Source organism: Xiphias gladius, chromosome 12 (genome assembly GCF_016859285.1).
Source record: "Xiphias gladius isolate SHS-SW01 ecotype Sanya breed wild chromosome 12, ASM1685928v1, whole genome shotgun sequence".
In the NCBI taxonomy this organism is placed as follows: Eukaryota; Metazoa; Chordata; class Actinopteri; order Istiophoriformes; family Xiphiidae; genus Xiphias; species Xiphias gladius.
In genome coordinates this window covers 17274423-17418601 of record NC_053411.1, presented here as the reverse complement: position 1 = coordinate 17418601, position 144179 = coordinate 17274423, and the positions used below count along the sequence as shown (strand labels likewise).

The window sequence follows — 144179 nt, the reverse complement described above, 5'->3', positions numbered from 1 at the left end:
GAAGTGTTTTTGGCGGGGGGGGGGGGTTCCTTACTGTAACTGTAACATCTTAATTAGAAAACAAATTAAGAAACCTCTGCTATAATTAGTCACCGTGTAGAAGATGAGCAACTCCTCTTGAAAGATAGAAGCTCAGTCCCTCTTTTGAAGCACTTTATGTAACTTGTTGTTTGGGGATTTGCCGTTCGAGTTTGAACTGAAGTCGTCCTTGCTCCCGTTCTGAATACCAGAGATTTCCTGACTTAATGGAACACGTCAACAGAGGACAATGTACTAATGTGGAAAACGAACTCACTCGGCCTCTTTGAAGCTGCGCAGACTCTTTCGTCTCACACGCACGGTTCAGTTTTCAGGACATCTCACGCTTAAAGGAGTTCTTTAGTAAGCACCTGCACATTGCAGTCTATCATGGTGAGCCACGGAGTGCTTTGACATTGAATTTAAGAGTGGGGAAAATCAATATAACATAAAAAGACCTCTTCAGCTCTTTTACAGTTGAATGTATCAAACTTCTTTGTGTCTGGATACACACCAAACGCAAAAAACACCCCCTCTCCTTTTCTTACTAGTCTGCTCCGCCCGGTACACCGTGGCCTCGTTAAACAAAACACGGCACGTTCAGTCAGGAGCACAGCCGGCGCTTAGCACGGATGGTCCGTTGAATATGCAGCCGCAGTCAGCAGTCAGTCGGCCTACCTTAGCATAAAGGAGGCATAAACGACAGGAGACGCGGGAAACGGCCACGGCAGTCTGGCTCCGCCCACCAGCACCTCTACGGCTCACCAGTTAACACGTTACGTCTCCATTGTTTAGTATGTACAAAATGTAAAGTCTTTACGCGGTGAGGGGGATGGGGCGCCGAACTAAACGTATTTTTTATGCTAAGCTAAGCTAAACGAGAGTGGAATCGGTCGTCTCATCTCCTCTTAGCAGGAAAGCAAATAAACGCATTTCCCAAAATGTCAAACTATTCCTTTAACTAACGGACGACACTGCTTCTCCACTGAAACGTGCCGTAAAATGTAAATCCATGTAAATATGTAAAATGCCCTCACACATCCTGCTTTCCGCAGGGACAACACAATATTCTTAAGATCTCATTAAAGTCTCTGACGCTGAGAGTTCAGTACCACTGAAACTCAAAAACAACCTAACACATAACCTACAATGAAGTTTATTCACATTACTGTTTACTTTTAAAACTCTGGTGTCGGTGTAGCCTTTGGGCTCCGAACACAGTGTGGAAGTAAGACGGTAAAAACCCAAAACGAGCCTCCGTCAACCTCACGTCCAAACCTGCTGCCGTCAGTTGCCGGGGGAAGCCTGACAATGAGTTCTTCACGCCGACAAGCTGTCCTCAGACCAGCGCCTGCATAGCGGTCGTCATCGATAACACGACGTATTGTTCCAATAAAAAATAAAAAAAACGAGACATTAAACCTTTTTTTGTAATAAAATGTTCAGATCAATGGCAGCCATGATTAGAAAGCCACAGATCAGTGACTCTGATTAACGAGCTCTCCGGATGTCAAGCACTCTCTCAATCACCAGGTTTTCCATTTCCAAAGACGTCACTTGTGAGGACAGAAGTCGGCTGTCTTTTTAATTAAAATCCGTGAAATGTGAAAATACCATCTGACTGTGGGTTGTCATGGTCGGTAAAGGCACTCTCTAAATATGATCAGTTACCTGCTTGAAATAACAGTTGGCTTCATCCATCTTCTTCATTTTCCGGAATTTAGTCGGCAAATTGAGTTTTTATTCTAATTCGCCGAATGTTAGCAAAATAAAAAAGTTACACTTAAATATTCACATCACATTTTAAATTCCATAACATGGTTTTGCACAGCTTTCACAAGTTAGGGTTCATTTTTAAGCTTTTGAAATAATCCAGGATATGCAATTTGTAGTTTACTCGTTTAGAAAAAACTTTAGTTCAGGCTTTTTTTTTCTGTGCAATTATTACACTCATATCTCAGTATATAATGACTTTCATGCTCCTGTTTAAATACCTCAAATACTGCTCTATTCTTAAGGCTGCTTTCTTCAGTCAGTGTAATCCACAACTAGCTGTTCAAACTAAAGGACAAACCTTCTCGTTGCTTTTAAAATGACCCACGTTGGCGTGTTTCGATCCGACGTCCCCCATCGACCGGGGGACATTGCTTGTAATAGCTTTTAAAACTAAGTTGCGGACCCAAAAACTGTTGAGGTTAAGGTTAGCGGAAGAGGCACCGATGGGTAGAAGAAACCAGTGTTGACAGTTTCCAGGCGACGGGATACGTACCGCAGTCTCACCCGTCGGCGTCACGCGCTTTGAGGTTTTGAGGCTCTACAGTGGCTCCAGGAAGCTTTTCTAGACTTGTAGACACTTTTTGCACACTTCATTGTGTCGTAGCTTTAATGGATGAAACTGACATTTTTGCTCATCAGTCTTCACTCAATAACCCGTAATGACCAGGTGAAAACTTAAAAGCCGCTCCCTTGTATTCTGTAGGTTACTATCTAACCTTTTGTCTACTACACCTTGGACCTATTGCAGCCGTGCTTTTAGTTTTCCGCCTCACTGCGCAGTTTGGCTTCCGTTTTAATCAGAGCAGCTGCCGACACCAGCCGGTTACGGGCTTACGCTGTACTCGAGGGTACCCCTCCGCCCTGGACCGACTTTTTATGCTTCAGGTCTATTTTCTCTACGCTCATAACTACTGTGCATGGTTGAGTACTGGGCCCTGAGACTGGCTCAGATTGAAGCCACAAAAAAAGTGCATGTGAGCATGAACTCTTTCTTGTGACACCCGGAGGGACTTGCAATTGACTTGAAATTTGCTTTCCTGAGACTTAACTGGGACTCTCTGGCTCTGAGCACCCCTAGGTGCATCGCAGCTCGGTGGCTCTACGGAGGAGACGCTTTACAATCCCGGGTATAGATGAGGTTGATGTAAACATGTGGCCTGAAAAGGTCATTTGAATGTCATTTTGGAAAACAGCGACGTAGGTCACTGCCATTTGTTTGGGTCGTGGTTGTAGCTGATGGCTTCTCAAACTCATTAGCCTCTTGGTCCACTTTTTCATTTTGGAATAAAAAAAAAAAAACCTTACATAAGCTGATTTTCTTCCTGCCACAGAGCAGGTCACACACACTCACCGCCTGCGGTGAAATCTATTGATATAGCAGCTTCTGTCTGGAGGCCGCTGAACATTTCCCTCCCTGATTGCAGCGTATTGATATTTCATCCTGTACAGCACTACTCCTCATAGCCCATAAACATGTCTGTGTGGGTTTATTGCTGGTCGGCCGGTGTCGCTGAAAAAAAAAAAAAAGGCCCCAAACTGATGTAGAGGCCCGGTTAACTGCTGAGGATCAGTCCATACATTGATCTGGGACACACAGACACACACACACACACACACACAGACACACAAATCTTATCTAATCTTCACGAGCTTCTGATGCGTAATTCAAACCTGGGCTGTGCAGAAGTCTGTGACTTTAAGGGCTGTTTAAACTATAGGCTTTACTGTGAACATGATTTTGAATATATTCCTTGTCTATGTTACAGGAAAGGGGGGAAGTCAGAGACACGGTGTAAAATCAGTGGGTGACATGTGGCTCCGTTGAAATGTCAGAGGATCTGCCAGTGTGATGGACCAAATTATCTAATGTATGTGTGTATGTTATGTAAACTGATATTATCTTGAGAAATACTGGAACAAAATAAATGTTTTAAGAAGCTGAAAACAGCGCTGCAAATGTCGGTTGATTAATTCAATGATCAGGAACTCAAAAATCACCCAGAATCATTGTTTCTCAACTGTGAGATTTTTGCTGCTTTTTTGTCTCTTATGTAAAGAAGTTTATTGTTATAGAACCTTTCAGGAGCAAAACGTCACAAAGTGCTTCACAATTAGAAAAATAAATAAATAAATAAGGCAACAGACATAAAACACAGACTCAAGACGAGTAAAAACACAATAAAACCTACATTAATAAAAATAAAAAGAGAAATAAAACCAAATGTGATCATAAATTGAAAACCTTTGGGTTTTGGACATTCGAAGACGTCGCCTTGGCCTCTAGGAAATTTCTGATATTTTTGTAGATCAAATGAACGATTGATAAATCTAGATGACATTCATCAGAGATGAGGTGCAACAGCTACAAAAGTTAAAAACAAAAACTGAAGAACATGAAATCCTTTTCTTTGACAGAAATCTGACGTTCGAGCAAAAGTCGTGATTGGGACCTTTGGTTTCGCGTCTGTTCCCGTTCTGTATTTCAGCTCCTATCGGTGGTCCCTGTGAGAAGCTCGTCCTCCACACCTCGGCCGCTGCCACCGGTGGCGAAAATTTGATTTCGGCGTCGCCCGTCTCCTCGTGAACGACCGCATGCGCCTTAACCCCGCAGCTGCAGGGTGTGTGTGAGTGTGGAAGGAGGAGATGAATTTTCTGCCGGTGACAGATCATATTTATTCAGGCCTCGGGGGAACATTTCAAGGGGAACAAAAGGTCAAGCAATCTCCTTTTCTCCTCTTTCCGAAAAATATGTTTAGTGCGTCAGTGTTATCAGTTGATTAGGGGAGAAAATGAAAACAAGTCGCAAGCCAGCTATTACTTCCTGTTTCCAATCCGGCCATTGTGCAAATTACTATGGATAATAAGAGAAGGTGGCGGGAAGAAAACACGAGTGTCAATGAAACCAACAAATTAACAAACAAGGAAAAAAGGTAGGACTGAAATTCAATACTCCTGTTTTCAGCCGGTAAATTTACTTTATTTGGGGTTGTTTTTGATAAAGAAATACTGGTATAATAATAAAAATACTAATTGTATCAGTGTGGCCTGGACATTAAGAAACAGGGTGAAAAGAACAATTAAAAGAACGTCAGTGATACAAACATCCAGGTCAAAATCAGACCATAGAAATACATTTATTTTGTGGTTAATTCATTTTTTTCTGTTTGTGTATTTAGCACATGCAACAAAAGAAATCAAGATAACAGCAAAACGAGATAATAAATCAGTGCACGTTAGTTTTACCATTTCTTGTTGACTGTAAACTTTTCAGTGTCTTTTTGCACCAGAAAACTTTTACATCCATGGAAAAACCAGTCAATCAACAAATCTGCCTAATTCTCTTTGAACATTTGCAACAGGCCGAAAAACGACGATATACTCGACACTGGTCTCAGAGTGAGGTCGAGGAGGCGCAGCCTTCGTTAGCCCGTGTTGGGTAAATGTCGCGCGTTTGATCCCGGCGGCCGCCGCCGTGTGTCCTACAGCGAGGACGAGACCCCGAACTCGGCATCTGAAATGTAAATGCCGTGGCTCTGGAGGACGGAGCTTGCACATGTCAGAGCTGCAGAGGGGAGGTTGGATCGATACCAATACCCCCCCCCCCCCAGACACACACACACACACACACACACACACACACACACACACACACACACACACACACACGCCTTCACGTCTCCTCGTCCATTCCCTCAACTAGTGCTCCATCCCTCTAACTACGCATTAACTTATGCAGCACCGCTAAACGTGTGTGTGCTCTCATGCAATCCCATTATGTTTATTTGTGTGCGTGTGTGTGTGTGTGCGTGTTTGTATCAGTGACATTTCAGTGTATATGCAGAATTATGTGTGTGTTTGTTTGTCTGCATGCACTGATTTATGTGTCTGTGTACCGGTGTGTGTGTGTGTGTGTGTGTGCGTCTCCGTCTCCAATCCCCCGGGGATGGATCCATGTTGTCTTTAGTGGGTCTGTGTGACTGATGGACGGCCCGCTGAGGTCGTTACGGTAACACATCGGCTCTGATTATATCACATGACCGGCGGGAGAGAGAGAGAGAGAGAGGATTTGTCATTCTTACTGTGTGTTTTAATATCAATGCTTTTGTGTATTTATATCTCCACACAGACACACTCCAGATCTGCAGAGAAGGCATGCAGGGGAAGTGACATATTTGTCAGTGCCGGACGTGCACGTCCGTGTGTGTACGTACTGTATTTCGAATGCGTGTGTGTTTTTTGAGTACGTGTGTCTTTTCAGTGCGCATGGTAAAGCATGTGTGTACATGCACGTGTGTGAGTCTTGTGTCTGAGATTTTTTCTTGACGCCCCACCAGCTGTGTGTGTGTGTGTGTGTGTGTGTGTGTGTGTGTGTGTGTGTGTGTGTGCGCTAACGTGTTCGACTGCTGGTACGTGTGTGTGTTCTTCAGCATCGGTATTTTTTGTGTACATTCCTGTCTGCGTACGTTGGTATTCGTCTTTCCGCACCAGCAACGTACAACAAAATGTGTGTGTGTGTGTGTGTGTGTGTGTGTGTGCGTCTCCGTCTCCAATCCCCCGGGGATGGATCCATGTTGTCTTTAGTGGGTCTGTGTGACTGATGGACGGCCCGCTGAGGTCGTTACGGTAACGCATCGGCTCTGATTATATCACATGACCGGCGGGAGAGAGAGAGAGAGAGAGAGAGAGAGAGAGAGAGAGGATTTGTCATTCTTACTGTGTGTTTTAATATTAATGCTTTTGTGTATTTATATCTCCACACAGACACACTCCAGATCTGCAGAGAAGGCATGCACGGTAGCAGCTGAGTGTGTGTGTGTGTGTGTGTGTGTGTGTGAGAGAGAGCGAGATCAAACAGAAACGAGCAGGGGAAGTGACATATTTGTCAGTGCCGGACGTGCACGTCCGTGTGTGTACGTACTGTATTTCGAATGCGTGTGTGTTTTTGAGTACGTGTGTCTTTTCAGTGCGCATGGTAAAGCATGTGTGTACATGCACGTGTGTGAGTCTTGTGTCTGAGACTTTTTCTTGACGCCCCACCAGCTGTGTGTGTGTGTGTGTGTGTGTGTGTGTGTGTGTGTGTGTGTGTGTGCGCTAACGTGTTCGAGTGCTGGTACGTGTGTGTGTTCTTCAGCATCGGTATTTTTTGTGTACATTCCTGTCTGCGTACGTTGGTATTCGTCTTTCCGCACCAGCAACGTACAACAAAAATGTGTGTGTGTGAGTGTGTGTTTTAGGTTGTGTATTTTCTGTAACATTTGAAGCGCTGCATTTCACTGCAGTGTATTGACATGTGTGTTTCTCTTGGCATGTATGTTATTTTGTGCGTGTGTGTGTGCGCGATCTGTCATACCCAGACAGATTGTCCCCAGATGGCGCTGCGCTGTATGACACACCACGCTTGTTGTCAGGACAGCCATGCCAGTAACCATGACAGCCGCGGTCGTTAGGGAGCCGTGGCAACGGCTGCTGACCCTCGGGACAGGAAATGCTCTGGCATCTCACATCCTCCCGTTCCACCGTTTTCCTCTGGATCTCTCTCTCTCTTCCATTTCCTCGGCTTTCTTCTCTTTCACTCGCTCTACATCGGCAACAAACGCGGTTTGGAGGCAGTGGTTTGGTTTCTCCGGCGCAGTTCACCACACGGGCTGAACAGCGGCTGCAGCGACTTGGTTTCTCCTGGCGGTGGGCGATGTGCCGATTATGCGTCTCCCGTTTCCACCGGAGAGAGGGAAGTTTGTCCCGAAGCCTGCCGCTGTATTTACTCCCCACACCTTTGTCAAGGGCTCTTGACTACAAACAGAGTTCTGTGACGGAGTGGGAGAGGGTCCTTCTTCTCCTTCTTCTTCTTCTTCTTCTTGTTTATTGGCATTAGATCATCTGAACACTGACTGGTCTATGGAGCAGAAAAAAATAATCCCGCCCTATTTCCTAATCCTTCCTGTATCACATAACCTATCAAACCTTCTGATCTCCCTGAATGTCTCCCTCTCTGGATTACCGTTACCACAGTGCACGATAATGCAGGGTCTCCTGTTTGATGCCCTTTTTTTTTTTTGCCGCTTTGAGCTCTGTTTTTGTTAAAGGGTCTTTGTAGAGCTGGACCTCTATAGAACCAGGCTACACTGCGTAGGCCTACATCATGAAGCGGATCGAATTGGAGCGCCTCTCAGTGTGACTCAGCTTAACATCCCGACTCATAAATTTCCCAGATTTGCTGCATTTCCACCGCTCCTTTATTTTGTCCTTTGTCCAGCATCTGTATTTGGTTGCTGGTCTCCTGGATTTAATTTCCGGTTAAGACGCCTCATGAAGGGAAAGAGTTCAACAAACTCTTGTCTCGGCACACACACCCTCTGAGTCTCTTATAACTGAAACGAGTCCTCCAAACTGAGCAGCAGAATAACGTTGCTCATGACTGTGTTTTCTGATTTGACTCCACTGTCGGTGACTTTTTTAGAAACCATTGCAAATCACTGCTACGGGAATAAAACTCTTTTCTGACCTGACGCTGCTGTGGGTACGGTTTGGTTGGGCCTAGGCGGAGACACGACTTGGTTATGATTAGGGAAACATCTTGGTTTGGATTGAAGTGACGTCGTCATCATGGCTAAAACAGAAACCGCTGACCGATCCCAACGGCGGCCTTCTATTGTGAAGTCGGATTTTGTTTTCGATTTTCTGGAGATCGTGAGCTGGCAAACCTGCGAGTGCGTCTTACACGGAAATGGTCTGGAGCATCTACGGGTTAAGGCGCTTGTCGATGTGCCGAGGCCACTGCAGCTCCGTCTGTCTCTCGCTGTCGAATTCACGTCGAACTGTCATGCGCCATCTCCCTCTCTCCAGACCTGTTTAGTTCAATGAAGCTTAATTAGCATGACGAGCACTAACCAAGAGCGTCACACGTTAAGGAAAAACAGTGAGAGTGACACATTCTCTCCTTCTCCTCGTCTTGTTCTCCTGCCTCCTGCTTTCTCCTCCCTCTCTTCTTTCCTCTTCCCCTCTCTGTGTGTAGCCTCCTCTTCTTCTCCCCGAATTCTCTGCTTTACTAGTAATCTTCACTAACAGTCACTATTTTCCTCAAGTATCTGCCTGTGCAACTGATCATTTCTAAATTAATTCATTGAGCGAGCAGTTAAATGACTCACTGCCTCTGTGTCTCTTCTTCTGGTGGCAGCCGGACATTTATTTGGCAGTTTCTTCCTCGCCCATGAATATTTAGACGTTTTTTTTTCCCCATGTCACCGAAGCAAAGACATGCTGATATATTCACAGTTGTAGCCTGGAACGGCTTTTTTTTTTTTTTAAGGGCTGTTTTTCACATCGGAGGAGGAAGTGAATCTCCTCCATCTGCCTCCTCTTTCTGTCTGCGCATCTCTCCTTGTGATTTTTGATCTCTTCTCCACCTCTTGCTCCGCGTGTAGAAGTTCAGTTGCAAAACCGGATTATATTTGGGAGCCGAACCTGATTTTTAAAGGTACGAGGTTTGAAAGTCATTATTGTGTAAAGAAAAAGTGACTTGAACTAACCTAGCAGTCAACGATATTTTCATCTCTGACCTTCTGTCAGTCATTTTTTTTCCCACACTGGTATCGTTATAAGAAGGAAAAAAAAGAAACCTTCTCATTTCTTTCTATTCTTTTCCTGTTTCAGCAGGACAATTTTGTTTTGACATTTTGACAGGACCTCACGCAGACTGTAGAAGGACAGCTGACTCAGCACATGCGTCTTCTGTCTCCTCTTTTTCCTCGATAACTCTTTTTTTTCCCCCCGCCTGTCCTCCTCGCTCTGTGGCGTTTTACAACCAGAATTTGACGTTTTTGTCGTTTGCCTGCCGACCGAGTCTGTGATGAGTTGCACCGGGCTAATGGCTACTTAATGGACGGAGAGGCCCGCGTCACTTTATTTTTTATAGGAAAGACAGAGAAAGACACGAGGAGAGAGGGAGAGAAGGACAGTATTTCATTTCAAAACCCACTTCATTAAACGCTACTTAAGCTGATACGGATCAAGGTATGAAAAACAACCATCAGCTCCAGAGAAATCCGTCCCAGGAACGGGAACAGAGTGTTCACACTCTCATGACACATTCATGCTGATGATGTGTAGAGATAATTATTCATATTTATCTTTATGTAAATCGATTTGATTCAACACAGCAGCCGAAAACAGAAAAACATCCTCTAGGTACTCAATCACCATTTGAAAGGTAAAGCTCAATATATAATATCGTAATGCAAATTATGACTGACACAGAAATCGTGTGTGTTTGCAGAGTCCGGCCGCTGTTTCTGAATAGAGAATGTTTTTGTCTTTCGAGATGATCACAGGGTCATAGATTATTACTTCGACCTGACCAAAACATCTGGCGGGCGACCCACTGGACGCCTGCCAATCAGAGCTCGCTGTCCGTCAGGACTCGTGTGACATAAAGTAGATAAGTGATTGGGAAGGAGCTGCCGAGGACGGACTTCACTGACGGCACCGACGGCGAAGGTTAATGGATGCAATCGGGGTTTTATGAGCGAAACTGACGCCGGGCAGCGATGGTGGACTCTGTCCCTTTTCTTTGGGGAAAATACAGAAGGTCTTCTTTTTGCTTTGTGGTGCTCAAACTTGTGTGCCGAGGAGCGTTCTCCGACGGTTCTGTCGAGGAGCACGTCACTGAGGTCGGGAACCCTGATTCGCTTCTCATTTCGTCGGGACATCGTGAGACACCTTGGACGCTGCGCTGGCTGAGTTCTACTCAGGCGGACGTGGGACAGACGTCTGTCGGGGCGGGTGATGGCCAGGCCGATACCGTCTAGTCTGAATTTGACAACACGCAGCACTCTCCACAATTCCTCACACTTGTGTGATTTAGAACAAGTGCCACTGGAGTGAAAAAACGACTTTGTTCGTTTTTCCTTCCATTTACCGACCATCTGCGTTGGCTGCGGATCGGCTGCTATTTGCTATAGTTTACTTAATTTGCCCGTCAGCGTCACTTTGATTGCAAACATACGGAGTCATGTCTACAGTATCTACACACAGGTTGTGCTCTGAGAGTTGTACCATGTTGGAGCTGGTCCCAGGTTGGTAAAATGCTAAAAATCATCAAGTCCTTTATATTCTCAGTTTTTACTAACAAAGAGCCACATACAACATATTCAGCAAGTCATTTAGCAAATGTAGTCGTTTAGCTGGTTTATTTTAATGTTTTTATATCAGTCTTTGAGTTTCTGACTTTCTGTGCTAAGCTGCAAAGCTAAACCTAAATTTTAGAGGAAGCGGATTTGATATGATGTCAAACCCTAAACCGAAACGTATCCACAAGATTCATTAAGATTATGATCGTCAGTGACGGATAAGGAGGGGAAAATAAGGGAGGGGGGAGGTGGGTATGAAGAGGAGAAGGGAGGGAAGTTAGAGTTACAGGAAAAGAGAAGGAGCGAGAAAAGCCAGAGGAGACGATGGATGAAACAGTAAGAGGAAAGAGATGGAGACATTGGACGAAAGCAGCCGCAGAATATTTCCCCCCATCGTTGACTAGTTTTCTGCCTTCTGTTACTCTCTCTTCCTCCTTTCTCTCCATTTCCCTAAATCTCTTCCCTTATTCCCGTCACTCATCCGGCCTCCTGTCCTCCTTCCCTCTTCCACTCTCTCTCCCTCTCTTTCTCTCATCTGCCCATCTCTCCTTGTTTCACTTGCTTCAACTTTTCGGTGCAAAGTGCTTGACTGACCTTTAATTTGACCTGCTGTACTGTAATTTTACACCCAACACACACACACCCACACACACACACACACACACACACACACACACACACACACACACACACACACACACACACACACACACAAAACTCGGGACCCGGTGTTAGTGTAACTCTGATTGTGCAGCTGAATGATCCATAATTAGAAAGCCTGTTTTTCTTCTGCTGTGGCCGCTTTTATATGCTGTGTGTGTCTGTCTGTGTGTGTGTGTTGACTTTAGTGCAGATGTCACAGTAAAACCTGTTGTGTGTGTGTGTGTGTATATGTGTGTGTTTCTGTCTGTCTCCATCTCCATCTCTGTCTCCGGGAAGTACTTAGCGGCTTCAGATCAAAGGAAGCTGTCTAACGTCTGCCTGCTGTCTTCATGGCTAATTAACACACACACACACACACACACACACACACACACACACACACACACACACACACACACACACACACACACACACACACACACACACACACACACAAACACACACACACAGGTTACGCACAGGGGAGACTAATTAGCCAGTGGCCTGTTTTCATGGACTTGCTTTCTTGCCTTTATTTGTGTGTGTGTGTGTGTGTGTGTGTTTTCACAGTAATCATAACATCACTTTGATTATGTAAACGAGGCGACTGACATCTCCAGCCTTGATACACTTACACGTGTGAGCTTATTTCTGACATTAACACTTCGTGATTTCCCAACCATCATTTGCTGAAGAGAAAGTGGCCGTTTTCTTTTTTAAAGTTTAGTTCTAAAATTCGGTTGGAACAGTTAAACTTAACGGATCCTAACCCAGATATTCTTGCGGTTGCCTCCCTTTACACTGACTCGATTACAGTATGTGGCCAAAAGTATGTGTAAGCAAACCACGTGTGATAATCGAACGGGTGAGTCCAAAACCTCGGGCATTAATCTGCTGCTATAACAACCCCCACGTTTCCGGGAAGACTTGCCGCCAGGGGCTGCGACCGGGCTACGGGGGACTTGCTCCAGTTCAGCCACAACAGCATCAGTGAGGTCGTCCAATGGGGCTGAAGTCAGGCGGAAGTTCTTCCTTGCCAAAGTGGGAGAACCGTTTCCAGCGGACCTGGCTTTGCGCAGGGGAACACTGACGTGTCGAAACCGGAGGAACCTTACCGCCATCTAAAATATCAGTGCACGTCACTAAAGGGGCCGAGTCTAATCCACGAAGAACAGCTCCAGAGCAAAAGGACGCAAAAGTATGTGGACAGGGTTACGTACTTATGGCCTGATCGTCGAAATAACAACGCAAAAGAAAAGAGAGGAAACGTGGACAACACGTATGTAGTCGAGCTGTCCATGGTGCCGAACTGGACTCCTGTAGAGGCGAGCTCAACAGAGACGCCAACTTTTTACCGAGCAACGAGAACAGTGAACTACTTTATGCTCTGCTGTCTAATGTCTTTTTAATCTGTTTCAACTAGCGACGACATTGTCAGCAGACAGCAAACTGTCAGGTCCAGATCATTCGAACACGTGACCAACAGTGCTGTTTTTCCTCGTCGTGGTTTTTCCTGTGAGGACGGTCTCCGAAAGCCGAACGTTAGCGAAACGTTGATGTCCCTATTGCTCTGGTTGCCTCTAATCAAGACACTGACGTAATTCGGTGCTGATCACTTTCTCATCTCGCCTCTGCGTTTAACAACGAATGATTTCAGGTCCGGCTTCTTTGCCAGTGCCAAACAGTCTCCCATTCCAGCTGCTCTCTCACGAGGACTTTCTGCTTTTGTGATATCGCTTTGAATGTCACAGGGTTTTGGGACTGTCGGCCGTTCTAAACAACCAGAGGGAGGAGACATTGCAAATTCCAGACACGAGTTTTTTCTTTCCCTCGTTCTCTTCAGTAGCACCCAAAGGTTGCCTGGATGTAGGGGACGTGAAACTGATGAATGACGTCTGTCTGTGGCCTGATACTGTTTTCCCCGTTGTTGAGCAGATTATTACCAGTGGAGTTCACCGCTCGCCCCAGGGCCGGTCGGGAGTGAGGCGCCTTTGCTGGCAGGCACCTCAGAAGTCCTCAGAAAGGCGCCAGGCGTTGACTTCCGCCTCTGATGACCTCAGACGAGGCAGGGACTCAAACACGTAAACAAGCCTGCTGCTTTAACCTTTGACCCTTCTGCTGCAAGAAGCCACAGCTGCTTTCCGACTGGTCGAATTCAAGTGTTGTTTCCATGGCGATCCTTCCGGCTCCTTCTGTCATGACTAAGCACCACAAGAGACTTGTGTGTTCGCGGGTGTGTGTGTTTGTGGGTGTTTGTGTGTTTACTTGTGTGTGAGTGACAGACAGTTTGTGAATGTTGGGAAAACAGCAGGAAACACTTTTACAAGGAGCATTGGTTTGTTTCACACACACACACACACACACACACACACACACACACACCGACCACACACACACACACACACTTTTGACACACATTTACGCACACAAGTGCAGAAACTACACACCCTGGCGCCGCAAGTAGATGTGATAATAGCTTAATTTATCACCATTCAGGTAAATTCCCCCTGTGTGTGAGTGTGTGTGTGTGCATGTGCGTGTGCGTGTGCGTGTGTGTGTGTGTGTGCGTTTACATCTCGCTCCCTTAATGCCAGGTCCAACGATCAAGATCAGGGCACACTCACTTAAAGAAAATCAAAAAAAAAACAAAAAAACTTTTACCTATACTTATACACTCTTTAACCTCACATTGGCAACACAGAGCCACATGAACCTCCTAACACACACACACACACACACACACACACACACACACACACACACACACACACACACACACACACACACGCCGCGCGCGCAACAAATTCAAACGCTGCTACCAATTAAATTAGAGAAGATGACTGAAAGAAATTGAAGGAAGGAAGGAACGTATGTGTTACGAGACTGAATTGAAGGCAGGGAAGGGGGAAGTCTCCGTCTCCTGGCCTTTATTTCACCTGTGTCTACTGTAGGTTCGGTAGTTTTGCCCTCATTTAGTGCTTTTTCGCGCTTTTTCTTTTCTGTCTAGTGTTTTTAGTATTTTCTTCTTTTCTTTCTGCTTGTCTCATATCTATAGTTCCGCATGTTGCAATTCCACCTCCTCCTCCTCTATTTCTGTCCACTCTCTGCCGGCAACACCTATTGCGTTTCTGTCCGTCCTTCCTCTGTTGCTTTTCTGAGCTTCCTCCCGTTTATTTTCCTTTAAAAAGTCCCGCCCCCCTCCCCACTAAAATTCGGGTCTAAAGGGTCTAAAGCCAGATGGCGTCATTAAGTTTTCATGGCTGGATTAACCCACTAGGGAGCCCAGGGTCACAAAATGAGCTGCCAGGCCCATATCAGCCCCAGGTCCTCCCACTCCCTGTGCAGTGTGTAGAGATTTCTACGGTGGAATTTGACCTAAACGAATTAATTTGGGGTTACACAACATATTGTCAGAAAACTGGAGTAATAAGGGTATTAAAACGTTTTTTTTGACAAATCCTCAAGATCCACAGGCAAAGCGGGGCATGCATTACATGAGGTCTCTCATCGTGGTTTAGTGGTGTATATTCTCCCGGTATCTGTCTCGATATCTCTCCGAGCTCGTTCAGTCCCTGAAGGGACAAGAAGTTCACACAGTTTATCCAAAACACACGTCGTACCATCGACTCTTGTCTCAAAACCGCCGGAAAAGCTATTCCGCTATATGTGAGCTGTTTCTAGGGAGAAGGTGAGATGATGTTTGAGGTTCATTCGAAAAATCTCTCCACCGTTCCGTGGCTGTTATTTCCTCACCGTCCGTCCTCTGTAACTGGAAGCTCGTAAGTGGCTGCCGCATGATGAGCAAAGCTGACTGGGCCTTTCCACCGGCGGATTTGTCGACTGACGTAAGTTAAATTGGTCTTTGGACATATTGAATGTACCCTGTAAGAAAATCCGGGGACAAGAACAAAAGCATCAGTTGATCTGAAATTCGATTAGCGCCTGACCGCTCTGGACAGAGCTTACATTACATTTCTCTCTGAAGTGTCTGCTGCTTCCTGTGGGGACTGTAATGCTATCTACCACATGAAGACGACATGTGCTGCAGCCTCAAACGCACAAATGCCCCCATTTTGTACATTTTAACAGCTTACCGGGTTTCGCTCACTTTCTGATCACGGCGGCTTGAAAAAAGGACTCAAACGTTCACTTCCTGTCTCTCGTGCCAACTGAAAAACAGCTAACTGCCAAGACTTTTTCTTTTTTTTTAAACTTTTCTATATGTCACATCAGGGACCGTCTGAGGCGCTGAACAAACAGAGGAGTAGAGTTTTAATTAAATCTTAGTCACTGGCTCGGACGGACAGAAGCCTCGTCAACTGCCGCAGAATTTAAATCAGAGCGGAGAGATTTGATGTTGATTCCTCCAGTCTTTCTTTTGTTAGAGGAAGCATTGTGTCGTTCGCCGCTGTTTGTTGTTTAGTCTGAGGTGTTTATTAAAATATGACATTAGTGCTAAATGCTTAAAATGTAAAAAAAAAAAAAAATCAAAAAAAGGAAGGAGGAGAGAGAACAATGGAGATAGAGGGAGAGGAGGAGAGGAAGAATGTTAATTAAATCAAACAGGCTGAGAGGAGGAGAGGACAGGAGAGGATGAATGGATGAATAGGAAAGATGAGGCAGAAGGAGATGGAGGGCAGAAGAAATGAACGAATCACAGACCTGACAGAGGGAGGAAAGACGGTTTTACGGAAGACGGCGAGAAGAAGAGGTGGATAAATGTCAGGAAGGAGGGTGGAGGAGAGGAGGGGATGGCAGGACAGATGAGGGGAAGATGTGAGGAATGGAGGGCGGAGATGACAGTGGAGATGAGGGAGAAGACAGACGGGTGGAGGGGAAGAGGTGAGGGACGCTGGAGGGACGGAGGGAACCGAAAAACAGATGGCAGGATGGATGAAGGGGGGGACAGGTGAAGGGTGACAGGAAACGGGAGACCGACGGACGGAGAGGTCGACAGGAAGGAGGGATGAATTGATAGGGAGGGGGAGTGCCTCTGAAGGACGGAGAGACGACAAAACGTGGCATAAAGGAGGGAGAGAAGAAGTCAAATGAACAAAAAGTTGGATTAGAAGAGAAAGGATGGACAGAGGAGCAGAAGGAGAGGGTACCAGAGGCAAAATGGAGGACGCCCCAGGAAGAGCAACAGAGGAGGGCTCCGTCTTCCAGGACAGACAGACACGCAATGAATGTTGGGAGTACAGCCCAGATCACAACAGCAAAATTACAACACAGAAGATCAGAGTCTAATCCACGAAGAACAGCTCCAGAACGGGAAGAATCTGGAGAGTATTCTTCGGGAATATGGAAATCGTTCATCATGCTACTGCTGCATGTTCTTCAAACTTCTGATTTCCGCTTTACCGCTCCGAGTATATTAAACTTAACTGGACTGAACTAAACACCTAGAAAGTTCGGCCAGTCAGAGGATTAATAATCACGAACATCTGGCAGCCCGGAAAGAGAAAACCTACTCATTCTTCTCATACAGATGTTCCCAGTTGCTCCGAAGACTGGAACCACCATCTCTCTTATGACTCTACCCTTTTTCCCCTCCACCCTTATTAACTGCTCGTCTGAACCTCATGGCTGCAACAGGTGGCATTGCTGCTTATCGATGTCGGTCAGAAGTGCATTTTATTTAAGCGCTTTTGGGGGCAGTTGGTTAAAATTTTAGAGCGGTTGCGTCAGTTTGGCTCACAGGTAAATACAGATCAGCGTCTTTTCCCAGTTCATCCCGACAGGCTCCCCCCGCTGAAAAGCACTAAAACTCAAAAGCTTATGGTTAAAGAGGCGGATTATGATATCCGACAGCCCGCAGCTGACCACGTATTTTGCGACTTGCGGGTCAAAGTGAAACAGTGTTGAAAGGGCAGCCAGACGTCTGGGTTACATAAGTGTTGTTGCAACAGCATCTAAATAACTAAGTAATGAGCAACTCTACGCTGAAATACAGTCATTCAAATAATGTTTTTGCAACCTAAACGTTTTGAACCAAACTTAACCTGGTTCGACAAAGAAATTGAGACATCTTACAAATCCCCAAAGCAGTGGTCGCTGGGATAAAGACAAATGATGAACTGATGACATATTCAGCCGCGTCCTCCTGCATTGCGAACTCAGACAAGCTCCTCAAGTCGCTGAGGGATTTTAGAAGACAGATTACCGGGCTATTTATCGGGCTCTTTGTCTGGATATCTTGTAAGTGCGAACTAAAGCAAACCCAAAATAAATATGCGAGCAAGTCTACTTATGGAGTCATATTTAAATCAGAGAGTACGTAGGTGTGATCACATCCCAACTCCACTGCATGTCGCTTTGAATAGGGCTCTCCCAAAAAAAGAAAAAACCAAATGCGAAAGGGAAAAACGCCATCTCTGGTCAGTAAGACACGGATTTAAATCTCGTGACGTGATGACCACTGAGAGCCAGGACCTTGGGTCTCTCCCGGCTCGGACGTCTGCCTCAACAAGCAGAGGAATCTGCTCTTCGTGTCCGACATTTGCACTCAGCAGAGTGTGAACACTCTGATTTCCGGTTTGCGTGTCGAATCCGGCCCCCGTTCCTGTCGAACTCCCGCTGCCGGTACCGCTGGCGGCCCCTCAAACACCCCCCCAATCAGGCGGCGCTGAAAATCCTGCCCCGTCCTCTGTCAAAGCTGCAGTTCTGCAGTTCTGGCTCCTCAGGTTAGATTTTTCAGGGAGGAAGTTGTTTGGGGACTAATTAAGATTCCTATTAAGATCCCTCTTTGCCCTGCCTTTCACTCCTCTTGCCCTTTTTCATCAACGCGTCAGCCTCAAACACAAACCCAACAGAGGAGGGTTTTCTTGTCAAGTTATTGTTCCTGAACATGAAGTGAGGGCAACCGCTAGGATTCACCTCTTCCTTTCTTCCTCCCCTGTTCCCCCTCCCTCTCTCCTGCATTTCAGCCCAACGACCGTTCCTTCTCCTTTATTTATCCATCCGTCTCACTTTACGCCTTTTCGGTTCCGTTTTAATTGCAGGATCAAACAAGTATGAATGTTTCAGCTGAAAAGGAATTGAATCAATTGTAAAAATGAAAACTGAATTGAAAGTCTTGAAGCTCTGGATTTCTGAGCGCGTAGCAATCTTTCCAACTAAGTGGGTACCCCCCCCCCCCATCTTTACTTCCCCGTCTTCGTCTTCATGTCCTCTCCTCTGCGCATGTTGTCCTATAATCCACGACCCTCCTTTTTAAATTCCCTTGTTCTTCCCGTTGCTGTCGTCAGAAAAATCCATTCGACCTCTGCCCCGAGGATGCATTTGTCATTTCACTTTATTATGTCTTACATTATTAGCGTACGGTCACGGGGTTGGAGATGGAAACTGAAACTGTCCTTGATGCTAGAAGGGGGGTAAGAGTTCAACGGGGGGGGTAGCACTACACCTTGGTGCACTGGAGAAGACAAAATACAAACCTGCAAGTCTATGTTGAGTGTGTGTCCTTGTACTTGCATGAGTTGGGATTGTGCAGCTCTAGAAGGTTTTTCAAAGCACCGGTTTATGTCTGCAAGTAACTGGTGGTATGTCACATAATTCACTGGCCGACATGCCGTGGAAAAACCCGGCCCGTAGTGTTGGCTCCGGCAGCAACCAGCCATTCTCCACCCCGCGGACTCGCTGTCTTGACGACTGCACACGCTCTACGCTGGTCCAAACCCCAGAGACATTCAGTTTACTATGATACAAAACAGGGGAAAAGGGAGAAGCCGGAGCCAGAAAATGGATGGTGTTTTTGCCTGAAAAATGACGGGAACCATTAATCAATTATCCAAATAGTTGCCGATTAATTTTCTGTCAATCGACCGATTGATTAATCCACTGTTTCAGCTCTACAAAATGTATAAAACTTTCCTACAGCACCAAGGGATGGGTAAAGGCAACAGAATTCCTCCTGACTTCAGCTGAAGATGCCAGGCAACAGAGACGTGAAACCATCCGTAAAATGCCCCCCCCCCCGGTCGGACTCGGACTGGGGATGCGGCGGTTTCATGGTTGGCGCCAAAGAGGGCACCCTGCTTGCATTTTAACGGCATTTTAAAGTTCACAGACTTCAAATATTTAAAAAGTGACCCGAAAATAATACGATGAATGTCGAAAAAGAGTTCTGCGTGAATATTGATGAATCTATTTCTGTGGAACCGTTTTTCCAGAGGATAAGTCAACGGGACGCTGGTGACGGGACTAGAGCCAGCACCAGCGTGGCGTGTTTCCCGCTGCTGTTTTATTTTATCTCCACGGGCCCATGTGACAGGACCCCTCGCTGTGTCGACACTGCGGTGTCACCGAAATGAACGAGGAGCCCCGTGCGCTCCGCTGCAGAGCTAGATTTTTCCGTCACCCAGCGGGGTCTGAATTCTCAGGTAATGTTCACCCGATTGCAGCCTGGGCTCTCTGCCGTTACCGTTAACATTTTCTTCCTTTGGCTCTGATTATACTGTGTTTGGGCTGTGCTGCAGCCACAGAGATCACTGTTCTGTGACAGACTTTGGCTCAGTGCGTCTGTTTTGTTTCCACATATTTCATTTTAATATTTTCTGGGAGCTTTTACCAGATGTGTTTATCCACAGAGCATGTATCTCAATATCTCAAAAAGGCCCTTTATAAGCATATAACAGTGAATACAAGCTCATCATATCATCTAAAATCTAATTTTATCACAGCACTATGGTACATTTTGCTCTGGGTGAGTTGGCCTTCCTTCTCCCTTGTATGCAAACACATCTCTTTGTAGACAGCGGGAAAAGGGCAAGATGGAGGACGGGGGAGGGTGGAAGGACAGGCCGTCCACTGCGGATTGGGGGGAGAGATAGAGAGAGGGAGAGCAGGGGTGTAGAGAGAAAAGAGGGAGGGGAAGATGGTTGTGGTTGTGAGGAGAATGCAAGAGCAAGCCTGAGACAGGGAAAAGGAAACCGGGAGACAAGAGGTGGAAGAGAGACACCAAAGAGTCTGAAAGTGAAATGGAGGAGGTGAAATTAAAGAAAAAGGAGGAGGAGAACGGAGGAGAAGCCAGAGACTTTATGAAAGTCGAGAAAAAAGGGATTAAGCAAAAACTAAAACCTGAGGAAAGGGAGTGAGTTTTACAGAGTCTGATGAGGTACGGGGAAGATGGACGGAGACAGTTGGAGAAAAACTACCAGATGCCACTGGGAATGACGGAGCGGAGTGAGAGAGGGCAAGATAAATGGCTGAAGTAATGCGGGAATATTGCCGTGATGAATGAAGGGATGATGAAAGCGTAGCAGAGGAAGAGGAGATCGAACAGGAGAGAGGGGGTGTCACAGTAGAAAAGAGAAGTTGAGGTGAAAGGATGAGAAAGGCTTAGAGAAAGATGAGGTGGCAGGCAGTTGGTATTCAGGCTGACAGAGGAGAGAAAGGGCAAAAGAAGGGGGGAGCAAGAGACGGAGGGATGGCAGACATGATGCAGAAGGATGAATACGGGTCGAGAGAAGATGAACAGACCGCTGCCACGCGCCGCAGCCTTCACATCCTGTCCCCGGATGGGCCTTTGTGCAAACATGTACGAAATGGGAAAACGCGCACAAAGCAATACAAAAGACAAACGATGATACAATAAAGACACAACATAAACTAAATGAATGGTGCCTGATTACCCCAGCCCGGTATCCTGACAGTAACACTGACAAAGGAGATTACAAATCATGCAATTTGTCCTTTAATTTGGAGGACTTGTCACCCCCCAAACAGAGACGGCCATCCGTCCAAAGGGCGTTCCCATTCCCCACTGATGCGTTCGGAGTTATTGAGCCAGAAACCTTGAGAGGTTTCACCATGTCACCGAGCAGACTAGTCATGTATGCATATATTGATCAGTGAGGCAGCTGCCTGGGACAAACAAGTGGCTCCGCATACGTGTGAAAGGACCGGGACGAAGCAAAGGGAGGAGGGAGACGGTCCGGAAGAGAAAGAAAAGGTAGAGAGGGAGAGTTCGGACCGAAAGGAAAAGAGAGAGAAAGGTCAGAGCGGTTGGGCCCGGAGGGGAAGGAGTTGTGAAGAAAGAGAAAAGAGGAGCGTTTAGGCTGGAGGGAGACATCAGGAAGAACCCGGGCAGTCGTTCTTGGAACAAGTCGGAGATTTGGGGGGAGAGCAGCGGAAGCTTGGCTCTTAAGTTCTGCTGGCAGCACTTTCCCTCGCTGGACCGCAGGTTTTACTGCTGAGTGGCCGAAGACGCCGGGGCACTATCTGCTTATTCCACTGTTGTCAGCTGCTGTTTTGCCCGTAGACGTACACGTGACGTCTGCTGCTGATTCATGGGATTAATTAAACTGGGGGGGGGCACTGGGAATTAAAGGTGCATGCAAAGTGCTTCCACATAAGTTCCGGGAACAACTGTCCTTCATCCCGAGGCTGCAACTAATGGGAATTATCATTATCGGATGATCTGTTGATTACTTTTTGAAGTCAATTGAGTCTTTTCTAGTCAATAAAAGGTTAGAAAATGGTGAAAAATGCCCATCATCAGTTCCCAGGGCTCAAGGCGACATCTTCAAATTATTTTCATCACGAAAAAAACAAAATGAGAGAATGCATACAAAGATAAGGTAGGAACTAAAGAGAAAACGCGAGACGATGAATTATAGAGGACAACCAACTCATTAAAGCACTGAAAAACAAGAAGGGGACGCACAGAAAAAAGACGAACGACACAAACAATTATGAGACTAATGAGAGTAGTCGGGATGTGAAAACGTCCCCGCTCTAAACCTGTGCCTGGCTTTAGGTCCGGCTTAAAGAGCAGAGCTGGAGCAGCTGAGGGGAGTTTGGCAGGAAGTCAGCGCAGCAGGCAGGTCATTAATACGCTCAGGGCCAAGTCCATCAAAGTCTTTAACAGCTACTACAAGTGTCATAAAATCCCTTTCATGATTTATCTGCCAACCAGCGCAGCGGCTTTAGAGCGGGAGCCATTTGTTTGCTCATCGTTGCATTGGACATTATTGTCAAATTGTTTGACTTTGCATTATTAATCGGCTCATTGTGATAAATATTAAATGTGAAAGTTTAGCAGCAGTTTGACGGACTTCATTCCCATTTTTCACAAATCAGGTTTCAGTATTTGACTTTAGGGTTTGATGATTGTCTTTTTTTTCTCCAGTTTGTGATCAGTTTTTAATCGTCACTAAGAACATTACTCTTGTTGTGAACTGTGAAATCTAAAGGAAATCTAGGACATTGAAGCTTCTTCTCATTCTGCCGCTGAGATGAATCTGAGGTTGAGTTGATCTACCACTAGATCTCTGCCGGTAAGATATGAGAAGCTGCTAAATATTCTGATATACAACAATTAAATAATACTAACTATTTTAGCTTTAGAAGCAAAAACAAAAGAAATATTACATAAACAAAGTTGTGTACCCATACAGAAAAGTAAACTGTAAAATTTAGATTAATTCTGATCAATCAATTGTATTACATACAAACATATCCCAGACTGTAGAGACACATACATGTGTCAAACAAATGATCCAAATGACCAAAATACCCACATTTAGCCCAAAACATAGGCCGGACCGTTTTTCTTCGTAACCGGCCGGAATTCTGCTTCTGCAAAGATGCACGTCTAAACGTAAAACGCCTCCGCGGACCTGTGCAGAGAAGGGGGCTGTGGGTTTGCACGGGGTGCGGACTCAGCAGCCGCCTGCACCGATCAGCCACGACTGTATTTGTCCCGGTATTAGATGATTTTGTTAAGCTGCGGGAAAAATCGGACCAAGCCTGACTGGCTGTCTCTGGGTCGTCGCTCCTGCGCGCCAGAGGAAATTCGGATCCACATCCATCTGTCAGCTGCATATTATGTTTGGCAATGTACAATTTCTACGTTATAAGTGTATTCAGACGTGGATTTTTCAAAAAAGAGGTGACAAAGTATGATGATGTAGTTTTGATACCCTTTACATTCCCTGTCAAAAACCGCCGCTGTTTTAAAAAATGCAAGAGGAGAAGAGAGAGGGACAGATGTGGAGAGTCAAAGAGAACTGTTTCCACCGCAGCCACGGGGAAAGTAAGACGGGAACGGCACAAAAAAGGCAATGAGATGGAAAGAGAGGAGAGATGAGAATCATGAGGAGAAGCAAGTTGTCGTTTTTGTTTCTCAAGGATAGAAACAAGAGACAGAAAACAGAGCGACGCAGGGAGTGACAGGAGGGGATGTTCGGGCTGAAGAGAGATTTCTGAGGAAGAGAGATGAGAAGAAGAGGGAAATATAGAGTGGTTACAAATAGCTACGTGCAGAAAGCGCAGGTGGGAAAGCGGGCAGGAGACAAGAGATGAGGATAAATTGGAAGAGTTAAAAGGGGACACGGAGGAGGGAGATGGAGGGAGATGGAGGTAAGGAGTGCAAAGAGACAGGATGGACGGGAAAGGAATGATGGATGTGTCTCAGCCGTAAGGAAATGTAAGGTGAGTCGAGGGGGAAGAAATAAGGGAGCCAGAGTCCTGGCTGGTGAAAAGCTTGTTGAAAAGGGAAGAAGGGGGGAGAGAGGGGGAGCCGGGCAGGGAGTTTATCTGCATTGCTGTACCACGGTCAGCGGAGCACTGTAAAGCCGTCAGCATAAATTCTCCCTCACTTTGCAGATCTTAAACGCATCTGCATTCAAGCAACTGCGCGCAGGCCGCCGCGGGATCAATCCCATCCACGTCAGTTAGTCTCGTCCACATGACTTGGGCAACGACGGACCCCTCGGCAGCTTAAAATGCAGGCGTGAGCAGATGCCTATCGCTTCCGCTGTTGGGAATAGTCCAGTGCAGAAGGAGTCAACGGTTTGATTCCCCGGATTAGCGGAGCGTTTTTCGACAAGAAAGGGAAAGGGAATTTTGCGAAACATGGTGGAAACTGCGAACAGGCTCAGTCCTTCAGCAAAGCTCTTTCACCCAATAAATGAGGGTTAAGTGAAGTGGACTTGAGGGAATATAGCCCCAGTTGTTTTGTTCTTTTTTACCCCAGTATGCATGCGCAGAACCTTGAGTTGAGACTCGGCTGCAGAATTCTTTTCCACAGACTTACTTTTTGTTTTATCCTGATGTAACGGGAAGCACGTTCAACAAACTAGTGTTTCCCTGCTGAAGGACTCATCAAGTCCTACTGGGGGAAAAAAAGAAAAAGGATGTGGTGCTTTTTGTCCAGGAAGGGTCAAAAACTGAGTTTCTTCCCAGAGCAAAATCTCTATTCTGGGATGTCTGGAAAAACAATTAGTGCAATTAATTAGTCTAATAATTAAAACGAGAAACGTGAAAAAGACAAATATGTAGCTTTTTTTCCTTTAATGTCTAAATGAACTGTTGCATTGTGAAATGAATTTTCCATGGAACACTAAAATCAAATCACAACTTCTTTTCTTTTTTTTGATGATGATGATAAATGATAAATCTTCCGTAGCTTTTCACTTTGGCAGTCGCAGCTGTCCTGTCTATTTCCTCGCCTGTCCTCCGTCCTACCAGCTGATTACCGGAACTCGCTTGGCAGCTCTCAATTAGATGAAATAGAGTCCAGTTAATGCCGGGCCGAGTAATCCTCAGTCAGCTCCAGTCGACTCGAGTCTCGTCTGGTTCGGTTCAGCCCGGCTCGTACCGGTCCCCTTCACTCGAGTCCCCTCCGGCCCGCTCCGCCGCCGCTCGTCCCGGCTGTGAATCCATTTGCCGCGAATGAACGAGCTGAATTCAAATGGCAAACCGCAGCTCATTACGGAAGGGGTCAGGCGCATACAAGGCGCCGGGGTCGCAGTTTATCCTCCTCTTCCTCTGAGTTTAATCAGCCTCGTTATGGGGGAAATAAATTGCGTGAGGTACAACAAGTGAAAGTATTCACACCCGCCCAGTTCTCGGGAAACGACCGGCCTCTTGCAGAGACTGTAAATAACCCCCGGTAACATTTATGCTTCAGGGCAGCACGGAAACTCCCTCCGTCACTTCAGCCAGTATTTTCAGGCCACTTGAAAATATCGGTGACTGGAGGCTTCCTCTTCTTATTAACAGTGTCGGTGGAGCAACACTTTTGCGCCAGTCTCCGACCAGTAGATCTCCCGTTTCTGACCGCGACGGCCCTCCACTACCTGCCAGCAGACAGAACCTGACAGCCGGTCCTTCGGAGGATTTCTGCCCCCCCCCCCCAGACTCAGTGGCTCCACGGCCAGATTTGGGATTCAGGACCCGTATCTTCCTGGCAGTGGTTTGTCACTCTCCTTCGGGAGTGAACTGTGTTTGAACCTGACAGGACGAAGAGCCACAACTGTGTTTAGCCGCAGGGTGTGTGTGTGTGTGTGAGACATTTGAGTAATTTAAAGGTTTGGGGCTTGGATTTTACATCCCAACAACACTTCAGCCGGGGCAGTGAGTCAGCAATGAAGATTTGTTTTACTTTCCAGCTTCACTAGAGGCTCTTTGTATGGAAACATTAGCCCATCTCAGCCGATTCGACAAGCATTCAGACGCACGGTCTAAACTAAGGAACAGAACAGATACAGAAATATTTGCAAAGATCCGATGACGATTAAAGTCCAGGTTTTTCCCCCGGGACACCGGTGCCTTATGGAGATCTCTGCATCGGCCGTTCGTCACGTGGAACATGGAACTTTGCCGGCTTCACTCGTCTGTTGAAGTCACGGCTTTTGTCACAGCAGCCGTTACGTCGGGTCTCTCCGCCTCTCAGACGTCTGCAGCGATACGGGAATGTCACCTGGCAGGGTTTGCCGTTGTGACTTTGACGCAAGAGCAACTCAGGCGCTCCTCCAGATGTGAGACTAACGTGTAAAATTACCATCACGTTGACGTAGCACGGTGCGTGTCTGAAAGGGGCTTGAGATGGACATTTGATTCAACTGGCAGCTGTCGGGACTGTGTGCAGCCCTCGCGTCTTTACGTTTGTCCTCAGCATTTTGACCCCCCACCCATAAAACTCTTCGGATTTGCACGTTGGTCCTGAACAGTAGCCTCGTCGCCGTAAAGTCTTCTGATGTTGATGAAGGCTGTCAGTCCTTCAGGTGAGGAGGCTGTAATACACTGCAACCCCCCCCCCCTAAAAGAAATTCAGCGGACGTAAACATTTTGAATCACTTCAGACTCTAAACCATTTTTAAAATGTCCTTTTTTCCACATTTTATTTCAAGTGTTAACGCAATTTCTACCGTCACATCAACTATGGCGAACAACGGGAAGCCAACAAACAGGGCAACCTTTGTAGTGTCACTCAGGAGGAGGCACCGCTCACTAAGATGCTGTCCATCAGACACTTGTGTCATCCATCTCCATCCATCTCCCTCTCTTTTTGACGGAGGGTGTTGGGGGGGAAAGGCGTTTTTCTCTCAGGAAATGGTGACAACCTTAGATCTGTTAGGGGTATTGGTGGTTTTACATGGGCCCACGGTGCCAGATCCTTGGCAAATTGTAAAAATAATCGACAATATTTCACACAGAATCTGTAGCGCGTGCATCAGCGTTCTTGTATGTGCCGTTTTATTTTTACACGCCTGTGTAGAAGTACGCCTTGGAGAGTAAACCGTGAACTACACCTGAACAAAAGAGCAGCATTGATGAGCAGTGGATTATTCTGGGACCAGCAGGCAGTTGCTCTTTCTTCTTTTGTTCCTGCAGTTTTCTGTCACATTTGCATTCACACTGTAGCACCTCCCCACTGCTGCAAAATTAGGCCTATTCGTGTCCTCCAACCAAAAACAAGAAGGTACTGAGTGGTTTTTTTTATTATTATTCATGTTCAGATGACAGAGCCTCCGAAATCTCTCTCTCTCCGTGCTCCGTCAGTATTTTCTGTCCTCCCTGCCGCATCCCACGGACCACTTACAGCCCCGTTGAAATGCAGATCCGTATCACAGATGCAATAATAGGTTCAAATTACAGTGTCAGACTGAGTCTTAACCCACATCTGCGACATTAGCATTTGATGTTTTGTGCATGATGAGCCAAAAGACTGAGCGTCCGTCTTGATGTTTAGGATGGGATCATGCTGATAGTTTGCTTTGCTTCATGTCTCTGCGTTTGTGTTAACGTCATTGCTTGCTTTTTGAAGGCGTTGGTAACCTTTTCCTGTCAAGGAGCCACGGTATTCAAAAGCTGAGCTGCCTCCGAGTCTCTTCTGCTTTTAAATCAAGACTAGAGCTGAAACAGTTGGTGAAAAAAATCGACTGGTCAATCAGAAGAAGAAAGAAGAAAGAAGAAATGACGCAACATTACCCGGTTGCCACTGTGCTGCTTTTCTTTCTCTTGTGTGTAAAGAGAAAATCTTTGGCTTTTGGAAATTTTGATCTTCGTATTTTCTATATGTTTCTGTACATTTTATAACATTGACCAAGTGATTATTTGATTATTTGAGAAATTAATATTCATATTTAGAGCTGATGTATCAAAGTAATTTGATTAATTCGAATGTATTAAATATCTACATTGTCTAATTTTAGTTGTTGATATGTGGTTTCCACTTTGCTCAGTCTGTCCCTACCTGCTGGGTGGGTAACGCTGGTGGGATTGATCAAAGTCAAGAATCGTCCCCTAATCTCAGCACATATCGATCAATAATTGATAAGGGATAGCGGGATAGTGGCAGTCCTGGTCACGGTGCAGTTCTTCGTGGGCAAACTGGATGTCAAGATACGAGTCTCTCAAGTCTCAGTGTTGACTTTTAAAATGAAACGGCATTTCAACATTTTCCTCGACAACATTTCAGCATAAAAGCGGCCAGACAACGTCGCATTTAGTTTTTGTTGACTTGAGGTGTTCAGGCGTAAAAACTGGGTTGACTTCCACGGGTTTGAATACATTTTCACTCCTGGCCCATAACGCTAGTTTTTTTTCTCTAGCACGTCCAAGTTCTAATAGCTGTTCAATCTTTTCCTTTCCTTTTCCCCAGGGAGCACCACATCAGTAATTTTCTGACGGAGATAAGTCTTATTAACTATTTTCCCTGTCCCAGCATTCAAACCAACGGCTTCGGCAATTGGCTCTCACTTACCGGCAGCCTCGAGCAGATTCTTATCCGTACTTTTTCCCCCCTGTGTTCATTTTGACGACTTCCTACTGCTGGAAAAAGAATCCCACGCTGCGTAGGAAAAAGAAAAAGAAAAAAAAAACCAAACAAAAATCATCATCTGTCTTCAAAGCTTACACCCAATAGAAACAAACGCGGGGCAATTACAGTGCTCTAAGTCAACGGGATAAAACCAACACAAATAAACTCCAGGAAGCAGTGCTTCATGGGGATTACATGTATTAACAAGACACTAATACTGTGCGATGAGGCTTAGCCTTGGTCTGTATGCCGTTCATTGTGCTGAATGAATGTAGAGTCACTAATCTGCACTGCTCCAACTGTCTGCCCGTCCATCACTGTCTCTCACTGTGTCAGTTCAGTGTCAGGCCGGAGGGTTTTGTCTCCTGCACCGACACCTGCGGTACAGCGCTCCCGCTGTCTGCCGGCTCACAGCAAGACTTCAGCCTCCTGCTCACCCCGTTAGTGGTGCCTGGCCGTGCACGCGGTTTCGGGGTCCCCGTCCGCTGTGATCCCGAGATCTCTGCCGCCGGGCTCTCGACCTCCCGGGGGCTGTGTACTCACAGCAGCGAGGCGGTTTTCAGAGGGAACGATATGCCTCTGAAGGTTAGATAAACAGGAAGGTGGAAGCTGTCCTCGGTGAGGTGAGGGATGCGGGTTGCCCTGAACGACGACATTGTTTCTAGAGACCTTCCTGTTTAAAACAAAACAAAACAAAACAAAACAAAAAACAACGCGCAGGTCGTCTGTGCGAGGAAGTCAGGTGACGTAGTGTATGGAGGTGACAAAGGCCGCATTAGCAGGAGGTCGGGGTTGGACGGATGGTCTGACAACACACAGGACTTTGAAAACAGGGGACTGCTGTTACCATGACGACGAAGGGCCCCTAACCTCAATGAAGTACTCATTTCAACCTAAACAAGCCCAAACCTCACCAAACGGTGACCGCTCCATAAGCTTAATCGCAGGTTTATTCCCGTTACCATGACAACAAAGGTGCCAGGTACGCCTGCCGCCGCAGGGGGTCCATTTCCGGAGACACTCCTATGGTTCATAACAGAGGGTAGGGGCTGCGCTGGGGGACTGTGAAGACATCTGGCTTGTGATTTTTTTCAAAATGTCCGTCACTTGTGGCTATTTAAACTATTGCCGGATGCTGCATCACTACGTGGCAAATGAGAACGTAACTAGCCCTTTAAATATTTGGAAACAATGAGTTTCTGAAATGTGTGCAAACCGGCACTTTTAAGAGTTCGCCGAATGAGCTATTAGCACTTCCTGTTTGCAGCGTACCCATGTGTGTACGGACGAGTGTCACTGGGTTACTTCAATACCGAAGGAAACTTGAAAACACGAAGATTCCCGGGCAAGTTCCGCAGGGATCGTCTTCATTCTGTGATTTCTAAGCGAAATGTATGGACGTGTACTGGCATTAGGCGCCTGAGACAATGATGTCCCCCAGAGGTAGACGTCGCACTGAATCTAAAAATATGCGCATCGTGTCTGTGTGTTCAGATTTGACTGACAGCGCAGCGATTAGCTTCCCGTTGCTTTGAGAACTTGTCTCTTTCACCTCACGCAGTGTGTTCGCCTCACGTCTGTCCCAGCACACTTGCCCTTCAACTCTCGCCCTGCCCACCTGGGGAGGAATATGCCCCGGTTTTTAATATCGCTGCTTTCCATAAATATTACACACGTACATAGAGATAATGCTGATGAATGACTTTCGTCCCTACTGCTCACATCTACTCACGCTAATCTTTCCGGCTATTCTGAAGTGCACAGTTTACCGTATGCTTCTGGTTGACTCTCTGGCTCTATGCTCCTCTGCTTTGTTTGTGAGACGTTCTTTTTCTCTCACGATCTTTCTTCAGTCGCTCGCATTTTCTGCGCCGCTGTTGCTATTCCTCTCCCTGCTCTTCCCTACGGTAGTAACTCTCTTTTTTTTCCCCTCTGTTTTCCAGACTGGCCAGATGAATCCCATGACGCAGTTGTACTACAAGAAGGTGAGTCAAAACGCGCATCAAGCGAGGACGTTGTCTTGACCCGCATTAAATTCCTGCGGGCCCTGAAAAACGAGTCTTAAAAAATTGACGACTTGTGAGAACGTCCCCGCTCCCAAAATCTGAAGCCCTTCTTGGTCATCAGACGGACAGAGTTACAAGAGAAGACACAGAAAAACACAGACTCACACACTCAAACCTGTCAGTGTGTCCATCTTTCCTTATTCTTTCACAGTCATTTGAGCTCTGAGGTTGGTGGCTGCTGTGTAACCCCAGCGCTGCTCAGCTCTGGTGTGATGATGGATGCGGCGACTTACAAGATAAAAAAAAACTGACGCCAGCTCTGACAAAACGGACTGGGAAATTTCATTTTTGAGAATAAACGAACGGTTTCTCTGATTTGGTTCCCTGATAAACATGTTCAAGCCCTAAACCAAACAGAGAGAATCAAATATTTATAGTTTTAGCCCGTTAGCTGTGTGGCTCTGGGGACGGCAATGTCACTGCTGTCTCTGCATCTGTCCAGTGTTTTAACACCATTTGGTGTGTTGATATTTTCATCCAATGAGAGGCAATTAACCTGCAGCGAGTGATATATATAGATATTTTTTTACGACTACTGATTCAGATAAGCTTGCGTGTGTCAGCACATTTCATCCTGTATCAACTGACTGGCTGTTGGCGAGTGGGAAGCAGGACTTTTAAAGGGAGTTTTTCTTTCTCCCCAACATCCGTTTATCTTAATCACACGAATCACCAGCCAGATACTTACCAGTGTTCTGGTTAAAAAGAACGGGAGTCTTTACATTTGAGATTTGGGCCCAGAGCAGCATTTGAAAAGTTAGAGTCTTTCTAGGTTTTCTTGACAGACCTATACAGTAGCACTTTTCCATAGTGTATTTTCTGGTTTTTAAACGTGCTATAGCTGGTTAGGGAGATAGGCACAACATCTCGATTCGACGAGGTGGAAATGAACCTGGACATGCTGTATTCTGAATAAAATTGGGTTTCGATGGGCATAAGACTTTGTTTCGCCTGCTGGTGGGTTGATGAAAGTAAACACACTGCGCTTTAAAAATCTGAATGATGTCATTTTTTGCATATTTTTGTAGTTTAAAAATTTTTGGTTTACTGTAATACCTGTAAACCAATGCATGGCAGCCTGATGAAGACAACGTAGTCCAAAATGTTTGAGGGAAGAAACATAATAGAGCAATTGTTTGGTTTATTTTTTTTGGCATTTTGCCTTTATTGACAGTTGACAGTCTAGAGAGAGACAGGAGCCAAGGGCAGAGAGAGCTGGGTACGACATGCAACAAGGGTCCCCCGGCAGTTACGGGGTATGCATCTTAAGAGTTCGGCCACCAGGCGCCACTCGAATAGTTGTTTTAACCTCTTTTCGTGTATTTCAGGGGACTTGCTTTCAGGTCCGCTCCTGTCAGTGTGTGCTCTGAATTCGACGGTGAACCCTTGTTGTTCCTGACCTCTGACCTCCCTTTGCCAGGGGAAAACAGACTTACCTCATGTTGTTGCTGTTTGTGTTGTGGTTCAGGCGACGTACTCGCCGTACCGCGACCGCATCCCGCTTCAGATCGTCCGGGCTGAAGTGGAGCTGTCTGCCGAGGAGAGGGCCTATCTCACCGCTGTGGAGAAAGGTACAAACACGCACAGCCTTCCGAAACAAAAGATCTGTCATAACACAGCTCCCTCCACGTCCTTCGTTTTGCGGATCCACTCACCCGTGAGATGTCGAGTTGGTGCTTTTCTGAAGGCTGAACAGTAGCAGCAGCTGGTCAGTCAGACTCTGCTGCAGCCGGGAGTTCACAGGTGTCATCTCTGCGAAATGTGCCGCAGCAGACTTCTGTCCCGTCGCCGTCCTTGAACGAGATGCTGAAACCCAAATTGTTCACTCTGCACGAGAACCTAGTCAAATCACGTCCTTCCTGTTTAGTGCCGGCCCATATGAGCCAAAATAAAAAATATCGCAGCCATACCTTGGTGTCAGTATGTTTTGATATTTGCAAAAGTATTTGAGTTCACATGCCAAAGGTTTGAAGCAATAAAGAATATGAACATGAAACTTTACTGGTTGAATCAATAGTATAAAAGAAAACAACTATATTAGAAAAGATGTTCCTTTTAATAATTAAAAAGTTAAAGAAAGGTGAGGAGGGACGTTAACTGTGACTCCCAAAGGAACCATTTTCAGTGAGAAACATCAGGTCACCAGGTTTAAAAGTTTGTTGTGTCTTCTGCTGCCAACAAGCTGAGGCTAAATGAATTCGATCTCAGATGCCTGATAAATGTCAGACTTCAACAGCGGGTGCTGGGCTCTGCTAACATTTGCACGCAAGGCCATGAAAGAGACGGCCGCGTCATAAACCCAAAGCATTCTTAAATTATCCAGGAGGCTCCCGTGTTCCATTTTATGCTACTTTACTTTATACTGCTACTCCACTACAGTTCAGATGAAAATACTGTACATCTTACTCCACCAGATTTATTTAACAGCTGTCGTCACTGGCAACTTTTCCCATTAAGATTTTACATTTAAACACCATATGATACCACTACGCAGTACATTGTGCGGTACATCCATTCATCGGTGTGAAAAGTTTTCCGTCGCACCTCTGCGAACAACCGACCGAACAACCGACCAAAAATCCGCTGGTCCGAAAGCAAACGGACCAACAGCGGTATTATGTGATAACGGATATGTGGTTTTAGCTAAATTCAAAAACTAAACTCCGAGTAAATCGCTCTGCTGCTCATTAACTGTTCAGGAAGCGACCTTATAATCAATGTATATAAGCGAGGCTTATGTTAATCATTCGGTCATTATGGTGCCACATACACTATGTGCGTCGGCGCGGGACTGCAGGGGTTTTACCCTGATCACCCGCACAGTCAAAAGCGGTTAGTCCAGAATACTGCCGAGCAAGGGGCCTCTTTTCCGTCCTGTTTCTACCTGTTTGTCATTATTCATAGCTGAGGTCGATTTGCAGCCTGCAGCAATAAAACAAACGGAGACTATGATCATTTATTTCCTCATGAGATCACACATGAAAATACAGGAAGCATTAAAGTGCAGACTGACCAGAACGACGGCACCAAACGGTCCAATCAGCGACTAACCTGTCAGGCTGTATGACTTCATGTTTACTCCTCAGTGTGACCGTGAACCAGACCAGAACTAAAATGCAACCACGCGCCATTTTTTTTCTCTTGCTCTGGTCCAAATGAACCGAGCTACCGGGGCACAAACACCCTAAACACCAGTTTGAGGCATTGGATTATTCCGTATTTCGTAAAAGGCAAAGCTCAGAGAAAAGTTCGGGAAAGTCCAACAAGTCAAAGTTGTTGTGATCTGCAGAAAACTGAAAGGCTCAAAACCCCCCGTCTGTTCCTTCAACCGTCAACCCCTCCCTCTCTTTTCCCCAGGTGACTATGCCGGCGTCAAACACGCCCTTCGCGAGGCGGAGGTCTACTACAACATGGACGTGAACTGCCTGGACCCGCTGGGCCGCAGCGCGCTCCTCATCGCCATCGAGAACGAGAACCTGGAGATCATGGAGCTCCTGCTCGACCACGGCATCCACACGGGCGACGCCCTGCTCTACGCCATCAGGAAGGAGGTGGTGGGCGCCGTGGAGCTGCTGTTGTCACACAGGAGGCCCAGCGGCGAGAAACAGGTGTGTGTGTGTGGACGTCCGTGTGCGTTCAAACAAAAGAGGGAGAGGACTCCATGGATGCGTGTTAATCCTTTTGCATCCACACACATCCACGCATGCACGTGTTTGCATTTACTCATTCGTGAACGTGCGCCTGTGTGTATTTTTTCATTTTAATGTGTGTATCTGTCTGTGATAATGTGTAGCACATCCATTCATCGTAACGCTCCACGCCACATTCTGCTGAGAGACGGAAAATTAAACAGCTCGCATTATAGACACTGTGAAATAGGATTTAGAGACAAACTGTGTATTTGTCTGCCTGCTGCATTTCTCTGTGTGTGTGTGTGTGTGTGTGTGTGTGTGTGTGTGTGTGAGAAAAAGGGGAAAAAAAGACCATGTTGCACAGTTTGGGCGAAATGGAGAGATGAAGAGAGAGCGGGTGAGAGACATTGGACAAGAAAAGAAATCAGGGGAGAGAGAGAGAGAGAGACAGGGAGAGAGAGGGAGGGTAGGGACCACGGGGATATTTTAAAATAAAGAAAGAGAGAGAGAGAATTCTTCTGTTACATTAGTAATTGGACGGTCTGAGGCTGTGAGATGCCACATCACCATAGCAACCAACCCTTGGCCGAGGCAGAGGATTGTGGGAAGGTTTTGGTCGCCTCTCAGCTGGACGAGGCCGGGAACAAATCAGTTCTTGATGCGTTTCTGTTTCTCTTTTCCCTCTACTCTTTTTCTTTTTTCTTTCATCTGCGCAGACTCCCCTTCTCTCTTCTTCCAGTTTCTCTCACTCTCTCTTGTTTTCCACATCTTTTTCTTTTTTTTTATCCCTCTCAGTGGATTTATGATTTAGGTTTAGAAAAAAATTTCTGCTGATCTTCAGTCTTGAAGATATAAACGTTAAAAAAAGCATCACGTCGCAGTTTTCTAAAAGTTCATTAAGGAAACAAAGAGCCTGTTTCTCATATCAATTTCACTCAGATATAGAGAATAGGTATAAATTAAACTGTCGCTATCCTTAATAGATTATTAAAGGTGAGTTAAATTACATTATTAGCATTTAGAAATTCCTAATACAGTGTTAGAATTAGAATTTTTTAGAGCAACAGTTACACTTAAGTAGTGCTAAGTGTTAATAATGATTAAAGTTACACTTATTATGAAGTATTTACTGGTGGATGTTTCCTCTCCTCTCGGTGTTAATCGTCAGCTTCGTGCACCAACAAACGGCATGACGACGTTTCCCCCGAATGCAGCAAGCACCGAAACGAACCGCATTCAAATAGTGGCAAAAAGCAGTCAGGACAATGTCAGGAAACACCTGCTGAAGCCTCAGATTTAGGTGGTGGTGCCATCGGCATGCAGCTCTAGCGTCAGCGCTTTAGCCATTGTCCCGTATGTAACCGTCAGCCGTCAAGGCCAGGGGCTCTTTACGCTGCGGCTCGCTGAACATGACACCGCTTTGTAGTGGACACTAATGCCCCTGCAGTCCCTGCAAGAATAGGAGAAACACACACGCGGCCGACGGGTCCGAACGACACCCGTGTGAGTTTGCTCTCCATGCAGCCGGGAGAAAGCACAAGCTGAGGTTAATGAAAAGAATTACAGCTTGCTCTAAATGCTCATGAGCGTGCAGAGATGAGAGGGGAACTAACAGAGGAACACCGGCCCGGGCTACATGTAGTGCAGTCAGTAGGCCGGCTGTTTGCAACAAATAAACACAGACTGAGTAAATACGCCAGCGGTCAAAATAGCCGTAGCACTCCACCATGCGGAGGACCAACAGAAAAAAAAAAAAAAATTCCAACTAAAAGGAAAAAAAGAACGCAGCTTCCTCGTTTTGGGCTTTTTACAACATTTAAAAACACACAGCAGCAGGAAATATCTCCATAGGCCTTTTTCGAATCCCATGTCAACGTTTACTTCTATTTACTGCATGAAAAGAGTCAGATCCAGATGATGAGACGCCACCAACCAACACAGGCTTTTTCCCGGCGTGGACTTTACACGGTGCCTGTCTGGGAATAGGCGTCTTTTTCACATGTCTGAGGAGACCAGACAGTTGACCTGAAGCCGGGAAGCGGCATCGGCCGAGTGTCTGAGAGGTGAAACTTTAACCAAAAAAAAAAACAGCAGCACTCGGGGTCGAGTGGAGGGTTTTAAAAGTAGCCGTCCATGTGTGTCTGCATGTGATGCCTATATTAAGAGATGGATGTGTGTTCTGTGTGTGTGTGCGTTCTGTAAACTGCTCTTTCTCAGGTAGAGTTGACGCCTTTTATCTTCTCTTGCTGAGCAAAACTGTTGACCTTTCTGCCGTCCTCTCCATCTGACTCAAACTGACTCCCCCTCTCGCTTTCATTACCTCTCTCTCTCTTCATCCGCCTCCCTCGCTCCCTTTTTCATCTGTCCTCCCTCCCTTCATCTCGCCCTCTCTCTCTCTTTTCCGCTCCTACTTCATGATTAACTAGGACCAAATGCAGTTTTTGTAAATCGCCAGCTCAAGACAAACGGACGGAATGAGGCAGCAAGGCAAAGGAAGAAAGGAAGGAGGGACGTAAAGAAGGAAGTGATGAAACGTGGAAAGGGGGATGAAATGGGAAGGTCTCTGTCCTGAGCCTTGAAAAATCGAGAGAAGGGGGAGTTGAATGAATGATGGAGGGAGATAACAGAGAGGGAAAGAGAGAGAGAGACACTCAAGCAGAGCCAAATCAGAAAAGGAAGAGCACAGGACACGGTGAGAGGGAAGGAATAAGAAATGAGAGACATGAGGAGAGAGAGAGAGAGAGAGAGAGAGAGAGAGAGAGAGAGCGAGCTATGCAGATGAGGGCAGGTTTTGAAGGACCCTCGCTCACTTCCCTTTGATGTGTGAAGTGTGTGGAAAAAGAGGATTAATTGTGCATGTGTGTGTTTGTATGTTGCTGGAGTCAAACATAATTTTTGGCTTTTTTGATCTCTGTGTGTGTGTCTGTGTGTGTGAGCTTGTGGATGCATGTGTGCACTTTTATCAGTGTATCCATGGCTTTGAAGATAGAAATGTGTGTGTTTACATAAAGTTCTAAATCATTCTTCAGTTTTCTTTCATTTTTTGTTTTCTGGGGTTTTTTTTTTTTTGTTTTTCCTTTTTTTGTTTTTTTTTACTGAAAAACTGATTCGTAAAAAACGCGAAGAGCAAAAAAAATTCTGTTCAAATTGGATCAGAAAAAAGTGGATTTGTGGCACAAACTTTCTGCAGTTTCACTGGGAGTTGATTTCTTTTATATGACTTCAAGGGGCCGTGGTTGATCTGCAGTTACGGTAAATCAGCACTTCCTTTGTGGTTTCTCAAACTGCAAAGTATGCACTGTAACAAGGCAAACTAGGCCGCTTTTGACACACTGCTGGTTGGAAAATGTGCTGCAGCGGCCATTTTGGCTCAGCGGGTCGTCCAAAATCACAGGTTTGGAAGATTGATCCCTGGCTTCACCTGTCCACATGCCGAACTGTCCTTGAACTAGATATTGTTTCCGATGTTTAGTCCAGCGGGTTTCGTGGCAGGACGTGTGAACTGCTAATTTCGAGGCTAATTATAAAGCGTGTCGGATAATAGCCCCAAATAAATGCTGGCAAAAATGAAAACGAGCCGAATTCTAATGTTATTAAGAGATAAAGTAAAAAAAATGGCCTTGTGTGTGGCTTTTGTATCCAACGCTGAAGTGAGGGAGGAAGATGAAGAAAACCTCTACATGTGCTTTCATACTTCAGTTTATACTGAGCAAAACCAGGTAGTCTTCGATGGTTTGTTTACTAAATGGAGCAGCAGAATACATCCCTTAAAAATGTGTAATAGGTTTTTGTGGGTCCCCTAGAATCTGAGACCCCAGACCTCAGCCAGGCCGGGTCCAAATTGTGTTGGCTCTCACAGGGGTCGGTAGGGCCCCGGTTTACTGGCGCTGGTCTCTGTTCTGTGAGTCAGCACGTCTAGATCTGAATTTACATTTGACGGGAGGGGTCAACAGGAAATCCGAGTGAAAATATACTGTATAGATAATTTCCCTGTTTGCCGGAGTGTATTTACCTGTATTCACTGTTTGTTTATATTAACGTGTGTGTGTGTGTGTTCCCTGCCTGTTTCTTCAATCATTATGTGATGTCCAGCCCGTGGCAGCTGTTCTTGGACTCCTTATCATGCCAGGAAAAAGAAAAAAGAAAAAAAATGGGAGGGAGAGAGAGATCAGATGAGGAAAAAGGGTTTTGGCAGGAGAAAGGAAGGAGAGCGAAAGAGGGAGTGAAGCAGGACGGACAGAAAAGGAGGAGACGTGAGGAGAGGAAGCAGATGGAAAATTGAAGATGGCGGGAGGTTAGACAAGGGGAAAGATGGAGGATGAAAACAGCGAGGAGAGGAGTGTAAAGGAGGGGGAGAGGATGGAAGGCAAAGCGGAGGGGAAATGGAGGAATGTGGGAAACAGAAGGGTGGAAAAACAGGAGGAGGATGAGGGGAGATGAGTGAAAGGCAGCGGAGAAGATGGAGACGGAGATAGAGAGAGTGCAGATGAGATGAGAAGGACGAGGAGGACTCTGCTTCGTTCTCCCTCTGAGAGATGAAAGAGGGTCCACATGTGTTCGCTCCACTCCTCCTCCTTCCCTCCTTCCCTCCTTTCCTCAGGTCTGCTCCTCTCACTCCTTCTTCTGATGTCTTGGAGTCGAGCTCGTGTGTGTGTGTGTGTGTGTGTGTGTGTGTGCCAGTTTCAAAGGCTTTGGGTGCCTTGCGTTTTTGCGACATGCAAGCACATTTTCATTTTTATGCTTAATTTGGCAAAACTTGACTGTAAGTCCCCCTATGTAGTATTTAAAAGCAGTAGAGAAGAACTGATAAATGATTTACACTACAACACACTATAATGCAGTTGTGTTTATGAATATATTTCTCAACATCCATAACTCCTCCTGTGGACATCCATTAGTGGATGCTGCTCTACAAACAGATAATGAATGACAATATAGTAAAAAACACTTGTAATAACATTAAATGTGTCTTCACAGGGGACATTATAATTGTTGCCAAATAGTGTACATTAAAAGAAACTTTAAAAATGTCCTTATAGCTGCTTACAACTACATTATATTGTGTTATAAACCATTAACCATTATTAAATGTTTAGATGCTGCTTACAAATACTAAATAGGGGGGTCAAAATAAAGTTTCACCCTTCATTTGTTTCCATTTACTGCAAATCCTGTTCACATCACGTGTGTGAAAATGTAGAGGAGGCGGAAACACAAAAAACAGAGTTCCAAGAGCTCAAAAAGCTCGGTTTTCTCGGAAAACTGTTAATTGTCAATGCAGCGTTAGTTTTTAGAAGCAGTAGTTTAGGTTGTTTTTGAAATTAATTGCATTAGACCGTCCGCCAGACCTGCAGCTAAGGTTGTGGAACGGTCAGGGGTTGGTTAGGTTCGTGCACAAAAACAACTTGATTTGGTTCAGGAACAGATCTTGGTTTGGATTAAAACAAGCACTTCACTAAGGTTAGAGGACCTTTGTCGTCATGGTTACAATAGTAAACCCCAGGTTAAGGTTGTGGAACGATGGTGGTTTCCCACGGGTCGCCTCCATCCATCCACCCCAACCTCCTCCTCCTCCTGTCACAGACTTTGTCGCTTCCTCCTTTGCCCCCGTCGTAATTACTACGTCCACTGGGGGCTCCTCTCTCTCTCCCCCGTCTACCTGTAATGACGGACCACCTGGCTTTTACTTTCCCTCTGTTTCTCTCAGCCCACAGCAGGTGTTCAGGGTCGCGTCAGGGAGGTATATAATGAGCTTTGGAGTGGATGTGATTTTAAATAATTGTACCTCTTCAGCGTTGTGAGCATTAAACTTCTCTGGTCGAATGCATTTGGCTAATTTCATTTGCTTTAACTCTGATTCATCCTTGGACTAATTTGTCTTTTGCCTTCAGTTGTTCCCCTTTCGTAACGGGGCCACACGTGGAGCTGACTCACGGCCTTTTAATTGCACATTAAAAGCTCTTAAATTTCGATTTCTCCTTACTCCTCTCCAGGTTCCCTCGCTGATGATGGACAGTCAGTTTTCAGAGTTCACCCCAGACATAACTCCCATCATGCTCGCTGCTCACACCAACAACTACGAGATCATCAAGCTGCTTGTCCAGCGGAAGGTGACAAACACTAAGATACAGAAACGTTTCTGTCTACAACTGAAACTTTGGAAGCTAATATAGTTGTAACATTTGAAAAGTTATTTAGAATAATGGCCTTTTAGCACAGAATAAAAGAAATCATATGGGAAAGTAAACTGTTTAAAAAGTACTGATATGTATTGATGTTGTTTGAATAACTAAATATTAAAACATTAAATAAAGCTGTATATCACTGATATGATATTAGCTGTAATGATTTATCGTACTGTTGTTCCGTTTAGGTCACTATCCCCAGGCCACACCAGATACGATGTGACTGTGTTGAGTGTGTGTCCAGTTCAGAGGTAAGTGATTATTTCTCTGCGGAAAATCCACATCTCAATATACTGTAATTGCTCCCATTTGCACAACAAGCAGATACCTTACATTTCCTCTGCCATGATTTAAAATCTTCTTTTCTGTACTTTCCTCCCGTAGTCGCTGTTTTCTTTCGCCTGAGTTGTAACACACACAAATTGCTCCATTTTCTTCTTGTTACGGTAGAAATACAGGAATATTGTTTACATCTAATGGAGAGTCTGAAACCAAAGTTTTTAGAAAGTTTTCAGGGTTAAATGTTGATTTAACACAAACAAGGGAACTTTAATTGGTTGAAAATAAACAGAATTAGAATTTAAATTAGGCAGTATCTGACAAAGAAAAAAGACTGCTAAGTTCCATGGACACATTTTGTTCAGTACTTTATGGAGGTGCAACGATTAGTCAATTAATTAAAAGGAAAAGCAACAGAAAATGAATCAGCAACTATTTTTATAATCGAATAATAGTCCTTTTCACCAAAGGGTCTTTTTTTTCTTTTTAGCAAATATTGGAAACATTCCCTGGTTCCAGCTTCATTAATATGAGGATTTGATGCTGCTCTTTGTCATATACAATAGTAAATTAAATATCTTTGGGTGTGGGACCGTTGGACAAAACAGTACATTTGAGGACATCATCTTAGACTTTTGGAAATTGAAACAGGCATTGTCAACTATTTTCTGACATTTGACAGATAAAACCATAAATCAATTAGCTGACAAGATATTCGGCAGAATAAACGGTCATGAAAATAATCAGTGACAGCACTGAAGGCTTGTATTGTATTTCGGCTGGTGTACAGTATTTCAGTGTTTATGTAGCGCATGGATTCACCAAACCAATCATTCAAATTTCCACGGTCCACCGCAACATTAAAGGTCTGATAGGAACATGTATGATAGAGAGCAATCATGATTACAAAACATCGGCAAAGCATAAAATGATGTCAAGTGGAATGTTAAAACAATCTCAATCAGGGTTTTATACTTTTAAGATTGAATGTCTTCGGTCTCCTAAGAAGATGAAGCAGATCATGGTACGGTATGGTATGTGTTACTTCTAAACCTTAAAAGGGATGGGTCTGTTTCCTCTTATTTATCCCTGCCTCCTTCCGTAGGTTGACAGCCTTCGGCATTCGCGGTCTCGACTCAACATCTACAAGGCTCTGGCCTCGCCGTCCCTCATCGCGCTGTCCAGTGAGGATCCCATCCTCACTGCCTTCAGACTGGGCTGGGAACTCAAAGAGCTCAGCAAGGTGTGGATATCAGTGACATTTACCCGAGTGTTTGCTGGCAAAGCACAGGGATGCCCCTCAGGGTACACACTGTTTGCACTATAGTGGAAGCTGAGGTTTTTTTCTTATCGGTACAGAGAGTTGTCCGGTGCAGCTGTGCAGTATTTAGGCTGAGATAGGATTAGCCTCATGATTTCTGTCAGCTTTTATTTCCACTATATACGGCTTACTGTCAAATTAAATGAGTCACCTACTTACAGTGTCACTTTAAAGAGTTGGTCCACCAGGATGCTCCAGAGGCGCTTAAGACCTCCTCATGGAAGCAGCAGCTTTCAATATAATTTATATGCAACTCATTTTCCTGAAGTGTTTCCTCGTGCTATTATAAGTAACTGTGTACCTCTATTTCACAGTGAACTTTTTTTTTCTTTGCCAAAAGATGTAGAACTGTCACCACTAAAAGCCTCATAACTTATGATAATTTCTGTTGCCATTCCTTCAGGCTAAGTTTTATCTTGGGTAACGAGAGCGGATATTCTCCTCTTACAGAGCAGAGTCTCTAATTCCTTTATTTTTGACTAGCAGTTCTAGAAAGCTGGAGAACGAATCGAACCATAAAAGTCGAAGCTGAAGACAGTTAAGAACTCACCTCAAATACTCCAAATAGGTTTCCTACAACTCTTACAACCTCAGTATCTTCCTCCTCTCAGGTGGAGAATGAGTTTCGTCAGGAGTATGAGGAGCTGTCTCAGCAGTGCAAACGGTTCGCCAAAGACCTACTGGACCAGGCCAGGAGTTCAAGAGAGCTGGAGACCATCCTGAACCACAGAGACAACGACCAGAGCGAGGAACTGGATCCCAGACAGTGCCACGACCTGGCCAAGCTCAAACTGGCCATCAAATACCACCAAAAAGAGGTATGGACTCGACCTGGATAGCTCCTATTCATGGAAAAGGAAAAGGAAAAGAAGTACAGTTTTGGGAGTTTATTTTTTGTACATTTTTTTAAACTTTTAGGCTCAGAAAAGTCTCTCAAGCCCCTTTAGATAAGACCAGAAATACAGTGTCATACAGCTGAAACAACTGTGTTTTCCTTGGTTACTGAAGGCTGACATGTTAAAGGAGCTTGCTTGTTCACCTGACAACAGCAATGTTGTGTTTGTGTCTGCAAATATTGCTGGAAACTTTGCGAGTACAGCACGGTACATCATATGTGCGTGCTGGTGTTTGTACAGTAGTTAATATTATTTATGAATGTGCACCTTCACGGGTGTCACGGTTGGTTATCAAATTCCAATGCAATAGAAACTGATTTACATTACATACATACATTTACATACATACATTATTTATTTATAACCATACTTGCAGCATGGCTGTAGGGATGGCATTGTCAGTGCAACACGTTGGTCCAGAGTGAAAACTGCAACAACTTTTGGACAGCTTGATATGCTGCAATTAATAACATTCAGGATGAATACTTTTAGGCTTGGTGATGCCCTGAGTTTGCATGTTAATGTTAAATATCCATATGTTCCTATTCTAATAACACCAATACATTCTAATGAGCAGACATGATAAATATTACATATTAATTGGTGTGCTAACATGCTAACATAAGTTCACACGCAGATGTGCTGAATACTGCATCCTCAGAGGCTAACATGCTACACGTTACAAACTAAATGTTGATATGTTTACATATATTAAAAGGTACGGTAATATAAGCTAGTGACTTTGTATAGTCTTGCTAAATGACATACTATTAAGCTAACATGGTAAACACTGCTTAATTAATCATATTAAAACAATTGTAATCTTGTTAACATGCTATTGTGTATATGTTTACACACTAATACGCCGAATGTTACATGCTAAATGACATGTAAAACATTTTTGCATGTTGTGATGTTAGTGTCCTAACTATGTGTTCGCGTACATTCTGATGTTAACAAGCTAGCATGCAAAATATTGCACATGTAAGTTGGCAGGTTAACATGCTAATTGTATATAGGTCAATATGTTAGATCTGTACGGGCTAAGCAGCTAAGCAGCCTTGTAAAAACTTTGGCAAAAAGAAAGTACAGTTTACAGTTGGCAAAATTAGGATTTGAATCAGGAAAGTAAAGAAGAACACAAAATCTGACCAACAATTTTGGTGCCAGCTTTCGATACTCTCTCTACTATTGTGTTCACATGCTAATATGCTCATTTAACATTACATGCTAACAAGCTTCCAAACTAAAAACTACACACTATACGTTTGCAGGTCAACATGCTAAGTGTATGCTTGTCACTAGGCCAGTTGTGTTCACGCTAATATGCTGAACAATCCAACGTGTTTGGTGTTATATAATATATGTATATATTTAGCTTGTTAACATGCTAAATGTCAATAACAATACAATAGTTCAAATACAATACAAAAATGGGAATCAAACCTTCAGCCATTTGAGGATAATGGACTACAACTTTCTACCCTAGTTACGTTTGTTAAAATACACACACACACACACACACACACACACACACACACACACACACACACACACACACACACACACACACACTCTTACACACAGTCCTGTTGTACATCATTACCTTGTCTTTGAGGAATTCAGGGACTCGCTCTCCTCATGGGACTTGTCAGAGGAGAGTGAGAAAGCGAGAGGATGTACACAATGGAAACAGACAGTGTGTGGAAAGCAGAGGTAGGTTCGGTGGGCGGGTAAGGTGTGGGGAGAAGAATGGACGATGAATGGGACAGCGAGGAAAAGGATAGGACTGAGGGAGATAATGAGCTGGAGCAAGCCGAACAGATACCAAACGCGAAAGAGAGATTTCATGGGACACAAAGAGAGAAGAATAGAGAGCACGAGGGATCAAGCAAGCACAAGAGCAAGAAGGAGATGGAGATTTGATGGGATAGAAAGAACAAAACAGAGTTAGAAAGCCCCTGAGGCGATCTCCGTCTCTCGCCGTTCGGCTGCCTGTCTGCTCCCCACTGTTTCCAGCTTTCTGAGACGGAGGGATACTGCCAGACGGATGTTAGGAGAGTAGAGGAGGAGGGATGACAGCAGCCAAGGGGTGCTACATAGATGGATTTGGGGAGACAGGAAGACATAAGAGCAGGAAGTGAAGTGCTTTCACTCTCTTGAGTACAAGAGGTAACAAAGGTAAAGATCTGAAGTGGGAAGATAGATTGAGGGAGTGCTAGAGGAAGTGGTTGACATGTTTTCTCTCCCCAGGTAGAGAAAATCTAAGGGGTAAACATTATAAGAGTTTGCGCCAAGTCTGAATTTTTGGTATGAGTCTTAAAAAATATGTCATCCTCATTACTCACAGAAACTTTGTGCAGGGAGGCATTTTTCTTTTCTGCAAGCAAAAATTACAAATATAAAATAGACACATGACACACAAAGATGCAGATAGGGCTACGCTGCATGTCATACTGGGGCAAAACATTCTTATAATCGTTTTCAAAAGGCTTGAGTACAATTGTCCTGCAGGTAAGGTTCATTCATAATTACAGACTTCACCTCTGACTAGGACTGATATCGTTTAATATGGAAATTATTAATACAGCACCAACGCAAAACCTGGGTTCTGGTCCTGATACCAAAGTGAACCCTTTATGATGCCTTGAATTGAGGAACATTAACATGTTTTTCAATTAAAACTTTTTTTTTATTTAAGGAAAGAGGACAACTTCTCTAATTTTAGTTGCAGTCCAAATAAAAGCAACCATTTCATTTATGCTAACGTGCTGACTGTTACATGCTACCAAGCTAACATTTTAACCATAACATACTAATTATCAGCATACTAAATATAAGCACATTAACATGCTAACTATGTTCACATGCTAATTTACTGAATGTTGTATGATAAACATTACATTCAAAATTTTTGCATGTTAATATGCTAAATATATACATGCTCACATGCTAATGTATATGTCGTGTATGTGCTCACATGCTAATATGCTGGACGTTACATGCTAAAAAGCTAACATACTAAACACAGACTAAATGTCAATATGTTAATATACTAACTTTTTGATGCCTTATTCACCTGTGAACATGCATAACATGTCATGTTAGCTTAGCTAACATGCTTAACATTGCATGCTTAATCATAGCATATTCAGCATCCTAATTTTAAGCATGTTAACATGTTAACTGTGTATATGTTCAGATGCTAATATGCTGAATGTTATATCCTAAACATTACACCCAAAATTTTTGCACGTTATGGCAAATGTGATCATGCACATGCTAATATGCCAGACGTTGCATGCTAACAAGCTAACTGTGAGCATGTTAACCTGCTAACTTTTTATAAGCTGTATTCACAAATAAGGATAACTTTGCACGCTGATATGCTAACAAGTTAAACATTGCACACTTAATGTTGGCGTACTCAAAATTTTACAGTTGTACTTTGTAAGTGTTCACATGTTAATATTCTGGATGTTGCATACATAAGTTGGCAGGTCAACATGCTAGCTGCTCATACTGTAAGTATTTGTGCTAACTGTGTTAATGCTAAGGAGCCACATAAGAAACTTAGCTAAAAACTTAAGCAAAAAAAAACAAAACAAAAATTATATATATATCACACACACACACACACACACACACACATACATATACATACATACACACACACACACACACACACACACACACAGTTTAACATCAATTGAGGCAAAATTCAGTGAATAAGAGTATGAATTTCAGCAAGGTTGATGCCAGTGTATGGTACCTGACAGATTTTGATACTTGACGTAGCAAAAAAAAAAAAAAAAAGAAAAAAGGACTGACTATGTAAAAAAAAAAAAAAGTTTGAGGTTCAATACCCAGACAGACAACAGAGCTGGCGTGTAAACTACCAAAACATGAAGAAGGCTTTTCAGAGGATGTAGAGGGTATCGAGAAACACAGGGAACAGGAGGAGGGAATGACTTTTTCCCCCTTCGAGGCACGGTGATGTCAAAAGATTAATGAGAATGTGGGGATGGATAAAAGGGGAGGCAGAAGGGGGGAAGGGAAGTGCCTTTCCGGGCCAAGGGATTTAGGTGGATGGAGGGAAGGATAGACAGAAAAGTGAAGTACTTTTTTGCGCAGGCAGGAGTGGTGACACTGGGGAAGATTTAGTAGAAACTTAATGTCCCAGGCATGGTGAACAAAGATGACGGAAGGAGGGAAAGTGAAGGATAGATGGAGCAACGAAGGGTGTGCTTCTCTAAAGTGGGGGGAATGAGCTGTGGGGAAGAGGTGAAGAGGGAGATGAGGGCTGCTTACTTGCCCTTGTGTGGTGGTGACAGAGGTGATGATTCAATAAATAATCTATACCTTGTGAGGAGGGGGAGATGACTGTAGACATTAGCATATAAATTGAGAACTTTTTTCTATAACAAAAAAAAAAACAAGGAAAGCTTTAAATAGATGATTCATTTTGCAGCTTGAACAGCAACTCCTCATTATTTTCTATTACTGCTCACATCTGGTGAGCAGTGAGCAATGGCGAAACAATTTCCCCAATGGTTTAAGTACATTCTATTTATCTCTCTGTGTATGTCATGTACACATACACAGTACATTCTGTACCTGTATATCATCGTCACATTTGTTAGTCATTATTTAAAGGTTGGTTTTCGATGGCTTAACGGGGGGGGGGGGGGCATAAATACACTTAGAACGATTGGGGCAGGTGTTGTGTGTGTGTGCTTGGTTGCGTGTGTCTGTGGATGTGCAAACCCCAACATAGAACCCGAGGATATGAACGACCTCTTTAAAAGCGATATTCGAGCAGCAAACGGTGGGATTTTAGTGGCCGGTGTGTTGCGTCATGCTGCCGTGGTAACAGCGTCACTGCCGAACGAGAGTAACAAGTTTCTTAAAAGACTGGTTTTAATGGGGTTGACTCCTGATTCACCAGAGATGGTTTTGGAGGGAAGAACCAGTTCAGACCATACTTCAGTTTGAGGGTCATCCACCGTTTCTGCTCACAGCTGTTAAACTTATGAATGACAGGTGGTACTTGTCGTCTCCTGAGATTCGAGTTTTGGGTTTGTGTTTGTTCATTGTAAAGGCTTTATTTCATATTTTTCATTTTCTGTATCATGGGTACTGTTTTTAGATCCACTATTGTAGTACTTTTATTTATAAACTATTTGATTGTATTAATATATTACTTTTAGCCTACCTTTAGTAGCAAGGCAGGCTCCTGAGCTCCACTAAGGCGCTCTTGGAATATGTGTTAGTTTGTGTGTTAGAGTCACTACTGTTGTGTGTCATATTCATATTTTGTCTGCTGTGAGCTGTCTGAGTTCTGTATCTCTTGTTATCGTGTATGGGCGACCAAAATAGTTTCTCTTCTGGGGATTAATAGGGTTATCTATCATCTGTCTAATCCAAACAGCTAAAACTCCAACAAATCATCAAACACTGTGACGAAATATGGCTTTCTGGCTGGTTTTTGAACATTTTGTCATTCATTTCCATTCGCCTCAGTAGTCAGTGTTTTCTATTTTAACATTTCACTGTTCTCACGGTCTAGCCACACCTTAACCACACTGTAGTTGCGGCACACAGATGGTGCCAGAATTATAAATTGAAAAATGCTGGGAGTGAAACGTTTTTTCCTTGAATCGGCTATCATCGTTTGGTCTATAAAGTTTCAGAAAAGGGAAGAACGGCCATCACAAGTTCTCAGAGCCCAAGATGAGGTCTTGAAATCGCTCAATTTGTCCAACCAACTAACCAAGAACCCAAAGGAATTCAGTTTAACAGAGAAAAGCTGAATATATGCACATTAGAGAAGCGGGAGCCAGCAAATATTGGGCTTTTTTGCTTTATGAATGATGTTTTGATGAGGATTAATTATCAAAACGATTTATTATGTTTCTGTGCAGTGGATGAATCACTGGATCAGGAATCCAGTAAAGGCTGTATGTTCAAGGAGCATACAGGATTTTTAAGTGTTTTGAACAGACTTTATTAGCATTGTAATACTATACAACTGCACCCAATTGTGAGTCTCCAACCAACTTCTTGCGAATGTGTTACATACTTTAGGATTGTCATCTGACAGATGTACGTAGTAAGGATTTTGTTAAAAGAAATAAAGATTGAATGGAAACTAGTTGTAGGTTTTTTATGGCGTTAATAGTGAATGCACAGTCGAGCATAGTCTTCCTTGATCTAAATAATGTTCTGGTGTCAATTTCATTATTATCTCACCAAATGGTCCCAGGCTCATATTTTCCTCACAATATTGCACCATAGACAGTAATGCGCTAATTAAATATCTGCCATTCTTCCTTGCAACATGACTCACAGAAAATCAGAGGAACCAGACTAGCAGTCTGCGTTTTTCTGCCGTCTGCCTGCACTGAAGTGGGCTGCCATCTACTACACCTTGCTGGGAGGTATAATTGGCTGCAGCTCTGGCAGAGTGGTCCTTTGAGCAAGACCCGGAAAGAGAGTAGAAAGTCTTATTTTCAGAACATCCCGTGGCGTTCCGAAGACTGCAGAAGCGACTCTCCGCTCTAAAATAAGACATATTCTCAAATTTAGTCCGAAGAGAGAGAGAGAAGCAGGAAATAAGGAGAGCGATGAGAAGAAGAAAGGAGTCGGAAAGCAGCTGAGGAGGAAGCAGGGAGGAAAAGGGAGCTGTCAGTGTTTTATAAGACTTTTTCAAATTGTTGAGGAGCGAGACATAAAGACAGAGGAGGACGGGGAGAGAGAGAGGGATGTTGTGACGATGAGGAGGGGAGCTATTAGAGAAAATATGTACGGTATGTGGCCAAGTATCTGCGACTGAGGCAGACAGCGCATGGGCGGGAGAAACAGATGGTAGGGGCCGAGATACTACACGTTCTTATGTTGGAAACATTGTGCAATGTGTCATCTACATTTTTCACCTTATTACAGGAAATTCCAGTTCCAGCTTAATCGGAGCAGGGTATTGTTGGAAAGGTTCCACTATATGAGTATTACAATGTTTTCCAACAAACCCCACTTTGTTGTCATTTAACTAGACAGCTCCTCAGTGTTTATTGTTCAGAAACATTATCTAAATGTAATTCAGTCTAACGCTGACTCAATTATCATTTAAATTAAGCAGAGAATAAAAAAGAGAATTGCTGCTATATTTTTGTCTTTAACAGTTTTTAATGCTCCAGGCTATAATTCAGTAGATATTCAGACAGTATTATGGTTCAATAACCAGAACTATGTATAACGGTTATACTATTCAAACCAAATAATTCCCCTAACTGGGCATCCACTTTTTGTGTAAAAATAGGAAAATATTTGAAAAAAACGTTTTTCAAAGTCCATGCAAATCCTTTACATGATATATGGTCAGAAACTGTATGGTGTATATGGTCACAATAGAGTTTGTTATCACTAAAATTTGAATTTGGTGATATTCACCTGAAACATAAGCCACTTTCATTATTCTTTCACTAACACTGCAATCAGACTGGTTCAGTCGGTTTATGCATTTTTTTTACGTGCACGTGTCCAGGTCTTTGTAGCATTAAAAACAGACTTAAAGTCTGCAGACCACAGATGCCCCAACAAATGTGGTTCTTGTTTGGCAGCGTTGTTTCACATTCGTTCGCATTCATGCCAATAAAAGTCACTGTACTGACAGAAACACATGCAGGGAGGAAAACGGAAGCATGAACAGAGGAGGAGGAAGACACATAAACAGAGATGGGCAAAAATGAAAAAAAATGAGAGAAAGACAGAGAGAGAGAGAGAAAGACTTGATTTTTTTTTAAAAACATTACTAAACCCAGATCATCGTCACATCATCACCCACCACTCTGTAAATCAGCCTGGTAGAGGTGATGTTGCTCCTCCTTCCCACGTCTACCACCGATGTTGCCATCACCTTCATCAGAAGTCCTAGTTTGGTGCAGCCGGCCGCCCTGAGACCGGTTCGCAGGCTGGCAGACTGCAGCGTTTGGGTCTGTATAAGGTTGGTGAAAAACAAAGGTTCTTCAAACAACCACATGCTCGGAGTTTCATTTGTATAACGTGTGATCTTAAAAATCTGCCACGCCTGCAGGACAGAGCTGTAAAAAGGTGTCATTCCAGTTAGGTCCACTGTTTCCGGTTGGAGGAGGAAAAGCTGTTTGTCATAACCCAGTCGCCTGGCTCTCCTCAGCAGCAGATGAGCTGTGTCGAACCAGCTTGGGCAACAGTTGTATAGCAGCCTTTGTGCGGTCTGGAGTCTAAATGAGGCCATTTTGAACTGGATGTTGATCAGTCCCTGCCCCCCTTCAGCCACAGGCAGATGTCGGGCTGCTGCTCTGACCCAGTGGTAACCAGACCAGAGGAAGTCCAGGATGGCTTTCTGAATTTCCTCCATCAGGCCCCTTGGTGGCGTCAGAGCGATAACTTTGTGCCAAGAGTCGAGGAGACCAAGTTATTGGCGATCAGAACCCCTCCCCTATATGACAACTGGGGTGGCAGCCATTTCCATTTAGACAACCGAGCACACACACTTTCTCCCTAGCTCCCTCCCAGTTCTTTCTCTGAAAGCCCTCGGTGCCCGAAAAACTTCCAGCACCTTCAGCCCCTTCTTCCCCCACTGGAGTCCTCCAGGCAGACTAGGCACTGCCTGATCCCACCACTGTCCCACCACCAGAGCTTCACTTTTTGTCCAGTTCAGCCGTGCAGATGAGGCTTTTTCATTAAGAGTCAGGGTGTCCTGCAGATGTTGAACATCCTCCTGACTGGAAACAAAGATGTACATATCGTCTGCATAAGCAGAAACAGTAGGAGGACGATCGAGGTACCAACCCAAGCCAGAAAACCATCACAAATACCAAAAGCCCTAAGTGCAGAAAACAAGTAAGAGTGATCCACCCTGTCAAAAGCGTTTTCCTGATCTAAAGACAATATCCCACAATTTACATTGTAATATTTACAAACTTCAATAACATCTCGTAGGAGAAAAATGATGTCCATGATTGTCCTATCTGGTAGACAATAAGTCTGGTCTGTATTTACAGTTATTTCCAGGACGTCCTTAAGTCTGTTTGATAAGGCTCTGGAAAGCACCTTATAGTCTGTACAGAGGAAGGCAACTGGCCTCCAGTTCTTAAGTCGGGCCAGGTCTCCTTTCTTGGGTAGCAGGGAGAGCACCGCCCGCTGACAGGAGACTGGGAGAGATCCTGTTCTAAAGCACTAACAGAACACCATGTAAGTCGGGTCCGATGGTATTCCAGAAATGCTTGTAGGAGTCACTGGAGAGACCATTGATCCCTGGTGCCCGTCCCGATGCCATCTGGCTGACGGCGACCGTCAGAGAAGAGCATCGGACATGAGACAAGCAGGGAACAGTAGAGAGGAAAAACACCTTGTGGTAGATGATCATGTCAGCGACCTTCTAGTCCTTTCAGCAGTTTTACTTTTTCCTTCTTTCCTCAAAGTTGTGATGTGTTTTTTTTAGACGGAAGCGTTTCTTTTCATCCACAATGTCAAAACCAACCAGTTTTTTTTAATATGCCAACAGATCTGATGAATTTGTCAACGTCTCTGAAATAATCATTCACTTTAACAGATTTTCCAAATGTTTCATCCAGGAACTGATTTATTTCCTCTAGAGAGTAGAGGTTTGTGTCCCTGTTAGGACTCTCACCAATAGATACAGGGTCTGACTCGGAGTCATACTCCATGTCTCCTCCTGCATCTGATACCTGGCTACTGAACACACCTTTTTTACCTCAGCCCCTGCGGACTGAGAGCTCCTCAGGTTTTCTGCAGTCTCAGAAGCTTGTTGCTGGTTATTACTGTCGGACTGTGAACCGGCATCTGCAGCACCGTCGTCCACCCCCTCAGGGGCCCAGTCGCCTCCCCGGCAAGAGCAGACTCGCCCGCCGGTGCCTCGGCCCGGGCGGGGCAGCCCGCCGGAGCCTCGGCCCGGGCGGGGCAGCCCGCCTCCGCTTCCACCAGTTGTCGTCTATGCGGAAACGCAAATCGTTTGTGACCAACGTCTCCACACTCGAAATATTTGAGCTGCCCTGAGCTGGCGTAGACCAGGTAGTGGCCATCACCGTGCCTCACCCTGAAAGACACGTCCAGCGTCTGGGTCGGCGAGTCCAGGAACATGAACACCTGCCGCCTCAGAGACTGGACGTGCCTCAGTTTGGGATCCCGCTGGCGAATTTACCGAACCCGCGGAGCTCGGTCTCCGGCGGAACACCGGAGACAGGGCACCGACAGCGGAGAGACCTGCACGGAAATCTCCCTGATAAACAAACCGCTCTCGGTCAAGCAATGAACCTGAGGCTCGTCCTTCAGGAACAGAACCGGCGCTCGGTTCATTCTGGAGGCAAAACACAGCGGATCGTGTCCCACCTGTTCACCTGCGGCCAGTGGAACCTCCTCCACGGTCACGGTTCTATCCGGCGGGACCGGCCGCACTCCCTGCCGGATAGACGGGGGTGGCATCACTCCCGGAGACCTCCTGACAAGACCACCGATCGAGCGATCGATCGGCAAACAAAACAATAAACCGATTTAGAAAAATAAAGCTCACCTGATCACGTACAGAGGAAAAGATGGAGAGATAATCCAGAAACAGACAGAAAACAATTCACGACTCCCGCTAAACTCACGCTCACGCTCACGACCGGAAACCGGAAACCGGAAACAGAGAGAGAGAGGGCTGTGTGCAAAAATCAGCCATTTTCCAAAGTTTTGATTAAAGTGAGAGACAGAAAAGTAGAGAAGGGAAGATCGGAAGAAGAAAGAAAGAGTTGGAGAGAGAGAGAGAGAGAGAGAGGCGGGTGTCAACAAAAATAAATGTTTTCTTAAATCATTTATCAGAGGGAAAATTAAAAGGTAGGTATGTTTCTATGTCATGACCTCTGAAATGCAAATGAGAGTAATTACAAACCAGATATTTCAAAATAACTGAAAGGCCTACCAGCTACCCACCATTGGCAAAAAAAGGCACAGTTCCAACGGTTGGGTGGTTTACTTGAAATAAGATCAAATCGTCTGCAAATCAGCTAAGCTTATATTTGCAAATATTTGTGCATTTGGACTCAGTACTCTTTCTAATATGTCTCTCAAATGTGTCAGTTACTAAAGAGAATAGAGACGGTAATAAGGGGCACGTTTGGCTAACAAAAGGCAGCAGGCAAAGACTTCGCATAAAACTCACATTTGAGAAAAACCTGATGCAGGTGACTTAGAAACTGTCTGTACATACACGAATAAATAAATGAATAAATGAAATTAAAATTGCGTATATCTATTTCCAGGTTTTTAGCATCTTGCTTCCCTTTACTACCCCGACTCAAGGCATCACTTTGCTGTCATGCCGCCAGCTGACGGTGGCGAGAGGCTGGTGGCAGCGGCGACATTATTTTACGATCCATTAAAACACAGAACTGGCAGGTTCAAAGTTGAGATGAAGTTCTAGTTTGTCATCACAGATGTGTATAAACTAGCACTTGAGTTTAAGTCCGGTAACACAAACTCTAATTCCGCCAATGTCGACTACTGCATAAATATTGATATTAACTTTTATACTATGTATATGTGTGCGTGTGTGTGTGTGTGTGTGTGTCATCATAGCAAAATGTGCTCCTGGAGACACCTACTGTAATGGGAACCACAACGGAGACATATTTGAATACTTTGGCAGGTGTTTACATGTCTCTCTGTCTGTCTCTCTCTCTCCCTGCCTGTCTGCCTGTCTGCCTGTCTGCCTGTCTGCCTGTCTGTCCGCCTGTGGGCAGATATTGTCACCACGGTAGCGTCACAAATTTTGCAAGACACGGTCAGGAAACTTTCCCGGTGTGTAGTTGAGATAAAAATACGGGCCGAGGTGTGGTCGCAGGGGTCGGACCGCACGTCGACACAGCGACGGGCATCGTGGCTGGCGACGCCCGTCGACACCGCAAGATGGTCTCCGGTTTTGTTTTGCATTTCTCTGCTAGAAATTTCTGCTCTTGCTGGCATTTTATGCCCATAATGAGAGATGTAATGACTCGAAGAGAGAGGGAGACACTGAAGACAGAGAAAGGCAACGTGGGAGACTTGTGGTTGGAAAGGATGCAGACGGGAACACGTGCCCCTGGACGCCATGACACCTACAGATGTTGACAGACAGATGCGACACTGGCCTCTCCAGACATCCTTTATGTGTGTGTATGTGCTCTTTATTGGAATGTGCTTAATTGTGAGTGCACATGCAGATGTTTCTTTGCGTGCAAGTGTGTGGGGGTGTGTTATTTGTCCTGCCGTCTTGTGTTTATGAGACTCCATCTTCCAATTTGTGGGTTTCGCAAGCACAAGTGTGTGTGTGTGTGTGTGTGTGTGTGTGGCATTCTCAGGAGACAGTTGAGGAGCACTGTCAGTACACTTACGTAAGCCCTCCACAAACTGCAACCTCTTTCCCTCCTCTCCCTCTTTCTGTCACATCCTTTACTTTCCCTGTCACCCTCTCTCTCGCTCCATCTTTCTTTCTCCCTCCTCCCATCTCTCCATTACTTAATGTCACAGCTTCCCCTCCTTTTCCCTCCTTTGCCCCTCTCCCTTTCATCTTTTTCCGTCTTGCCCCATTAATTCGCTACATCTCTTTCTCTCTCTCCTTCTGTACGAACCCCTCTCTCGCTCCCCTTCTTCTTCCTCTCATTAACTCATTCATTGTGTTTTTCTACCCATTTCGTGTCTCTCTCCTTTGTACCTCCTCTGGTCTGTTTTTCACTCTGGATAGCCTCCTCCTGGCTCTCTGCTTTGTGTGTCCCGTATTTGTCGTCTGTGGATGTGCTCGTGTTCTTTATGCATGTGTTGGCGTGTATGATCTGTATGATGGAGGTCGAGGTGTCACACACTGAGTGCTGCCACAATGTTTCACCAACACCAGGCTTTTAGAGCAAATTATATAACGCTGCGACTCTGCGGATGTGTGTCTGTGATGGGAAACTGAGACCTGCATGTCCTTTGCTAACTTGTTCCGCTACTGTAGGAAATCGAACCTTCATTTCGTTTCATATTCAGCTTCATGATGTAAGAAAAGTTCATGTTACAGTAGCGAATGTGACTGTACATCAAACAGTGTGAAACACAAATGGGTTTTGTGTAAATTTTGTAGTTTAGTTGCAAGGTTTTAAAATCAGAAGAAACAGTATGTCGTCAAAAAGAAAAATATCTATAATGACATTTGTATCGTCACAGTTGGGTGTCCACCACTATAATGTCCAGACTATACCACCATCCACTGGCTTTTTCTCTAGTGCCACCATGAACTTGGTGTTTGTGGTTCTCAACAAAATCTCAGTGGTTGATGGTCAATGTTGATGTTGATGTTTTGGTTTATGACTAAATACACGCAAAAACTAATGACATGCCCCTGAGCCTCAGCTTTACTTTGTATTTAATGCTATTTAGCAAACGGTAGGATGCTCAGACGCTAAGCTAAAGCTATGTCCCAGTGACAGTACGTACTAATGGTCGCAGTGTACTGTTTTTACAGTTAGTAAACTAAAATACTGACAATATCACAAAAAAACATTAAAATCTAGGATATATTCCATCTTTCTGGAGCGTTATTACCACCGTCTGCTATTTGTTTTCCAACCATGAGCAAAGTTTCCACGTTGTTTGTGCATTGTGGGAGAATAGTTGGGAGACATTAGTTGAATAATCAACTATAATCAACTATTTTGATAATCAATTAATCTTTCAAATCTTTTTTTAAGAAAAAAAAAGCCAAAAATTATCTGGTGTCCAGCTTCTCATTTATTAATATTTTCTCCTTTTCCTGAACTTCTTGGATTCTGGGGGATGTTCAGCTATTTTCCCACATTTTATAAACAAAACGATTAAAGGATTTATTGAGAAAATAATGGGGTGATTAACTGGTAATGAAAGGAATCGTCAGTTGCAGATGTGCTAAGCATCTGCATTGTTATTGTGAGCGTGTTAGTATGTTGGCGTTAGCATTTAGCCCAAAGCACTAATGTGTCTCAATACAGCCTCAAAGGCCACTAGTGGTCGTACACTCTCGGGGCTTGTCCACACTAATACGGTTATTTTCCTAAATGGATATGTCCCCCCTACGTTTGAAAAAAACACGTATACACGAGAACGCAAAAAGACCCCATAAACGCTCAAACAAGCATGCCGGGCCAGTAGGTGGCGATAAAGGCCCGATCCATAACCGGCCGCTTCCGGCGTTCTTTAAACCGCAGGGGCTGTGGACCAAGTTATACCGGGTGCAGCAGACGCAGGGGCTTTTGCATCAGGCCGTTGAAGGGGCGCGGCAATGCCAAGTGGAGTCGTAAACAAATTAAAAATCCGCCGTTGTTGTTGCTTCGGGCGCCCGCGCAGCATTACAGAAAGCAGCAACGGGCATGAGCGAATTGAGGTGCGACGTCATCGCTCCCCGGACTCTCCGTTTCACACGTCCACGCGGATACGCATAAACCGGGGTATTTAAGAACCAGGAGGAAAATACTCGTTTTGCTAAATACCTGTTTCAGTGAGGACAAGGTTGAAGAACGAGCTGTTCCTCTGCGTGTTATTCTCTGTAGTCGGCTGGTGTGTGCAGATTGACCTTTGAACAGTTTTTGAACACCCACACCCTCCAGTGGGTCCCGTCAGCGTGTCTTCCAGGAGATGACTGAATCCTGGCCGATTTTGTAGGAGAGCAGCAGCATCCTCTCAGCTGCTGACTAACGAGGACTAAACACACGACGACCTAACCACACGTCAGCTGCCGTAGTCGCCCGTGGTGTTGTTGAGGGCCGCCGGCGCGGCCACCAGAGGGTGCATTGTATCACCTGACGACCTCACGTTGAGCTTGTTGTTGTAATTGTGTGTGTGTGCGTGTGAGAGTGGTGTGTGTGAGTGGTGTAAGCTCATCCTCGTCAGCATTCTCCAATGAGATCAATGCAAATTATATCTGCAAGGGCACCATATTTCTCTGGGATCAATACATGCTGCACACGCAAACACACACGCATGCACACAGCTCCACCAGTCCAACTCGGCATTCCATACACCCGTCTCTGCCTCTGTCTTCTCCTTTATCATCCTCTCTTTCTTTTCTTCCCTCACTCCATCTTGCCTTTTTAACCTTGTGTCCCTGTCTCCTGGGAAACCGTGTCATCCATTCAATGTGCTCTACATCCTTTCATTCCTTCTTGTTTTCATAATTTCTACTCCTCCACCCTCTTCCTGTGTTCTCCTAACTCCCCTTCTGCCTCTCCTCTCCTCTTTTCTTCCTCGCTCGTTTTCTCTTCACTTTCCATTTCTTACCCGCTTGTTTCTTCCCTTCTCCTCTTGTCTCCTCACTTCTCATCTTCTCTTTGTTCCTTCTATTGTTCCTATTTCCTCCTCTCCTCTGCTGTTTTCTCTCCATTTTTTTTCTCTTCCTCTTCTTTACTCTTGTGTCCTCTCCTCCTCATTTCCTTCTCCCCTTTTTTGTCTCATCTCGTTGTTTCCTCTCCTCTCTTTTCCTCTCATTTCCTCTCTTCTTGTTTGTTTTCTTCTCGTCTCTTCTCCTCTGTCCTCTCCACTTGTTTCCTCTCCTATTCTTTTGTTTCCTCCTCATTTATTTTTGTTTTCCCTCCTCTCATTTCTTCCCCTCTCCTCCCCACTTATTTCCTCTCCTCTCTTGTTGTTTCCTCTCATCTTCTCTTATTTCCTCTTGTTTCCTTTTGTTTCTTCTCGTTTCCTCTCATTTTCTTTCCCCTCCTCGTTTCCTATACTCTCCTGTCATTTCTTCTCCCCTCTTCTTGTTTCCTCTCATTTTTTGTTTGGTCCGTCTCATTTTCTGTAGTTTTCTCTCCTCTCCTCCTCTTCCTTTTTTCTTGTCTCCTCTCCTCTCCCTGCAGATGTGGCCGTGGTTATTGATCCAACTTTCAACCTTCCCTGTGATAAACTGAGCAGAAAGAGAGAGACAGGGAGGGGGGGGGGGTAAAAGTGTGAGGAGTTACGTAATGCCAAAGTAACTTTGGGTTTCGACTCAGTGATTCCAGCTTATTGGGTAAATTGCACACGCACACATGCACACACGCACACACACACACACACATACATACACACATGCCACGGATTACCCATCATGCCAAGGACCTTCAGACCTGAAATAAACTCTCTGATTGGCTGACACAGCAAGTAACAAACTCTGTCTAACTGGCTGGCTGAGAGGAAGTTCTGATAAGTAGGTGAACTAGGAAAAGTGTGAGAAAAAGAAGGAGGGAGAAAAGGGCAGAGAGAGGAAGAATGAGGAACGAAGAGAGTTGGGGGAAAAAAGTGGAGACTGGAACTGAGTGACTGAGGAGGAATGACTCGAAACCTTTCAGCAACACGAGACGACATATGTTCACATTCAAGTGACCGAGCCCTCTGCTGGCCGTGGTAATAGTGACTGGTGTTTGTCGGGAGCAAAGGGGGACGTCAGCTGACAAAGTCCACCAGGGAAGGGTCAGGTCAATGGATTGATGGGTTTTTTTTTTCTTTTTCCAGTAACCATGACAATGAAAATCCCCTACCGAAACCGAAACCACGATGTTTAGCTAACGTTAACCAAAAGAAACCTTTTGCCTCAGCGGCAGCAAGGTTACAAGGTTTCATTCGATGGATCGCAACAGAAAATGGAGCGCCGTTGATAAAAACCCGGGGGAGAGAGCAGGAGGTGAGGATGAAAGAGGGATGGAGCGATAGACAGACTGGTGGTTATGGGCTGACATGGCAGGAGGAAGGAAGACATGAAGAAACAAAACCAGAGCGAGGTGGAGAGCTGGAACTGAGGAAACCAGGCACAGAAATAGAGTCAGCAAGAGAGCCAGTGATTCACATACAGCGGGGAGGTGGAAAATATCTCTCCTTGTTTGCTCTGCAGAGAGAAAAATGGAGAAAACACAATTTTGGAAGCCTGGAGGAAACGACGAAAGAAAGGCAGAGAGACAGGGAGGGAATGACAATTGACTGAAGAGAACTGGAGGATGTTTTTGGAAATAGGTGCAGGCAGAAAAGAGGTGAGGGAAGAAAGAGAGAGGAAAAGTGATGGAAGAAGAAAGAGGAAGCAGCGGGGGAAAAAACAAACAGGAGGTTTTAAAGGGACGGGGTTTGTGCGACATTTTGATAAATGACAGCAATGAAGGAGAGATGGTGAGGGAGAGAGAGAGTGATATTAAAAGAGTGGGAGTAGATGGAGTTATTTGGAGGGACAGCGGGTGCGGAACGGAGGGTAAACTATAGATAGCAGGAGGAAAGGCGGCCGGAATTTCAGCCTGACAGCAGTTTTCATAGGGAAACTATTTAGTTCCAGAAGTACAGAATGGTGAAAGCTGCCCACAGTTAAGAGCAGAATGTCCGCTTTATTAGGGCGGAGGCATTGATCTTGGCTGTTACTATGAAAATCTGTGAAACTCCCCGCGAGTTGTGGTTCTGTAGGGGGCGAGTCCTGTGTTTCCTCTCAGCCATCCGGCCTCTGGAAGTGGAAGAAACAGCATCACAGTGACATTGGCGGTTCATTATTTACCTCCTTCTCCTCCTCCTCTTGTTGTTTCGGTCCGTCTCCTCTCCCTGCTGACCTGCAGGTTAAAGGAGACGTTTTAGCAGAGAGCCTCCACTTCTTAATTTCAAACGTCTAACCTCCCTTTAACCCACAATAAAACCCCAGAAACATTCATGTGTGTGTGCGTGACAGAGCGGCCAGTGCATGTACGTGTGTGTCTCTATATACTTTGTGTTTGTGTGTGTGCGCTTGAATCATTTAAGTGTCTTTTTTTGTCTGTGGGCCTGTGATACCTGCAGTCCTGCTAAATTATACATTAACAGTTGACTCAATAATAAATGGACTGTGTGTGTGTGTGTGTGTGTGTGTGTGTGTCTGTGTACTGATACGTGTCTGCTCAAGTGTGTGACCACATTTGTTTGCATATGTGTATTTGTGTGTCTTTTTCCTGCATGTATGTGCGTGTGTGTGTGTGTGTGTGTGTGTGTGTGTGTGTGTGCGTGTGTGTGCGTGTGTGTGTGTAGTTCAATGATCCGCAACAGCAGCTGAATAATATATTGACTGCCATTCATGTTTTATTCACCACTTCCAAATGAATTATTGCTGTAATTAATCTATCAACATGTGTCCTCAATTAGAAGGTTTCGCAAACACACAGACACACACACACAGACACACACACAACATCTGCAGTGTTGAGTGACGTTTTTGTACTCTCCATCTTATCTTCATAAGTCGTTGTGTTAATTGCCTTTCCTCAAACTGTCTGCCAGACCACTGTTTCTTCCACACACCTTACAGCCTCAGCCAAATCAGATGACACGAACACACACACACACACACTCCGATCTACAAAAAATGGTGCTGATCTGCACAGCACGGGGTACAGCAGGAGGCTTCAGTAGCACCTTGTAAGCAAAAAGGAGGGTAAAGCGAGACACAAAGACAGCTGCCTTTGTCTTTTTATGATTTTTATTCTTATGTATCTTATTTTTTTATTTCCTGTATATTTTAATACAACACATTTCCCCTCTAATGTGGTTGTACTTTTACTCTGGGTCTTTTTTTAGAGGTTTGGTTAAGGCCCCGTAATTTCAATGAAGGGAATTCTTAGTGCTTCAACATGCGACGATCTTCAGTTTGGGGGATGCCCACAGAGATGTACGCAGAGCCCGCTCCATAAAGGAAGAGCCAAGCCCATCCAGAACAGGCTGACTGTGAGTCAGGTCTTATCGCCCAGCCTGAGGGGTTGGACCTCACTAATGCTCTCGTGGCTGATCGGGAGCAAATCCGCGCAGCAGGTTCCAAAATCTGATGGAAAGACTGAAACCTGATGAGTGGAGGCTGTAAAAGCAGCTATTTTAAAACAGCAAATTATCGCAAAACAATCTCTTAACAGTAACTAGTTGGTTGGTTTATTCTGTCTATTGAGTATTATTTCATTTTTTTGGATTCATTGTATTAAGTTTGCTTATGTATCCAGTTTTGCAACGTGTTTTTAGATCGAAACGTCCTGCCAGTGTGCTTCACTGTTTAACTTGAATTGAAATTGAATTGAAATGAGTGCTGGAAAAGAGTGAAATCGACGGAAGAAAGAGGGGAGAGGGTGTAGAGGGAAAGAGAGACGGGGAGGAAAAGAGAGGGGGAAGAAAGAAACGGGAAGAGATGAGAGAGAAGAGGAAAGAAACAAACAAAAAATAAAAGTGGGAGAGAGAGAGCGATGGAGAATCGGGTTGAGGAGAGATAAAAAACAAGGATGTGCAACAATAAGGGAGGATTGACAGAAGAAAGGCGGAGGGAGAGACAGATCAAATATGAATAAGTGAACGAGCTCCACAAACCACACGCATGAGCACTTTCCATATTTGCATATAAATCACAAGCGTGTACACAGCCAGATTGAATTAGTGTTAGCATAGTTTCGAGTTAGCATATTGCTTTGTTTAGCGGCAAGGGTAGATTACATCGGGCCGCAGAGAAATTGAATTAACTGGCGCTATGTAGCCTAGCCGCAGTTAGCATTTTTCCTAGTTCAGTGGTCGCGGCAGATTGCCCAGAAATTGAATTAGCTGGCAAGTAGCTTCTGATGGCAGATTATAGCGGATTATAGTACGTCAGGAGCAGAATGAAGTGGAGGGACCCGAATGTGCGGAGAGGACAGTGACACTGAACAGGTTAACTCAGCACATTCACAAGTCGTACCGTTCACGCAGCCAAGACACATGGAATGGATTATGGATTATGTAGAGCGCTGATGAGGAAACAGCAAGCGCAGCACAAAAGGGAACGGGGAGAGATGGTATCAGCCATCACGGTGATGAGTTACGGCTCCGGGAAGGAGTGCGATTTTTGACGCGAGACGCGGCGTTTAGACACAGAGGGGCTTTCAAGTACCTTAATTGCCTCCGTGCAGCGCTGGTTCAGTTCCAGCTGCTGACTGTGGCCGAATCGGCTGCCAGACTGCAGTTGGTAACCTCCTGCTGTTTTAGACCACCTTGCATTTTACGTGTCCCTTTCACCTCACACGGTATCTCGGACGATTTAGGTGGAGACACTGCAGGCAGAACTGGGGTTTTCCAGGGACTAGTAATGTACACGGAGTTTTAAAACTGCCTTTGTGGGCTAAAATAAAACACGGAACTGAGGTTTGATTCTTCTTCCGCAATCACTGCGTCCATCGCGGAACCTGCAGAAGCCTTTCTGAACATTCGCATCCCGAAACTCGCTGCAAAAGCGGAAATGCAAATACGATGTAAAAGCCTCTTCATCTCACAAGCACTCCAGGCTGCTGCTTCGTTCAGCAGGTTAACATGAGTCATCGGAACTCGACTGCGCCTCTACACAAAGAGTTTAATAAGAGGTGGTTTGGGGCCTTTTTGGAGAGCCAGGTTTTCCACTCTGCTAATATCCTTTTCTGTTCCGGTCCCCTGGAGTATCTGCTGGATGACTCGGTGGATTATGTCAGTGATTAAAAATACTTCTCACTTCTCACTATTTTATAAGTCTGTGTCCCTATAGCTGCAACCTTTTACAGCAGAGTGTGAACAAGGAGGAAAGAAGCGTCTCCAGTGATGACTCAAGAATATTTTCAGCAATTCACGAGCAGTAGTTATTTAACATGAGTAAGTGAGTCTCTGTCAGTTGGCAGCCATACTTCCCTTCCCTTCAGCTATAATTCACTGCAAATACTTGTCTCTCTGATTCATTCCTGCATGTTTGGCGCTGGATTTTTAAATGTCACTTGAAACTCAGTGGGCTGCGAGCAGTACAGATTCCGTGGTAAATTTTTGTTCCTAGTTGTTGTCAGTGTGCGTCGGTGTGGGTGCATGTGTTGCTGCGTGGGTGTGAGTTGAGTTGTTTTTTGTTTTTTTTAATGGCGTCTGTACAGTTTTCATGAAAACAGTCTTACAAGTTCAGACGTTTGAAGATTGTTGATTTAAAGCAACACTGTGCGGGTCGTGGTTAGTCTAGCTTAGCATAACGATAAGAGGCAGGGGAAATAGCTAGCATTGCTTGGTCCGAAGTCCAAAAATACATCTACCGTTGGAAGCTAAGCAAATACAAGCCCGTTTTCCCAAATGTTGAACCGTTCTTTTGGTTTGGAGGTTATTCATGTGTTGTGCTTTTGTCCAAACAGTCTGTGTGTAAAATACACTGTTTTTAAAAGGTGAATTTGTCATTTTGAAGCGAATCTATTTCGATGTTCCCGCGGATCTAAGCTTGATTTTCTTTACAAGTCCCCTTCAAGCCATTTTCAGACATCTCTTTCCTGCCCCGACCAACACTTCACTCGGCACGTTTACGTGGAGCCTAATGTTTTGATTATAATCACTTTAAAAGACCAGACAGAATAAAGGGGCTTCTTATAAACACCTCAGTCAGAATAAACCGTTGCACAGGGGTAGTGCAACCTTTTCTTTCTGGCGGCCTTCTTTCTGCACATGCCCTCCGTCGTGACGTAAATGAGCGGGGACAGACGTTGTTCCACGCATGGCGCACCCATCACTTTTGCGCGTGTCGCGCAGCTGTTCTGATTAAATGCGTCGATGCATGCAAACACCAGACAGTATCAAATCACTTCGCATGTAAACAGCCGACCCGAAATCTTCAATCGGGCTGAAAAAAACGTGCGCATGTAACCGCAGCTACTGCCAGCAGAAAAAGCAGTGTGTGTGTTATGTAAAGCTGCTATTGGATTAGCATGAAAGCGTGTGTTGTGTGCTGCGGGCAAACTGAGATTAAGTTCGAGACCGTATCCTCTGCAGCTTTCACACCACTGACCTGGCATGTTAGGAAAGAGAGAGGAGAGGTGGAGCGCAACAGACAGACCGTGTTGATCAATTTAAGACGAACTGGAAATTTATCGTGGTGGTGCAGTGGCACGTTTCCACTGTTCACTAGATATGAGGTGCATGAAGAGGGAGAGAAAAAAGACAATTTGAACGGCGGGAGGCACATACTGTCACCTTGCACAATCAAACACACATGCACATACAAATAAACAAGTGAAGGAAGTAGGTTTGATGGCAAAAATGCTCAGCAGTTATGCTTTGGAGCATTACAGCAGAGGAACTGTGCTGACTGTGCTTTCGTTTACTTTGTGTGCTACTAAAATGATATTTCAGACAACTGTGTCCCTCCAGCGTAGTGGCAGCAGTTTGGGGAAAACCTTCCCTGTTTCAACATGACAGTGCCCCTGTGCACAGAACCAGCTCCATAAGGGGGCGTTTTTTTTTTTGGAAAAGTGAGCCAAGTAGCTGTTTGAAGAATTAAAGAAGAGAACTTCACACCCTGTTCACACCACGACAATCGCTGCGTCAAGTGCGTATGATCACTGGATCGTCGGTAAAGGAAGATGCAATAATTATCAGATGCAGTCCACCAAAATCTGTTGTGGGAAAAGGGCGTTTTGAGCACGTCGAGGCTTTGACTGCTTTTTTTCGTTAATGTGGCCACATACAAATGGGTGACAAATTAAAGGAAAAACCAAGATTCATATGTCAGAGTAAGGCGGGTGTGGTTCTCAGCCCTTTATCCCTAAAAATTACATGCATCCTGGGCAGTCTTGCACCTTATGATTCACGTCCAATGCCCACTTTCAGAGCCAGTGCAGGAGCTTGTGTGACCTTTCTGTTGCAAGCGGTAAAGTAAAGGTGTGGAGGTCAGGGTAGTGGATGTGTATGTAGCGGTCAGACCTTCATGACACTGTCTCTTAGAAATGACATGCTTATACATCTAATTTATGCCAGCAAATCTGTTATGAAGGAAACGTAATGCTGACCACATTAAAATTCTACTAACCTGTTACCAGACACCCAGGTTTTTGGGCACAGGCCTGAAAATAAAGTAACCAAATCCAGAAGGTTTATGATCTTCAACCCCTCTGATTAAAATCCTAAACCTGGTCTCCTTTGAGAGGGGACTACTTAAACTTAGTGTTGGATTGTGTTGGATTTTTCGCCCATCTGCATTCAGACAAAATGTGGAACCCGTTCCGTTCAGACAGGAAGGTGGCGTCAATCACGTCCAAGAGATCAACCGACCTCCCTCATCGCCCAGTTGCACACTCATTCACAAAACGCAGAGGCCTGCTTGACTTCCTGGATACAGGCCGCATATTCATCTTGCTACTCTTGCTGACGCTGGCGGACATTCACTGACCACCGATGACACCGCCCACCACCCCGGCTCGTTCTGTTATACACTTTGGGCGTTAATTAAAACGCTCACTTTAATATTGTGCGCGTTACAACACAGATGTCGCATGTTGTCCTACACGACGACTAGTATCATGTCTCGGTTCGGTTTACTGTGTTCCCACTGGTGGTTTTGTTTTCTCCTTCCCACTCTGATCTGGATCTCTGATTGGCGGAGAAACTGTAGCGGATTGGAGCGGTTACGTCTGAATAGTCAACTATGACGAGGATGTTTGCCTGAGGCCCGGTGAAGCCGAGACTGAAACAGAACAGGAGAGAAAGGAGCAGACTGCTGTCGTTTAGTGGAGCTCAGAAATCAACTCGCTCATTAGTATACTGCTGCCATAGCAACAAGACACCAAACTGGAGCTGAGCGAGGGATAGAGAGAGAGAAAGAGAGAGTCGGAGGAGAGGAAGGAGGGAAAAGGCAGCAAGGAGGAGAGGCAAAAGTGACTGAGCGAAGCAGGGAAAGAGAGGGACAAAAGACAGGAGAGAAAAGGAAAGGGGATGTAGAAGGAGGTAGAAGAGGGAGGAGGACAACTAGAGAAAGAGGAGGTGATGGAAGAAGGGAGTAGGAGGAGAAGAAAAGGAAACAAGAGAGGAGAGAGCAAATAAAGAAGGAAAGATGGGAGAGTTGAGGACTGCAATGAAAGGAAAAGGGAGAAAGGAGGAGATAGAGGAACGGCTGGAAAGAAAGGAGAGCTGAAAAAAAGACATGAAATGGTTCAGGTTTAGAGGAGGAAGGGAAGAAGAAAGGGATGAGAAAAAGACAAAGGAAGGGGGTGAGAGGAAAAGAGGAAAAAGAAGAGGAAGTGAGGCGGTGGAAGGTCAAAAAAGAAAGAGAGAGGAGAAAAGAAGAGGAGGAACACTAGGGATGAAGAGGATTAGTGGAGGACAGAAGGAGCATTGTGGAGGGAGAAAAGGAAACAAGGAATCAGAGAAGAGGAGAAAGAAGAAGAGTGGCGGAGAGGCGCAAAGAAGAAAAGGAGGATTAGTGGTTGCAAGGAGAGAAGGAGGAGGAGGAGAGCAAGAGGGAGAAGCGCAGTGATGAGGAATGAGCGCGAGGAGGAAGAAGAGGAAGTGGGGAGGAGAAAGGGCAAAAAGAAAAAAGGAGTGGAGGCAGAGGAAGAGGAAGAGGATTAGTGACAGGAGAGATGAGGAGGAAAGGAGAAAGAAGAAGAGAGATGAAAAGAAAGAATCAAGAGGAGGAGGAAAGCGGGAACGTCTTAGAGGTTGCAGGGAGAGAAAAAGGAGGACGAGAAGGAGAGGAGAGGGGAGGGGGAGGAAGAGGGAGCAGCCACCTTGGTTCGACTTCTAACACTTTATCTCTTTCCTCCCCTCGTTTCTCCTTTTTTGATTCTATCTTTTCATCTCTATAATTAAATCCTCTCAATATCAAATATCCTCTCTCTCTCTCTCTCTCTCTCTCAAACACACACACACAAACAAACTGTGCTATCTTTGTGAGGACACTCACTGACATAATGCATTCTCTAGTCCCTTACCCTAACCCGTGACCTAATCCCGGTTCTAACCCGAACCCTAAAACCAGGTCTCCAACCTCAAACAGCCCTTTGAAGGTGTGTCAGAAAGTGGGGACCAGCCTAAATGCCCCGATTTGGATGGAGGACGGTCTCAAAGAAACAAAAACTTTTTCACAGGTTTGTACCTGGTTACCAACTGGCAGGGGTGCCAGCGAGAACGTAACCGCGTTCCCAAAGCACCGACCCCCTCTGCTCCAGGACTCGCTGGAGGATCAGCACCACGGGAAGCTCTTGTCACGTTCGGTATCTTGTTTTCAGACCACACGACGAAGCTGCGAAGTTGGGAGTCGTGATGGTGGAGAAGCGGAGTTACACCCCGGTTATGGACGGTCCAGATAAAAGTGTGCCCGGATCCGTTACCAGCCCACACTGGTACGAAAACAAGGAAGTGTGGAAATCTGCAGCCACCGCCAAACGTTCCGCTGCGAGGAAAATAGCAGAGCATTGTGGTTGATTGACAGTTTCAGTTGCTGACCTGAGCAGTTCTGGCAGTTTGCCTCCATAAGCTTTTAGCTAAATGTTTGGTTGATGGCAGTTGTGTCCTTGTGTGTAGGTGGACGTGCAAAACTGAGCTGGATGTTTATTTACCCCATTTATCTAATAGGTTGTTTGTTTATAAGAAAAATACACTTTTTACATTCTCTCTCACACACACACACACACACACACACACACACACACACACACACACACACACACACACACACACACACACAGACACACACAACTCCCAATTATAGATAACCTCCAAGTTTTTAGAGTATGAGACTTATTTACAATCCTGGGACTGTAACCAACGCCACTCATCCAAAACAGTCATGAGGGAAGAGGGAGGCAAGGAAACAAAGGAGGATGGGAGGACAGAGGGGAGAAGTAAAGAAAGACAGAAAGACAAAAGGAGGGAAGTGGAGTAAGAAAAGAAAGAAACAGACAGTCTTGGCAAGAGAGCAGGAGATTAAGTGCTTTGCTCGAGGACGGCAGAGAGAGAAAAGAAAGGAGGGAGCAGAGAGGATGGGAGGGAAGAAGAAATGGAAAGACACAATGGGAGGAAGAAGTGGAGAGAAAAGATGGAAAGAAAGACTCAGGACATCAGCTGGCTCTCGGTGACTCAGCGGGCGGATGAAGGGCCGGTGGGGACAAACAGCCTTTGGTGTAATGCCAAAAGTATTAGTGGAGGAGCTGTAATGAGATGTAAATGGAAGCAACCTGAGCAGAGCAGCTACGGACCCGTCAGGGCAGGAAGTGACCTTTGCTCTGTCATAACAGCTCACGGCGGAAGCTAAAACTCTCACCAAATTACCTGTTTGAGGCTCACCGCGGCGCGTTCCGCGGAAAAAAGACAGTCAAATGATTTCCTCCGTCCGCGCTGATACAGCCGGATGTTTCTCTCCAGGAACAAACAAACTGCTGTTTACTCTGTTCACACTGTTTCTGGTGTGTTGCTTGTCGGTTGTGCAGAAAGGTGGTCTTACTTTCTTTTTTTTTTTCTGACTCTCAGTCTCTACTCTCCTCATTTCAGTGCAGACTTTTTGTTTGAACTGAAATAACAAACATCCTTCTCTCTCCTCTTTTTTTTTTTTTTTTTTTTAATTTGCGGTGAAAAGGTCAAAAACAATAATCAGATCAGAATAATTATAATCGGATCTTACACTGGGTGTAAACAGGAATTCAGGGAGGAGAACATGCAGGGTAGGATTTACCAGCATTTTAAGCATCACATATGAAAAGTCATGCATAATATTACAAAGTAAATATCACACATTAACAGATTTGTTTAATGACAGAAATGAATAAAAACAAATACTTTGATGTCCATAATTTTTGCTCTTGTTGGTGCTTTTCATTTAAGTTTACTAATTAAAAGTTTTCCCTGCCTCTTTCTATCATTACCTCCTTTACCTTTTTAAAAAAATTACTGCAATAAAGTTTTTAGCGAAGCCATAAAAGCTTGTGACCAGATTTCAGTAAAATTTGCTGGAGCATACAGGCAGGGGCCATGAAACTCTTCGTATTTTGTGTAGACCCAGCATTTCTTTAAAAAACAAAAGACAAAGCCGATAAAGAAATGTGAGAGTCAGTAACCCTATGATGCATTTGTAGGTTGATAATTAAATTTGATATACGGCACTTTTCAAATGTTACAAAGTGCTTCACCTTCAAAGCATTTAGCAAGTAGGGAACTGACAGGCAGAAGAATAACAAACGTTAAAACCGAAAATTACAATAAAAAAGCCGAAAACATCAGTTAAGTAAAGTGAGGGAATATAAGCGAGAGGCGGAGAAGGTTTTTTAAAAGTGTTAACTGGACTGGACGACATAATGGAGACGAACGGCAACCCTCAGTCTTCCTTAACTTTGGCACTTCATCGCCATCTTGAGAGACTTTAAGCTACTGAATTATTATAGGAATAAAACATTTAAATGATCATTTTCTAGTTTCGTTGTGTGAACAAATATTGGGAAAAGGTTTGTGCTCCTCATCCCTGGCAAAGCAAGAGGGAGTATGAGGTGCGTTTAAGGCAAACAGTCCCATCACATAAAGGTTTGCAAGCTAACAAAACAACGAGGTTCCTTAGATCCGCAAAATGATCCATTTATTTCATTTGCACAACGTGAAACGGAGGAAAAAACGTGAACATCTCTGTTGATAAGACCGTCGTCAGCAGCAGTGTCCGATCAAGGGAACGGTAGTTTGCCAGAAACCAGTCAACCAGTAGCATTTGGTCAAAAGACCTACAAGAGTTTTCATGTTTAACCCGAGCAAAACTATTTTTCCGTGTTTTGAAGGTCACGCAGGTTCTTATCAGTAGCTTTGTACCAAAAAATGCCTCTGAATGATGTGCGACCCACTTTTAAAATTGCTTTTGTCAAGGCAGGAGATAAACGCCGAACTCAATGTTTTCCTACTCCCAAAGTCACAGTGTGGTTCCAGGTCTTTTGCTCGTTTTTTCCTCCCTTTGATAACAATATTATCCTCATCCGTTTCAAAAAGACCAACAAACAGTCTCTCTCTCTCTCTCTCTCTAGTTTGTGGCCCAGCCGAACTGCCAGCAGCTGCTGGCCACATTGTGGTACGACGGCTTCCCGGGCTGGAGGAGACGACACTGGGCGGTCAAACTGGTCACCTGCTTCATCATTGGGCTCCTGTTTCCCGTCTTCTCACTGGTATGCGCAAAGAGGGGAGGAGGAGGAGAGGAGGAGAGGGGGGGAGTGGAGGAAGTGTTGGAGGAAGGAAGGAAGAGACTGAGGAGAAATCAGAGGAAGCAAGGCAGAAGCTCTGGGAGGAATGACTGAGAGAAGGAGTTAGGAGGAAGGAGTAGGAAGCAAGGAGCCAAGAGAGGAATGAAGGAGAGCGGGGAGGAAAGAAAACTGAGAGAGATCAGGATCAGTTGATGTGAGAAAGAGAAAATAAAGATTGACAGAGGAAAGAAGGAATAACTCGAAAAAAGAAAGAATAAATCAGTGGAGCAATTAAGGAAAAAAGAAAAGAGGGAAAGAAAGATAAAGGATGGAAGGAAGGACAAAGGAAGGGAGGGAGGGAGCTCCTGCAACTAAGATGCTGTTTCTTGCTCATAGTAAATTTGTTGCCAGGCAGCAATTAAGCCAAACCCTTTGTTTATTGGCTGGAGGAACTGTTGCCGGGAAACGTGAGCATGAGAACAACAGCCGACCTAAAAACAAACAGAGAAAGGAGAAAGGAGAAAGGAGGGAGTGCGGTTCTTATTTAGGGAACAGTGGAAGCAGAGACTCCAGGTTTGATTATGTTTGGCTGTCGACAGATGAAGGCAGCCTGTGTACAGGTGGAGGTTGTCCATGCTCAAAACAAGCCGATTAACACACACACACAGACACACACACACACAGATATTAGTCTTAGTCCACACGTGTTTTTCCGTTTTTCTTTGGCCCTTATTTATCGCTTTGCTCCTTAATGGCTGTTCTGTGTCGCACTGCGGTCCATGAGGAACGGCGGGTTAGTTTTCCTGTATGTGGGTCCGTGACAGGACACCTGACCCTGACACAGTAAAATGTCAGCCGGGACATAGAGGAGAATCCTAGGTGTTTTTTTTGTTTTTATTTTATTTTATTTTAGTTTAGTTTAGTTTATTCTCTCTCTCTCTCTCTCTCTCTCTCTCTCTCTCTCTCTCTCTCTCTCTCTCTCTCTCTCTCTCTCTCTCTCTCTCTCTCTCTCTCTCTCTCTCTCTCTCTCTCTCTCTCTCTCTCTCTCTCTCTCTCTCTCTCTCTCTCTCTCTCTCTCTTCCTCTCTCTCTGTCTATCTGTCTCTCTCTCTCTCTCTCTCTCTCTCTCTCTCTCTCTCTCTCTCTCTCTCTCTCTCTCTCTCTCTCTCTCTCTCTCTCTCTCTCTCTCTCTCTCTCTCTCTCTCTCTCTCTCTCTCTCTCTCTCTCTCTCTCTCTCTCTCTCTCTCTCTCTCTCTCTCTCTCTCTCTCTCTCTCTCTCTCTCTCTCTCTCTCTCTCTCTCTCTCTCTCTCTCTCTCTCTCTCTCTCTCTCTCTCTCTCTCTCTCTCTCTCTCTCTCTCTCTCTCTCTCTCTCTCTCTCTCTCTCTCTCTCTCTCTCTCTCTCTCTCTCTCTCTCTCTCTCTCTCTCTCTCTCTCTCTCTCTCTCTCTCTCTCTCTCTCTCTCTCTCTCTCTCTCTCTCTCTCTCTCTCTCTCTCTCTCTCTCTCTCTCTCTCTCTCTCTCTCTCTCTCTCTCTCTCTCTCTCTCTCTCTCTCTCTCTCTCTCTCTCTCTCTCTCTCTCTCTCTCTCTCTCTCTCTCTCTCTCTCTCTCTCTCTCTCTCTCTCTCTCTCTCTCTCTCTCTCTCTCTCTCTCTCTCTCTCTCTCTCTCTCTCTCTCTCTCTCTCTCTCTCTCTCTCTCTCTCTCTCTCTCTCTCTCTCTCTCTCTCTCTCTCTCTCTCTCTCTCTCTCTCTCTCTCTCTCTCTCTCTCTCTCTCTCTCTCTCTCTCTCTCTCTCTCTCTCTCTCTCTCTCTCTCTCTCTCTCTCTCTCTCTCTCTCTCTCTCTCTCTCTCTCTCTGGCTCTCTCTCTCTCTCTGGCTCTCTCTCTCTCTCTCTCTCTCTCTCTCTCTCTCTCTCTCTCTCTCTCTCTCTCTCTCTCTCTCTCTCTCTCTCTCTCTCTCTCTCTCTCTCTCTCTCTCTCTCTCTCTCTCTCTCTCTCTCTCTCTCTCTCTCTCTCTCTCTCTCTCTCTCTCTCTCTCTCTCTCTCTCTCTCTCTCTCTCTCTCTCTCTCTCTCTCTCTCTCTCTCTCTCTCTCTCTCTCTCTCTCTCTCTCTCTCTCTCTCTCTCTCTCTCTCTCTCTCTCTCTCTCTCTCTCTCTCTCTCTCTCTCTCTCTCTCTCTCTCTCTCTCTCTCTCTCTCTCTCTCTCTCTCTCTCTCTCTCTCTCTCTCTCTCTCTCTCTCTCTCTCTCTCTCTCTCTCTCTCTCTCTCTCTCTCTCTCTCTCTCTCTCTCTCTCTCTCTCTCTCTCTCTCTCTCTCTCTCTCTCTCTCTCTCTCTCTCTCTCTCTCTCTCTCTCTCTCTCTCTCTCTCTCTCTCTCTCTCTCTCTCTCTCTCTCTCTCTCTCTCTCTCTCTCTCTCTCTCTCTCTCTCTCTCTCTCTCTCTCTCTCTCTCTCTCTCTCTCTCTCTCTCTCTCTCTCTCTCTCTCTCTCTCTCTCTCTCTCTCTCTCTCTCTCTCTCTCTCTCTCTCTCTCTCTCTCTCTCTCTCTCTCTCTCTCTCTCTCTCTCTCTCTCTCTCTCTCTCTCTCTCTCTCTCTCTCTCTCTCTCTCTCTCTCTCTCTCTCTCTCTCTCTCTCTCTCTCTCTCTCTCTCTCTCTCTCTCTCTCTCTCTCTCTCTCTCTCTCTCTCTCTCTCTCTCTCTCTCTCTCTCTCTCTCTCTCTCTCTCTCTCTCTCTCTCTCTCTCTCTCTCTCTCTCTCTCTCTCTCTCTCTCTCTCTCTCTCTCTCTCTCTCTCTCTCTCTCTCTCTCTCTCTCTCTCTCTCTCTCTCTCTCTCTCTCTCTCTCTCTCTCTCTCTCTCTCTCTCTCTCTCTCTCTCTCTCTCTCTCTCTCTCTCTCTCTCTCTCTCTCTCTCTCTCTCTCTCTCTCTCTCTCTCTCTCTCTCTCTCTCTCTCTCTCTCTCTCTCTCTCTCTCTCTCTCTCTCTCTCTCTCTCTCTCTCTCTCTCTCTCTCTCTCTCTCTCTCTCTCTCTCTCTCTCTCTCTCTCTCTCTCTCTCTCTCTCTCTCTCTCTCTCTCTCTCTCTCTCTCTCTCTCTCTCTCTCTCTCTCTCTCTCTCTCTCTCTCTCTCTCTCTCTCTCTCTCTCTCTCTCTCTCTCTCTCTCTCTCTCTCTCTCTCTCTCTCTCTCTCTCTCTCTCTCTCTCTCTCTCTCTCTCTCTCTCTCTCTCTCTCTCTCTCTCTCTCTCTCTCTCTCTCTCTCTCTCTCTCTCTCTCTCTCTCTCTCTCTCTCTCTCTCTCTCTCTCTCTCTCTCTCTCTCTCTCTCTCTCTCTCTCTCTCTCTCTCTCTCTCTCTCTCTCTCTCTCTCTCTCTCTCTCTCTCTCTCTCTCTCTCTCTCTCTCTCTCTCTCTCTCTCTCTCTCTCTCTCTCTCTCTCTCTCTCTCTCTCTCTCTCTCTCTCTCTCTCTCTCTCTCTCTCTCTCTCTCCAGGAGCGAGTAGACGAGCAGAACAAGTAAACAAGCATCATAAAAGCAATAACGCTGCCAATTACAATAACAGTAACAGCCCTGACACACGAAGCATCCCGGCGATGCGCGGCGGCGGGTGGCTGCGCAATCAGCTCATGTACAACCTCGTTCTTTTCTTTCTGCTCCGTGGTTTGTACAGACGCTGAAAAACGGGGGAGTACACGAGAGTCATTAGCTCAAGAGACGAGGAAACAATAATAGTTTTAAGCATCATCAAGTCTCTGAGACTCTCTTATAATGACAAAAAAAACTTTACTTTTCATCATAGGTTACATAAGATCCCATTTTGAGGAATCTTAATTTAGTCACAGTTCTTCATCTTTTCTGTTTTTCTCTTTTTCTCTGAGAGGATGCAAACCGGCTTCCTCCATTCATCCTCTTTTATCGTGTCTGCTCTAGCTTTTTTTCTCTTCCCGCCTCTTTTGCACCTTAAAGGGAAATTATTACAGATCATTAGAGGAAAAACCAGTTAATCTTTCTCTTGATCTTCGTCTCTTTCTTATGATCTTGCGTCGTCTCTCCTCTCTAATCTCCTTTCATCTCCTTACTCTCTCATCCTTTCTGTATCTTCCTCCACTGTCGTCCTTCCCTTTCCTTTTCCCTCCTCTTCGCCCTCCTTTTACTCCTTTCTGCTTTAAATTCCACTTTGCTCTCCTCCTTATCTTTGTCTCTCTGTCTACGTCCCTCTCCTATTTCGACCCCTTGTTCCCTCCTCCGTCCTCCCCCTTCCTCCTCAGATCTACCTGTTGGCTCCAAAGAGCGCTCTGGGACGCTTCATCAAGAAGCCCTTCATCAAGTTCATCTGTCACACGGCGTCCTACCTGACCTTCCTCTTCCTCCTGCTGCTGGCCTCGCAGCACATCGCCCGGACCAACCTCCACATGCAGGGACCCCCACCCACCATCGTGGAGTGGATGATTCTCCCATGGGTGCTGGGTATGTGGGCCACAGTTGTTCAGATGTTCAGCCCCTGATGTTTGATCCATTCTGAGGATCTTTTTTGCTTTTGATTGTGTAGCGCTTTCCAAAATATATATGTATAAATCGCTCCTTATATAACTCCACTGCAGCTGCTGAAAACATCTGGATGTGATGTCATACTTTGTATGTTTAGCCTTGCCCCATCTGTGACCTCAGCACTCTGTATGTTACTCCGTAACGCGGCCACATAGAACAGCCCTGCACAAAAGAAGCCCAGACTTCTTTTCTGACAGCTGGGAAGCAGTGGGCTGCATCTTCAGATGGATTTCTCTGACTGGACGGACGCCCTCTGTCTGCCAGGAAAGCTAAGCGTTTGCCCCGGGCGACACCAAACTATGAATCCGGCATTTTCACGGACTGTGCTGCACCCTCTCCCTTTTCTTCTTCACTGGGCGCACATCAGGTCTGCTACGCAGGCTTCTGTTTCTTTCCGTGCAGACAGCAGACGTCCGCGGGATCAGAGAAACACCTTGAGGATACATTTCGCAGCTGAATTACGGGTAAAAAAAAAAAATGCTGTTTTGTGTTTTGTTTTGTTTTTACCGAACCTACAAAGTGCTGAGGTCACAAATGGAGCTACATTTATTAAAAGGAGAGACTGTCCTCTCCAGAAAGACGCCCGGTCGATTACCTGACTGGCTCAAAAGTCTCACTTCACGCTAGAGCTGAAAGGATTAGTCGAGTACTTGATCCACATTCTCTAGTGTGAACATTTTCAGCTTTTCTTGGTGTTACGCGACAATTAATGTAATATTTCTGGGTTTTGAACTGTTTGTCGGGCAAGAAGAAAAAAAAAGACCTGATGACATCAACTTGTGCTCATAGGAAACTGTGATGAACATTTTTCACTGTTTTCTTATGTTTCACAGAACAAACAATTAAGTGAGAATATAATTGAGTGGATTTTTAAAAAAATCATTAGGTAGAATTCCTACTTTACACACACATCACAGTGGATTCAAAGCGGTTTAAACAAAGAGAGAGAAAAACAGCAAACGAGAGAGCGAGGAAAAAAAAGAAAACTACACGGCCATACGATGGACGTAAAGGCAGCAGACACCTGCAGAGGCTTTAGAGGAAATACATCGGCAGGTCGGGTTGGTTAAAGGCCAACAAGTGAAAGTGTGTGTTGGGTTGATCTTAAAGGGGAACGGCACCGAGGTGCAAAAAGTTGTATAAGACTGGGGGTCCAGTTGCTTGTCATCTCTGCCGTCCATCGTGAGTCCAGCGATGTCACAGGAGTTAAACTAGTGATAAATTAGTGGAGGACTCTCTTAAAAACTTACTGTATGGCTGGATGCGAGGGAATCCCATAGTTTTGGGGAAGATATTGAGAAAGCCCAGTTGTCTCTAAACGTAGTCCTGGGTCTAGGGACGGACAGGGGCCTTTGGTCACAGGATCTCAGGACATAGCTCAGAGAACGGTGGATGGCGGAGTGATATCTGAGAGTTAAAACCCACTGACCCACAGTTCGTGGCTTCTTTTCTGCCGACGAGCAAAGCTGTTTTTCTCTAACCATGACGACAATTTTTCCCTAAACTTAACCGGAACGTATGAGACCCAAGTTCACATCTACATGAACTAAAGACCTGAATGAGTCACTGTCCAGTAAGCGGCCATGCTGTCTCTTCTAGACAGTAAAGAAAAACAGCTTAAAATGAATGGGAAACAAACTCCTTATCGGTCTCTCTTTTCCCTTTGATTGCTAATCATCAAGAGGCCTGGGTGGAAGTGTGTGTGGGTGAGTGGGAGTGTGTGTGGTTGAGCGCTTGCGAGTATGTGGAGGAGGCGGTTGTGTGTGTGTGTGTGTGTGTGTGGGGTGGTAGTGGGGGTTGGGGGGGGGGTGATTAAATATCCATATTCTCTCTCAGAGCTGACACCAATCATTTCCAAATCCTAACCATAGTCACTTGAACCAAAAATACAAAACCCTCTGTTCTCCTTCATGGTCTTCTCCCGCTCCCTTCTCCTCCCTTCCTCCTCTGAAAACGCTGGGCTGCAAAATGCTTTCGACAGGAAGAAACAAGGTTTTCCATTAGCGGCGCGTGATGTTGATGATAAAATTACAGCAGATGCTACCGCTGCTTCGTTTTTAGCTCTAGATGAAAGGCTCCGCTAAATGTTGAACGAGAAAGGTGAGGTTGTTGTAAAAGCGGTTTACTTTTCAAATATTTCCATGGGCTCAAGAGTCCAAGATTCTCCTACAATACCAGCAAAGGGTTTAGGTTTGCCTGTCACTTTAGAAAAATGCCCCAAAGTTACATTTGCTTTGATTATTAGCAGTAATAAAACAGTATTAGTGTTCAACAGAGAAACTATGACATGATTGTTATTGCTCTAATGTAATTATTGCTGTTGAAAAATATACATTATATTGACTTTAATATAAATTTAACCAAACCGGGCGAATAGATCACAAACACACTGGACGGACCAATGTCAGGTTTATGGTTTGTATCGGATTCTTATCCTTTCTGTATTTTAACCAAATACACAAACGTTCGTCACAGGTGTCGCTTGTCTAAAAATAATCGTGAGAGCGCAGAAAAGCGGACGTTCGAGGGAGAATAGAGGAAATGGGAAATGACTTATGAATAAATTAGAATGAAACCCGTCTTTGTGAAAAGTCAGTGGTACAGAACAAACACGCCGGCTCTATGTTTACGCCCTCGAAGCTGCCACCAAGAGAAAATATTCAACAAAGGTTTGGTCACGGAGCAGAAACCCGGCAAGCAGAAGAACCTGATGGATGACCCTAATGTAGTCACACATGCCTGACTGTGTGTGTGTGTGTGTGTGTGTGTGTGTTTCAGGGTTCATCTGGGCAGAGATTAAGGAGATGTGGGACGGGGGATTCACAGAGTACATCCACGACTGGTGGAACCTGATGGACTTTGCCATGAACTCCCTTTACCTGGCCACCATATCACTGAAGATAGTGGCCTACATAAAGGTAAAGATTGCATGTCTGTGTGTGTGTGTACCCAGCTCGTTGGGTTTTTATTGCTTAAAACTAAATCGCTGCAGGGGAAACAGTGCAGATTGATACTCTGTCACACACTGATGAAAGTGTTATGCAACAGGTAAAACCAGAAATGTCTGCCCGGTTCAGTTTTGCTCTTTGCATTGCGAGGAGGAAGCCAAGACAATTGTTAAACAAATCAAATGTACCCTGTTTTGTTTCTATCTCATTCACACCTGCGAGGCCACACGCTGTTTGTACATAACACACGGTCCTGCAGACGAGTTCATGCTATTCCGCTGATTGACAGTTTCTGGCGCTAGCATGCAAAGGGACATAACAATGCGCCAACAAAGGCAGCGAAGAAGACCCCTACCAAGTAAGCATGGATGTAAACAATGCACAATTTAAAATATTAAAAAAAACAAACCGCAACAAACACAGGATGCTTTGCAAATGTTTTATGATGAAGGAAATGCAAGTGGGAAACTTGCTGGATGTAAATAAAACTTCTGTTTTTTGACAAGAAAACTCCACAGAACACCCTCAAAGAAAAAGGAGGAAGTGGAACAACGTGAGGTGGAAACCGAACTGTCCCTCACTGTCACGTTAAAGGTACCCTGTGGAGAGTTTGGCCACCAGAAGCGCTACTGAGCAGTGTTTTTGAGAGTGGGCCCATGCACGAGGACTCACGTGGACGCAGGTCACATGATACACAGTCGTGCCCTCGTTTTCATGCTATTCCAGGCTGCCAGCAAGCAAACGTGGAAGAAGCGGCCGTTTCGTCGGCTTGTTTACAATATCAGAACACCTCAGAGTGGCTCTTATGTCCTGTCTACTTACCACAGGCAACAAGGGAAGCTCTGTTCAACTCATTGTTCATTTTGTGTGGTGTGAGCTCCAGATCAACCCGCCTTGTTTTTATAGCCGCGGGAATTCGCCCGAGTCCGCGTGACGTAAATTTGGTCAGTCGCCCATGTCCACGAGGGTCTGCGCGGACCCCTGCGCAGAGGTGCTGTGACCCCAGAATTTATGATCACGCTGGCTGCACACGTGTGAACGTGTCCACCTACGCACTCAGGTTATTCAGGTTTTTTCTCTCCTTCGTCAGCCGTCTGCACGTCGATACCAAAACATATTCTTTTTAACACCACGACAAGGATTTCGGTCATATTAGCCAACACCGCTGAGAGCTGAACACTGCCACGCAGGTAGAAGAAGCAAACGATCGCTTAGTAGCTTTCAGCGCTCTCTCTGTTGCTTAGCACAGCGCAGCTTTTAGCTTTAACAATACTTTGTTTAGCTGAGCGTTCTGCATGCGAACAGGATTTATCTGTTTATTAAGAACAAATGGTGTCATCATACACACACACACACACACACACACACACACACCAGACGGACGGGCCATCTGCGGCAGCTGTGAGTCACTGATGGTGGCGGGTGGCTCTCCTACACAAACATACACATGTATACACACAGGATGTATAAGCACACACGTATAGCTAAAGATTTTAAATGTGCACATACGCACAGCTGTATCCTCATATACATACATTAGCACACGTGTTAACACAAATACAGGGATGCACACACACACACACACACACACACACACACACACACACACACACACACACACACACTGGAAGCAGTTGTTGCCACAGTATATTTTGCTTGTTTTTGTCTTTTTATTCTTTCCCTTAAAAATTTAACAAACAATACTGTGGAGAGCCGACTGTCCCTTGCAAAATATTGCTCTGTCATTGTGTTAAATGTGTGTGTTTGTGTGTGTGTGTGTGTGTGTGTGTGTGTGTGAGAGAGAGAGAGAGAGAGGGAGACGGACAGACAGAAAGAGGGAGTGCATCAGAGAGAAGGTGCAAGAGAGTCTATAAATTAATGAGTGTGCATCTGTGTGCATGTTTCTGTTTCCCCACCCCGTGTGTGTGTGTGTGTGTGTGTGTGTGTGTGTGTGTGTGTGTGTGTGTGTGGATGGTGAATGCTAATAGAGGCAGAGTTAACAAGACAGAAGTCCTGTGGAAGTCTAATGGCTGAATTTAGAATGAGGAGGAAGCCAAGCATGAGAGATGTGCAGAAAGATGGTGGGAACGGGATGGAGAGAGGAAAGAAAGTCACGGAAATATAGACAGCTGGAAAAAGAGAGGGCGATGGGTGGATGAAATGAGAGCTTGAAAGAAAGACAGCTGGGAGATGGAAGGAGAGAAAGAGAGAAACAATTCACAGAAAAAGAGAGGAAGATGCAGAGAAGGAGAGCGCTTGGGATAAAACAGGATTGAGAGGAAAGCTGGGAGACGAAGAGGATGTGGGAGGTCACAGAGAGAGGAAGAGGAAGACAGGAACTCATCTGTAAACTGTGTTAAGTTTCAAAAGATCAGCAGTGAGCTTCAGGGGGATTCGGAGGATTAGGGGGAGCTATAACAAAATCACGATGTTTATCTTTCAAGCAATACTCCAATGTTTTGGGAAATTCTTTTTTGTCAAGTCCTCAGAACCAAACCTCAAAACAGTCTCGGCCCCCCAGAACAACTCAGACCATTGTTTTCTGATCCTGCTCACCTATCGACGGGGCAAGGATTGAGGTTTGGTCGGGTTTAATAGCAAGTACATATTCAGGGAACGATCAGGGCCATGGTTAAAAGAACACAGTGTTGACCGTGGGTAGGAGATGGGACACGGGTGGTGTCCCCTGTCAAAGTAAGAAGCTTTGCTGAGTGATGAATCTCAACCCGACTCTAAGTGAGGACCCATCAATGATGCAGGGTGCGGTTTGGGTGGGTGTTCCTTCTCTTGATGGCGGAGGCACCCTGTATTTTAGGCCAGGCGGAGTGTCCTCACGATAAAACACTGCAGAAAACCCAGGGGAAAACATCGGGTCTGTCGGGGCCAGTATGGTGACTGTAATCCCTCTCAAACTGACACATGAAACAAACGTGACAAATTCTCACCACGTTTTCCAGGGTTTTTAGTTGTTTAAGGTTTAACTGACACTCTGACTAATTACGTCACCTTGTTGCGCCCTCTTCTGTTGTTTGTCTGGTGAGGAAAGTCTCGGTTCATCTCGCCTATCGTTTTGGCCAAGGAACCATTTCTCCCAGTTTAACACAGAGTGTGGAAACAGGTGGAAACTGCTTGTCTAGTTCCATTAAACGTGCCCCCTAACCTAGTTCCTAAACTCTCATTTACACACTCCCTCATCTTAGCTGTGGAAAAATCCATTTTTTCCTCTCGCTGTAGGCCAGTCCCCCCCCCCGCTTCCAATCTTTGCCCTAAGCTAGCTATGCTAAACATGTCCGAGACTAATCACTGCGCTGAGTGCACAGAGGGAAAGCTGATATGCGTTCTCATCTAACTCCTGGTCAGACAGAAAACAAGCATATTTGCCAGAACGTCAGAGCGCTTGTCTCATCGTAATTCAGAGAAAGACGAACAGAATGAGAGAGTTACAGTGAAATACAAAGTGGTTCAGCTTGTGTGTGAGTTGTGTGTGAAATGTTTGTTAGTGTATTTTTCATTGATAGTTTTGTGTTGCTCTTCAACTTTTCACTTTAGACTCTACTAGAAATAAACTCCCTAAACTCTTTTCTTCCTTCCTTTTCTTCCTCTTCTTATCTCTTCCACTTACTCCTCGTCCTACCCTCGTCTGCCCTCCTCTGTTTTGCCCCATGTCTCTCCTTCCTCCAGTATAACTCCTCTCGTCCCAGGGAGGAGTGGGAGATGTGGCACCCGACGCTGATAGCCGAGGCTCTGTTCGCCATCGCCAACATCTTCAGCTCGCTCAGGCTCATCTCCCTCTTCACCGCTAACTCCCACCTGGGGCCGCTGCAGATCTCGCTGGGGAGGATGCTGCTGGACATCCTCAAGTTTCTCTTCATTTACTGCCTGGTAAGACCCTTTCATCCCTTCTGACACGCAACACAAATCTGGTGCAAGTTTACACGACATGGGCTTTTTTGAAGTCTATGACCTAGTGCTACCCCTGCTACTTGTAGGGCTAGTGCATTACAGTGTTGACCAGGGTTTGTGTCAGGGTTCAAATGCGTTTTTCAGGTTTGTGAAGAGGACGTCTTCGAGCTAAAACGGGTTGTTAAGTAGCTTGTTAAATTGTGTGAGCCACATTTTGTTCTGGATCAGCCACACAATATATGGGCGACTACTAAAAAAAATATCCATCAATTTTGTATTGGATGTCTTGTAAGTGTGTGTTTGTGTGTGTGCCTGTGCTTGAAACTTCAGCCATTTTTATTTTCAGTCAAGCTAACCGAACTTCGCCGCGGGGCCTCGATTCTCGCTTTGCTATTCTTAGATATTTTACCACCAGTGAGGCGAAAGTGTAAAGTTTGGCCTGTACGGTGGCCATTTCAGGACATCTCAGGTTCAGCCTCGCAGGCTCAGTTCACATTGTCAGACTTTGCTCGACATCCGTCAGTCTAAGCGCTAATGCATATTGGCGTTAGGTTAACTTTCAGCAGTTTGCATGGTAAGCTAGCATGCCAAGCTTTTGGCCTATTACTGTATTTTTTAATCTAATGTATCGTGCTGACATTTAGAATAACATTTAGTATATTAGCATGCTAAATGTTAGCGTTTGCTGTATCTCAAAGTACGACTGAGTCCAGCCATTAGTTTTTTGGTTACCATATTTAGGCACTAAATGAAAAGGTCGGGGTGGGTGTTGCCAACATACAATACATGTTGTGACAATCCATGCAACAGCTGATATTTCATTGACATTGCAATAAAAATGTGAACTACTTGCATATTCGGGTTTTGTTTTTTTTGTTTTTTTAAAGATGACATGTATGCAACAATATGTCCCTGGCAAGAATCGAACCAGGGACTTTGTGGTTATATGTTATGCATCTCAGCCACTAGGCCGCTGCGCACCCCTCTTTTGTTTCCATTTAAGAAGTTTTGATTCCTTTTCAATCGCTACCCTCTGTACCCTTGATGATGATGCAAGCGGGCAAATCCTCTTTGTGCTCCACCCTTGATTGTTGGTAGAAGGACATTACTATTTCATTACATTCTCATTAATTCCATCTCAGGGGAACTCCTTACCCACAACACAATCCGCATGTGAATTGTTTAGCTCCCCGAAGTCCTAAAATCAATCCCAGTGAGCCACATGGCTTCATGCTCACTTTACGTAACGCTGTAGCGATGCTGTCCTGTTTGAGACGAAAGCTGTGTTTTAACATGACCTGGAGGTCAATCCCCGTGACAAACTGTAACGGTCACATCCACCAATCAGCTTCATTTCAGAAGATTGTTTGAGCACTAGCATGTGAATATGTTAGTTTGAGGATTCCACGAGGGACTAAATGAAATATGCGTGTGTTTTGTTTCTCGGTTTCCGGCGTAGGTCCTGCTAGCGTTTGCTAATGGTCTGAACCAGCTCTATTTCTACTATGAGACCAAGGCGTCAGAAGAACCCAGCAACTGCAAGGGCATCCGCTGCGAGAGGCAGAACAACGCCTTCTCAACGTGAGTAGCATCCATAAGGCGTATTGCACGTCCACGTGTGTGTCTTTACGGATCTCCAAATGGGTGACAGTGAAAAACAAAGGTGAAACATCGGTGAAGCCTCTATAGGAGATACCAGAAGGGATGTGGAGGTCTTTAACCTTCGTGGTTGAGGGCAATGCTGCTGTGAAATGGTAAATTCTAACAAATTAAAGGATAATTCAGACCATTTTAACTCTGAGATAGAAAATTTCAGTGATTATCACATGCTTTTATTGTTCACGCTGATTTTTAAAAACGTCTTCAGAACCTTTGTTTTATCATATTCCTGGTCTAAAGTGTATAAAATGTAATAAGGGAAAAATTAAATTTGATCTGCAGCTGATCAAATTAGCACAAAACATACAAATAACAGCTTTATTTGTACGTTAAATAATCTGACTCTGCAAAGTAGGTAGAACTTCACCTGGTGTAGCTGCGATCCTCATTTTAATCTCAGGGTGTTTCCAGTTTCCCACCTGTCAACAATTTTGCAATACAAAACGGCATCGCTTAGCCGTGCCAGCTGTGTGGTCTCTAGGGATGGCAGTGCTGGTCAGTCCCCACCTTGGTCCAAGATGAAATATCTCAACAACCATTAGATGCATTAACATGAAATTTTGTACAGGTATTTACGGTTCCAAGGGGATCGCTCCTAAATATTTTTCGCGGTCCTCTGACTTTTCATGTATTGCCGCCAGCAGGTTCAAATTGGTTGTTGTGAGTGAAATATCACTCACTGAATATTTCCTCCCAGAAAATTGGGTTCAGACGTTCACGTTCCCCTCAGGATAGATTGTTATAACTTTGGTGATCTTTACATCTTTTGACTATTCATCTCGCGCCATCATCAGGTCACAATTTTAATTTGCCCAATACTTTGGTTTTTGACCAAGTTGCTACAGAACTAATGGCATTTTTATCAGCTGTAGTCTACTTTGTTTTTTAGTGCCTCATATCTGTTGTTTGCCACAAATTAAACTTTTGTCAGTTTTGTCTTTGGATGGTAAACAAACCCTGACGTTTAGGGGAAAGATTGATTTTTGTTTGTTTTTTTGGCGATGCCGTGTTTGCTAATAGCAACTGTGATGCAAGCATCTGTATGTATCCCGTCTGGATCAATGGCTGAATATTTTATTACGCACATTACCCTAAGAATCAAATCCTGTCCAAGTACAGTGTGTGTGTCTGGAGGTGCCGCACTGACCATAACTCAAATTTTCACTCACAGACCCTGCTCTTAGGCGCCATTGCACCAGATAATGATATGGAAATGATTTTTTGCCGTCGAGTAGGAGTTCAGGCTCGTTCAGTCGACCTGAAGAATATTAATGTGTTGTGTTTTTTTTCACGTGTGAAGCTGGCAGCTTTGCAAATGTGGAAAGCGAGCCAGGGTTTAGCTTATTGAGAGGCTAAGTTTGAAATATGGCTCACAAGGCAGCTCCGCAATACACACACACACACACACACACACACTCACACACACACACACACACACACACACACACACACAGAGCACACATACAGTGTATCTCTGCTGAGGGAGGCAGAGTGGGAGCCTAGCCGAGTCAGCGGGCCAAATATTGATGAGGCGTGTGGTTTGTTTTAGATAATAGCTGTATTGATTTGTAGTCGATCCCTTAACAACAAAGTGCTTGGGACAACGATAGGAGTGTGGGGAGAACGGATGCTAAAACTACAGATCACATTTCCAACTTGAAAGGAGCTATATGTAAGTTTTTGCTATTGCTACGTAGCCAACGTTGGAATTAACAGCTGTTAGCTTACCAGTCCAGAAGAAACGTCATTCCCTTACTCACCACAAGCTGTCTCCGGCAGTAGAAAGCAACACCAATATTAACTATTGTTTTGCTTCTGTTTCTTTTCTTCTACTGAAATTAGCATGCTAACCAGCTAGCCCCGGCCCTGTCTCGTAATAGCACTTTCCGATAGCGAGTCCCTGTAGCGTCCCGGCCGTCCTGAAGAAGCAGCGCTGCCTAGAGGTCTCATTCTGACCTCTTGTCCTGTAAACGCTACGATGGCTGAAGCTCTTGGCAAGTGACCATCGCCACCAACCGCTACTGGCAAGAAACCCGAGAAAAACTTTAGCGCACTTAAGTGTGTGTTTATATTTAGGGACTATAATCATCAACACATGATCATGCAGGTCACAGTAAATGTGTCCGTGGCTTTAACACTGAATAGATACAAGTTGAATACCAGTTTTTCCTATTGAACCGGGACAAAGACCGTACACCTCAACCGGTGTTGTTTTGAAGGAGAGTGCCGTTGGCCAGACTGATTCTTGAGATGCTGTATAAGTACGTTTGGAGTGTATCTGTGGTCTTCAGCTACCAAATGGAATCAAACTTATCTTATCGGAGAGATACAGAAAAAAAGCAAGAATCCCAAAACTGCACAAACTGGCCAAAAATCAGCAGTTTGTCTTCAGTTGACAATGAGGCAGTTTGCCTCAGCCAAATATCCTTTACAAGAAAACGTAGCGCCGCTCAGATTACGTCAACACGTGAATAAAACATTAATATTAAATGTCCAGTGTCTACAATATTTTAACTGTGTCTGTCAGTCAGATACACACACCTTGAGGGGTGAAACGATTTCTCTGGTCTGTTTCTGCAGCAAAGACATCGGGACATGCTTGGGATTTGTTTTCACTCATCAGGAATTTATTTTGCTCTTGTCAGAAACCCTTGTGGATTGAACTGTTCGAGCTAAACACTTTAAGGGCGCTAACAAGAAGAAAATGTGGCCTTTTTAATTGTCTAGCGCTTGAGTATCAAACGACCTTTCAAGCGCCGCTTCCAACATACAGCGTGTTATATACGTTTAATGCAGTACACTGACAGTTATGCAGATGAATTCAATATAAACATTTCCTTGATATGTTGATGAAAAATTAATAATCAAGGGTACATTACATCTCCTAGAAAACCTGTCAGCTCATGCAAAAATGCGATGACGCATTATGCAAACAGAGCAATCGCAGCCCTGCGGGCAACGCAGCTGCATCAACACTCATGAGTTTACAATGCAAGGACCATTTCCTCTGTGTGTGTGTGTGTGTGTGTGTGTGTGTGTGTGTGTGTGTGTGTGTGTGTGTGTGTGTGTGTGTGTGTGTGTGTGTGTGTGTGTGTTTGTGTGTGTGTGTGTGTGTGAGGTTTGCGCCCTGCTCATTCACTCTCTAATTCACACTTATCGACATCTATGAGTTGTTTCACAAAATCATTTCCTGTTTCTGCTCAGGTGTCTCCTCTCTGCGTCTCCTCCCTCCTCTTCTCGCTCTTCTGTACTTCACACACACTTATCACCGTCAATGTGTTAGATCGTTTCACACCATGCTGCTCGAGTGTGTGTTTGTGTCTCTCTCCCACTCTGTTCGTCTCTTCCTCGCTCACCCTTTCCTCTGCCCTCACACAAATGCTGTAAGTACTCCTTCACTTTCTTTCACACTGAAAACCCCCATTTTGTTTCTTTCACGCACACACACACACACGCACACACACACACACACACACACACGCACACACACACACACACACACACACACACACACACACACACAAACACACACACACACATCTCTCTCTCTCTCTCTCTCTCTTCCTCTGTCTCGGAGATTTGCCCACTTGCTCTAGGTCTCTCTCCCTCAGCATGGGTGCTAAGATGTGATGCCGGGCCTTTTCGCCCAAATCTAACCTATAGACCTTTTCAACAAAGTCCTGTAGTCACAGGAACGAAAAAGTCAGGATCCTAAATCAGGGACTCGAAGACCTATTGTTAGACCGGTAACAGGTCGGATTTGTATTAGTGAGCGGAGGGAGACAGCCTGTTAAACCACCACCCCGTTCCCTCCACCTCTCTGAGATCGCTCATCCTGTGTCTTAATGCAGCAAGATCCACAATGTGCTTGTCTCAGGTACATACTCTTGTGTTTTCTCTCGCCAGTCAACGGAGCGGAGTGGGAAATCTGATCGTTGACCTGAGCTGCTGAGCTGAGCCGGTGGCCATGCGCAGCCACCGAGCATCAGTCATCACATCTAAACGAGCTGCCAACATGTATTTGTGCTTGTAAAGCAAAAAGAATCGTTGGCAAACAACTTTAAACTATATTATAAATGCGGCTGATGAGGAACAGACGCTTTTCTTCCGAGACATTTCCTGCGTCAAACCCCTGTCTCCTTTATTTTGTTGTACAACTGAACTGCAACAGCAAATACGTTCCGTAGGAAGCAAAGTCAGCGGCTGGATTGTGGTTAGACTTTGGTTTTGTTTTTTGTTTTTTTTGTTTTGAGCGAACGAAGCACTACATTTTTAAATGGAGGCGGAGTCACTCGGAGGTGGTTTGGGTGGACGGCGGGCGTACACAGTCACACCAGAGACCGGTGTTCACATCCAGAATCCCAGAACCCCTTTAGGCAACAACAGCACTATTGTTAAAGTTAAAATGGAAATAAACACGTTGTGTCTGGAGTCACTGGGAACTTTTTCTGCATTAAAACCAGACCGGGATCCTTCCTGAACCTTCACAGAAGTCCTGCGAGAGTCCGAACAGAACCAGGAAACGGTTGACTAATGCTGGAGTCACTACAAGTGGAAGTTGTACTGGAAGATCCGATATTTTAGCGGGAAACAAATCAAACACGTACTCTGTGAACATTTTACTGATACGTTCAGTATCAGTATATCTTCGACATGTCAAATACGTAAATTAACAACATTTCCTCGCCACATTAGTAGAAAACATAATCTGGGTTGCCTGTGTAGACCGAAACCGCGACAGAGCCGTGACTTAGCCGGAACGCGATGCAGCCGGATGATGGTTACGCTCAGTGGAAGAAAAGTGCAAGAAAAAAAAAATATTCCCCAAGTAAACGTAGTCTGTGAGGAAAAACAGTTCCTGCGGTTACAGTGTAAGGCAGGTCACAGCGATCGGCTGGTGCTCTATTTGACAAAGGGTCAGTCGGTCATGGTCACATCCAGCTGCATCCAGCTGCACACACACACACACACACACGGAAAATCTTAAATATTCATGAGCGAGATGAGGACTATAGGCGGGAATGATTTAGATGTACACTGTTAGGCTGCCAAGTCCAAACACACAAATACACTACATACAATGTTTCTGTGTCACACACACACACACACACACACACACACACACACACACACACACACACACACACACACACACACACACACACACAAACACACACACACACACACACACACACACACACACACACACACACACACACACACTCCCTCTTTCTCAGCCTGCCTATAACAGTGACATGACTGAGCGGCTGGGAGGATCAGCTGTAGCAGTTTATGACTCGGCTTAGTGGAGAGAAAGATGAGAAGAGAAAATGAGAAGATGGGAGAAGAAAACAAGGAGAGGAGAAGAAGGAAGGAAAGGAGGGGAGACGAGGAGAGGAAAGGAGATGAGCGGAGAAGGAGAGAAAACAAGAAGGGGAGAGAAGAGGAGACAAGAGGAGAGAAGAGGAAACAAGGAAAGAAGCGGAGAGGAGAGCAGAGTAAACAAGGAAAGGAGAGAGCAGAAGAGAAGGAAAGGAAAAAAGGAAAGAGGAAACTGGCAGGATGAAAGGAGGGTAGAGGAGACCAGGAGAGGCAAGGAAACAAGGAAAGGAGGGGCGAGGATGAGGAGATGTTGAAATAGATAGAAGATTAGACAAGCACAGAAATGAGGAACAGATGGAAAGGACAAGTGGAGAGAGGTGGGAGGAGACAAGAGACGAGGAAGGAGAGGAAAGATAGAAGAATAAAAAGACTAGATCATGAATAAATGGAAAGTAGCAATAATTAAATTTTGCTTGATGAGAAAGGAAAGGTTAAAGAGAGGGAGAGGTTTATTTCTCTTCATTTGGTTTAAATTTCATTGGTTGTTGTTTCTTTCCTTCGCTCCTCTTTTTCATCCATCTCGTTTGCGTCCTCCCCTCTTTCCCGTTTCATAACTCCGACGCAATATCACGCTCAGCTGCTTCATCCATCGTTGATTCATTCCCCTCTCTCTCTCTCTCATTTACACATTCCCCTCAGTCTCTCGCCCTCTTACTCTTTCTCTCCTGTTAAGTAGACATCACAACACACACGCGCACACACACACACACACACATAAACAAATACCCGTGTCCAAAACGTCACACCATCAGTCACATGCTGTAAATGCAGACACACACTCGGTCTGTTGATTGATACACTCACGCCCACGTACCCTATAGTAACACGCAGTCCCAACACACTCTGCGATGAGAATAAATGCCAGAGTGTTGAATATTTCATGCAGCACAAATATAACACCCTGCAGACAAAAGCTCTCCCTCTCTTTTCTCTCTCTCTCTCTCTCTCTCATTCTTCTGGCGTAGTGTCGGGCGCTGCCAATTGTTGCTTCATCAAAAATTCAGCAACCTCCGCTGAAACCGCGACTGTCACACAGACAGACACGGGGACGGGATAGAGCAGAGAGGGGAGGAAAGAAATGAGGCGGTAAACAGAGGGATGAAGCCACAGAGCGGCGGCGGCGGGGGGGCTGGAAGAAGATAGAAAAAGAGAGAGACGAGAGGGGAAAGGAGGTCTTGCGTCACGGTACGAACACATTGACGGAAGGGAAGAGTCGATGGAGGGCGGGTAGAAGGAAAGAGAGGGTGGAAAACTGACGGAGTCCGGTGGAGTTCAGTTTTTTGGCTGCTAAGAAGTGAGATAATCCCACCGAAATATTCAGAGAGCATGCGATAAAAACGCTCAGCCTAATTAAGTGAAACCCTGTGAGCCATATAACTGGTCACAGTTGAGGGAGGGATGCGCTGATCCGTCCCACTGGACCGGACCTTTACAGGGGGATCCGGTACCAGCCAGGGGCCGCTGGTCCACATCAGATAGAGTTTCTCTGCCGACATCATTGTGAAATTCGGTGTCTCAGATGTCTCGGTTGCAGTAACTCAGAGTGATGGTTGGCGGCGGACTGATTTTTTCAGAGCCACAGCAGCTCGGTGTTGTCTTATTTATCACCAGACGCCAGCACTTACTCCGTCGCTCCGGCTGAAGTTAAGGCCTTTTTCCGCGGAAAAAGAATTATGCTGGCTCACTGTCACTCCCTGTTCACTGTGTAGTGCACCATATTCACCCTCGATTCACCATACAGCCCCCTGCGAAACCCAGCAGTTCCACGATTCAAATCGGTGATGACGCAAAAACCTAATGATTCAGAAATCCTGATGTAGGTCTCACGACTGAATAAACTGTCTGTTAGTGAACGAGCGAGCCAGGGACGGGTTTCAGACCGCCGCTGCACAGGTTCCCATCCAAATGTGGTGCAAATTTTTAACTGGGGTTCCAGAAAACTGGCGCGAGAACAGGTGAACTAACGTCCGTCCCCATCCGCCGCCATCACGGGCATTCGCTGCTAACGCACCGGTTCTCCACTCAGGAGCCGTTCAGCCATCGCAGAGGAAGAAGGTGCAACCGTACCGCGCAGGCAAAAGGACTCATCGCGCCTGAAACAAAGCGGCGATGAGCGGTGTAGAAAACTTTGCGCGTTCATTTGAGGACGACGGCAGTCTTCCCATCGTTCCACACAGATCTGATGTTTTTCGCCAGGTCTCTCCATTGCTCTTTGTCGCACGTTGCTTCGTTTAACTATTCCCAAATAGAAACTGCACGTAAAATGCACCTACTGTCACGGTTTACTGGGACACTAAATAGAAGAGAACCATTGTTAATGAGACCCGTGTTTTTTCCCCACTATGACAAGATGCCAAAATGCTGCTGGGAAAAACTCCTTATCTGCTTTTTTTCGAACTCATTACATCCTGCATGTGCCTCACGCAGAAAAAGCATTTTAATGTCAAGGAAGGTCACGCGCGGACGCGCTGTACGCCACTGTTTGTGGCAATAACCTGTAACCCTGTGGCGGCAGAGGACTTTTTGGTCGTATTGTCGTTCCTGTCTGCTCGTGTAGCGCCAGTGAATCCGTCTTTCTTTTTTTTTCCTCGTGCAGCATGTATTCTTGTTGCCATCTGGATGCACATTTTGTGCCCGCGAGTGCCAAGTTGTTTTAGTTCAACACCATTAACACTGATATCACTGACTGTGATCTACCGCTGCTGCTTTTTAAATTTTTCTGGCTGTTTTTCTTCCAGCTGAGCTGCCGCTCAGTCATGAGTTGTTCGGGTAAAAACCAAGAAATGAAAAGCTTTTTGCAGATCACCGAGACACGTCTCATATCTTTAAACTCCGTACCAGCATCAGCCTCCTGAAGGTTTTCATACTCAACATTTATGCATACCTGGAAGGATCTGAGCGCTGATATTTCATCTCATCGAGCAACACCTAACGCTCAGTGGGACGAGCCCAAACTTCAGCAACGTTGACAGATACAAGCAGCCGATTTGCCGGACCGGGTTTTGGTGACCTGCTATTTTCCGCTCAAAGGGATTTTGGATGATTCTTCTGAGGCAACCGTCTGCTCCGTTTGCTCCAGTGTACCTTCTCCTGCCTTCACAGTGATTAGAAAGACGCCAAGGACAGAAGCATCAGGGCACAGTTTGCTCGGTTCGGCTTCCAGACTTGATGAACTTCTGTCTGTCGGTCGTTGACGTTCATCGACTTTTGCCCAGGAAGACATTTCCTGTGGTTGGTTTGAATCACATCTAAATAATGTCACATCAGGCTAATTGTCTGCAACCAATTTAATGTGTATGAAATGGCAAATTGTTTGTTTTTTGTCGTGCTCGCCATCAGCCTAACGGGGGACCCCCCTCCCCCCCGGAGAAAGATGGAGAAACATTAAGGAGATATGATTGTTACTGAGGATCATAAACTAACAAAGTCACTGTGAATTTCTGAATAACTTCTCAATAGTTCACTTTATAAAACTCGCTGTATATCGATAATAGTTATTCTATGTTTTCCTCTTGTTCCTCTGTGCTCTGATCTATAATTAACGTCTGACTTTGTTGTTTTCCTCATTCATCTGTGTTCTATATCCTGTACACTTCTCTGTTCTGCTCCTTGGGAGATTTCTTCAAGTGTGAAGTTTACACTCGCTCCCTCTCTCCGCCGTGTGTCTCCTCAGGTTGTTTGAGACTCTCCAGTCTCTGTTCTGGTCGATATTCGGGCTGCTAAACTTGTACGTCACCAACGTGAAGGCCCGGCACGAGTTCACGGAGTTCGTCGGGGCCACCATGTTCGGGACTTACAACGTCATTTCGCTGGTGGTTCTGCTCAACATGCTGATCGCCATGATGAACAACTCCTACCAACTCATCGCCGTGAGTCGTCGCATTAAAAAGTGCTGAAACGACTGAAGGGACTTAAGTTATCTAGGAAATTTACCAGTTACTTTGGTATGAGAATTTGTTATATTTCATTATAATGTGAGTTTCCATTTATTGGACTGTCCGTCAAACTAAGTGAGCAGGTTGAAGAAAGCACTTTGAGGATTGATTGGAAAACAATCAATTTAGCTTTAGGTCAAACCGTCTCCTTGTCGTCCTCCAGGACCACGCCGACATCGAGTGGAAGTTTGCTCGCACCAAGCTGTGGATGAGCTACTTCGACGAGGGCGGCACGCTGCCGCCGCCGTTCAACATCATCCCGAGCCCCAAGTCCATCTGGTACCTGCTCATGTGGCTCCACAACAAGCTGTGCCGGCGAGGCCAGCCGCCCGGGGAGGACACGCACAAATGTGAAAACCTCCGGGAGTTCACGGTACGACTGGGGACACTTAAAGTTCTTATATTTTTACGCTTTTGCTGCAGACGTTCCTATTGTTCTCCTTTTTTTGCTGCTGTTTTCCTCATTTAAAGCTACTGCAGTATGTTTAAAATGTTGATATGGTAATAGCATCTTTCAAATCATTCTGATGGCGTGCGTTTTTTGCTTCTAATGCAGTCTGTGTGTTACCTTCAGCCCTTCACCGTCAGGGTCTCTGTGTCAGACACAACCACCGAAGCAAGACATTTTCAAACCACACATACGGGACAGGATTTCCCGGCCGTTTTTGCACCGGGGACAGTTTTTATTTGGACTATTCTAGCGTCGGCTCCTAATTGCAGATCATTAGTATTCTTAGCAGGCAGGCACACCTAAAGATAAAGTCTCCCGTTAGGACGTTTGCAGGTTCACATACACGTTAAAACATGGTGTGTGTTCAAGTGTTGTTTCAGCCATGCGCTCTCTTTACCCTCCCAATACCGAAGTCTTGATACCGAGTCAAGACCTTGGACTCGGTATCATGACAGAGATAGAGAAGGGAGAGCTCACACGAGAGAGCGGAAAATTAAACTACACAGAGACCAAAACTGGTCTGACTTATTAAATGAAAATAAATATAGATAAACGTCTCAGTAACATTTCATGTGCTGACAAATGCTGAAAGGTGGTGATGAAGAACTGTTGTTCTGCTCTGTGTAATTTGAAATATTGTTGTTGCAGACAAGTTCAAGGCAAATGCTGCAAAAATAGCCTGTAAAGTGATATACTTACTATTTACCCTTTTTTTTCCTTCCAAATTCTAAAGTTTCCCTCGGCCTGGTACCGTTCTGCAGCCTGGGGTTTGGCCTCCTCTGATATGGGGGATTTAATATTTATGTCCAGTTGCGCTTGCACTTTTTTTTATCAGGGGCTGGCTCACAGTGCTTGTTTGCTTTGCCCTTGTTATTTGTATTGTGTATTGTTACACCTACTGCACCTCAGCCCCGGAGAGGAAATGACATTTCATTCACCCGTGTACTGAGAAAATGATGATGAGAGTGAAATTGAGCTTGAATTTGATTCACCGTGACACGACACGAGGCGGCTGCCAGGATCGAACTGGTGAACCCTGCGGTTAAAGGGGACGGTCGGTCGAAGCTCGAAGTCGCTCCGCTGCTCCACCTCTCCCACAGAACAGCAGCCGCAGGCAAAATCTCCCAAAACCCAGAAAAATCAAGAACAAACACGTGCAAATGTTTTACTTATTCATGTGTAGCCCGACAGGCCGGCGTGGCCCATCACTGAACGGTCACGCTGATGTCATGCTGATGTTCCTGTTGACCGGTCACTGGAGGATTCGCGGGCTTTACTTGCAAACCCAGGCCTGGTCACCGCGAACGGTTGTGCTCGAGCTCAAGCTGTGAGCTTGAGGCCGCTGCGCGAGTCGGAGGAGTGTGCGTCCTGTTAAGGGAACGTTACGTCACTCGCACACACGCCGCCGCCTAGTGTTCAGCAGGAACGTGAGAGACTCGAATAGTGGGACAGACTGAAAACGAACCACGGTGTTTTACCCAGACGATTTGGACCAGTAGGTCTGGGGGTGGAACCGCAATACTTTATCTATTACCAACCAAAATGTATCTGTAACTTCGTCCGTTCCTGATAACAAATTCTTTGATCCGATATTTTCCCATTTGAGTCTAGACGACATGAAACACTGCTGTGATGCTTGAGAACCTAATAAATATAAATTAATCAATACATTGAATTAAATAAATTGGTCTAGATAATAAGGTTCAGCGGCGGGTCTGTTTGCAACCTGCGCGATCTCCTGACACTCGTGTTCCTTTCGCCAAATGATCTGCATCTGCAGATCTCGGGTCATTCGAGCGGGTGAAATACGTGGAACAGTAACGATAAGCAAAACTTCAAAAATATGACCCAAGTTGTCAAACAAGATAGGGCACCTAAGTTATTTTCACTAAAGATTCCTCTGACAGAGTGACCACACCAAGTAACCGTTTATACAGCGAAGAAAAAACAGCGATGAAATCCCAATTCCTTAGGGCCCAAGGTTCTGCTTTCAAGTAGCTTGTTTTGTTTGACCAATGGTCCAAAAAAACCCCAAGATGTTCACTTTATGACATAAAGGATATAAAACAGAGACAAAGCGGCAAGGCCTCACATTTGAGGAGCTGGGACTCTGGCTGGATGTTTTCTCTTTGTTGCCTAAACAACTGAACCAACCGAATGATTGGTCAGTTTCTGGTCCACGCAGATCAACGGCTGCTACTTTTAATACCCTGGTCCTTGGAGACCCCCCTCTGCTGGTGTTGACTCACTTTTCATGCATTTGCGCCGATAAACTTTAACTGCTTGGGATTCAGGTGATTCTTTTTTTATTTAAAAAACAATGTCGTATGATATATGATACAATTTTTTTGGGGGGGTAAGGAAAACCAGTGGGGTTCAGTTGTCACCTGCCGTACGTGTGGTTTATTGTCCAGAGCTTATAAATCCCAGTGGTGCTGTGAGGAGAGACGTGCGGTCAGTGCAGAAGGACTCAACCTGGTCAGAGCGACAGAGCAGTTACGAGTGGTCGGCGATGGCTGGATAAATGGGAGTTTACAGACATACAGTCACACAGCTGCAGCACATGGACAGAACATCAGCTGTGTGTGTGTGTGTGTGTGTGTGTGAGCACAGAGGGAACATCGGCGGATGAACGCGTCCTGATAAACACCTTTAACAGTCCAGTCATCTGGAGAGAGACTGTGAGCAAGCAGTGCAGAATGATAAGGCTTCCACACACACACACACACACACACACACACACACACACACACACACACACACACACACACACACACACACACACACGGAGTGCAGCTGGCATGTTCACCTCAGCTAAAGTCAGCTGAGTTATATAAGCCAACCAGCCCACATAGGTTCACAGAGTCACACAGCGCTGCAGAGATCTGATCAAGGGAGAGAGCCTCTGTGTGTGTGTCTGTGTGTGTGTGTGTGTGTGTGTGTGTGTGTGTGTGTGTGTGTGTGTGTTTTCAGAATAAGCAGAAAAACAGTGTGAGATATGGAAGGCATGATGATCGCTCTGAAGAGGGGGAGAGATAGATTGTTAGAGGAAGTTGTGGGGAGGATGGATGCAGGTTGAAGTGTGTCTGTGTTTGTTTGTGTGTGTGTGTGTGTGTGTGTGTGTTGATAGAATAGGCACAAATGTGTCTGTATTTGTTAGCGGACAGCACGGAGATGGAGGAAGACAAATTAGAAGCGTGGATGAGTTAGACGAGTGTGAAACGTGGTTAAAAGCGAAAACGGAGACAGAGAGACGAAGCACTGAACACTGAACTGAAATGAAAAGATGCGGGCAGGATGGATGTGTGTGTGACAGAGAAGAAAACGAAGTGAAAGGGTATTGTTGAGAGCGCTGCCGAGCGCTGAAACATACCGTGTATCCGGAAAACACACAATTGAGGCTGAAAATGAAGAAAGTTTAACAACCACATGTTTTTAGTCAAGTTCTGCCGCTCGCTGTCCCCTAAAAGACCTGTTTATAGTCAACTGATATGCAACAGCAAATCCGGTTTTCAAGAAACCGACCGATGCCAACTGGGTTACATTCGTAGCCAACATAGTGAGAAGATGTGTTAATTAACAAATCTGGTAAGTCTCTCAAATGTTGACGATGACTGTATCAGTAAAATGTTCATTGACAACGTATTTGATTCGTTTTCAGCCAAAATATCAGATTTTTTTAGTACAATATCCACCTATAGCAAATATTAGACGTCTTTATGGTTTGTAGGGTTAGGAAAAGATCGCGGTCTGGTTTGACACAGAAAACAGACGAACAAACAACGAACGGCGTGACTTAACGGTTAACGGAGACCGCGACCTTTCCCCGACCTTGACCCAACCAAACCACCTCCCCGTGACTCATCCACTCACAAACACGCAATCCAGGCTGTGTACGTTGTGTTTGTTCAACCGACCCGGGAGAACAGTTGAGTAATACACTGTACATGAACGTAAGGTCTAAGAGACCAAACGTCAACGATCGCAGTTATTCTGTTTCTTATATCCACCACAGCCACTTCTATTTGATTTTGAAGTATTTCTGCAACAGTGGTTAGAGGAACGACCACAAAGTTGAATCCACACCTCTCAATAAACGGTTCCAGCAGAAACGGAACATTATAACCCTCGGGAAGGAGGATTTATTGCGGGACTGTTGTATTAGACTGTATTAGTTTTAGCTGGTTGTTCCCAATAAACCTGCAGCTGAGTACATTGCACCATGACGTCAAATCCGACCGTGAAACCACAACAGCCGAAGGACCTGCATAACAATCAGCTCTGAATTGTAAAAGCCACATTAAGAGTTTGTGTGTGTGCTGCAAGATAACACACCTATCTTGCATTTGATGCAAATATCTTTGTGTTAATTGAGTCTCTGGCTGAAATGATCCTGTTTTCATTTTCTAATTTCTTATCTTGTTTGTTTGTTCCTCTGTAAAGCGTTGAGTTACAAAAAGGCTGCATGAATAACATTTACTTGTGCTCTCGCTGCAGCAGCAGCGTCAGTTGCAGAATGAGAACAACAAACAAACTATGAGTTACGCAGGTCTGATTTGATGCTGTGGCGCTCTAAAAATAGCCCGAATGCTCTCGGTACGCCTGATTCAATTGGATCCGGCATTTGATGAGGTGAGAGGTGTGATTTTACTCACGTTTCCGCTCAGATCTGTCAGTAGGTGATCGTGCTTCAGCGTGAGAGCCTCGGCTGAAGGCCTCAAATGTTCCGTATCCGTTTTGAGTGGAGACAAATCATCAACACGAGGTTTGTTACGCAGCACCTCTCCTGTATGGAGGATCCGGGCTGTTAAAGTGTCCCTCGTGTCAGCCCGAGGCAATTCCCTACCTTTTTCCCTTTTGTTTTGGTTTGGTGCTTCCGGTCATTTTCCAAGAGAGGATGTCTCTATTTAAGGAAAATCAAAAATCTGTGCGCGTGTTTTCATTTAGGGGTGAAACTCTTGAGTGTAATGACAGGTTGGCTAAGAATGAGAGTGGAGGAAGCCAGACAGAGGGAAAAGGATGACGGTGAGACAGTGATGGTCTAACGCGGCTTCTTCTCTCTCTCTTTGCAGGAACGTCACGCCGACAGTCTGATACAGAACCAGCATTACCAGGTCTGTACGCCGGCCATGGATTCACGTGTGTCTTGTTGACTTTTCTGTGTGCGAGTGTGTGGCAGATGTCTTCAGCAACAGAATCAGTAGAAACCCTCCGGCAAGCCGCTCCTTGACGGCGCCTGAACTGTCCCCGAGTCCAGAGCGTACAGTGTCCCGCCGCTCCAGGTCTGGTCCAACGTCGAGAAACAGTTTGACACTTTTAGGAAATACTCTTACGTGGCGAAAGGTAACAGAAACAAAATCTGCCCGTCGGCAACCAAGGGAAGAAAATCATATGGCTATAAAAAGAGAGGAGAGAGATGAGGGGGAAATAGGCCGCTGATAATGCACCAAGATCTGTCTGTGAAGCGATAAAAGAGGAAACAGTAGAGGGCGGTTGCTCTCCAGATGATAATTTTAGAATTTGATTTTCACCCAGTTTTTAGTACTACACTTCAAACACCGAGTCCTGACAAAGAAAAAAAAAAAACCCACAAACCCTCAAGGACAGAAAGACAATAAATTGAAAAGGTCATTTCCATTCTGGTTCTCGTCGGGGCAAAGTGGAAGACGACAGAGGCAGTTTAAAGCCACTCTCCCTCTGCTGTTGCTTCAGGGACCTCAGTCTTTCCTCCTCCTGGGAATACAGAAAGCCAGAGGTGACTTGATGCCCAAGTTTCAGTTACAACGTGTTTCTCACGTCCATCGCACCGGGCAGCGTTGGAGGAGCTGATATTCTGGTTTTCATCAGCAGGGACTAGGCTCCTGCCTTTTGCTGTCTCGGCATTGAAAGTGATGCTTTTTTTAGAGTTCAACTGAGAGTCAGCACCTTTTTTTTTTTTTTTTTAAACTCCTCGGCACTTGTGTTGATAGTAGAAGAATCAGTACAGCAACGGTACCTCGCTTTTACAGCAACGGTACCTCGCTTTTGGCGGCCGTGACTTTTGTTTCGACGTCCAGCTTCGAATTTGTCCGGCGGCTCAACCGAGACCGAGCTCTGGAATCTCGACACCTCAGCCCCGGCAGCCGCTACCAACGCAGGAGTGCCAGTGCACTTGATCTGGCGGCGCTGATTGTTGCTTTGATATCCGTCCATGTTTTTAAGGATTGTTGTAGGAATCTGTCCTTCACTCTAGCGTAGCGTGTGGTGTGTTTTGGCAGCGGCGGAGGAGGGACAGCATGCCAGACCCTCCTGTTTGGCAGTCACAGGTGTTGACTGTGGGAGGATGCAGTGTTTTAATGTGTGCGCGTGTGTGTGTGTTTACGCCGTAGCAGCGTGTCAGGGTTTGAATCACCACCCACTGAGCACCAAATGCTGGTGGATTTGTCTTTGGTCTTTAAATCAGTGAGGGTGACCCGCCTCATTGGCTGACTACTTAATGAGACAATAACATTTAAATTCATCCGTTAGGCTGAGTTCTGCTTCGCTGTGTGACTAATGCTTTTATCCATCACAGTTAAAAACACTGTTTAACTGTTTATCTCAATTGTTCCTTGCAGGTATTTTTATGCCTTAAATAGTTGAGACAGAAAATATGATATATGATTATATTGACTGTAATTTCCTTAAATTTCCTTTTGGGCTTCCTTGAAATAAATACATGAATGACTGAAGTTTTTACTTTTGAGTCATGCAATGCAACTCCTCTATGCCGAACCTGCCCAACCCATTTAAATAACTTTTGCAACTGGATTTTCAGACCCTTTATCATCTGCAACAAAATTCATAAAATCACTGACAGAATCTGAATAAATACTAACTAAATGCTCAGCGTTGGCTTCTTTTCCAGGCGTCCGAAACAAAGTTCTTTAGACTCTAACTCACCGAAAGCAAACGGCCGTTCCAGTTTTTGCTTGGGTTTTGTTGAGCCATATTACGGAAGGCTGACACTCAAATCATCATAGCACTTAGTAGTAAAGACAATGAGACTCACCCTCTGGACGTGGACGTACAGTACTGTCTACATGCGTATAGACAGTACTGTACTGTCCTGCTTTTGACGAGACAGTTTTCAACCACTTTTCTTCAGACTTCAGTAAAATCTCACCATTAACACGCGCCTCCCCAGGGGGGCACGGGAGAGTTGACGCCAGTATCCGGCCCATGTCTCCCCGTATTGTACATGAACAGCGTCTGTTGTTGTCATACATGTGCATGGAGACAAATTAGTTAGAAGTAGTTAATTGAAAACTGTCTCCAAACGTGTCCTTTGGGACATATTTTTATTAGAAAACCACAGATCTGCAAGGTGAGGCCTTACTCACCTTTTTTAAACGGAATAAAGAGGTAACAGGACAGTAAAATGTCAAGGTAGAAAACACGTTGAATGAAACAATTAAATAACAGGAAGGGAGCATGCTCAGTAACCACGGCGACTGTCTCCCGCAGGAAGTGATCCGGAGCCTGGTGAAGAGGTACGTGGCGGCCATGATACGCAGCGCCAAGACGGACGAGGGACTGACGGAGGAAAACTTTAAGGTGGGGAAATAAAAAAGAAATACCAGAAAAAGGCAGGAAGGGGGGAGAACAGATGATGGCAAAAGAAAAAGAGAGCAACATCACTGAGAGGATGTTTACACCTGACAGCAGTGTCTCTGGAACTGGTTCTGGTTCTGGCCTAACGTTGCCTGACAGCGTCTCTGCTCACACGCCACAGCGCACAAACCGCAGGTAACCACCAACCTTCCCGCCGTCTGTACCGGGACGCCCCGCAGAGCACCCGTCGGGTGCACAGCGACCGTTGCGTGGTCGCGCTGTAGTAAACAGTACGGCTTTTATCGGTACCAGGCAGAGGCAGAGCTGCTTTTCATTGCTGGAGCAAATTATTAAAACATTAAAAGCTTTTTAATATCTCCCACCTACCAGCTCTGAAGCGCTTCTGCTCATCTACAGCTCCGATCGATACCAACAGCGCACAGTCGATAATCCTTGAGGAGAGCGTCTCTGCTTTTTCTCCAAAGCTTCTGAGCCATCAATTATTCGGGGCTGTTCTAGCGCCCAAGTCCGTCTCCCATGATGCCCGCCGGAGTCCAGCTTGGGCTTTGAAGCGGAAAGTTCCTGCGGGATTTTCAATCCAAAAACAACATCAGGTGCACATCGGAGTGAATCACTTTCACACGCCCGCTGTGTTTTGTGTGTGTTTGTTCGTCTGTTTAAAATCTGAAACATCAGGTGCATTTTGAAGTAAATCGCGGCGTTTCATTCTCTGAGGAGTAAAGCCAGGTGTGCGGCATTTGGATCCCATATGGCAAGTATGGAAAAAAAGAGATGGAGTTGCTGTGACTATACGTTAAAGAACGAGAGGATTCCAGTTTACTGAGTTTAAGTTATTTGGCTCGTAGCTCGCGGTAGCTGTCTGCGTTTGTGGTGGAGAGACAGAAACCGCGTCGGAGGTAAACAGGGCGAACGTATATTCTCTGTCAAATAAAAAACAGCGTTGCTGTCCCCGGACGGCTTCGACGCTGAGCAACCAACTAACGCGCTTGCACGTGTGGTTGGAAACCAGCGAAGAAGAAAAAAAAAAAAAACAGCTCTCCTCAGAGACGGAGATGCGCTGACGACGGCTCACACGACCACGTTGCCTGTGTCCGTACGAGCGTTAGAGCGTTGAATAAGAGACAATCACAACTCGTCCTGCACCAGAGGATTATTTTTATCAGGGATTAATCTGTTTGTTTTAAAAAAAATCAAAATGAAAAATTCAGCATATTGTTTATTTATCTGCCAACATACACCATAGTAATAGATGCCAGTATATCCGCGATGAACTAATATTAGCTGATAATCATAATCAGTCATGCTGTTGTGGCAACTAGGCCACAACAGTTCAAACCAACGCACCTAAACCTAAAGACATTCAGTTTAGTTATTTAAAACAGAAACACATCTGAGAACATCCGGCGACAGAATGAATGAATTCAGTCAAATATATCTGGCTGGTTGTTTCGGCGCTAATCATAAAATTACCGTAAAATGAGACTGACGGTGAGTCTGAAATGACATTCAGTCGGAGTGATGTCCTGGCATGTGATATGTCAGCTGCAGTTTGCATCTGCGTAGTTTCAGATTTGTTTTTCAATATTTAGTGACCTTCTGTTTGACGCTAAAATAACACTGCGTTATTATAGTTTTACATGGAGAGAGTCTTCCTCCGGTGTGCCAGGCTTTACTCTCCAAACATGCTCAGCTATGTTACTTCCATCAGGCTGGTAGCTGGGATTGGTTCTGCTTTTTACACACACACACACACACACACACACACACACACACACACACACACACACACACATATAGTTCCAAAATTAGTCACTTGACTCACAAAATCACCTATAAATTCTGGGTACACAAGCCAACTTACAAATAAATAAATTTATAGATATTCACTCTTATTGGACAACAAAGAAAAATCTATAACCCTAAATACGAACCTAAAATGTTCATTTGCGATTTTTTTTTTTTTTTTTTTTAATATGATTTATAATTGTGATGGACTGAAACTGTGAGCGAAGTGTTACATTACCGTAAAAGTAAGGACCTTAAAATGAAGTGAGAGTAAGTGAAGCAGCGGATTGAGTGTATATATATATATAATATTATAGAGAGAAAGAGTGAACTTGAGTTTCTTTCCCCTTGACTGACCTCTCTCCCTCTCTCTCTCTCTCCCTCTGTCTCTCTCTCTCGCTCTCTCCCTCTCCCTCTCTCTCTCTCCCTCTCCCCCCTCTCTCTCCCTCCCTCTCCCTCTCTCTCTCTCCTCTGTCTCTCTCTCTCTCTCTCTCGCTCTCTCCCTCTCCCCCCCTCTCCCTCCTCTCTCTCCCTCTCCCTCCCTCTCTCTCTCTCTCCCTCTGTCTCTCTCTCTCTCGCTCTCTCCCTCTCCCCCCCCTCTCTCTCCCTCCCTCTCCCTCTCTCTCTCTCTCTCTCTCGCTCTCTCCCTCCCCCCCCTCCATCTCTCTCCTCTCCGTCACACATTTCTCTGAGTTTATTTATCCACTCACTCTCTCCTCCTCCTCTTCTGCTTGTCCTCTTGACCTCGCTCTTCCTCTCTCCACCTCCGTCCTCCTGAGTCCCTACCCTCCTCTTCACCCTCTGCCTCTACTAACTGACGTTTCACCTCCCCTGTCTCTCATTTAGTCATCAGTCTCATCTCTCCCGCTTCCCCTCCTCACCCTCTTCACCTTCTTGTGTGTCTCCCCCTCAGATATCAGATGTTTATTCCCTTTAAAGCTTAAGAATAAAGTTTGCAGCCTTCCGGATGAAAGTTTGGTTTATTTGAACTTTTCGTGCTTCAACATTTTCAAAGGGAAGATTGATTTATAGTCAGTTAAAATGTGCTTCCCTTATATTTTTAGACAGTGCTGTGATTGTTTTTCTTCTTTTTATGTAGATCTTGTTCCCATAAATGCGTTTTTTCCCTTTGTTTATTGACCTTTCTGACACGTTTGTCTCCCTCTCTCCTTTTATCCTTGTTTTTTAAAAAACAGATTTCATTTTCAAGTCCTTACAACAACACACTCATTTAAATATTACCGATAATTATATTGAATTCGCAACAGTCCCGTCTCTCTCCCTTTCTAGGAGCTGAAGCAGGACATCTCCAGTTTCCGCTACGAGGTGTTGGATCTCCTCGGCAACCGGCGTCCTCCCCGGCGACACTACTCGTCCTCCAGCGAGACGGCGAGAGACGACGGCGCCATGGCCTCGGAGGACGACAGCGAATCAGGCGACAGCGGCGGAGGTGGTGGAGTTGGAGGCCAGAGATCGAAGAGTGTGACCTTCGTGACCCCGCTGGAGGACGAGGCGAGGCCGGCGCCCGCGCTTGGCGTCTCCGCCCTGGTGCGCTCCATCTCTGGAATGACCCAGATAGAAAGAGGGGGAGAGGGTGAGGAGGGGGAGCTGGAGGAGGGCATCGGGTGGGGAGAAGAGGAGGAGGAAGAGGAGGGGAAACCAAAGAGCAACGGGCTGAAGACGACCGTCATCCCTCCCTCCTCCACCACCGTCCTCCCCTTGCCATCTTCATCGTTCTCCTCATCGTTCTCATCATCTCTCGCTCGTACGAGGAGTCGTCTGCAGCGCCTCTCAGCTCCAAGGGCAAAGACGGACTCTTTCAAACGCCTCTCCTACCTGTTCTCCCGCTCCAAGCGCAAAGCCCCACCCATGCCTCTTCCCCTCCAGTCCCCGCCCTCCTACACCATCTCAGACGGGTTGCTCCGCCCCCTGGGAGGCCACAGCCACTCCGACTTCGGACTCAGCGGTGTGACCAGAAGTGAGACTCACCTGAACGAGGTGGGCCGCTCAGTCGACATCAATAACCCCTCGTTCTCGCCGCGGAGAACGAACGGGCGGGACTCGCTCCTGACGCTGCCTCTCCCGCCCCCTTGCCCCTGCCAATCCCTGCACTGTGCTTCCAACATGTCCGAGTCCAGCTCTCGCCTCCTGGACTCCAGCGAGGACGTTTTCCAGGGCGGAGGCGTGGGAGGAGCGGGCGAGGGCAACGTGGACGGAGGAGGGGGAAGAAGAGGGGTGATGATGATGGGCGGGTGGGTGGGACCGTGCGACGATGTCATAGAGGACAGCTGTGAGGTCATAGAGGACTCGGTCACCACGCAGCTATAGGAGAGAGGGACAACCAAACTGTTTTTTCTTTGTTTGTTTGCAAAATAGATGAACAAATTCAGAGGGAGAGACACAGAGAGAGAGGTGGTGGGATGGGGGGGGGGGTCCAACAGTATCTGTTCAGGAACTCAGCGGGACGGATTCTGGAGTTCGGCATCAGCGGTGGTCACGTCTGTGGGGACGGAACAGATCCTCAAAATGGCAGACGTTCATAAAGACAGTTTGACAGCTTGTCTGGGGGGTCCCAGGGAACGTGGCGCAGACACACCATTTTACTCTCTTGTCAGTTCGAGCTACGCAGCTAGCAGGCGCCGGAATCTGTGACCCGCTGAGCTACAGCGCTAACCCGCTACTGAGCGGGGCCAACCAGCAAGACAGCGAGGGAGCCACCAAAGTAGCCCGCTAGTGAGCTAACCGGCTAGTAACTGAGCTAGCCAGCTAGCTAGCTAGCGAGGTAACCAATCAGTGCAGGACTCGTTTTTCACCAAGAATGTGAAGTTTAATGGCATCCTTAGATTAGACGGACGTGTTTCACTGTAAAACCAACAAAATTTGTTTCCATGTTGTGCATTTCTGTCGTTCCCCCTGAGCCTTTGCAGCTCGTTCCATAGACTTCACATTGCGATTGACCCTGAATTGTCAGCAGTTTTATAGATGTCTCTTTTCTAATGTTTGGGATGTGGGGGAAATGTTTTCAAGCCGCTGAGGAATAGTTTTGTTTGCCGTGTTGCAGTTGACCACAGGGACAAATCAGCGGCAGGTCTTACCGGCCGCGCTGTATCCACGCAGCCTTCTCGACGCACCACATTGACGATCAGGGCAAAATTACAACAAACTGTCTTTATAAACGCCTGCCATTTTCCACGCATGCCACAAGGGAGCCAAGGACGAGATTTAAAAGGAGAGTACAGATTTGTCTTCATTCCTCTGGGGATTAAAACACGCATGGTTATTATGGATTTACAAGGAGCCAAAGCAACTTTCCAGAAGGGAAATATTGTTAAAAGTTCCTCCGTGGATGTCAACACGGTGTTTTCCAGATGCCGCCTTCCCTTTAACCAAACTTCAGATCTGTAGTGGAGTAGAAATGGAATCAAATAATTTTAAAACCTCTGGAATTTGAACGGAACTACCATTAAACCTCAATGAAAATGAGATGGAATGAGTCCCACTCCAACACGAGACGTGACTAACACCTTTAAAGTGCGCAAAAAAATGTACCAGGACAAATGGAATAACCTCCCCTTTAAATCTGGAATTTCATGGATTTAACTCCGACCGAATCACCGAGACGAAAGGGAATGGCATGGGACCATTGCTCTGCTGTCGATAGCCTGCACCCTCTCTCTCTGCATCCACAAGGGCCAAGGAACTTTATTTTATCCTAATAACAGTTATACTAGTAATAATAATAACGATAATAATAATAATAAGAGACTTCAAATAATAATAATGAGGACTATTCTGGTTTCTAAAGACTGTCTTTGCTTCTATTTGAGTTGCCTACGATATCCTGGCTTCTCGTTCAGCTCTTCCTTAATAAGTACACTTTAACCTGATGAATAAAAATATGCGGTGATATTTACTGTGAGGAGGAGGAAATGTTGGACGGATGGATGGATGGATGGATGGATGGGGGGGGGTAAGGGAGAGATGAGTGGAAAGGAACGCAGGACGTTTTCCAGATGAAAGAAAGGAGAAAAGAAAGGACAGGGGAAGCAAAGAGGAGGAATAATGGGGAAAGGAAAGGAGTTAAGGCCGGAAAAAGGTCAAGGGATTGGACTGAAGAATGATTGATTCAACGGGGAATAGATGGAGAAAACAGGGATGAGTTTACCTTTCCATCTATTTGGGAAATTATTTTAAAGGGAAATTTCACCAGAATTTCATCATGACTTTTTTTTTTTTTTTTCCCTTCCTTGACGCCGCTCGGTGCGGCGACTTCAAAAGGTCGGCATGAAAAGAGGCTGTTGAATTTTCCTCTGGTTAATATACGACTGTCAGCAGTGAAGTAGAGAAATTATGCATGTTTGATCAAAAAAAACCAAAAAAAAAAAAAAAAAACACCGTTACCTGCAACGCACACACACACACACACACACGCACTCAAAATATCAGCCGGTGTGATGAGTAGCTCCCGGCCAAATGTTTTGCCCTTTGCGAGAATCCCTCCAGAGTCGTCCACTGTCTCCCATTTCAACCAGATGACATCAGCTCTCCCTCCCAACTTTACCTCCTTTCTTTCTCTTTCTCACTCACTCTCTCACGGTTCTTCTTACCCATGGTGCCTTTCTCTCTCCTTGCCTGCCTTTCGTCCCTCGGCCTCCCCCCAGGCACGCGGCGAAAGCTCACGCGCGCTCGACCCTCCGGCGGGCGCTGTGACCTCCAGCCGTCTTGGCAGCGGCGGCGGCGGCGGCAGAAAGCCTCGACCCTTTCGCTGAGTCAACATCCCAAAATGTCACGGTGTAACCATGGAGATCCTGATTTCTCGCCCCAGCAAGCCTGTAATCCTAATGTCACGTCCGGAGGCAGAAAGCTCTGCGCGGTGACCAGTGACCAGCTGAGTCCGACGCTGCTGGGCATCCTGGCCTCGGTTGGCAGCGGGGGCGCGGCCAAGCGGTTAGCGATGACATCGGTCTCCATTTGTGTTTTAAAACAGTCCGTTTTTCGTCGTTGCGCCAACAATAGAGAAAGACGGTGCGGAGAAGCGGACGCGGCAGCATCTTTACTGCCCCGACTGACCAAGACACTGCAAAAATGAAAGCATTGGTTGATTGTTCACGACCGTAGCGTGACCCTGTACAGTAATGACTCTCTTCTGGAGCAAAGGCCTCTATGACGTGGAGCCGTAAACCCTCTCGTGAAGCAGGTTAGGGTGAATGGATCGGTGTGGGACTTTGACCGTAAGACCGCAAACCTTTCCATTACCCCGGCCAACTCGTTTTCTCTGCCTGAACATGACCCAACCTTAACCGCAGAGGTGGAAGATCACCCGCTGTCAACCAAAGGTGTTTTTCCTAGATAAGCGTAAGGACGAGCTAAACTGTGTCCTGACGTTTGAGTGTCCAGTTCATGCTGTTGTCACATAACTCGCGTCCTTTTCGTCAACCGCTCAAAAAAAACCAAACATAAAATAGATGTTGGGGTTTGGTTCAAACACAGTTTCTAGTGGAATCTGTGAGAAGAACAATATCAGGTTGTCGTGTTTTCCAAGTCTGAAAGCTGCACTGATCAATATTTTTGATATTTAAAGCCAAGAAAACCTATTTTAAAAACAAGCTTTTCACTGTGAAGAACGGGATCCATTATGAACACACTATTTCCTGCCAAAGTTAAAACGGTTTCGGTTCATTCACGTGCGTGATTTCTGTTTTCTGTTTTTTGTTTTTTTTCTCTCCGCGCTTTTCGCGGTGGTTTGAAGTGGGCGGGGCTCGGTTGCAGAAAGGTGATGCCACATAATTCGGTGCACCAATCAGGATTTACCAACATTTAAATCAGAATCTGACCAACCAATCACAACCCACACTTTCCAGTTGAAGTAGATTAAAGTTTTTGATTGTTAAACTCTTGATAAATGAAACCCAGGGAAGTTTTTTTTTTTTTTTACTTGAATATTTAACGTCATAGAGAAAAACTTTTTTGAGGCTGAGTTTTCAATGTGTAATTTGAAAGTCACACTTGCAGCGACACTTTTTGAGAAAAGAACAAGCTCGTCTTAGATGTTTTATACAAACAGCGGATGAAATGCCGTGTGAAAGGAGTCGCTCGTAGTCACTGATGCAAAAAGTTGCTCTGTGACTGCTGGGTGTGTAAATAAGCAGCTGTTTTCTAACCCGTCGACACTGTTGTGAATGTGATAATATGCAAGTTGCAGCTGGTCGCGGCCAAAATAAGAATAATTTAATCCAGCTTTAACGCATTGGGATAGTCGATGGTTAACACTCAAATGATCCTCTGATCCAGGCATTAAATAAATCAGTTAGTTCAGTCTTACACTGAGGAAGTGGGGTCGCGAGAGTTTATCGACTACTGAAAACCGGTTCTTAGAACGAAATCGCGTTAATCAGCATCATTGACAAATTGTAAGTGATGGAGTTTGGCCTCAGAAGTGAGCTTTCGATTTTAGATCAAGATTAAGCAACTACAGGACACAAAGGTCAGAGCCACGAAGGGGGGGGGGTTGCTGTTTCAGGAGAATGATGGTGTGTGACAGAGAAGGTGAATAAAGAAAGAAAGGAGAGGGGACCGGTGGATGTGTTTTCCTCTGTCCCACAACACCCGGTAACACTTTACGTCCCCTATATAGCATCAATAAGGACATTTGTAGGTGCGTCTTAATGTACAGTACTTGTCCTACGCAGACAAATGTATTCTATGTTTGAAATATACTTTACTATATTGACATTCAACACGTGTCCATACGTGAGCCTCGACCTTCGGACGCCAACAGGAGCAGTTATAGGTGCTGACAAAGACGTTGGACATGTGGCTCATAAAGGCTACGTAGTGGGACTTGAACGCTGTGCACCTTTACGGTAAAAGTGACCCGTCCTGCTACGGCAATGTCCTGCTCTGCCTCCTGTAATGTTGCAAGTCTGCTTCGACTTCGGATTAATAATAATGGAGCAAAAATAAGAATTTTCAGCTTTTTCTCGACGGAGAATGGGCTGCAATCTCTTGGTTACCGCGGCAACCAGCCCGCAACCAGGGCTGCAGAGGGTTTGGTAATCGATCACGCTTCATCCATTGCCGTGACAGTCGTGGGCAGAAAAGATCCGGAAAGGTGTTTCCAGTCAAAATTAAGGAGTTTTATTTTGAAATACGTAGAAATGAACGTAGGGACAGGGAAACGGGAAAGTCGATCAACTGAAGGTCACTGTCTGTTATTAACACACACACACACACACACACACACACACACACACACACACACACACACACACACACACACACACACACACACACACACACACACACACACACACTCACACACGGACTGGGAGGACCACACATGATATTAGGCAGCACAGACACAGAGAAATGCACATGGGACTGATAATCAATCACTGTGATCAATATTGGTAAGGCCTGTCCGATCCCCCTTTGGGCCTTTTTTAACCTGCTACAGGGTGTGTGTGTGTGTGTGTGTTGCCCAGGAATTATTGATCCAGTCAGAATCCATAATTAAATTCTGTTGAGCCCTTGATTGATACGTATTGATTTAGATGAGACTTGTGTATGCGATAATGTTCGTGTGTGTGTGTCTGTGTGTGTTTGTGTGTGTGTGTGTGTTAGTAGATTGATTGATTGATGTTAGGGTAGTTATATCTGTTGGAGATATGATGGTGTTTTGTAAATAAGACAAAGGGAGGAGGGTTGAGTGGATAAAGGCCTGATCTTGAGAGTGTGTGTGTGTGTGTGTGTGTGTGTGTGTCTGTGTGTGTATGTGTGTGTGTGTGTGTGTTTGATAGAGAAACAGATCGAGTGTCACTGAAGCAGATTTGTTTTCTAAATGGACAGATGGGACAACATTTACAGACACACAGAGTGTACACTTTGACAGCAACAGGCAGTGTTGAAAAAAAAGGTTCATCTCATGCATTATTCACACACACACACACACACACACACACACACACACACAAACACACACACACACACACACACACACAAACAAACAAACACACACACACACACACAAACAAACACACACACACACACACACACACAAACAAACAAACAAACAAACACACACACACACAAACACATATGACCAGTGACCAGCTGTAGGTTTTACTGTAAATAGTTTGGGGCTGCAGAACATGTGTGTCTGTGTGTGTCCACACACACAGACACACATGTTCTGCGCACTGAGAAAACTCGGTGGTTTGTGAGTTAATATTATTGCATTTTCAAGCAAACACACAAGCGCAGCTTCCGCCCCGGAGGAGGCTGAACTCCTGTCGATCGCTGGGAAACGACGACAGTGTTTTCATTTTTACTGGTCAGACCGAAACTTTGAAAGGTTCTCACTCAAAAATCCAGAAATCACATCAGGTTCTCGTTTGTCCAAATTTAAGGACGACAAATGGGATTTTTTGGGGGGGGTGTTCATTTGTGACGTTCAGTGAAATTAGACGTGAATCTTGTCAAGTCAAGAACTCAGCCGGATCGAAATAGAGTGGACCTTCATGATTTGATCACCCGTGGATTCAAAGGCGGCAGTTCTTCTTCTTCTTCTTCTTGTGCCTAAGGGGGTCTGTGGTTTTCGGGCGTGTTCGCGCTGAGCGGACCCTGACATCGCCACTAGTCGGCCGCGCGACGGATGAGTTCACGTCCCGGGTGATGTGCTCTCCTGTTCGAGTCCCGATAGCTCGTTAAAAGTTACACAGGGCCCGGAGCCTTAAAGGCCAGAGCCGTCGACGGCGGCTGGAACAACGTTTCAGTCGCTGGTATCGATCGGCGATCAAATCCTGCTACACGCGTCCTGGTCGCTCTGTTGCTGAGGGGTTGTAAAAAAAAAAAATATGATCAATGCTCCTTTAAGAAAAAAAAGGGCTCAAACGATTTGGCGGAGCTACTCATCACATTTCCTCATCGACGCAGTGACAGACACACACACATAGATACAGTAGAGGCATATATACGGTACACACACACACACACACACACACGGCATCATTCAGGTTCCCCTCTCACCTTCTAAAGGGATTTTGAGCTTTAAAAATAAAAACCTGTCCTTGTTTTTCCTTGTTTTTTTTCTTGGATTTCCACAGGGATGAATGTATGACTGTGTTATTTTTCTAGAACCGGACGGCTAGCGCACGTTGTTGACTCTTTAATAAAGGCATCCTTAGAAAACCGGGCTGTGGTCGGACTCTTGATTCATCCTATATCCTTTCCCCGTCTCTGGTGAACGAGGGTCATGTAATCTGTGGCTTCATCCTGCCGGTTCTCCTTTTTTGTGTTAACACATCGACACCTGAAAACCTGCTAAATACGAGATTCTCCAACTAGTAAATCCAGTTTTCTGTTGCCAAGTTCATAAGTTATATGATGATTTCCTACTCACACAATTTCCTTTACCTTTTCTCTGCTAGAATCTGCGTAGAGACACGTTACGGCCATATTCTAGCGCCTGTTGCATCCTGAACCGATTACAACAACAATAAGAACATCAACTTCGCCCGGACACACAGTTTTGAGCATCAAAAACTGATTCCTCATTGAATAGCATCAGTAAAACTGCCTTCTTGACTCTGGCAGACAAGTATGAATGTCTCTTATCGCTTTTCCCGGCAGGTTTATGTCAGAAGCTGCTCGCCGGTGAACCTGACAGCGAGAGACACCAGCATTTGTGGAACTTGTTTCGCAGGAGACGTGAAAATTGTGGCGGCTCCAGGTGGTTCCACTGACCCCCGTTCTTTTCACTGATGCAACCACTAGAAATACGATTAACATGGAGTCACATTTCCACGTTCCAGAGGAGAAATCGAGCAAAAAACTGCTTTGCCACATGACTGGTTTTTTTTTTTTTAAATAAACTTTTGTTCACCTTCGGAGGCAAACTGTTGCCCGTAACAACGTCCTCAATTGCACCCATAAAGAATCATCCCACTAAACTCCCACACGTCTGATCAGGAGCCAAACACCTGCTACAAGTCTATGAAGAACAGCCAGGAATTTAAATCACCGTCACTTTTAACGGGAGATTTTTGTTCAAGCTCGTCTCGTCTGCTGCTGCTCTGCTGCTCGTGGTTATTTTTAGGTGCGTTTTGAGACGAGGACTCACTCTGAGATTTACTCGCCATCCAGTCGGGTGTTTCCGGGTGCCTGACGGTCCTCCTAAGACACCGACCCGCAGCGAGGATGTGGTTTCTAAAGCCAAATAAAGGCTAGATCCGTGTAAATTGGGTCACGTGCAGTGAATTTCCTTATGTAAGCAGTGGGAGTTCTTAGTGGAGGTTTACATGTACTGTGCTGTGGAACTGCTTTTATTGATTTATATGGAAAATGTTACACTTTATGGCCAAAATTATGTTGTGGGTTTTTTATTGTTCGGGGTTAGGCCCCCATTTAGTTTCCATGAATGGAAATCTTAATGCAAAATGCATAGAATAACAATTTAGACGATAGAGTCGGCCTCCGTCCTTCACTCTTATTTTAAAATGAGTCAGCTTTACACATTATAAAGTCAGCAGGAGACAGGAGACGCCGTTTCAGCCAAGCCACAGAGTTAAAATGAATTAGCTAGCAAGCTACAACTGATGAAAAAAATAGCAACAGTCATTTAAGGGAGCAGAATCAACAAGCCGGCCTTTGTTTGCTGTTGTTTACTCCTGTGGGAAACTGACGACCCATCGTGTCAGAGATGACTATGAATTTCGAGCGGACACCAGGGGCCCCAGTCCAACTGTTTTTATCTGCATCTTTACCTTGCCCAGAGAAACTCGAGAGGAAACACTCAAAATGTCGAAAAGAGTTTTCAGACTTGGCTGAGGCGAAAAAGTTGGTGTGTCAATGAAACCAGAGCGCGGTTCCACAGTACAACGGAGCTAGACTTAGAGAATTCATCGTGATGTACGTGGCGCATCTGATGAAAGATGGCGGCAAAACAAACAAAAATACCATATTTCCATCACATTTCCCACTTGGTTTTCCAGTGTTTGAGGTCTGACTGGCGCTCGTTTAATTACGCTCTGCTCGTTTTCCCGTCCTCTTGATGGTAACAGATAAAGGCTCTGTTCCGTTATCTTGACGCACCCGACTCCCAACGTTCACATCCCACTGATATTCCTGACAGCAGCTGATGGAAACCTGCATTCATTTCGCACTTTCGTTTTCCTATTTTTGTGGAAATCTGGTCAAAATCTGCATGAAATGTGGCTGGAAACTTGACTGAGTTCAAACTGCAGGGGCCTACATGTCGTGCTACACCTTGACAGACGTAGCAACAGTAACTAAGGGGGGGGGCTTATGCCGCGTTCACATGATGTCGGGGTTACTGCAATCATCCGTTTCCTACTTGTAAATAGCATTCACGGCGACATCGATATGGACGCGTCACATCAGCAAAAGCCCGTCGTTCAATGCGATTAAACCCACATTTCACAGAATTGGTGTCAATGCACAGCATTTTTTTTTTTTTAACTCTCACGCTTTAATTCTATAAAGATGTAAGAAAAAAACCCCACAGGGATCAGAGAAGAGGAGCAGACAGACTTTCAATGCTTTTGAGAAGTTTTTAATTAAAGCATTTTTTGGTTAAATACGAAATCTGTAACCACCGCTCCGCCCTGTTTTTTTGATATTGTCTCGGATGCTTTAGGTGATCAGGCCGGTGTCACTGATTCAGTTTAGTGTTTGTGTTCATGCGTTTTAGTGCATATTGGTTTAAACTGATAAAAGCTGCCTCTTTTTTTTTTTTTTTATACTGCACTTGTTGAGAGCAGGAGAGCTTTTCAACAACCTGCTATATGCTCTGAATGTATTATTATTTTATTCAAGGAACAGCTGAAAGGGAGAGAGAAATAGAGAGAGAGAGAGTTTTTTTTTCTTTTAACAAAGCCCTCGCTTGCCCGTTGTGTGGGCTGCACTGCTGAATAAAAACCAGCTTTCATCTCTCTCTCTCTCTCTCTCTCTCTCTCTGTCTCTCCCTCCACATCAACCTCCCCTCCACCAACTCAGTGTCAAGTTCTGCTATGAGACACACAGTGATCCGTGTGTCTGCGTGTGTGTGTGTGTGTGTGTGTGTGTGTGTGTGTGTGTGTGTGTGTGTGTGTGTGTGCGTGAGTGTACTGTGGAATCAGTAGCTGGCTGTCCTTTTGGCAGGCAGCAGTACACTGAAGCACCTCTCAGAAAAACTGGACTATTATTGAACTACCGAGAAACACTCTTATCTCACTGTGAAACACGTCACTTTTTTTTCTCTCTCATACACACACACACACACACACACACACTAAGACACACACAGACAGATGCACACAGAAACACAATGTTTTCGAGGATGCATGCGCATTCACACACTCACATACGTTACTCTTCCTAGAGGGAAACATCTGTGAAAGTCCTGCAGCAGAGTTTAGAAGAGATTATGAGCCGCGTGTGAAGGAGCACCTCAGGGAACGTACTGAGGTCCTCTGTGGTTGAATTTGTAGAGATGGACAATTTAAGCAGCGCGTTAGTGTAAACACACCTAGACACAGTTTTATCAGCAAAAATCACTGCGTTTACGTACGCTCCTGTAACCAGGTTATAGTTTTTCCCAGTAAGCTGATTTTTAAGAGGCACGTAAACAAAAAGCCCTCCCTCCATAATTAGGGGATCAGAGAAACCTGACGGTATGTTTCTTGGTAGATTTCTCCTTAAGAACGCCGAATTCTTGGCCATTTATACAGGTAACCAGATTTCTAATTAGTTTTTTTTTTTTTTTTTTTTACACAACAGAGGAGTAGGTGGGTGAAATAGGAGATAATTGCACAATGCGATGCGGAAATCTAAATAAGTCAGTCTCAATCCCTGGGACATTTGACTGTTTGTTAAATTCAGACACTGTCGCGCCATGACGTAGAGTTGTTCTGCAGCGACATCTGTCACGGTTAATCTAAGAAAGTCATGCTCCCAAAATAAGGTCTAGAATAGGAGAGAAATCCACATATATAGGCAGATTCACAGTAGCCAGGTTATTACTGTACATGTAAACGCATTCTCTGTTTACCAGCGTCCCCTGGTTGGTCTGAGTAGTCTGGTTACTCAGGTGCACGTAAACTCGACGAATGGTGGCAGAGAAACAAAAACACATAAGGTTGTTGAAATATCCATCGGCTACGACTAATGCCGGTTGACACTGAAGTGTGCAAAACAGATCCCAGGGGAATTATTTGGACGACTGAGAGGAGAGGCCCGTGTCTGAAGATGAAATTGGAATCGTAACTGTTTATGGCTCGTTAGGGATAATTAGGGATCGGGTGGCCCCACTACAAGATAAAGTAATAGACATACAATATAGATTTATACCATGGTATAATCACCATCCTTTGTTTCTTCCACCCTCAGGTTATTGAGATGATTAAATGGTCAGTCAGTTTAACCCAGTGTGCACCCAGATTACACAGGGGTAATCAGAAGTGTAAACCGATCCCTCTAGCTCCATGTACATGGAGGTCAGAGGTCAAAGGTTATGGCAAGCTTCAGGGCCGCCTCCACAAGGTTTTTAGGGATTCAGTGATTGACACACCCGGGAAAACTGTCTATGTAGAGGATATTTAAAGGGATGGATGGATGGATGGATGGAAGTTACCTGTTTAATGTTGCATAACCGCTGACATCGTTCTGCGCTTTAGGTATGTGCATGGCTCCCTCTGTCGGATGAGACTGAAAACTGCAAAACAGCTGGGAACGCCGAAGCCAAAGATGGTCTACAGCTTAAGATGATCCACTCGTCAGCGAAGGGGTTGTCACCTTCCGGTCTGCCGCTGGTTCCGGGTTGTAGAACCCGCCTTCTGGGCACAATCTGGCACATCGACATCGCACTGGTGTTAATGAATGAATGTTTCACTTTATGAAAAAAAAAACAAGGCCCTTCCCAGTTTAATTAATTTTTTAGGAGTATGATAACACCCCCCCCCCCCGTGTTAAAATAATATACCAGTGCTGATTTGGTTCATTTCATTTCACCATTACTAATTACAGGTAAATAAAGAAAGCTAACACTGTGTTTTCATGTCGATGGAACAACAATTTTCACATAGCCACCAAATCACATCTTAGCAGTGGAATTACAGGAGGAAATTTCCGAAATGCTGCAGAGGTGCCTAACTTGGACGTTGATTTTTTTTTTTTAATTGACTTCTCAAGGGAAGGCTGAAATATTATTATTATTATTATTATTATTATTATTATTATTATTGCTGTTATGATTATGATTATTATGATTATGATTGTTATTATTACATTATTATTGTTATTGTTATTGTGTTAATCTTACGATTTAGCTTGTGTTTGTTTGTGTCATTTGAACATTTAAAACTTTTTACGTACGAATGTTTTCACATGTTTATGAGGAAAAACGAACGAGCGGCTCAGCTCCTGTTTGGCTGTATCCTGAAATACGCGCAGAGTGATACTCTTACCCTGCGTTCTCCCCTTTGCTCCTCCAGTGCCTTCCATTGGTCCGGCTGCTGCCACGTCTCCCTCTCTGATTGGTCCGGAGCGCGGTGGGCGTCGCGCCCAAGGCGGAAGTCAGCGCTTTCGGATACGGTTCGGCCGTGGATGAACCGAAGGAGGATGTGAAAACGGCAAAAATATATATATATAACGGTCCTCCGCAGGCTTCTAAAAGTGCAAAACGACAGTTAAAGTCAAATACAGAGTCAGACGGAGCCGACGATATGATTTTAGCGGTGTACTTGTCGTTTTTCATGATAATTTCTTCGGCCGGAGCAGCTAAGAATGACGGGGACGATGAGTGGGTTCATCTTCCCAACAGATGTGAAGGTTTGGGTTTTTTTTTTTGTCTTTCAGGAACAGGGTACGTGGACCCACAGAGGTCCACAGCAGAGCGAGAAATGGGCAAATGTCACTGTGGCTACACTGTCTAGCGAACAGGCCCGAGGCTGACCGTCGACTTGGACTGTAACCACTGTATTCAGTCGATCTGATCGTCGGTTAACCGTGTCCTCTCTAAAGCCCCCACTCAAAACCAAATTTTACCACATGCGAACGTAATGTTTCATTCTGTTGAAAAAGATTATATCTTGTTTTGCAGGGCTGCAACAAACGATTATTTTTCGGTTAATCTGCCGATCATTTTTTTCGATTAATCAGTTGATTGTTTGGTCCATAAAAAAAAACCCCAAAATACGTATTTGACGTTTGTTTCTTTTTTTTTTTTTTTTTTTTTACATATAAGAGTCCAAACTGCAAAAATACTCAGTTTACTATTGCATTTTTCTGTCAGATCAATTAATTGATTAATCAGCAAATGATTGCAAGTCTGTACATCACATTCACATAAACGTTTTTATTGAGGATCCCCTGAATCGGGTTATTAAGGAACTATGACCAAGATACGTGGCAAACCACGAAACTGGGATCGCAAAGACTGTCGTTTACGTATCCGCAGACACACCGCACGTGCCAATGCAGACATGTCTGTAGTATGTTAGAACAGAGTGAAACCCTAACGGAAAAGCAGTAGGTTCACAGAGCGCCGGCGGGAAGGTCGGAGGAACGTTTTCCCGAGTAAACACGGTCCCTGTCTGTCTCTCCAGTCTGTAAGTTTGTCAGTATTGAGATGAAGTCGGCGTTTGATGAGACGGGGAAGACCAAAGAAGTGATCGACAGGAACTACCGCTTCATCGACAGCAAGGGGGCGCCGCCAATCAAATACGTCAAGTCGTAAGTGTGTGTGTGTGTGTTTTTAATTGTGAAGTGTCTTCATTTTGTGGTGATTTTACACAAAACTTCGCAGTATTACAAAGCAGGAAATTGTTCAGTTGAGTTTCACAGTAAAAACTAAACGTCCAAGCTTGGCGTCTGTGGAAGGACGGTTTTGCCGGGATGATTCTGGATCTTTCTCTCTCGCTCAGACGCTGATAGCGGCAGCAGGGGACAGGAACTTGGTCAGGTCTCGTTCCCGGAGGAGGAACTTATTATAGAACAGGGAAGATGTTGAACAGAACGCAGCCTGTGAGAGTTCCCAGGGCGTCCTTGAGTCTGAGTAAGTGTTAAGCTCAGGACTAACGCGCCCTGATCTCTGATCAAACTCTCGCGTGGTTAAGCTGCATTGTGGATAATACGGGCGCCAGGTTTTCCGGATCTGTAACAGCACGGCGTGAGACGCTCTGGCTGTCACTGTAATCAGAGGTGTGGATGTCGTCCCACCAGAACGCGGTTGAAGGGAAAACAAGGTGAAACCTCCCTACCTACCAATACTCGCACTGCAGACATAAACTGGGAACCACGTCAGTGTCCACTGAGTCTGCGATGTTCACAGACCCGTTGTCTGTTGTCGTCCCTCGACCAGTCGCAGCTCTGAGCAGCAGAACACACATATCGGAATTCTGCTTTTCATAACAAAATATGAAGTTATAATGTGGTGTGGTCAAAAAAAGCTCTGACAAAAGTCCTGAACGTCTCCTCCTGTCCCTTCCTCCGCAGAGACCTCAGATTCATCGAGGTTGTAGAAAATGTGTGTCAGAGGCTGTTGGAGTACAATCTGCACAAGGAAAGATCCGGTAGCAACCGCTTTGCCAAGGTCAGTCTGCGAGTGTGGCTCTTTCCTCTGGAGTTCCTGTGCTTTCCCTCGACTTCCACGACGTTAAGCTGCAGTTCGGTGGCCAAAGCTGTGTTTGGACAGAGTTATTTTTAACAGCGTTGGGCACCGTCTGATTTAATCTATGTAAGTTCCTGGAAAGTTTGCGTTCTACATGACAGCACTATTCAGTACCTCTGGCCGTGTCCGCAGGGTATGTCGGAGACCTTCTCCACCCTCCATGGCCTGGTGAATAAAGGAGTGAACGTGGTGATGGACATTCCCTACGAGCTGTGGAACGAGACCTCAGCGGAGGTGGCCGACCTCAAGAAGCAGGTGCTTTCACAGTTCCTGTCTATCCCAGACCCTGAATTTACTGACATGACAAAACACTGCTGCCAAAATATTTGGATTCTTATATCACAGTGGTTACATCCTGAGAATTTTGCAGCCCCTCTTTTAATTTAAAACCATGACTTGTACGTGTATTTTAGGGAAATGAGCAATTACGGAGACTAAGTGAACAATCATCCATCTGGTAACAGGTTATATCATAACAAAATCTCATAGACGGAGCGTGCGTGTAGCTCGCTGCACGCTGCAGCAGCATTTTAAATGAACGTCTGAGCGTCACAAAACACTGACGAAACCCAGCAGTGCTTTCAGTCAATGCGGTTGACTCTCGTACTAACTGGTGTGTGTCTGTCAGTGTGACGTGTTGGTGGAGCAGTACGAGGACGTGATTGAGGACTGGTACAAAGGAAGCCAAGAGGAAGACCTGACCACGTACCTGTGTGAGAAGCACGTTCTCAAAGGAAAGGACAAAGGTAACACACACACACACACACACACACAGAGGTCTCTATTGTTCCTGATTTTATTCCTCCTCATGCTTTCTCCCCCTTCATTTCATCATTACTCCTCCTATCTTTCCTTTCTCTCTTTTCACTTTTTCTTCTTTTCTACTTCCTTTCTTTTCCCGTTGACCTCAGTTTCTTTTCCTTTTATTTTTTCTCGTGTCTTTCTCTCTTTTGTTCTTTCTTTCTCTTTGTCTTGCGTCTCCTCTTCCTCCTTCTCTTTTTTTCTAATTTTTCTTTTTTGTTTTTCCTTTTGTTTCTTCCCCTTCCCTCTCTCTCCTTCTTGTCTTTCTACCCTTTATCCTTCCTTGCTCCATTCTATTCTTTCACCTATTTTTTCTCCTTTGATTTCTCCATCCAGCCTGTCTGGATGAGAAGTGGACCCCAAAGAAGAAGGGAGACCAGGCAGCCATTGCGGAGGACAAGAAGAAGAAGAAGAAAAAGAAGAAGGGAGGGAAGAAGGGAAAGGGCAAGGGTGAGGAAGGAGGAGAGGGAGGAGATGGCAGCTCCGAGGGGGAGAAGGCGGCTACGAAGAAGAAGGTGAAGAAGAAGAAAAAGAGCAAAGCTCCAGTGGAGAAGATGGATGGAGGGGTGTCGTCTGATGAGGAGATCCAGCCACAGGTGCCTCTGTCTGGGCAGAAGACAGAGTTGTGAGCCCTGGTCTCGGTCTGGACTTGGATCCGCTGGTCTAAACGAAACTGAACTCTTAGTAAAAGCAGTCTGCAGCTTCTGGACAGGTCTTCAACGGTTGTCAGAACTGAGATGAGATGTTGTACATGCTCTTTTAAAGTCTTTATTTCAGTTTTGGCCGGTACGTGAGAAATCAGCTGTGGCCTCAAGAATTTTAACCAATCAACCAAACTATGAAATCTTTGTTGTTTATAGGTCATTTTTACCTCCAGTGCAGTTGCGTAAAGGCCACTGGCTTTTAAAATTCAGATATGAAACTTGCAGACACACTTAATAACTCTATCTTCGCTGAAAGGATCATTCTGGTTGATTACAACTTGTTTTTTTATTTTTTTAGCTTTGGCCATTGTTTCTGTCAATTATGTTAACTTTGTTCTCTCCAAGTTACCTGCTGAGATATGGGAACAGGGTGACACTGCTAAAATGGAAACGGAAATGGAGTTTTTACTAAAATCATTCTGCCGGTCAACTTAAAAATACACATAGACTGTAGGATTAATCAATTAATCAGTCAGTCGATCAGGAGAACCCTTTCTATGGGATGGAGTCTCTGCCCTCAGTGAGGGAGTTTACGTATCTCGGGGTCTTGTTCACGACTGAGGGTAGGATGGAACGGGAGACTGACAGGCGGATGGGTGCGGCGTGGTACTGGGCCGCTGCGGTGAAGTGGGCAAAGCTTTTTGATTTACCGGTCGAATTACGTTCCAACTGTCACCCATGATCATGAGCTTTGGGTGGTGACCGAAGGAATACCTGCGATACAAGCGGCCGAAATGAGTTTCCTCTGCGGGGCGGGGCTGGGCCCAGCCTGAGAGACAGGGTAAGGAGCTCTGACGTCCGCAGGGAGCTCGGAGTGGAGCCGCTGCTCCTTCGCGGCAAAGGGAGCCAGTTGCGGCGGTTCGGGCGTCTGATTTGGAGGCCTACCGGGCGCCTTCCGTTGGAGGTCTTCCGGGCACGTCCAGCTGGTAGGAGACCCCGGGGTAGACCCAGCACGTACTGGAGAGATTACATATCTCTTCTGGCCTGGATGGATGGATGGACAGAAAACAAATCAACAATTTGCATAGTTTTAATTCATTTATCAAGCAAAAACGCCGCAGATTATTTGATTACAGCCTCTCAGATATAAAGATTTACTGCGTTCCTCTGTTTTTCTATCCAAAAAAGTAAGTGAAGACGTCATCTTGGGTTCCGTTTGTCCACTCAGATATTAATAATCAGAAAATCATTAGTCTTCAAAAGCACCAGCTTCTTTCTTGCTTTCTTTCTTTTTCTCTCAGTTGAATGTAGTTGGTGGTTTGTAGTGGGCCTTTCCTGCTGTATGTCTGTTAATGAATAATGTGAATTTTTTGTGTGTTTATTGCATCTCTGCTGTTTTAAAAACCTCATATTTACTGTACCATTCATTCCAACTGAAAACCGGGACATTTTTAATCATCTGTTTGGTTTTTTTTTTTACGACCTTTGGAAATGCCTCGGACTGTGTTGCCTGAGAAGTTTACCGTTTCAATCCATGGATAATCTGCACTCTTGTACCATAAGGATAAAGTGATATTTTATTGAACCTTATATAGATTTGCTTTTTCCTTGTAACAGTTTAAATATTTCTCAGTGTTTTATATCAGTAGATGAGACTGACTCTCCAGAATTCATACCTTTTTAATCATCTCATGTGAAATTCCCCTTTAATGAGTAAATAGAGCATGAGGTTGTTTTTATTTTATTTTTTTTAAATGTCACTGATTTGTGTTGCTGTAATTTTTTAATGTTATAATTTTCCATTTTTTGTTTTGTTGTGTGCAGTTATTTAAGGCGTGTGTGGGTTTGTGTGTGTTTGTTGGGCTCCCGGGCTGAAAATGAAGGTTTCTATGTGTATGTGTGTTTTTTTTGTTTTGTTTTGGTTTTTTTTTGTCCTTTCCTTTTTTCGTGTGTGTGTTTCCGTGTGTTTCTACAGATTTTTATTCTGAAGTAAAATGCTGGCTGTGTTGTATTGGAGTTGCTTTTTGAAACCACAGGCAGACACATCAGTGGATCAATAAACACAGGTTTGAAAACTCGGTACACGTGTTACAAATGACCGATCATTCCCAGGTTTGAAGTGTCGCTTTAAAATGGATGTTGTGAAGTTGCCAGTTAGCCAAAATCAGCAGTTCGGTTTAATTTTTTCCCCCATTGTTTTCTCACGGTAACTTAATTGACAACTAAAATGTCTCAATTTCTACTAAAGTCTCAAAGTGTCTAGCAACCACCACATTATCAAAACAAGCTGACATCAATAATTGACCCGGTTGTGTATTTTCAGTTCATCTCTGCAGCCTAATAACTATGTGGGTGTAATGTATAACTTTGGCCACCAGAGGGAGGCAGAGTGCTAGACTCACTGTCAACAGTTTGTTTTGTTTTGTTTTAAGCAGCAGTGACGGTTGTAGCGGTTAAAATTGAATGATTCTCAATATTTTGTGGCTTGTTTTTGCCTAAAGTTTGAAAAAAATGAATCATAAAAAGAGATACTTTCTCAACCAGTATCCATTTAAAAAAACAAACTTCAAAGCAAAGTACAATATAGTATTTAAACTTACTGTACAAGACATTAACCTCATACCACTGCTAGCTAGGTCCGTGAGGCTCCGATCATTAATAGTGAGGCTCCGATCATTAATGGTGACAAAAGGACAAGATCTCTACACTTTTCCAGACCGCCAAATGTCATCGGTCATCATTTCAGCTGGCGTTGGACAGGTCAGACGTTTGGTTCTGTTGTCTTGTCTTCGTCTGAACTCAAGAGGCCATTGTTTCAAAGATTACTGGGACATTTTTTCTTTTGATTATCAAAATCAAGAAAATGCCGTCCTAGCACGGAACGTCAACGGGGGTGGCGACGGTAACCGAAGGGGGGGGGGGCTTGAGCGAGGGGTCAAAGGTCAGGAGTTTCCGTCCCCTCCTTGATCCTTGACCGTCGGTCATCGTCAGCAGTGTGCGGAGGAACCGCAGCTTGAAGCTTAATGTTAGCTGCTCTCAATGGAGCTAATTTATTTTTTTTTTTAAGTTGTAATTATGCCGCCATCCTCAAAGCTACCTGCCTCCCGCGGTGTTTTTTCTTCCTTTTTCTCCCACAACTAGCAAAACGTGGACAAACGTGGCTGGTAATTACTCCACGGCGACCTGCCCGAATCAGCCGCGGAGGACGCAGAGCATAAAGCCGCGGCGCTTTAACCGGCGGTTCATTTAGAGGAAGAGGGACCTTTCATCACCTGCTGGAGTAACGAAGGTGCATCTCCCAAGAGGTGTCCCGCAGGCCCTTGTGACCGTACGTGATGGACCACAACCGGTTTCTTCTCAACCGTCGGTCGTACAGAAAAAAAAACAACGTGGCCTCGGGAAATGGCGACGCACGGACCGAACCATTGGACTCATCGGTTCCCTGTAACCATCAAAGGTAAAACTCTTTTGAGCTGTTTTTGTGCGTATTTCCGTTATAAACGAGTAGTCATTCGATTAATCAACGAGGTGATCGACAGAAAATGAATTAACTATGACAGTTTAAACTATTTATCAAGCTCAAATGCTGCATATTCCCAGGTCCTGACTTCTGAACTATTCAAATTGCTGCTTTTCCCTGTTTTTATATTATTGTAGACTGAAGCTTCTTTGTGTTTGGACAGTTAGTCGGACAGAAAAAGGGAATTTGAAAAACTGAGAAACTGTCGTGAACTTTTAGTAGCAACTTTCTGAAATTGTACACACCTAACATTTTTTTCACCCAATTAACCAATAAATTGAAAAAATAACCAGAATAATTGATGATGATTAGTTGCAGCCCCTGTAGACTTACTTGGTGAAATCTGCGCTGCTGGTCGTTTGACCCTGACTACTACGGATGTCTGGATGCGACTGCATCCGCCAGGTGTGTGTCGTGTGTTGCTGTTACAGGTGGATGTCATGATTTCGGGGGCCCGGGGACTCCCTCCAGCCTTACTCTCACCCTTCACTTAACTTGTGAACGGCGGTTATTGATTGTCCCGGAAGCCATTATTTACCTTTACTCTCTGCTTGTCTGACACAAACTACCCACTGGACTAGGTCAGCATGTCGCTGCACTGTCGCCACTCCTCTATCTCCCTCGCTCTTTTCTTAAATGAGTCTCTCTCTCCCTCCCTCCCTCCCCTCGGTCTCGAAAGCAGTTTTGAGCAGTTTTACGGTTAATGCTTCGCTTTCCCTATTCTTTTCTTCTTCGTCTTTTCTTTTGGAGAGCCCACTGTTGTCACTGTTTTGGTGTTTGACGCTGTGCCGAATAGCGTTTCACCTCAGGGCTTAGGGTCGGAGCATAATTGTATATGCATTACACCTGTAGAAATGAAGGGCCGTCTCAGTTGGGGGTCCCCGCAGCCGCCTACCTTACTCTATTTTTTTTGCTTGTCTTCTACTTCCTGTTTATCTCCATGGATGGTTTAATGTTATTCCTATTGTGTGCACAAGCTGTGTGCGTGCAATGACTGTGTGCATTTTTTTTTTTTTAAACTTTTTTTATTTTTTGGGTAGTACCGGGCTTTGTGTTGCTGAAAATGGCCCAAAAACGATCAGTCGCTCAATTAGTATCATCATTTGCTGCTTTTTGTTTTATGCCGTTGTTAATTGACTATCTTTGGGTTTTGGACCAAAAAATAAATAAATTAAAAAAAAATATGGCAATGACAATTTTGCGTTTTTAAAGTTGACAAAAAATGCAAATTCAAGATCTCACGTTGGGCTTGAGGAAATAGTTACGGGCTATTATTCAGTGTTTTCTGAAAACGTGTAGTCTATAAAATGAACTGATTATTATGATGATGATGATGATGATGATGATTATAAATGACGTAAACCAAATTGTTTAAAGAGACTGAGAACTGGTTGAAGGACTTCTTGGACCTGCCGACAGTGCAGGGGGCAGTATCGGTCGTCAGAGACTATTCATAATGGATTTGATGAATCCTGGGTCTGTATGTAGTATATACAAATGGTTGGTCATTGGAAACGTCACCTTTTAGGTTCGTAATAATGTGTGTAACTGGTTTTTTTATTGAACTGGTGATTGCTCCTGGTAACATGTGGCTTCCCCCCTTGTTGCTATGTTGTTTTGAGTTAGAGTTACAGTGGTATGATTGGTAACTTTCACTTTTAATGCTGTAGTTTGGGTTCTTAAGTAATATAAGAGGAAAAACTGACATAACCAGTGGTCACAGCCCTAATAATTTCCTCGTAATGTCAAAATACCTGCCATGAAAAAGGTCCGTTACAGGTCTTGACAGTTCACGAGCATGAGTTGGTACTTTACCCTCAAAATCCTGAAATTGTTCCCTTCAAATAACAGTTTGAGTGCATAACTTAGGACCATGTTCCTCTCTCTCTCACACTCACACACACACACACACGCACACACACACACACACACACACGTACTCACGCCTTGACAGTATGAAGAGACCAAGCGGTTTCCATGCAATACCTAATTCAAACTGTGGGTGTCGCCCCATCACTGAATGTAACAGCAGTTTTTGTTTCACCTTGCACTGAACTGACCAGCAGCCAAATTAAGCTGAGACAAAATGAAATGGCTTCTCTGTGTGTGTGTGTGTGTGTGTGTGTGTGTGTGTGTGTGTGTGCGTGTGTGTGTGCGTGCATGTTTCCGTGTTTCAAAAGTGAATTCAAACCATCGGCCTTTTTCTCCTTTCAACAGTCAAATCCTCAAACTTTCATATTCGTGTGTGTGTGTGTGTGTGTGTGTATTCCATGGTTGGGCTGAGATATCAGTTATCACTAGACAGGTTTGTGTGTGTATGTGTGTGTTCACGTGGTGATTTGAATAACATTTATCTATATTTAAAATATGTAATTTGTCTGAATATGTGTGTGCATTTACGTCGTGTGTGTGTGTGTGTGTGTGTGTATTAGCACAAATACGACGTGTGTGTTTGTGTGCGCGTGTGTGCGTGTGAGCTGTTAGATGTGTTTATTTGTTGAATAATTCACAGCTGGGTGTTTATAGAAGACTCTGTGGCCTCAGAGCTCCAATAACACAGGGCAAATATTGTCTCTCTCTCTCTCACACACACTCACACACACACACACACATGCTTTATCAGCCGTTCCAGGGTTGACAGTTTATTTGGACACTGTGGACGGTGGAAATGGAATGTACAGAGACCAAAAGTGGGCACGCACACACACACACACACACACACACACATTTATATTACCTGTGGAGACCCTACGGGGTCTTCACACGTTCCACATCCTCCTGTATCCCGTCCCCTGTGAGGACCGGCAGCTTTTTTTTTTTTTTGCGGTGGAGTGACAGCTACGTTTGACAGATACATGAGCAGGAAATTTCCCAATCTCAGAAGGACATAACGTGCCATTTCAGATTTTGCACTCAGTTTGACTCCGGTGATAATCTGACTGAGCACCAACCTGTTTTCCTCAGCTCACCTTGTTTTGTATTGTGTTTCAATTTCCCCAGGAAGCCCAGTTTTACCGCCTCGCCCAGGTGACTCCCGCTGCTTTCACGCTTAATAATCCTCTCAGAAAGATGCTTGAGATCCTGACATCCTGTCCTTGACCAGGTACCGCCCCACTCCCGATAACACACACACACACACACAGAGGGAACCAAAACAAGCACCTTCTCCGACAAGCTAGCAGCTAGCAGACATTTTTCCTGGAGAACCACTCCACGGTAAATCTCTGATTATTTTACCAGCGGTTTGGTTTGCAGCGATGTCCTGCAGCTGGTGGGTTACAGAGGAGCGTGATCTCGAGTTCTTCCTCACGAAGCAGACTTTCAAGTTTGTCCTGTACAAGATAATCCACTTTGTGCGCGGTGACCGCAGATGCTCTCTTCTTTAGAGGAAATGCTAACTTCCGCCGACTGCAAGCGAATGGCAGCAATGGCAGATGGCAAAGAGCCAATCGAATTGCAGCGGGGCAACAGACAGTCCGCCCACCTGGTATCAAATGTGAGATCGGCTTTCACTGCCAAAGGCTTTTGGGCGTGAGTTGTTGTTTTCCCACAGTTTGGCACCTGACGTTGGGAGCGTGGGGCTGTTCCCACATAGCAGCCTCTGAGCCAAGTGCAATTATGACCACGGTTTTCAAACTATTCTATCAGCCACGGACCTTGAGTCGGAGAATAATGGTAAATAACCGCAGCATCTGAAGGTTTTCCGGGTCATGAATGAATCCAGAATTATATTAATTGCTTTTTTTGTTTTCCTCTGAGGGGGCCGGGGGTTCTCATGTAGCCCAGAGGACAGACAGACTGACAGTGACAGGGTTGTGGACGGTGGCTGATTGGTGATGGAACAGAGAGAAACAGTGTCCTCTGATCTGGAGAAAATGAAACAGACGTTTGAATGGAAATATTGATTCTTCCTGCCATTTCAATCTTCATCGGGCTGTATCCGTGTGTGTGTGTGAGTGTGTGAGTGTGTGTGTGTGTGTGTTATCCAAGCTCGTCTTTCTCTCTCTCTCTCTTGCATGTCCTCTGAAATGGCTCTTCTGTCCCGGTAACTAGTACATTTTACAATATGTAATGTAACGTAATATAAAATGCTACACACCTACTATCCCTCCACATACTGGAGTTTATTGAGGCTGGGGGGGGGTTCAACCAGTCCGCATCAATATGTGATGTCATGTCCGGCCATCTGTGGAGCTGTTTCACTGAAGACAGCGGTGAAGAAAACACACTCTGCAGCTGCACAAAACCAAGGAAAACCTCAATCATTAGCGCCGACGCGGGATATGAATGTAAAAGGCCTGTAAGGCATCGTAACGTCGGGCTGAGCCACTGTCAAACCCGGCTCCAGGGGCCGGTTTATGTGACGCGGGGGCCCCGAGGCAGACCCAAGCAGAGGTCTCCGTTGTGTCGCGGTGACAAGTCAATTGATGGAACAGTCCTTTACTTTGTTGTGTGAGGGGAGAGATGCAATAGGCTCAGTGAGGGTATTTTGTATGTAATTGTAGGTTACATAGAAGTTCGAACTTGAACGTACACGTATCTATAGCTGAACCAATAAATTCATTAGTCAATTGACAGAAAATCAATCCTCGTCTATTAATTGTGAGTAATTTATCATGGAAGAATTGTCAGTTTCCAGCTTCTTCCGGCAAATGAGGATTTCCAGCTTTTCTGTTTTTAGCCCATTGTAATTATAAAAATAATAGACTTATTATTTGATAATCCAAATAATTGTTAGTTACAGTCCTAATTAAATCTTTACGTTAGCACTGCCTGCGTAGAGAAATGTTAAGAGTTTTCCTATTTAGCAATAAGAAAATGAAATTGTGCCTTTGAAAAAACTGTCTTTTTTTTCCCGGCTCACCCAATTAAATTGATGTTTTTTGAATGAAATTTGGTTTAAAAAAAAAAATTGGATGGAGTCAAAAAAATCAGAGTGACAATTGTTCTGGACTGTAACCTGACCGAACAAATTTTATTAAAATCTGCCGACAAGTTTTATTGAGATAACTATAACTGTTATTTTAAGCTCGGTGTCGTAATGAATTGGATTCGTCTGTATCTGGATTTCCCATCTGTGTCCCTCGGTAAAATGATCAGTGATTAAGGACTCGTTCCTCGTCGTCGGCATTGCAACTTCTGGAATTGGTCTGAATTATCCCAGAACCTGCCAGCTGAATCCAACCGAAGACCAAAGATATTTTTAAATTAAATAATCATCTAGCGCTCTGTGATTAAAGGAGCTCGGCAGTGACCGCCGTCCTGGCTGTTGACATTGCAACTAGTTCTAAGTTATTCACGTCAACACTTTCAAGCTGTAGCAACAAAATGTCATCCTGCCTTCCAGCTTCCCCTGATACGACCCGAACGTGACACTGGAGACCAAGACAGCGAAAGGAGAAAGAAGGGGGTGATAGACATTACAGGGGAGTGGGGAATTGTTAAAGAGTGGGGGGAAGGGAGTAAGACGATGAAGGAGAGGATCGGTTTTAAGGAGGAAGAGGAGATATAGGTTGATAGGCTGCATCATATCTGCAGCTGTAAAGGTCCAGATTTACATTTCTCTGCATTAACTGTCATCCACTTTTCCTCCGTTTCGTTTGGCGGCGGTTTGTTTTGTTTCCATGTCGCACAGGTTAAACGACAGACAACCTGCTCCCGTTGTTTGTCCAGAACCTCAGCGCGAACCTCAGGCTGACCTCAAACACTCCATTACTCGACGGGCAAGAGACAGAGGGAAGGAGAGAGGGTGAAAAATAAAGCAGCACAGGGAAGGTGGAGAGGGAGCAAACAGAAAGAGAAAATGAGACAAACACTTAATATCCATCAGTTAGTCTCTTTTTCTTTTTTCTCTCTCAGTGGACAGCCTCGGCACTCCAATTCATCATCGTTCTCCTCACAGCGGTGTATTCAGAGAAGGTCAAAACCCGGAAAATAGGCTACACACCAGGCGTTTTGTCACCAGACACCCTTCACCTGCCTCCCCAGCACCAAGGAGCTGTACACAACTGGGACACAGCGGAAGCCTAAAAATATATCAGGTGGAGCGGAGCGGCAACACTGCCTGCGTTTTCGCCGCATTCGTTCTGCGTTTACGCCGCATTTGTTGTCCTTTTGGAAAACGCAAAAGACCAGGACGCGGTGACATTTGGTTGCGCCCAGTTGCTCCGGAGAATCGTGCCGAATTACCGTGTCTGTCCACGTGTGGCAGAGGCGATGACGCATCCAGCTCCATCAGATTCCCTCCCATTCAGTCGGAGGGAGAGTTTGTGCCAGAGATTTTTTTTGGACCGACATAATAATCACCATCCACTTTGGCCAATTAGCAGAGAGACATTACCAAGATGGTTTTGAGGAAAATGGTGTTTACTGTGTTGACAGGCTGAATAATCAAACCTTTGACGTCAGGTAGTGCCAGCGTTGCACCAGATTCTGTGACCTGATGGGGAACTTCAGCTTTATTGCAACTGCAGTTACTTTATTTCACACTGTATTTCAACAGGTGTTAGCGTAAAGTTTGGAGAGTTTTGATAGCTGGAATTTTGATGCACTAAAAATCTGGGACTGGTCCGATTCTGTGGCAGAATACTAAACAGACCAGAGTTTTGGACCTTATCTAAACACTGTGGGAGCATTACTTTTTGGTAACACCTGTCAAATGAGGTCTGTGATGGAGTGTCGCAAATCGCTTGCGGGGGCATTGCGACGCCACCTCAAGGTAACGTTTTGTTGACTCGGGGGTTTAGAGTCGGAGCCTTGGAATAGGTCTAACGCCTCCCGTCAGTCGAGTTGGCGGTAGTCGTGCTGAGCTGGGACTAGAGCGGCCGCCACCGTCCGAGCCGAGCTGGCGCGGCCTGAGTGGCTTTCCGTAGTGCAGCACGGCAAAGCAAGAGACGGCGTTGACCGTGGTGACAGGGTGACGCGCCGGGGCCGCGCTGGGTCGCGTTTAGAGCCCCGCGGCCTGTCGCCTGCAGCTCCTCGCCTGGCGGCTCAGTGTGGCTGTTTTCTTTCCCCGAGACCGATCCCCCGAAGGTACGGCGCAGAATATGTCCACATCTGGTTGCGTAGACACTGTAGGATAACGCCACTAATGAAACTCTAACTACAGTGAAGCAGTTACGGTAAAAGAAGCCATTACAACGTGACACCCTAAAAAGAAAACTGTCGGCTTTAAGGCAGCGCAATCCTCAAAATGTGAAATTTGTTAACATAGCACAATACAGGTTCCACATGAAGGGGGGCCTTGTCCCTAATTAAACCTTGTAGGCAAGACAGAGCACTGGAGGGGCCTCGCTAATACCTCTGATGATGATCCATCCCGGGGACACGGAGCTGAATGAGCCGAGGGGCGACAGCGAGGCCGCGGCCGGGGAGGAGGACGCACCGTCAGAGTAGTTGGAAAGCCTATACAGTGACGGCTTTCTGAGGGGAAGCAGATTTGACTTTGTTGAGCCGCCACGAGGCGGGAGAATAATCTTCATAACAAACATACAGTGGAACACTTGATTCCAGTGGATTGTGTCGGGCAGAGCCGACGGTAGGTAGCTGTGATCACAGAGGATGCGTGTTTAAAAATTCATGACGAACGTAGATGATGTAACGCTCTGGTGGACATGATTTTCCCTTGCTCTCTATTTTACACTCAAACAATTTGTAGAAAAGCAGCGGAGAAACAGTGCGGGCGCTCGGGGCGGGGCTCCCCCCCTGAGCAGATTGGAGCTCACCACAGAAAAACAAAACTCCTCGTGCCGTAGAGTCGGGCAGTTAAAGGGAGCGTCAGGTCAAATTTCCAGATGCAGCCCTGAGCCTCGAGCCCCATGGGGATGATACAGCAACGACACTAATGGCAGGCTACATGGCATTTAGAGCAGAAAGGTGTGACATGCAAGCCTTCACATTCACTGTCTGTCTATCACACATACATTTGCATACACACACACACACACACACACACACACTCTCCTCGGGGCCTGCCATTAATAACAGCTGACCTTTGCAGGTTTGGGCTGTGAAATGATAGTAAAGCAGACCTGAGAATGACACATCACACCTCCCTTCATCTTTTCTCCATCCATCTCTTCACCTCTTTTCCCGTTGAAAGCCTCTCTCCATCATTCCTTCCCCGCATCCTTTTAGATTTGGGAGACACTGGCATTTGTTTGCTATTTTGGCATCGTTGATTCTGTTTTCTGTTGTAAGGTTCAGCGTTAAGGAATTAAGAGCCTTTAGTGTTCAAATGAACTAATGTAATTAATCAGTAAGTCGATCACCAGGGAAAAAGAACAATCTTCATGATCGATTACTTGTTTCAAGTCATTTATCAAGAAAAAATTTCAAATCTTCTCTGATTCCAGCTTTTCAAACATGAGGATTTGCTTCTTTTGTCTTTCGTATTACGGTAAATTAAATCAAATGGCTGTTCTGAGCTGCTGGTTGGACAAAACAACCACTTTCAAGCGTGACAGGCATTTTTCCCCGTTTATCGACATTTTATTGGCTTAAATCATTTAGAAGAAAAAAAAAATTGGCGGATAAATCGACAACGGAAACAATCATTGGCTGCAGTCACAGAATTCATGCCTTCAGCGAGAAGTAGCACTAATTCACCAACAAAATAGAATTACAGGTAGTGCTTTTGTTTTACTTATTAGTTGCCTAATGGAAAGACCTGACTCTCATTTGGGAATTTGGGAAATAAAAGTCTGACGTTCAGATATTGTCCTTCCTGCAGAAAAAGCCTCGCCGAGCTACATTTGCTGTGGGGTTTTTCACCGGGGACTGTTCCCGCGTCTCCCTCTTACCGAGGTATTTGATGTGAGCAGCGTGAGGACGTGACACGGCGCCCGAAATCGCCAAAAACGCGAGACCTGGAAAACCCCGGAGAGAATGTCTCCCTCGTCGTCGCCGTCTTCGGATTTCCTGCTGACTGAATGCGCCCCGCCGAAGGCGTTTGCTGCCCCCTACAGGAGTGGAGTAAACGAAACATAACATGATATTAGGTCAAGCATGAATTAGTGATTTTTCTAATTCCTCATAAACTGCCTCTTATCTTTATTGTTTGCTGTTGCTGTTGTCTTTGCTTTATTTTCTGAATTTTTTTTTTTTTTTTCTCTCACGTTTTATGTTTTTGTGTTTTTATTTTGCAGAGATCATTTCCTCTTTGGGACAATAAAGATCTGAACTGAAGTAATTCTGTCCTCTTGACGAAATAAAAAAAAATCTGTGAAAAACAACGAGGCTGCCTTGCGCTCCACAATCCTGAACTACAAAACGATGTAACATTCAGTCCGATCCGGAAAACACCCACTATATCAAGATACCCAAACGTGGAAATCATCTCTCAGATGCGTGGAAAGTTTGGAGCATTTTTAAAACGGCGTGTTTAAGCTAAAATGTCTTGTCAAGTTGCTCTTCAAGGCTTCGGCTTGTGCCCATGATTTGAGCCACTTGATGAGATTATCCCTAAATAATTAGATGAGTGACAGGTGGAAAGGGTTGGTTTTGTTTGTTTTTTCTGTCCAAAGTCGACCGGCTCTAACTTTCAGTGAAAACTCTTCCTCTCAACTACATTCAAAGTGTTTTTTCCTTGGCATGAAAGTTAAAAGAAAGCTAAGTTTACCCGTTTCTTTCTTTCTCAACTTGGTGAGAAGTGAAAAGTTGGATGAAAGACTAAAGGAAAAAAAAAATAAAAATTTTTTTTTCTCTCTCTTCGTTCTCTCGGTTTTGTTTCCTCTTCCTCCTCCTCTCTCTCTCTCTTCCTCCTCTTTCCAGAGAGAGATGAGACGAAGAAGAGAATGTCTCCTCTGTCATCGCTCTGGCCGTCTCCCTCCATCTGCTTTTCAGATCGTTGTTGTCGAACCAGAACACAAACCAAACTTAAAGCTGGAAGAGACGACCAGCTGCTATCTTTGTAAAGGTCAGCGAGGAATCTAAGGCCGCCCAGCTAAAACAACACACACACTCACTCACTCACGGAGTCCCCATGGATCCATTTCCATGTCACCCACCCTCGTTCAATGTTTACAGTTATTTTAATTCCTTCATCCATCTTTTCTCTTTTTCTTTCTCACGTTCTCTCTCGCTCTAGCTCTCTGCCTCCCTCTCTCGTCAAGGGTTCATCTCGTCTGCCAAGCCCCTCTCAGTCTGTTTGGAAGAAAACAAAAAACAAAAAACAAAAAAAACAACAAAACGGTTTCTAATTTGGTCTCGATCTGAAGAGTCCACTTTTGTCATTGCCCTGTCTGTGTGCGAGAGGGACTTTGAGAGTGTGTGGCTTTCTCATTTTATTCCCAGGCTACCATATGGGCCCCACACACACACACACACACACACACACACTCCCATCCCCCAGAATCACATCTGACAGAAATAGTTGTTCCAACATTTTGGCTGATGACATTCACATCCTGTTGTTCATGTTTACATCAGTGTTGGTGTTTATCCGCCTCCATCTCTCTGTGATGGTTTACATCTAAAATGATCAGCGTCGCGACTCTTCGTCATGATTCATTCATCCGTCACCGAACTGTTTAATTGCAGTTGACCATTTTAAATTGAAAGGGGACAAAAAACTGTTTGTTTTTTTTAAATTCTGTTTTCTCTCCCTTTATCTGTCTATATTGTCATTTCCAGGATAAGTCAGGCTGCTCAGATTTGCCCTCTTTTAGCTCGTGACTGGTACTACACTCTTTTTTTCCCTGGAAAGAGTCAGTTGCTCTGATTGCGGTCGTGGGCCCTTCGATGATCCGTTGAGCCGAAACAGGTGGTCCGTTTAATCGATCGGTTGATTTGAGTTTTGATAATGGATCATCCATTTACTTTCTGTTTTGGCCACGGTGTCAGGCGTGGCTCTACGGATGGCAGAGTCGGTCGGTCAGTCCCCCGCTTTGGTCCGGACCGACATATCTCACCAACTATTCGATTTGACTGCCATGACGTTTTCATTCGGGGTCACCAGAGGATGAGTTTCAGGAGCCTCTGACTCTTCTGCTAGTGCCACCATCGAGACTTAGTTTTCATTTGTCCAGTGAAACATCTCAACGTGTACTTTAAGAATCCGCACAAAACATTCGGTGATGCTGTGACTTTTCATCCCGCACCATCGTCGGGTCAAATCTTAAATTAGTCCCATACCCGCAAAACTAATGACGTGCCCATTAGTCCCAACTGTGCTTTGTATTTGGTTCTCACTAACAAGTGTTAACATGCTAAACTGCGACTGACTAACCTTGGAAACATTACACCAGTCAGTACATTGGCAGGTTAGGATTTAGCTCAAAGCCCCACTGTGACTAAGCACAGCCTCACTGAGTCACTAGCATGGAGGAAGAATGCCAGTCATTCTTTGGTTTCGTTTGCTCAACTGCAACATTTTGTCCCTTTTCTGTTTCACAAGATTGTAAACAGGATATTTTTGGCTTTTGGACTTGGTCTTGCAATCTGAGCTTTTTTAACATGTTAAATATTTTCTTTAGACCAAATAATTAAAGGATTAATCGAGTCGACGACGTAACTACGAGGCAGAGCGTCTCACAGCAGGGTCTACATCTGCGGCGTTTAGGACCGCTCTCCTCAATAACTACATTTCCCACCTCGTTTTTGGGATTCGAACCGGCGACCTCTGGGTCGCATCTTCCTCCGCTCGTCTTGTTCCCTGTGCTGCTGCTGTCCATTTGTCCTCTATGGAGATAAACTGTTGTTTACACTGCAGGCCATGAAGGAAGTCAACCATGGCAAGAGGGATCTGTCTGCACACCACGATGCCATACAGTGTGTGTGAGTAGTTCTTAACATGGTCCTCACAGGGATAGACAAAAAAGAAAAACCAATTAGCAGAAAATTGGTAGATTTTCACTACTTTCCATTTTTTCAAAGAAATTAATTTGGGATTAGGTAAGTTTTAAAGATAAATGTTGCTAATTGAAACCTGCGTGTGTGCGTGTGTGTACTATTTGTGGACACATACATGTGGACACATGTATGTGTGTGCGTTTGAGAAAGTTTGACCTTAAACGTTGTGTTTTCACATATGCAAGAACATTGTGTACGTGTGCGTGTGCGTGTGTGCGTGCGTGTGTGTGTGTGTGTGTGGCAGGTGTTTTGCGTCACCACCCACCATCCATCAAGTCAAATGGGCGAATGACAGGAAGAACAAAAACAAATCCCTTGCTCCGGCAAGAATAAACGACTGATGCCGACCAATGACAAGTGTTTATTGTGTGTGTGTGTGTGTGTGTGTTAGAGAGATGAAGGGATATGTGTGTGTTTTGTCTGTATGTATTTTTGTCCGTATGTATGTTTGTGTGGGTGAAATTGAAAGAGTGGGAAGGACAAAGCAAACGAGTGTGTGAGAGATGAGAGAGATGGATGGAGGAGAATGAGGTGGTGTTTATTGTTTTATCAGTTCAGTAGGCGGATGTACACTCGCATGCACTCTCTCTCTCTCTCACACACACACACACACACACACACACACTTATTATCCTTCTCAGTGAGCATGCAAAGTAAATATTTCCAAAAAGACCAACTTGACCACTGTATTCTAGTTAAGCTCATAATAGACTTGCTTGTTATCAGCAGCAGCAGCGTTCACATTCTTGTCTGCTTACTTTGAGTACACATAAAGAATTCAAAAGTATATGCACTAGGGATCAGGGCCCGATCGCCTCATCTCTTTCCTACAATGTAAACATCAACCTGGCAGGAGGGGAAGAGGTTAGCGCTGCCGATCAGGTCCGAGAGGGCGATAGCGACGCCACGCTGTTATGAGATTCCTGCCAAATCTTCCCCTCCATTGTCGGGGTTTGCTTCAGGCACATCCCGATACGGCGCGATTCCGCCACTCCTGTGTCGTAACTGCGTCTCGGGAACCTGCGCTGTTTATTTCCAAGGATGCAGGATTCGCGGCGTAGATCCGCTCGCAGACCTGCAGGTGAGACGCAAATACATCGAGGCTCAGGAGGAAAAGGCCGAGACGATGAGGACGAAAGAATCTTCTTCCTACATTTGCATCTGCGCATATTTTCTGAATTATGTTTTTTAGCAGTACGGGAAAGATTGAGACTGAATGTATCTGTGATGTTCGCGGCTCGGTGAGGGCGTTTCTGAAAGTCAGGACATTTTTGGAAAGTGAGGAGATCTGGGGAAAGGGGGTCACTTTAAGAGTGGGGGCATTTTGGAGTCCAAGGACATTTGTAACGTAGGACATTTGTGATTTTCAAAACTTGTCCACGCTTACAGGACATGGCTTGGAAAGCTAGGACATCTTTGAAAGTGACGACAGTTTGTTTTGGAAACTGAGGACAATATTTGAAAATTGGACACTTTTTTTCACGAGGCATTTGTGAACAAGTGAAAGCGAGGACATTTATGGAAAAGGGAAAGGACAGTTCTGAAAAAAAATCTAAACATTTCGGAAGAAGAGGACAAATTTAAAACGTGAAAACATTGGGGAAGTAAGGAAATCTGGGAAGTGAGGACATTCTTGGAAACTGATGAATTAATTAGGCCAAGGTTAGGGGCTAGGGAATGCGTAATGTCATTAAAGGGTCCTCACAAGTATAGGGTGTGTGTGTGTGTGTGTGTGAGAGACAGCGATAGAGATGACCTCCTCCAGCTGTTTGTGGATAATGAGAAGCTGTCAGCACCCAGGACGTCAGGGGACACACCAACACACACACACATTCGTGGTGACACAAAGACTCACTGCAAGACGCATTTACACACATACAAACACACACACACACACACACACACACTCGCTCCCTCCATCCCATGTCACTCTTTCATTCGTTATTTTAAGGGAGAAATAGTTTGTGTGAATGTAAATCACTTGTACTTTAGCTGCGATGAGTCCTGGTTCTCAGGTGTTGTTGGTGGAGACTTTGTCCGGTTTATGGGGACTCAACCCCCCCCCCCCCACTGTGTCAGTACTGGGGCATCGCATTAACATGGCCAGCTCGTCGGCGTGAGTCCGCAGCTAAAACACACAACATAAGCTCCAGCAGGCAGCAGGATTGTGAAGGTCTGTGGGTCCTAAAGAGCAGAGAGCAGAGCCCCGTCTGACCATATGTCCAGTTTGTCCCAAAACAAGGCTTAAGATGCGGCTTTCCCGCTACGCGTTGGCCTCCGACCAGCTCCAGAACGCCGTCGGAGGTCGGGTATTCATGGAACATAAGCAACACACAAGTCAAAGGCTTTGCAGTAGTAGAAGTAAGAGCAGCAACACCCCAACGTGAAAATACTTCATTACAGGTAAAGGTACCGCATTCGAAAATCATCGAATGTGGGTCGTTCTAGCTGCTCAATACACTGTTGGGTGGGTTAACCTACGAAAATGGATCCTATTTCGCAGCATGATACAGTGAATGTAGTGGTCGTAGGTGAAACTACTAAACTTCTCGCTGAGATCTTGCTCAAAACGGAACGGAAGCAGAGAACTGGTAGAACGGGATTAGAAGGATCAGTGGGTTGTTCTTTAGTTCTCTGTCTTCTGTGCTTGTGGTTCCTGGTTTTCTTTTCATTTTATAAAAACGCCATTACATACATTGTTACGGATGCGTTTCTCACAAGTGCGTCTTACCTGCGATTATGAGAAACAAATCACCCGTCAGCCCCGGCTGGCAGCCGTAGTGCTGTGCAATGACTCGACGAACAGAGTTTATTTCTCTCACTTTTGCAGAATGCAACATGCACTTCCTGATGTGGTCTATTCCTCTTAGTTCAATAACGGGACATTTTGAAATTCATCTTTTTCACATCATTCCCCTCACACTTTTTTTTTTTTGTCTGCTTCAGTCCAGCATTTTTTCCATCCTTCTCTCTCTCTCTCTCTCTCCGTTCCTTATTATTTCTAACCACTGTCCATTCTTCTCTCCTTATGAAAACACGCAGGTTTATCAGACTGTGTGTGCGCATGTATCATACTTATTTAGACCACAGCTTCCCTCCACACAGTTACTGTATCCTTCCTTCCCTCATCTGCCGAAGCCCATGTAGAAATTAACTACAGTTACACACACACACACACACACACACACCAGCAGGTTGGACCCCAGGGCTCAGTTTGGGAGGAAACTCCCTTTCTAATTTTCCTCATAAAGACTCTAATGAAGACTAATGATGGGGCGAGGTGAGTGCACGTGTGTGTGGAGGTGTGTGTGTGTGTGTGTGTGTTTTAACAGCCTGGCTGCTCTGTCTGGGAATGTCTCTGTTCTCTTCTCTCCATCCCTTCCATCCCTCCATCATTACATTCAGCCGCCTTTACCCTTTTTTTTTTTGTTTCTTCCCTTTCGACAGTTTCACTCCTTCCTTTCATGTTTATTGTCTTTTCAGCCTCTTTTTTTCTGTTAATGTCTCCGTCTCAGTGTTTCTTATCCTTCTTGTGTTCTCTCCAACTATATATTTGTTCCTCTCTCTGTTTTCTAATCATCTTTTCTCTTGGCATCCGTTTACCCTCATTCGTTCCTGTCTGTCTCCCTCTCCGTCATCCCTCTTTCTGTTCTCGCTTTGTGATTTTACACCTTTCTAGTTTTCTTCTTTTCAGTTTCTTTCTCTTTGTGGCTGTCCTCATTAGTGCAGATCTAATAAGATTGATCACGATGATAAATATAATGGAAATAATTGCAGCTGACGAGTAACTGACCCCTTTACACACACAGCAAAAAGGAGAGGTTAAAGCAGTGTAGTGATGTTTTTTTTTTTTTCTTCGTTGTGAGACACGAGGGGAATTACAGATTACATTTGGGCCGTTAGTTTGAGAATTACTGTCCAGCAAAATAACACTGCAGTGCTCTTACTGTCGAGTACCATAATGCACAGGAGGGGAAAAGTCGACTTGAACCCTGAAAAGACACCTTCAGTTGCAGTTAGACACATGCGGGACACAGCCACACGTCAGCCAGGTTGGTTTTAAAGGGTCAGTCCACCCAAATATCAAGAGGCACAGTGGTGTCTGGCCACGGAGATAATGTAGAGGGGAGGTGAATGGGATCACTCACAGTTGCTCCAGATAATCCCTGTTAAAACTGTCAACAAATTTCATAGGGTTATTTCTTTAGTACAAAGTAGTTCCAATAAAAAAAAAAAAAAAAAACTTGATAAACTGTGTTCTCTTTTTATTAAGAGATGCTGAATTTTTGTCTCCATAGTAATAAAAGTGGAGTCAAAAAACTCAGACACTAATATCTCGAAACCCGGACAAATAAAACCAAAACTGCCTTTTGTTTTTTTCTTTTAAATTGAAGTGAACCAACCACGTAAGTTCTGTTTCACTTTCGAAACGCCTCCAGTCTGAGGAGCCGTTGACAAGCACGGAGTATGTACCAATGCTGGCTTCATACATACACCAGGTCTCTGCTGTATTTTGGGGCTTTAGTCAGACACGACACGAGCCGTTAGGACAGGAGCCGCCAGATTTGGCATCTGGTTTTGCAAGAGGGAGCATGGTCTTTGCCGGGAAACGGCGGCGAGTTGTAAAGTCTCGCGGGCTGCATCGTTAGCACTTGGGACATTTGCCTCCTCTTATCGCAGTCCTTTTAATAGATTTTCAGTTTTGTCGTTTAAATAAAGAATTCTGGTGCCAGTTTTCTTTACAGTTCGACAGCACACGAGCCTCGAATGCTACGATCATAAGTTTGGGACTCTCTCACATCTTGTTCGTAGAGTTTTATTGACTGGATACTCTCAGCTTCATTCATGCAGCCGACAGAAGCTGAAAACCCAGAGAGACAACATTGGCTCCTTTACAGTGTTCTGTGGTGTATTAGATAGATTTTATTCACTTTGTGCATACGAAATGATGAGGTGGTTTTTATAGGGCGAACAAAACGTGCATGCAGCGTCGGTTTGCTGTGCAGCTGCAGTCTTTATGTCGCGTGGCCACATCCAGCTCAGATACAGTAAAGTGACTGTTACCGTGTTAAAGTGCACCAACGTTGTCAAGCTGCACGTAGCACTGTCAGTTTTTAGTTTTTGCTCTGTCTGTATATTTAAAGGCAAAACATTTGAGGAGGAGCCAAGGATGTGACACGTTTTATGCTCTGAATTTGCTTGGCGGAAATGGAAGAAGCGAGTCCTTACATTAAGTAAAAATAGCGTTTTTGGGTGGAGTTCCCCTTTAAAGATCAATAATAAACCTTTTCATGACGGGCAAGTGTTTGTCCCAGACGTGTTTCTCACTTTCTATTATTTCATTACCCCTCATCCTCTGCCCCTCTCTCTTTATCTTCCTTCTTTAAGCGCACATCATTTCATCCTCTCATCATTTCGTCCCTCCCCTCGATCCGTCCATCTTCCCGTTTCCTTCATTTTCTCCCACGTCGACTCTTGGACCCTTCAATCTCTTTTCCCCACGCCGTCACCTTCTCATCCTTCCTCGTTGCCTCCTTCGCTTTCTATCCATCCTTCTTCATCTCTGGATAGTTTTCCCCTCTGTCCATCGCTCTGTGTTTCTGGCTCCATTAGGGGGAAATGGAAAAAGTGACATCAGCTATTTGGTAAACGGAGAGAGATGGAGAGAGAGAGATAGAGAGAGAGAGACGGACAGGATGAAACAAGGTAGAAAAATGGAAAGCAAAGATCAAAAGAGTGACTTTAGGAAGGATTGTGAGAGGGAGAGAAAGCGAAAACAGAAGGAAAGAAAAGAGAGTGACAGAGGTGAGAAGGAATTAAAGACAGAAGCACGGGAGGAGAGAGTTAGAGAGAGGTAGAGATCCATTAGAGAGAGAGTGAGAGAGAGAGAGGGAAAGGCTTCACCTCATTAACCTCGTAATGCAGAGTAAATATACAGTCTAAATGGAACATAGACGACGTGTGTGTGTTTACTCTCAGGCTTCTGTGTGTGTGTGTGTGTGTGTCCACGAAATACATTACCAGAATACCAAATTGCCTATCTGTTTGTTTTATGTGGTTGTGTGTGCCTGAGTATGTGAATATCTCCTGAAATACCGTAGTGTGTATTTGTGTTTAAATGTCTTATAATCCCAGAGAGTTATTTTTACATTGTGGAAAGAGAACAGTTTGGAATTGACTCAATATTTACACATGACAAACCTTAATTAATGCAAATGATGGATTTCAAAATAAGGCTAATGTATTTCTACAATATTCTTATTTTTCTGATTTTCGAAAGAAACAACCGAACCCGGCAGTGTGTTCATCCGTCCTTCAGTACGTTACGACTTTCCTGCTTTCTGTCCAGGCCTATTCATTGACTGCTGCTACTGAAGATGCAAAAAAAAAAAAAAAAAAAAAGATGACTCACAAATACACAGTTTCACTTTTAGACAAGGCTCGATAATTTCCTAAAACAGCTGGCTGCTGCCTTTTTTAGCAAACGTTGCTCAGACAAGATTATGTGCGGCATTTTTTGGGGAGTGCTTGGCGCGTTGTGGCGGCAGTAAGGCGCATGCAGCATCAAATCAAAATCGAGCAACAGTGTGCGTTTTCGTGGTGCAACAATGTGGCACACTGACAAGTTCGTAGCCGGGTTAGCGGCGCGACTCTCGGGAAGGATTGGCCATGAAATTTTGTACCAACATTCGTGTTCCCGAGAGGGTCATCACCTCTGACTCTGTTGGTCCTCAGACACACCATCCAGTGCAATTATGAGGTTGACATTTTTGTTCTCTGACGAAATATCTTTACAGTTGGATGGATTGTCATGAAATCTGGTATGGATGGTGCCGGGAGTGAGCAATTTAATGACTTCGGCGATCCCTTGACTTCCCCCTGGCGTTATCAGTTAGCCCCTGAAATATCTCAGCATCTGCTTGATGGATTGGCACAAAATGTTGTGCAGGCGTCTGTGGCTCCCAGACAATGAATCCCGCCTGACCGAGGTAATCCCTGGGTGTTTCCTCTAGCGCCGTCACGGAGTTAGGATTTGTGGTTTTGACTGAAGTGTCTCAACGACCTTGGACAGACTGCCATGGAATTTTGGCACACATATTCATGTTCCCCTGAGGATGAACTGTAAAAACTTTGGGGATCCAGAGATTTTTCTTTTAGTGCCATCATCGGTTCAAAGATTGAATGTTTCCGGTACTTTGCTTTCTGACCAAATACCTACGAAATGAATTACGTCGCCATCAGCCTCAGCTGTACTTTGTTTCTAGTGCTGATTAGCTCACGTTAGCATGCTGTTTTTTTTTTTTTTTTAAATTGTTTGACTTTCACCACGATTGTCTTAATTTTTCTACAAACAAAAACATATGCCATCAGAATAATTTGACAGATGCAAGAAGCCCATGTGTGTGTATGTAAGTGTAAAACACCACCAGGCACCAGTCATTATAATACTGTATATTTGCAGTCAGCTCAAACCCAGAGAACAGTGACAGACGTGAGAGATCATCAGGAGGAAAAAAAAAAATAAAACAAAAACAAGAAAACGCCGAATGTTGTTTCTATCTACATGGAATATTACTTTAACCCCACAC

The 144179-nt window shown here is 45.0% G+C and overlaps 2 protein-coding genes across 2 annotated transcripts; both read left to right on the top strand.

The window, feature by feature from the left end:
* The first annotated feature begins 30563 nt into the window (after positions 1-30563).
* Positions 30564-105437, top strand: trpc5a (transient receptor potential cation channel, subfamily C, member 5a). Its single transcript, XM_040141100.1, has 17 exons — positions 30564-30596; positions 32146-32248; positions 34035-34285; positions 40303-40419; positions 40683-40745; positions 41879-42016; positions 42706-42912; positions 70770-70907; positions 75174-75372; positions 78232-78371; positions 82083-82283; positions 83764-83885; positions 93019-93214; positions 93444-93653; positions 98804-98845; positions 101217-101306; positions 104400-105437. Exons 1-17 carry the CDS (start codon positions 30564-30566, stop codon positions 105435-105437), a joined length of 3288 nt encoding a protein of 1095 aa, XP_039997034.1.
* Positions 105438-117669: 12232 nt separating this feature from the next.
* Positions 117670-123293, top strand: cnpy3 (canopy FGF signaling regulator 3). The gene is made up of 6 exons (XM_040141524.1): positions 117670-117935; positions 118712-118838; positions 119601-119697; positions 119908-120030; positions 120404-120521; positions 120913-123293. Exons 1-6 carry the CDS (start codon positions 117830-117832, stop codon positions 121203-121205), a joined length of 864 nt encoding a protein of 287 aa, XP_039997458.1. The 5' UTR covers positions 117670-117829; the 3' UTR covers positions 121206-123293.
* Positions 123294-144179: the final 20886 nt, after the last annotated feature.

What these genes read in the sequence shown, in the direction of transcription:
- cnpy3 (XM_040141524.1), top strand. Translation starts at nt 117,830, where the DNA reads ATGATTTTAGCGGTGTACTTGTCGTTTTTCATGATAATTTCTTCGGCC. An exon ending in CCAATCAAATACGTCAAGTC is followed by an intron (nt 118,839 to 119,600) that starts GTAAGTGTGTGT and finishes CTTCCTCCGCAG; the next exon opens with AGACCTCAGATTCATCGAGG. An exon ending in TCTCAAAGGAAAGGACAAAG is followed by an intron (nt 120,522 to 120,912) that starts GTAACACACACA and finishes TTCTCCATCCAG; the next exon opens with CCTGTCTGGATGAGAAGTGG.
- trpc5a (XM_040141100.1), top strand. Translation starts at nt 30,564, where the DNA reads ATGAATCCCATGACGCAGTTGTACTACAAGAAG. An exon ending in GGCCCAGCGGCGAGAAACAG is followed by an intron (nt 34,286 to 40,302) that starts GTGTGTGTGTGT and finishes ACTCCTCTCCAG; the next exon opens with GTTCCCTCGCTGATGATGGA. An exon ending in AGTGTGTGTCCAGTTCAGAG is followed by an intron (nt 40,746 to 41,878) that starts GTAAGTGATTAT and finishes CTCCTTCCGTAG; the next exon opens with GTTGACAGCCTTCGGCATTC.